We start from the raw sequence: 144179 nt of genomic DNA, 5'->3' as shown, positions 1-144179 counted from the left end.
AGTGAGATTACTTGAGCGTTAGACAATTTAGGAAAGTCACGAGGACAAACTATTCTAATCTGTCTATGTGAGGGTTTCATCTTTTTTTTTTTTGGTTCTGGGGTGAACTTCCTGTTGTTGGCTTGCGTTTTTGTTTCTTATCTCAGCTTTGTGAAATTAGAGGACTAGAAAGAGGAAGGTGAGTAAAAGGAAAGCAAATACTTGGCTTTGACAGGAATCAATACGAGCTGTAATCTGCACTTTGGTTCATCCTGGCACTGGCTGTACACCCCAGCAATTTGTAGTGCATTTCCATTAACAGAATAAAAATCAGTTTCTTACTATCCCTCAAATTATAAGGCATAAAAATGACGAAATAAACTTATCTAGGAATTTGTGTAAGTTGTTCATATGCGGAGCTTGAAGGCCAGAGAAAGAAAGCAGCAGGAGAGCCGTCCCGTGGCAGGGTTAATACAAGTTATTGTCTCCTACTGCAAACCTTCCTTCTCCAGTTGTCCACGGGAGCATAGATGATAGGTCTTTGCTTATTCTTAGGTAGGATCTTACACTGTTGACTTCATGGGAGTTTTTCTTAAATAAGACTCAAACAGCATGTGACTCCCAGGTCACTTCCTTTAGCCTGCATGCATGCAAATGCCTCATCCCTCTTTCCAAGCACAAGATCCTACAAGAGTGGAAACTCTCACATTGCCTGTCAGGCCCCTCTGAGCTATTTACAAATTTCCAGTTCAGTTTCTCCCTTTTTCTTTCTCTCTGTGGTGAATTAGGCAGTTCTTTTTTTTGTTCACCTGAAATTTTTGAAACAAGTCCTTTTTTTCCCATTTTATTTCAGTCAGTTCACGCACATCTCCCTGTACTCTTAAAGCTTTATCACAGTTAAGGCTGTGCAATGGGCATCTCTCACAAAAGCACATGCATTGATGATAAACTCCTATAAACTGGAGAGGGGCAGATTTAGACTAGAAAAAAGGAGGAATTTCTTCACTATGAGAGGGGTGAGGGACTGGAACAGGTTAGCTGTGGCTGCCCCATCCCTGGAGGTGTTCAAGGTCAGGTTGGATAATGCTTGGAGCCCCTGATCCAGTGGGAGGTGTCCCTGCCCATGGCAGAGGGGTTGGAATTAGATGATCTTTAAGGTCCCTTCCAACCCAAACTATTCTATGATTCTACGTTTCTACAATGAACTCCTCTGTTCTTGTGGTGCTGGGTAAGATTTTCCACTGTTTGTGTCAGTCTGACTTTAAGGCACCAGGTAGTGTCAGAGCTGAGCTGCAGGACGGTTTGTTCTAGTCACCGGAATGGAACTCTGCAAGAATTCATGCAGGGAAGGTTGACAGGGAGATATTTATATTAATTTGAACACTGATTCTGTGGAGGATATCATCAGCATTTCCCACACTCCTGCCTGCATGAACATGCAGTACTTTTGTTCTTTTGACTTTGAAATGTTTTTTCCTGCCTTGGTTTGGTACTTCTACTGCATTTTTTCTTTGGTGATTAAAACCTTAACTTATTCTTGCTCCTTCTTTGCTTGTTGTGCAAAGTGCTTCATTTTTACAGGCAACGCTCAGTTAATACCTCACCAGCCTCCCCTCTCCATCGCGTCTGCGCTTCCGTAGAGAAGCCAGTGTTCCCTTTCCACCTCTCTTAGAGAGGAGCGAGGTCTCAAGCAGCATTTTAGTAAGTGCAACTGGGAATAAAACGCTTCAGAAATTTCAGCTGCCTCAGCGATAACAAGGCTGCTGCGAGGAAAGCGGCGGGAGCGAGGGTGAAACCTGCTTCGAGAGAGAGGAACGAGCACAAATCACATTGGATGAGGTGCTCGGGGACGTGGTTTAGTGGTAGATAGGAATGGTTGGACTCGATGATCCAAGAGGTCTTTTCCAATCTGGTGGTTCAACTGAGGGGAGACCTCATTGCTCTCTCCAACTACCTGAAAGGAGGTTGTAGAGAGGAGGGTGCTGGCCTCTTCTCCCAAGTGACAGGGGCCAGGACGAGAGGGAATGGCCTCAAGCTCTGCCAGGGGAGGTTTAGGCTGGACATTAGGAAAAAATTTTTCACAGAAAGGGTGATTGGTCCCTGGCAGAGGCTGCCCAGGGAGGGGGTTGAGTCACCTTCCCTGGAGGGGTTTAAGGGACGGGTGGATGAGGTGCTGAGGGACATGGTTTAGTGTTTGATGGGAATGGTTGGACTCGATGATCCGGTGGGTCTCTTCCAACCTGGTTATTCTACGATTCTATGATTCTATGATTCCAGGGTTTGGAACCAACTGATCTTTAAAGGTCCCTTCCAACCCTAACTATTCTGTGATTCTGGTGCTTGTGGGCTTATTAGTAAAAAAAGAAACTTAATAAAAACGAAACTTAGAAAGAAAGAAACATCTTTCGGCGTTTGGCTGGGGAATGTTGTGAGGAGGGCTCGGAGCGTGCGAGGAGCCAAAGGCGTCTCCCTCCCGAGAAGAAACCGCTCGGGAACGAGGATGCGAGACCCCTCAGCGGAGGCGGCCGCGTTCATTGGCCGGGGGGGACGAGTCGGGGGGGGGGGGGGGGGGGTGTGGATGAGCCTGCAGGGAGCCGGGCGGCGGGCAGCGCTCCGCCAGCCTCCCCCGCGCATCCCCCGCTCCCTCCTCCCGCGGGGCGCAGCGGCGGAGGGGAGGGAGCCGGGAGCCGCTCCCCCGGGACCCGCTCGCCCGCTTCCCGCCCCGTCCCTTTTTTTTTTTTTTTTTTTTTTTTTTTTAATGCTCGCCGAGACGAAGAAGCCGCCTCCGTTCGGCTCCCCCGGCAGCTCCGGGCGCGCGGATGTCCCGGCGCTGCGGGCGCCCCCGGCAGCCTGAGCCCCGCCGCCCGCCCGGCCCCGCGCCGCCCGGGGATGCGCGTGGCGGCGCCGGAGCCCTGCGAGCGCCGGACGGTGAGTAACCCCGGCGGCCTCCGCGCAGCCGGACCCGGACCCCGCGCACCGCGGCGCCACCCGGCGGCGCCTCAGCGAGCCCCCCGGCACCTCGGAGCTCCGCACCAGCCCCTCCGCGCTGCGGCAGCCCCGCGCTTGGGAGCTCTACGAGGTTGTGGAGAGGAGGGAGCTGGGCTCTTCTCCCAAGGGACAGGGCGAGAGGGAATGGCCTCAAGCTCCGCCAGGGGAGGTTTAGGCTGGACATTAGGAAAAATATTTTCACGGAAAGGGTCATTGGGCACTGGCAGAGGCTGCCCAGGGAGGGGGTTGAGTCCCCTTCCCTGGAGGGGTTTAAGGGACGGGTGGACGAGGTGCTGAGGGACATGGCTTAGTGATTGATGGGAATGGTTGGACTTGATGATCCGATGGGTCTCTTCCAACCTGGTGATTCTATGATTCTACGACTGCTCCTCCACGCTGGGGCAGCCCCACGCCTTGAAGCTCCGCGCCTCGGAGCTCTGAGCCTGTCGCTCCGCGCCGGGGCAGCCCCGCACCAGCAGCCCCGCACCGGGGGGTGGGCAGCTCCGCGTCTCTGAGCTCCGCGTCTCTGAGCTCCGCGCCTCGGAGCTCTACAACAGCCCGTCCGCGCTAGGGCAGCTCCGCACCAGCCCCTCCGGGGCAGCTCCGCGCCTTGCAGCTCCGCACCAGCCCCTCCGCGCTGGGGCAGCCCCACGCCTTGAAGCTCCGCGCTTTGGAGCTCGGCGACAGCCCCTCCGCGCCTCGGAGCTCCGCACCAGCAGCTCCGCGCCTCGGAGCTCCGCGCCGCGGAGGGGCGGGGGGCAGCTCCGCGTCTCTGAGCTCCGCGCTTTGCAGCTCCGCGCCTCGGAGCTCTACAACAGCCCGTCCGCGCTGGGGCAGCCCCGCTCCTCGGAGCTCCGCGCCGGCGCAGCTCCTTGCCAGCCCCTCCGAGCTTGGGAGCCGCTGCCCCGCGGTTCGGGCCGCTGCCGCGATGCCCCGTGGAGCTGGGTGGCCCTCTCCGTGCCCGGGGCAGCGCATCCCCGCTTAGCGGCATCACCGAGGTAGAAACGTCCTTGGGATGTGCTGCGCGCTGCGTGGGGACCGCGCTGAGAAGCCACAGCGCGATTTTTAACACGCGCATCCCGAAACGAGGGGTGATGCGTTAACTCCCCGCGGCACCCAGAGCAGCATCACCAAAATAACTCCAGCTCGGTTACATCAGGGGGTCGCAGAAACTCTAAAATGTCGGGAAACCCTAATCCCTTCGCTTTTATCTGCTTAAATTATTCTCACGCTGTGGCCGTGCTTGTAATTAGCACGTAAGGCAACGCTTACCTGGTGTGCGTTAACCCAGGTGGGATAAGTTCTCTAAATAACCACGGGTAAAAATTAGTCAGTGGGACGCCTTTAAACACGAGGAAAACTGCAGAACAGAAAGATTAGCTCGCTTGAAAAAACTTAGCTGCCTGCAAGGAAGGTTTGTAGGTGAAAGGTGCGCTGTTCATCGCTGCTCTGAGCTCTAAAGACCCCTCAGAGTCTGAAGATGAGCATAAATTGATGACTTAGGCTCCCAGTGTTCAGGGGACTGGTTGGTATTTACTCAATATGAATAAGATTTTTTTTTTTTCGGTTTAATAAGACTGGAAGTGAGATTATATTGGTTAATTTGCTTATTCTGTGGTTATGGATTTGTAGCTCACGGTTAACTCCGGGCATATTTCTCTACCTAGCCTGGTTTTGTATGGTTCTGTGGGAGTTCGGTTCTGTGTCTCAGAAACTTGCTTACTTGATCGAAAACTAATCTTCAGAGCAAACCAGCAGCTCGTGAGGAGAATGGAAGCGTTTGGAATGGTACCTGTGGGTGTGGGAAGAGAGGGGCTGCGCACACCTTGCAGGATTCCAGCCTCCTGAGCTGTTGAGGACCTGTGACTCTGGCATCGTGATGTCCAGGGAGGAGATGAGACGCTGAAATCAAGTGTTCTCGCATTCGTTTCGAGAAGCAGCATTAGTGTGATCGTGTCTGAGGATCCACAGAGACAGGTATTGAGTAAACAGGTGGAACACAGAATCTCTGTTTAGTTAGGTCCATAACAGTGAGTTATTTGCTATCTTTATGTGATTGATAAACTTACACAAGTTAGTGATGTGTTTTGGCAGTGGAGGAACTGGCATTCTAGGTGAGGTGGACATCAACGGACGGAAGATAATTACTGTCTAAGGAACTAAGGGAACTAAGGAGCACCAGGCAGGCAGAAACAGCAGGTCCAGAGGAAAAGTAAAGACTGGACATGTCAAAGATTGTAGCAACTTGAGACATAGGTGGGTACAGGCCAGCAATGCAGTTGAACCAGTTCAAAATAATTATGTTCAAGTCTTAAACTTGGATGGATGAGAAGGGTCCCTAACTGCTGTTAGAGCGAGTGGGAAGAGGGGTGTGATGAATGTAGGAGGGCTTGAATGTTCTGAGGGTGTGGAAAAGGGGGTGTGGTGAATACAAGAGAACTTAAATGCCCTGACCTGCACCACCAGTTGACCTTATCGTGCAGGATCTGGTGAATGTAGGTGTTTCCATTATTTATCCCAGTGGAACTTTCCTGTTCTTCCCCATTCAATGGAAAGGATGTGTACTCTGCCGGTGGATTTAAAGTTCTATGCACAGGAAATGCTGTGCATAGAAACCACTGAGTTTTCATTTTGAAATGCTGAGAAATAGATCGCTATGTGTACAGGAATTTGAATCTCTATCATCAGAGGAGGGTCTGGCCCTAAGTAAGTGGGAGCAGATGAAGAGAGAGCAAAGAATTGGACCACAGCAGTGCTGCAAAGGTGCCCAGGTTATCTCTGAAGAGTGACAGAAATACTATCTTAAAATCTGCTATTGCATACGTGTTCCACGAGCGAGCATGAGTCCATTCACGCTCCCCCCAGTTTAGCACAGAGGTGTTGTAGTTGGCTCTAATTTACACTGTTTGGACCTCAAAAGAGGTGAATTCACCACACTTCTTTAAAAATTACTGTGAAGACTCACTGGCTTCAGTGTGAATCTGACGGGCTCCCAGCAGAGCCTGAATTCTTTTTTTTTCTATTTTTAGAGACAGCTGTGAAGCTGCAGTCAAGAATTGCTTACATAATATTTTAAGAAATGGCAGTGAAGCACAATGGTGTATTTTGACCTTTCGTGTTAGATAAGTAATGGGCAGATTAAGTTAATTTTTATTCAAGCAGGGAGACTTGCTTTTTGCTCGCTTGCGGGCTCCTGTACCATCATATAAGGCACACACGAGTGTGTTTAAACAGTAGGTTTGGGTTTGTTGGTCTCCCTTTTCTATTTGGAGGCCACTTCACGTGAAGGAAGACCGCTCTTCTCTTTTCTGTAGATGACATGTAGTGCATGGTACGTGCGTATGTGCATATGTGAGAATTTTTAATTATGGTATTGACATTCTAGTGGTGTTAGAGTAGTTTGAAAACTCACCCAGAAAACATCTTGGTTTCTGTGCAGTGGAGGAGCCAGTTTCAAGACTCCAGTGATTTTTCCTCTTTTCCTTTTCAGACGCTGGGTTATGGGCAAGTCAGAAAGCCAGATGGATATAACTGAAATGAACACTCCAAAACCGAAGAAAAAACTGCGATGGAGTGCCCTGGAAATAGGATTGGCTGTTGTGGCCGTCCTGCTGGCCATCGTCGCCATCACAATGATTGTTCTGTACGCAACGTATGATGGTGAGTACACGTAAACTCTCTTTGAATGTGCAGATACGTATAAATATTAAAGTATTTTAAGAAATTATGAAAGAACGCTTCAGTAAATAGAATCCAGTTGCACTGTATTTGCACTATATATGTACTTGTTCGCAAAGGCTTGTGTGTTCATAATGGCTTGTAGTGATAGGACGAGAGGCAATGGGTACAAACTGGAGAGGGGCAGATTTAGGCTGGATATTAGGAAGAATTTCTTCACCATGAGGGTGATGAGGCAGTGGAACAGGTTGCCCAGAGAAGCTGTGGCTGCCCCATCCCTGGAGGTGTTCAAGGTCAGGTTGGATGGGGCTTGGAGCCCCTGATCCTGTGGGAGATCATAGAATCACGTCCCTGCCCATCACAGGGTGTTGGAACTGGATGGGGTTTGAGGTCCCTTCCAACCCAAACTATTCTATGTTTCTATATTAGAAAGTTGCATTAGAAAATACCGTTTAATGCATGTAGAGCTGCGCTACAGAAAATATTAACTAAGTAAAATAATGAGGGCTGCTCAGAATTATTTTCTGAATAATAGGACATTGTACTTTTCTCAGTGTATAACATTAGATGATTAATAGCAGCTGCATTGTAACCATATTTCATATGGATGTCGCTAGGCAGTGTGACACAATTACCTGAAATGTAAAGCTGCTCCCACGCTCCTTATTGCTGGACATGACACAGAACTGCTTTTTTTCCACAAGGACTCCATAAATTAATTAGTTACGCATTGGTAAACACAAAACATCTGCTTGTTCTGAGTTGGCAATACTTCTGTTTGTAATTAATGCTTCAGTAAGCTAAAAACTACAAAATAAAACACTGCTTAAGAAAACCAAACTCGGTGCTTCTTCCCTATTCCTGGATATATATGAAAATACTGGTTTTTGTCTTTTACACGCTATTGCAGTGAGGGCTTTTAGTGACTGTAGTCATACTAAGAGATTTTGTGATTCAGCAGCCATAGCAAAATAATTGAAAATAATTCAGTTTGGGGGTAAATACCCTGGTAATTTTTGGACAGTATAATACAGAGAAGCTAAAATTCCATTTGGGGTCAAATTAGAGTGTTTCCTTATATTGGAAATGAAATGCTTTGTTTCATTTTGAAGTACATTAATAACTTTGTTTAAATGTTTTATTATCATGTAGTTCAGTCATGGAATGGAAAAATGCCATTCTGAAATGAAAAATAAAAAGTGTTTTATTTCTGAAGTCTCAAAAAGGAAACATTTTCATGTTCCTGGACCTTGTACTTTGTTTAGAAGACTTCAGAGTGAATGTCTCAGAATTTTAAATTAATTCCTCCACAACCTTTTTGTTGTTGAAGGGCTTTGCTAAATTCATGCTGACTTTTCAACTGTCTGCAGGCCATCTGCTATTTTTCTCTAAATTTCTTGTTATAAAAATAATATTTTGCCCACCTCCAATTAATTGAAAGAACATTTCACTTTGATGACTGCAAAAATTCTACATGATGAGTGACTAGCGCTGAATGACACTAGAGAGGTGAAGATCCCTTTTTAGAGCCTGATCCAATAAATATTCACTTACTTAGTGTCCATTTGTCTTTATCTTACTGCACACTGCAGTGAAATGCGATTCTAAAGTGACTGTTGATGAAAATAATGTTTGCAGTAGGTTTTTTTATATTGAAATTCATTAATATGATTGTATCCTCTTTTAGATGGGGTTTGCAAGACATCAGACTGTATAAAATCAGGTAAGAATGAAAATAAATACCTTCAAACTTAATGTATATATTTTTATATATATATTTTTTTAAACAAAACGACCACCACGTAGCATTCCCACCTAATATTAGACAAGCATGGCACGTTGAAGCATGGGATCTGCTTATCAAAATATTTTTCTTAGCATATTTTTCTTAGCTTATTTCTTGTAAAACCTTGTGATGTGATACTAGCAGACCTTACGAAGTCATCGGGGGTCCAGCGACTTTAAGACTTAGACTCTTCAAAGAATGCCTCCAGCTTGATAAAATGCTTTAAGCCAGTTAGAAGGCGTCTCTTTCTCCATCCACCCATCTCCAAGCCAGAATTCAAGCAGAGACTGTGTCTCTGAAGAAGGTACATTAGAAAGTAAGTCGTGACCTTCAATAGCCATGAAGGATACCTTTGATAGCTTTAAATTGGTAGGGAGAAGATTTTAGATTAAACATTAGGAAGGATTCTGCACATTGAGGGTGGTGAGGCACTGAAAAAGAAGGGGGAAGTTGATCACTTAGAAGGCTCGTTTGATAGGTGGCCCCTGTGAGTTTTCAGCTCCAGAAGCAATCAGGGTCCCAGAATTGTTATCTGGCACCTGCTCAGGTCTTCGGTGAACCACAAGCTTCGAAATAGTCCAAAGAGTTTGTCAGAATTATATAATTTGATAACAAAATCAATTAATATTTAAGGAATGCAATGTAAAGTGCTCAAACCACAGAAATAAACCGTATTATTGCTGTTTAATAATAATTTTACTGGGATTAATCTACAAGTTTAATATTACTTCAGATCAGGCTTTCTTGGCAGTTCCAGCTTAAATGTGGCTGCTTCTTCCAGACCGTGTAAGATAACGTACCGGCAAAGTTAGACGGGTAGATACAGATAGAAAGCAACAAGTATTAACTTTGTAAAACTTACTGTGGTCTTTGAAGAAATATAATTAGGAATCACTGTTCCTAAATGGGAAATGGCAATGCCTTCCAGCAAAACCAACCAATACTGTGACAGCTTTTTGCAATGAATTTCAAAATAGGTACAAGCCACTGATAAAGAATAAAGCGACGATAGTGACAGAATTTAGAGTGCGGTTAATAGAAGAGCTTCAAATAAATGACCAGAAATAAAAACTAATGAAAATCCAATGGGCTGTATGCAGGTTAAAATACCAGTAAGTGCCTGTTAATGTTATCAAGGTTTGTGAACTCCCTTGCAGTGGAGCACATGAAGATACCACGTCGTACATGTGAGCAGTACTTTCTGCTGATTTTTCCTGAGCTCAAGCAGCACAGATTGATGACAATAGGGAATTTTGATCTCTCTCATATCAGTTTCACCTAGGTAAGCATGAGGTGTTTCTGCTATATGCTCCCCACGTCACTGGGTGTTATGTCAGTTTATTTTACTTCCTTTGTAAACTATTAAATCAGCAACTGGCAATCAGGAGTGCTACAATAAAATTAATCGTTAAAAGTAATTGAGATAAGGTTCTACATTCTTCAGTGAGAGGAAGTTGAATAAACAAGTGAGAATAGGAGTAATCCAAAGCACTGGTACATCAAAACAATACTGAGGAGTAATAAGAAGTACATCATGCATTGTCTGTATTTGTATACGTGTAAACTGGCCTGTATTAGAATTAAAAATAACAAAATATTCATACTTCTTCTTTTCAGAGCATAAATGTCTTAATGTGTACGGCCATGAACTTACCATAAAGCTTCTTTGGGCACAAGTATCAGCTTATAAATAACTTAGAGCATGTTTAGATTCTGTCCAGCCTGTGTGGTCTCACTGACTTTGAAGGGGCAGTGCATGTGTCCTCATGCTTCTGAGCTTGGTTGATAACAAAATCACATTTTATGTATTTTGATGTATCCACGGTATCAGCCAGATACTGGATGGTTATCCTGGAGTTCAGATGTGCAAATTGCTCTCTTGAGGGGAGTGTTCTTCAGAATACTTAATACATGTATTTTTCATGAAGTTCTAAGTGAAAGATTATAGTTCCCATTACTGAGCTCTTTCTGTTATGTTTGCAGTAGTTAAACTTCCAGTTTTGATAAAATTTGGTTGGCTACTATTGGCTAAAAGTTATCATAGAGGATTCTTTCTGTGTGACAGTAGTAGGCAAGGAGGATTAAACAGATGCTGACTACAAACAGAGCAACCAGATCCCACAGTTAAAGTGAGGTTGGATATTAGACAGACTGTTAATAATTTTTCAGATTTACACAAGATGTGGATTTCTCCTGCATTTTGTTGTTGGGGCTGTTCTTTTGTAAAAGCAACAAGACAATGGATAACAGCCAACTTTTCTTGGTGTGAGAAGGTTTCTTTTTCCTACCATTGCTCTTTGGCAGGGCTGGCACGCCGCTCGGAATGAGCCTGCTGTGATAACTGGTCCTGGCTATGAAAGTCTTTGCTGGACTAACACATGCCAAGATAGTCCAGGGGACAGTGTTGTTCAAAAAGATAGATTTTTGTTCTTATTTCTGTGTGTGTCCATCGGCTCTTGTCCAAGTTTACAGGGGAAATCACAGCATGCCAGTTTGGAAGGGGCCTTGGGGATCGTGCTCTAACAGACTGGATGTAGGACTGGTTGCTTGGCTTTCTCAAGAATGGGTAAAAAGCAAGTGTCAAGCTTAATAAAAACATGAGTGAATTCCACAGTCTCTGGCTGTTAGCACGATCCCATATCCCTTCAAATTGAAGTCAGGCTGCCATTGACTTCAAAAAGAAAAGAATCAGGTGCTAGGCATTGTACCTATTTCCACAAGGGGTTTTATGCTACCTAAGCAGTCTAAAATAGAAATTGTGTGTGTTCGTGGCTCTTTACATCTTCCAAGCACTGGAACACTGTAAAACCGTCAGATGTTGGCCTAAAATATAGCAATCTTAAGCCAACTGAGGATCCCAAGAAAAACGAGGCGGGGGCAGGAAAGGCAAGTAAATACTACAGCCTGTCTGTCCCCCTCTCATTTCCACCAGTGTAACAGACATGGAAAATACTGGCGAAATAACTATAAATATTTGACTCACCCATGTGGGAGGAATGAGCACTTGAAATCACAAGCTTCACCATTTACTAAAAATAATGTCTGGAAAATGGGAAGGCTATTCAGTGTCCTGGGAAATTCAGAGGTATCAGTACCTCCTGCTTGACTCCTAGCATCTCTCCTTTCTGTGAGAGACCTTGTGGTAGCGTACGAGTGGAGAAAGCAGTCTTAAGTGGAAGAGGAATGCAAACAAGAAAAAGCACCGGAGGTTTATGAGCAGCAGCTGGGAAACCCTTCAAGGAATCAGATTGCACTGGAGAATCCCGTGTCACGACCAGTCAGTGACCCATTAGTCTTTGATGAACCGCCTCAGCAGGGTTGATAGGAATAGCAAGAGGCAGTATCAGTTCTAGAATAAAGCGTGCAATAGGGCTAAGAAAATCAATGTAGGTCCAGGAAAGCACTAATAGGAAAAAATTCTTGACAAGGAGTTAAGGGTACCACAAAGACATTGGATTCAGCTGAGTCTACATCATACTTGATTGCTGAAATTACATTACAGTGGATACTTAACCTCTGATATGTCGTATTATTTTAAATTCACTTTTCACCGCATTTCAGTATGAAGAAACGTAAGTTAGTAAATGAAATATGCTATGTTTTATTTAAAGCTGAGCGGGGAGTAGGAACACTATAATCAGTTTATCCATCAGCAAACTCAGGTGGCAGCACACTGTATGTGTATGGGCAGTAAAGGAATAGTAATTTGTTGTTCACTAACTAATGCTCTGTTTGGTCTAGAAGATTCAAGTAGGCTTGAGTCTATTCTAAACTAAAAGAAATATTTATTATTATTATTTATTACTTCCCTCTTCAGAGCAAACAAATGTATTCATGTATTTTCTCTATGCCTCGATTTGTCTTGTACTACAGCAGCCCGAATCCTTGAGAACATGGACACCACCGCAGAGCCTTGTAATGATTTTTACCAATATGCCTGTGGAGGATGGCTTAAGAGGAACGTCATTCCAGAAACCAGCTCCCGTTATAGTAACTTTGACATTTTAAGAGACGAACTAGAAGTTGTTTTAAAAGGTCAGTGGAGTTTGTGTTTGTGGACTATATAAAGTTTCTTCTTTGGCTTACATGTTATCCTAATAAGATGTGGTTGTCTAGCAAAGCTTAAAATACTTCCAAATATTTCAGTTTCTTTGTGTCCGGTTCAGGACTAATCTACTGCAAACTGGTTTTTTGGAGAATGCTGTGGAAGTTATGCTGTTGTGTCTGACGTTGGGGTGGAGCTGACTAGACCTGACCTTTCTGGTATCTGGCCTCATATTATAACAACTGAAATCCATATCATTGCCCTCGTGCACTAACATCAGCAGCCAAGCTAGGTGAAGAAGAAAGAGGTCTGCCGGTGTCCAGCTCAGCTGGAATGCTGGAAGTTGCTCTCTGGCAGCCCCACGTCCTGCATATCTGCATTCCATCAGCTAAATCCCGAAGAGCAGGCAAGGCAAGCAATTTTCTAACTAGTCACATCATAAACTTACAAATATTCCTTTTTCCACAAAATGTAATAATGTCAACTTGCCCATATTCTCCCCTTTCCAAAGAAAATAACAGTCAAAGAAGGCAGTTTATACTCATGAAATGTGCTCCAAACCGCTCTCTCCAGACTAAGTATCCTTTTTCTACTTTGCATATCTTCTGGTTTTGCCAGGTTTGCAGTTCATGGGTGCCATGGTGTTCCTTAACACTGCAGTTTCTGTGGAGCAGAGCAGTTGTAAAGTTGTAATTGGAGTAACTGTCTCTGTGAAGTCAGAGCATTTGTATTTCAGTAAGGGTGACCCACAGCGCATCTAGCTGATTCCTTCAGGCTCAGCATATTAACACAGGCTGATGCTATTGCAAGCTGTATGATCTCCAGAGCTTTTTCTCCTCAGCTTTTGAAAGGCAAAGCTTCGCTGGAGCTTGAGATGGACGTGGAGTACTTATCATCTACCCTCTGGTCCTCAGGGTTGTATCCTCTGATTCCTTCAGCATCTTTCCAATAAATTGATCTTTATATACCTTATGTTAAGGTATATTTGCTGTTCGTGTGTTTCAGATGTCCTCGACACACCGAGCGCTAATGACATAACAGCAGTGCAGAAGGCAAAAACTCTATACCGATCGTGCATAAATGAAAGTAAGTGTCTCCCGAATTTATTGCATATGGCATGTGTGTCATCCGAAGAATCCCATCTTTGCAGTCAGCTGCAGCTGTATCCTCCTAGTTCCTGTGCATGATTTGTCAGAAATCCTTTGTGAAAACTAGAATGTGTCTGCTCTATAGAGTCAAATAAGACTGTCAGTAATAAAATCAGGATTGTATCTCTTGTTTTACGAGCTTTGATATTTTAGGTGAGGTTATTTTACTCTTCAGTTGCCACTTTGCTTAGATACTCAAATCCTGTCAGCTGAATGGGCACCAACTTCCTTTTAGAAAGTATCAGGGATGAGGTGGAAAAGAGCTGACACATGAGGCTTCAAGAAAGACATTTGTCACTTTTTTCAAGAATTTAAGCTAGATGCTGCCAGGAGGATGAGGAGCAGTAAGAGTTAGCAGTGCTTCCTAAATCATGTTTTTATAGTTTCTCTAACATTATTAATACTTCTCAAAGCTGTTATTTCAAGCTATCTGCTGAGTGAAAATACAACAGTTCTTCAATGTCACAGTCACAAGGATTTACAGATGCTCTTTGCAGTCATTACTGAAATGGTTTTTAAACTAAGTGTTAAAGCACAGTTGTACATCAGAGCATACTCTTGTCGTGGTGATGGTGAAAACATGTTTCTCACCTTCTCTATTCTGAACTCATTATAACATTAGTGTGTTTTAAAATGTCATGGTAACTCATTATATTTTTTCCAAAAGCTACCATCGACAGCAGAGGCGGAAAGCCTTTAATCAGTTTATTGCCAGATGTATCTGACTGGCCTGTAGCAACAAGTAACTGGGAAGCTTCCTATGGTAAGAGAATCTGGATTTATTTCCTTGCCAGTTAAAATTTCTAAATTATAGTAATTTTCGTTGCTTACCAAAAATAGAAACTGAGTATACCTGTCATTTGCTTAGGTGCTACTTGGACAGCTGAGGCTGCTATTGCACAGCTGAACTCCAGATATGGGAAAAAGGTCCTTATTAATTTTTTTGTTGGCACAGACGATAAAAATTCCACAGCACACATCATTCATGTAAGTCTCCCTGGGTGGCATTGTCTTGATCATAAAGGTGCAGCAAAATAACTAGAAGCAATCCACACAAATGTTAACTAGGGGAAACATTAATGGTTTGAATTTTACCACAGTAAGTTGTAGATTAGTTTGTGAATCTGTGTGGTTTTCAAAATTAAACTCTCAGTTTCAGAGTGTCCTGTCGATTCTCAAAGTTAGCATCTTTATTCTGTGCACTCATAGATTGTTATTCTGAGTGAGAGGAGAATAACAGAGGCATTTATAGATGTACAGACAGAATTGATGTGTTCACTGGACAGAAGACAAACACAATCTACTTATATATCCATGCAAGCAAACAAGTAAGCGTGATTTCCCTACCATGCACGAGGATCTCCAACAATGGAAAATCCAGAGGAAAACGGTGTTACGTATGGTGAATCTTCACCAGCCACTCCTGAGATGCAACAATTACAATAGCAGAGGTCTGATCTTTCTTGTTGATGGGTACATAGATCCTTGAGTACATTGCATGTAGGAATTTCAAAGACACGCTAACTGCCTGGCTTGTCTGAGGACTGTTTTGTCTTCTGTGCATCCGCTGTTGTCACGCTGGTTACACGTAGCATGCGTTGTTCAGCAGCAGAATAAAGAAGACAGAAAAGAAAGACAAAAAATATAAGAAGAGTGAAAAGAATTAAAGGAGGGGAACAGGATGAGAGAGAAATTCCCCTTTGGCCAGGAGATAATTGGCAAGAGTGGAGCATCAGCAACCTATAATTGACCAAGGAAGAGTACAGTGCTTTGCCATTTTGTCCTGAAGCACTTTTTTATTTTTGTTTGGATTTGTAGATTGATCAGCCCGGGCTTGGCTTACCTTCTCGTGACTACTATGAATGCACTGGTGCATACAAAGAGGTAAGGTGAAGCTGACAGATCAGTGACTGTGTTGTAGGAGCTTTAGCCTATATTTTTAAGGCAGATAAAACCTTAAGAGTGGGGATAGGCAAAGGGCAGGAACAGTCCTTCCCCAAAGAGATTCTAGTCCTGCCCCTGGGGAACCGTGGGGTAAGACTGATGAATAATGACGAGCATTTAAGCAAGGTTGATCTGCAGGTGAGAACAGAACATGTGACAGACTGGAGAATGACGTTCTAACGTGGGTAGGTGTGCAAGAAGGCAAGAGAGCCAAGAGGGAAAAGAAGAGGGTACAGAGAAATGAGATTAAGGCTGAGGTAAAATAAGCTGGCTAAGAACAGGAGGGAGTGTAACAAGTGTCCTGAAGATGAGATGTTACAATATTATGTCATAAATGTTAGTGGACTAGTTTGATCTTACGTAAGCACCAAGAGTCAAGATTTTTTGTCCTGGCTCCAGTTGCCAGTACATGCCAATTGCCCCTGAACTGGATGAGAAGACTGCTCATTCCTCTGGCATCTCTACACTCTAGTCATCCCCTCCTATCTCCTTTCCTGTTTCCCCTTCCTTTCTCTTCCATTTCTCTTGTAATCACTGAACATATATGTGGAAGAAAAGAAAAACAGTAGCTTTTCCACACAATTGCTGTATGATTGTGCAAGTCAAGAGAGGAACAGCTACTTGACTTTTCAGGCCCTCTTGGAGGGAAATGAACATTAAACAATTCAGGTTTGTTACACAGCTCCTGCCAGGCTTGGCAGCTGAACCAACAGGTACCTCATAACTGCTAAAGTTAGTACTCTGAGATAGAATACGAGTGCCAACGGATCATTCCTGTTGTGTCACTACTAAAAGGATGCTGCTTCTGAACTGTGATTGTTTGACTGGCATTGATTGGCAAGTGTGGCAGGTGTCGGTGGAGTCCGGTTGTAATAATCACGTCAGTAATAGGCTTAGAAAGAAAAAAAGAACCGTTCAGAACCAGACACTTTTCTGCATGAACAATCTGAAGAAAATTACAGTCCTCTAAGTCAACTACTGAATAAAAATGCAGCAGATAAAGTATGGGATAGCATCAAAATTGCTTCAGATACCTAAAATCTTGTATGGTCATCTTTAATTCATGCTTAGTTATTATTTGTACATGTTTTCATCAACCTGTTAGCACTGGCACTGTGTATCCCTCGTTGCTAATCCTGGATGTGCTTAAGTCCTTGAGGGCTGGTGTGTGTGTATTTACTGAAGTCATGTGGTAGCTGAAACTGCTACTGCAGTAACCTTTAATTAGACAGATTTCTTCTGTGTAATTAAATGCAGAAGCAATGAGAAAGCATACAAAACGTTTTGGGCTTGTAGGTATTTTGCTGACATGCTGACAGTGAATACTCTCATACTGATTACATTTAATTACAGCTCATATACTAGTTAAGACAATCATTACTAAATTAGCTGCTCAGTTACGTTATCATCACATGTGTTGTGGCCTCGGAGCTGGCTTGGGTATCGCAATTTGGTCCCTTCCAAATTACATTAACTGCAGCACTAAAAGACAGTTCCCATTCCAATCTCTGACCAACCAGAAAGTATCACAGGACTTTCCATTGCTGGAAAGTAGAGGAGAAAGTGTTTTAAAAAAATGGAAATTTATCACTGAAAGCCAGGTTCCTAATATTCTCACAAGCTTGAATACTTCAAGCAGGGGATGTTCCTCCTTTCCCTCCCTGCAGTCTGATAGCAGCTTTTCCTTGGCTCCCTTTCCTGCTGTGTCACTCGGCTCTTCGAGCTGTACGCAGCAAACAAGCTGTGATCCTCCTGCACCTCTGGCTTTGTCCCACCGCAGGGCACAAGTAAGTGGAATCTGTGAACAAGATACCTTAAAAATCTTTTTCTGTTGTAAAATCTGTGACTCCTCTGCTCATACTGGAGTCACTCTGACATCTAAATTCCCACTGAAATCGAAGGGTATTTATATAGTCCATCTGAAATTACCTGATGTAGATCTTTTGGTACTTGACTGGACAACAATCTGCACTTTAAGCCAAAAAAAGTCCATCAATTCATACCTGAAGGTCTCTGATACCTTACTGGTTTGGGGTAGTTTTTATAAATGGTATTTGGATCTGCTAAAACAACATTTACAGCCTTGGCATGCGCTGTCAGTAGCTGTCGGTGGTTTCATGGGCTTTTCTCTTTCTGTTAAAAAAATCTGTCTTGATTAAAAATAACAGTGAGAGTTCAGTCCTTCAAGATGCTGTGAGCTTCTGTCTTTTTGAAGTCTGCTGTCAGTTCTTTTCATGAGCTGCTCCGAGCTTTCCAGCGCACGCAGCTGCTTCCAGCACAGCATTGTTGGCAGGTAGGGGAGGCTGACAGGAGCTGGATGGCGAGGAAGGCAGTCAGCAGAATGCTGTATAAAAGTAGCATTCGTTAAAGGGAGGTGTCCTGCTGCCTTAGGAACTGAACAGGCCAAAACATTTCCATTGATAAAGCTGATGGCATGCACATCTTATTATTCCTAGGTTTTATCACTGTTCTAGTAGAATACACTATTATGCATAAAATAGATTTATTATTAGATAGCTAATCTAATACTATGTACTTTTATTTGCAATTTAAAAGTATATCGAAAACAGCATTTCTGTTGATAGCAAAATGAATGTGGATTATCAAAGAGGAATTAGAATAATATTAAGTTCCATAAAATAAAATGAGATCTGGAGGTATTTGACAGTGTAGTATTTAAGAGAATATAATTCCATATTTCCATTCTTACCCTTGGTGAATTCTGCTATATTAAATCTCATGCATTCTCTATAATATATTGAGCTATTCTGCATTTAGATGTGGCAACATGATTTCTGACTGTTCCAAGAAGCAAGAGAGGAGGCACGCTGCCTCTGGGAGTAATTTTCCCACCATGCTAATTCAACGCAGTCCATCAGCATTTCTCTTGGCTTTATGTTTCTGGGAACATTGCTCTTTGGAAGCAGTCTTTTTGGAAGTTGTAATTAAAGTGAGCTAGGAAAAACATGGGTGATGGTTTAAATATGGACGTACAAATGTCTCATTTTAAATAATGGAAACAGTGCAGAAGTTGAGACTGTTTAGCTTTGAACAGTGCTATGAATTTTACAGCAGTTTTCCATGAGGGAATTTTCAAAACTAATTTCTATTTGTGATCCACTAGTATTTCAGAATAAGTTACTGTAAAACTATTTAAGAAAGGGTTGAAGAACTGGAGTTCATAACAATGAAGATGAAATCATAAAGATAATCGAGGAAAGCTACACTTTGAAGAGGTTTTTCTTTAAAATGTCTGTGTTTTTTCCTGCAGGCATGTTCTGCCTATGTTGATTTCATGATTTCTGTAGCTAAACTAATCCTACAAGAAAGAAACATTGCTTTCAACGAGAACGAGATTTCTGAACAAATGAGAAGAGTTATGGAGCTGGAGAAAGAGATTGCCAATGTAAGAAAAACATTTTCAAAATATCCTTTAAATATCTGATTTTTTTTCCCTTAATACCTAAGAAAGCAAACTGTCAACTGAGTTGAGTTACTTGTTAATGTTATTTTGTGAGACCAGAAGCTGACCAAAAATGTGTGGGGCTTGGAACACCTAAGAGGAACACATTAAAAAACAGACATGCCTTCTAAGAAGCAAGGGAAAATATTTGAGTTAGCTGTTTTCCAAACAGCAAAATGGTTTATCCTGATCTGCTCACAGAAGCCCTTCAAAAGAGGAGAGAGCAAGAGAGACACACACTCCATTTCTGTGTAGTCTGGTTTGGAAAGGGAGTTTTGGGAGGTGCATTCGGGCCTCTTCTCCCTTTGTCCCTTTTCCCGTGGGCTGTTTGGTTATCAGAGCAGTAGATTTCCAGCCCTTGTCCTGCCGTGCCACACAAAGTCATGTTTGTCCTGCACGAGCTGCTCCACAATGCTGATTGTTCCAAGAGCATTTTTAATCACACACTGTTCTCCGTGAAAGTAAGCCTTGGAGAAAGAGCTAAAATTTGAACTCGCGTGGAGGAAAACAAATAGAAATTCAAGCATTCATGAGCAAGAACATGTCTTCTGTTTATTAAACATTTCAGAACGACCTGAAGCTGAGGGTGGCTGTAAACAAGCCAAATACGAATTTCCTAGCTTCAGCTATTTTACTGATAGTGAGGGTGTGTGTTTGACAGAGGAAGACTGTTCTCCCTCATTTGTACAAATGAAACTCATCTGATTTTGATTTTCTTCCCTGAGAAACACACCTCTGGGCTTAGATCAGAGATGGGAGATTCTCACAAGAAAAGGAATTCATTGGAGAAAGCTTTGAAGGGGGGTACAAAAGGAAACTACAGCTGAAATGTCTCTGCAGCAGCTGCTGCTGGCAGAGGGTGCAGTTGGTGGTGGGTAAAGCTGCTATTGCCTCAGTTTTTAGCCTCTCTTGTCGAAAACCCAGCACCAGCCTGAATGTCACTGGAAGAGAGCTGGCATTGTGTTCCTGGGAATTTGTTAAAGGACACACAGTAAAAAATACTGAATGCACAATAGATTAGGAAAGAGGAAGCGGAAGAGAAATCTTGTTTGAAAAAGAACACAGAGACATAAAATCAGACTTGGCACAACTGATTTTTCAAAACAGTTTAAATGGATGAAATCTACCATTCTCACTCCTGCCCACGTCAGTTGAGAATCCTCGAGGCAGTAGTGATGCTGGTTCTCCCGTGAATTACTCGTACGGATCACAGGATCACTCTTTTGCCATAGTTGGTTTTGTACCAGCATTTTCTCTCTTTGCCATCAAAAAACGTGGAAGTTAAAAGGGGGTGAAGTGTGAGGGGAGCGAGTGCTGATGCTGTCACAGGGTGCTTCTCTGTGAGAATGAAGGTGTGAAAGGGGTTACAAGAATGCACTTCAGAGACCTGCAGAAGCATCCTAGCAAGGGACACAGTAGCATTTAAGGGAAAGAGAAAAGAGACTTAGAGTAATGCATTAAGCCAGAAATACTCATTTTCTTTCTTTTTACTTCCACTTACCAAAATTTCTATGTGCTGACTCAATGTACCTAAGTACTAATTTTCTCAATATTAACTTTGATAGGCAACAACAAAATCTGAAGACAGAAACGATCCACTTTTGCTGTACAATAAAATGACCCTGGCACAACTCCAAAACAACTTCTCATTGGAAATCAATAATAAGGTCAGTGATCAATAATCTGATATTTTAACCTCTGTTTTATTACTGGTGAGATTAAACTATGAAGCCTGACAATTTTTTCTTTTAAAGGCGTTTGTTTCTTTAGCTTAGGCATGTTTTAAATTGAATGGAATACCTGATGTGCACACTGTTATCTAAACATCGATGACACTGAACTATATGTAAGAGACTGTGGGTTTGTACCCCCTGTTTCTACTAACTTGAAGGCAGATCATGCCCCTCTGCTTCAACAGAAAGAGATGGAAAAGGACAAAGGAAAAAAAAATACCATGAGTTTGACTTTCCCTCATGGATTTAAGGATGGAAAGTTTGCACATACATAACCCCTGCTGGAAGTCAGGACAGTGTCCTTTATACAGTACGAAGAAATTATCAGTTCGATATAATCACCAGAGCAGTTCCAAAGGGCCCAGGACAAAAGTTAAGATTGCAGGCACAGATCAATTCCTATATGGTGTAGTGTGACTATTCAGGCCCTCTCTGTTTATCCAGAGCTGCAGAGTCAGAAGAAAAAGTTCTGGTTTTCCAACTTTCCCTCTGTAATGTGAGCTTCCACAGCAAGCAGAAAGGGACCCAGGAAGTCATGACTATGGACCATGACAATTCTCCCCATTCCTCCTGCTGTAGCTCCCTCGGGATGTTTTGGCTCTGCCTTTTCTCTTATCCTGAGCCACGTGCCGTTTGTGCAGTATAACCTTTAATTCATGGCACCATAAACTCTGGCTAAAGAACAGCCAAAGACTTGATAACATAGGTGTGCCTCAGTGGTAACATCATGTCTTACAAGACATGGATATTTTATCATAAATTACTTCTGCTTCAGTACATTGCACAACAGGCAAGGCACTCCTGACTGCCAGGAGTGCGTTACTGAGTCTTTTGAGGCCAGTAAGGTACTATGAAATACTATTATTCCTACCACAGTTTCATAATCACTGCTATTTTTATTAACTTTAAATTCTTCAACTTTAAATTATGACAGTTCACTTCTGCCAAGCTTAGTTTGTTTCACAATTCACCTTCTCCCTCAGGTCTTAGTTGAACAGCTACCATTACAGTCATAATGTCAGAAAATAATTCTCTTGTCACAGAGTGGTATTGCCCAGGTTATTTTTAGTTCTTGGGGGGTGCTGCAGATCAGCAATCATCATCTGCTCTAAATTTATCCAAAAATGCTCAAAGGACAGTTGATGGGAGTTGGTAGCGTTGTTGTAATGGTGTAAGCATAGAACAGCAATTATTCCAAGATTAGTTTGAAGTTTTCTGCTTCTCTTTCAAACTTGAAGTGACTCTATTCTTGGAAGTAGCTATAGTAGTTGGTCTGATGAAAGACGTTACCTCTTCCAATAAAGCTTTCCTCTCAAAAGAAACATTTTCCGAGTAATGGGCATAACAAAAATATTATAAAAATTAGGAAAAGAAATTAATAAGGAAGTGCAAAGATTATTTGTTTTTCTTAAATGTAACATTTCCCTTTTTGTTACTAGAGTGAGCACCTACCCAGGGTGCTAAAAGTGCTGAGCAGCTGTAGAGTTTTGATGGTCATTTTCAGCTTCTGCTTGGATTGGAACCATTTTCTCAGTCCAAAGATGGTCCTCAGAGACCATGGATTAGGAAACCTTGGCCAGTGGGGAGAATTTGAAGCCGCGTGTATAGAGTTAGCTGTAACATCAATGTCATTTACTGAAATAGGGAATGGAGAGATTGGAGGAACACGTAGCACTGAACAATCTGCAGTATTCCAAGCCGAAGGATCTGCCTTTCCCAGTAAAACACTGAATACTTGTGACAGTACTTTGCTTGACATCAGCTGCAGAGGTGAACTTCTTCAGCAGGCGAATGCAGAGGTTATATTTGCTCATTCATCTGCTCTGCTGCTTTGGGTTTTTTGACACTGGTCTGTCAGGCATCCATTGCTTCTCCAAATCTAGCAGTAGGGCATGAAGAGCAAAATTCATTCTAGAGAGTGGATTCAGTGTGTCTGGTTTGAAGCCTGTGAAAATCAATCCTGTTGGGGACTTCAGTGCACTTCAGAACAAGCCCATTCCATATGCTCCAGAAGGGATTGTCAAGTATACCACAAACCTTATTGCCCCGTAGATACAGAAATGTGCTTTACTGAAAATCAGGCTTGGAGTCATGCTTTGATTTAAAACTTCTTAGCCATAGCAAAAAGGCAACTGCAAATTTTACGTAAGATACTATTTTTGTTTTTCCAGACGAAAAGGAAAGGGTGATGACTTTTTTCATTGTCTTAGTTTGAAATCAAAACACTGTCTCAACCCTTTCTGCTAAACACCCCTCTGTTTTAATAGGATTTTAGAACACAGGGGATATAAAGTATCTCAGATCAAGGATTATTATGACGACTCTGTTTACGAGCACTGCAACTATTTGGAAAACTAAAGGCAGAGTATTTGTGTTAGTGCAAACATATTTAAACTTGAAAAACCAGCCAACTACCGTTCCTTTATGATTTAACCTTATAATAATGCATATTGACTTTCCAGACATTCAGCTGGTCAACATTCATAAATGCTATAATGTCAACTGTACAAATTAACATTGAGAACACTGAAGATGTCATTGTTTATGACCCAGACTACCTTATCAAGCTGAAGTCTATTCTTAATAGATACAGTCCCAGGTAGGTATGTTAGGTATTTTTGTAATTTATATTTTATTTCCAGTAAGCTTAAAAAAACCTAAAAACATTACCAGATTATTCTTGTTGTTTTGTTTAACAGAGACCTTCAAAATTACATGGTCTGGCGATTCGTAATGGATCTTGTCAACAGTCTAAGCCGTAATTACAAGGACACAAGGAATGCATTTCGCAAGGTGCAGAAATTAATCTCTTTTGAAGTCGTAAAGATGACTCTGTGAACCGCAACTGATAATTTTTTTTATGTAGTTGTAATATATAAAAATTTAATATATTTTGAATTTTGCACACGAAAGCTAGATGCGTTTGCTGAAGCTTCTGCTGGAGTGTACAGATAATTTATGGTTCGTGCTTGAAGGCTGGAGTGGATTTGAAAAGCACTGTTCTGGTACTTCATCTCACACATCCACCAGTCACTCACCATCCTGCTTCACCTTATGTGCGCCAAAATCTCACTATTTTACGTAATGCTTATATTTCACAGGCACTTTATGGCACGACATCAGAAACTGCTGTTTGGCGGCGTTGCGCAAACTATGTCAATGCTAACATGGAGAACGCAGTGGGACGATTATACGTGGAGGAGGCGTTTGCTGGAGACAGTAAACACGTGGTAAAGCTTATAGCAAACTTACCCTTTGTGCCATCTAAGTGTCACGTAATTGTCACCTGGCAGTTCTTCACACAGCTTTGATTATGCTTTTTATTACCCTTTTCTGTGCAGCAGGTTCACTTTCTAATCATAGAATTATAGAATCACCAGATTGGAGGAGACCCACCGGATCATCGAGTCCAACCATTCCCATCAATCACTAAACCATGTCCCTCAGCACTTCGTCCACCCATCCCTTAAACCCCTCCAGGGAAGGTGACTCAACCCCCTCCCTGGGCAGCCTAACCTTCAGATTTGCTTCTCACTACACCTACCACTGAGGAGTAACAAGAACGTATGTGCTAGGAGAGTCGTTCCTTTGCACCTAAGTACTTTTGCACGGCTTGGCTTGAGCCTGCTTGCTTTCCTAGCAAATGGCCACAGTGTGAAGTAACGTATGAAATATGACGATTGCATGTGTGCGCTTGGAGGGAGAGAGAGGCATCTGCCTGCTCCACTTGTTCTGGGAGCTGGTCTTGAGCCTCAGGCACCTCTGGCACATCAGCGCTGGAGCGTGCGCAAGCCAACACCCAAGGAACAGCAGTTACTGGAATGAACAGTCACTGCTTGTTCTTTGAGACTGATGCTAGCTCGCATCCTGCCAACCTGGAGCAGGGGCAGCTGGTTATTTCTGTTTGTCTGCAGTCACACAGAAAATTGCTGAAAATTAACCTAGAATTAAGCCTTAGTTTCCTCCCATCACTCCCACTGTGATCCAGGCTTAAGATAAATCAGTTTTTGAGGCTGACAGATACAAGATAATTCGATCAGATGCACAATGGATGGATATCCATCAGGGTTTTTGTAACATGAATAACTAAATTGCATTGCCTTGTGAGCTCATACCCATTCACTTTCCTCCCACAGGACAGGCTAAAAGTCCTCTTTAACTTGAGCTCCAGATTTTCAGTGTGGCCCATAAACAGCATACACTCAAGCAACCAGTGTAGGAAAAACAAGTCCGATAAACTATGCCTGTGGAAAAACAACTGGATCATTTTTTGTGGATTTCTAACATATTCATGTTTTTTTCCAAGGTTGAGGAAATGATTGCGGATATACGTGATGTTTTTATAAAAACCTTAGATGAACTTACCTGGATGGATGCAGAAACCAAAAAGAAAGCAGAACAAAAAGTAAGTAAAACATTGGTAATGTTGCACATTTCTACAAAAATTAGTCTTTCAACTGTTTTTCCAAAATAGTAAAAAAAAGCAGTGGCAGAAAGAATTGCTAAAGAATTGTTTGCTCTTTGGGGTTTTTTAATAACTCCTGACATTACCCTTGAATATAAACCAATAATTGGCCATCAAAAGAAACTGAGTAAGGTTTGGGTTAAAAAACTTTGTTCAGGACTTCAAATTGACAAAATTTGGGAAGATCTAAGTCATTTCACTCCAATGTAGATGCAGGAGCTAGATAAGAAATTGAGGTACAAACCCAAACTGAGTCAAACTGTGCATAATATGTTTTCCCACAATGACTGAAATTAAAATAAGTCCAGTTATTAATTTTATTGCTATTTTAGGTGCCGTAAAATATGTCAAAGATTTCAGATCTACTATTTGTAAACCAGACTTCAAACTCAAAAGCACAGTTAAAATATGTTTGGCTTTTGTGCACATTTCTGTAAATTTAGTTATGAAAGGGACAAAACACACTTTCTAGAATTGCCCATTGCTATAATTAACAATAAACTTCCAATGAATAAAAAAATGTAAACAAAGTCTCTATATACTTAACATTCTGGGGTTTCTGCAGTTGCTTCCGTATTGCATTTATTATGCTGTTTATGATTGATTTAAAAACATGCCTGGATTTGCTATGGATATCAAATTGTGTGCTCCCTAGGCCACAGCCATTAGAGAGAGGATCGGTTATCCAGATGAGATTGTGACTGATGACAATAAGCTGAACAGCGAGTACCAGGAGGTAAGGACCCACAACAGGCACTGCAAGTAGAAAAGGGTCTTAGGAAAGAAAGTGGTGAGTTTGCCTTCATAGCCAAGCCAAAGCATAGCCATCTGCAGAGAATAACTCAAGCTTGTGCTCAGCCACCACACACGTGAACATCAGGATGTGTTAAAACCCAGTGCATATGGTTAATCTAGTGCGGCTGGTGATCAACATTTCATGGCATTTCAAGGGAAAGTGTAAATTCTAGAGGTGTTACGCTAGAACAGAACATGGAGCCAATGGGGTTGAGTCTAGTATTTCAAAATCTTCCACATATTGATGTGCTGCTTGTTGAAGTGGATGCAAGTACACATAACTTAGTAACTATGCGTGTTTATCCATGGATTGGCTTTGGTCCCTGAAGTGTGACATTTGACTGCCCGTATAATTTCAGCTGCATCTGAGCTTTTTTGCACTGCAAAGTGTGACCTCAGCATTCTTTTACTTTGTAGGTCCGTTTGTAAGAGTAACTTCATTGATCTATTTAGTGCATGTGTATGTTCAGGCAGATTATGTGTTTGAAGTCAAAGTATTAATTTTGAAAAAAATAGGCATATAACCAAAGAATGCTTTTTAAAACACTATTGGAGACTTATTCACGCGTTGTTTCTAAGGAGGAATTGCAGCTTACTAGGCTGGTAGCGACTGGTTTCAAGCGGGCAATTCCTAGAGGTTAGAGTCAAAACCAGCAAACAATATACTCCACTCAGAAAATATATTTATATATAAGAATATATATATATATGCTCACACAAAGGAAATAAGGTCTCTGGAAAAAAATTCTACAGCTGGTAACATATATCTAGCAGCAAGATCAACTCTGTGATGTGGCATAGCACTGCAAACCAAGTTTAAACCATCGATCAAATAGTATTCTTAAAGATGCATTATTTAGCTCACCATGCTTAAGACTAGATTTTCGAGATCCATTTCTCATATTTCAAATCAATAACACCATTTTTTCCCTCCTTCTTTTTAGCTGACCTACAATGAAGAAGAATACTTTGAAAACATTATTAAAAATCTAGTATTTACCCAGAAGAAGAGGTTGAAGAAGCTTAGAGAAAAGGTGGACAAAGAGGAGTAAGTATTTAAAAATACTGGTTATAGTCTTTCATCGAGTTTCCAGAGGAGGAGGTGCTTGGCTGGAGGATAATCAATGATGATTTAATGATTTAATGACCTTCCTTCTGTACTTTTTCCTCCATGAAGTGGGCATTTCTTCTTTCTCAGAGGCTGGACCTACAATAGCAAGTAGGGCAAATAAACTGGGAGATGATGTAGAAGGTTAAGTATTATCAAGTACGTTGAGTCTAGTCCATTGGCTCCCAGAGTGGATTAAGTAGACTCCTGGAGAGCAGCTTTTTAATTAAGTTCATCTGAAAGATGAATTTCGTCCCTGAGAATTTTCCTTCTTTTGCTAAGAGACTGATGAGCCAAAGAAAGCATGATTAAATGAGGATGAGCAGGAATTTACTTCAGAAATATACTCCTGCTCTGAATTAAAACATTAACATAGAATGTTGAATGGACAAGCCTCTAAGCAACCTGATCTAGTTCTCTTGACATGGGGCCGTATGACTTCTAGAGATCATTTTTACCTAATTTATTCTATGATTCTGTGATTCTATTTTTAATTACTTTATAATTTTCACAGTGCTGTTCCAAGACTTCCTTTTTAAGAACCCTGCAACTGTTCAAATTCTTTTTAAAAAAAGTCAGTCCTCTTGCATCTTCAAATTCTCAACTTTTCAGAAGATCAAGTTTATACATCACATCGCAAGAATCACCACTATGAATTTTCCAAATACAGTGTCGTAGCTTTTTAGAACTACGGCCATTATTGTGGATAAATCGTCCCAACTGTTGCTTTTGCTGTTCTATATTTACCTGTCATTAGCTGAAAGTTGATGTTCCACCTAACAGCCACCTCGCTTCTGTTCTAGCTTCAGGCTGTGTTTGGGCTTGTCTTGTTCATTGCTTCAGCTTAAATTAACACAATTCCTATTTGGTTCTCGCAAGCGTGAAAGTTAGTAGTAAGTACTCTAAGTTTCATTGCATTCAAAGGTTACCTAAAGTGAGCCTGGAAGCATCAACCGCAACTGATTATCCTGTGAGAGTCATAATTTATTCTGAAAATTAATTTTCACTTAATCAAAGAATAGCCACTTTTAGAATACTTTGCATTACTTATGATTGGCAGATGCAAAAACCGATTTCACTCAGAGAGCACAGAGCCAGGAAATACAATTTCAGTTGTGTACGGCCCAGCTATTTTATTCTGTAGCACCACCATCTCATTTTCTCTGGCAGCTTTTCTGAAATACTATTAGAGGTACAATAATGACCCACATCAAAACCCCAGCCCTGCCTGCAAGTCTAGGAATTTCATTGGGTGATCACTGATGACAGACAGTAAAACTGTGAACTAGAAAAAGAGAATTAAAACTCATTATTTCCCATGTCTCAAGATGGATCCAAAAGTAATGCTGAGAGCCTTCAGCAAGGAAAATCGGTATTACTTAACTTAAATCCCAAGCCATGCCTCTGCTGCAAGAGCTCATAATGATCTTTGCGTGTACCTTCATTGCTCAAGAAATTGTATTAAGGGAAAAATGATAATAGGTTCTAATCTGATGCTTATACTGTACTAGTATGCGAGCTGGTAGCTGGGTATATGACGATAGGTGACACAAATCCTTTCCAGTAAACAATTTTAAAAGTCCCATTACCTCCAAATGTTTAGATACCATTACAGCCTCAGCTTCTGTGTTTTGGTTTCTTTATATGGGAAATTTTGCCAGTACGATGCTGCAGTACGAGCAGAAATAGTCACAAAAACTTAGTATTGTTGTTAATCAGTTTGGATAATGAAGGGAAAGGGCTGATAAAATGATTAGGAGATTGGAGTGTCTGACATTTGATGAGAAGCTGAGCGCACAGGGTCTTTGGACTTGACCATGTCCAGAAGCGCCTTGCAAGCTCAATTATTCTGTTATTCAGTTTCTAAGTTTGTTCCAGTAATCATTAACTCTGCCATTAAGAACTTGAATTCTAACATTCTTCTGTTGTTTCTAGGTGGATAAGTGGAGCTGCTGTGGTCAATGCTTTTTATTCAGCAAGTAGAAATCAAATAGGTAAGGTTTAATGGCCAATTTATTTATATATATGTTTTTATGTATTTTTTTAAAAAAAAAAGTGAAACAATCTTGATATTATGGGGGTTGCAGAAGGGCCTCAGTGCAGCAAAATCAAAGGTGTCATTCACAGCATTTTCATCTCCTTATGTTTTGAATTGCCTTTGTGCAGAACAAGGGCAGAGCCTTGGGGTTCAGCCATGAAAGCAAAAGCGTGTGGACAGGCTAGAAGTTTAAAGACCAAGTAAATTTGGAGGCCCCAGCCTTTTTTTAAGGGATGAGCACGGATACAGTGAAATTGGAGAAATGGAATTGTAAACCTAGTAGATTAAACCAAGTAAAAAATCAAACATAAAAAGAGAGAAGTTCAATGCAATTAAATAGTTTTTGTAATGCTTTTGAGTATAAGCATTGCTAATGTCAGCCTACCCCAAACCACCCATGTTAGAAATAACTTAAAATAGAAGAGAAAGCATTAAAATACTTGGGTTCTAAAGGTAAAACACGAAATAAACATTGTGAATTCCAAGACAGACCTCATAGACTTAACTGACCAGCACTGCTTGGTTAAGGATGGCGAGATAATGCAGTCGTTTTAGCAGGTGGAAGAGCTAAATGAGCGTTTAGCTCATTGCTGAACATTTAGCACAGAAATCAGCTCAAAAGTCTTTGTTTAAAATAGCTTTCTTAGGAAAGGAATCATGGCTTGAAAGACTGAAACTGGTGATTGGCAGTTAATACAAGCCATAAATTCTTACTTCATCCTTTAGCTATGGCATGCCATGGGATAATTAAAGCAGTCTGATCTTTAGAGTAATGGCTGAATTAGCTTAGTATCATGCTTTTAAAAACAAAATCCCTCTAAGGAGGATTTCTGTGCATGATGTGTAGGAAATTTAGATCTCTGCTATTACTTTCTGATAGGCTACAACCTTCACTGTTCTATGAGCAGCATTGATCAAAAGGAATCCACTCAACCTCAACAAAAATCAACGGAGCTGCTGCTAGGAAGGTTGCCCACCATACATTCCTTTAGCTCCCTGCCACCTCTGCCCCACGGGCAGGGCTGTAAATTTGAACTTACCCACACTTCTGGTTGTAGGGCGGATACTGTGCAGCACAGCCAGCCCTGATGAAGGCATCAGTGTTCTCAAACACACTCAAGAAGAAAAGCAGCATGCTCGCTTTCTCATCCAGGGCTGTACAGTTTCTATGGGAAATAGTTATGCCTTTTCCTGCCTTGGATATTCAGAAAACTGAGATGTACAGTCTGCCCTTTAGATCCCAAAGGAGTTGCACTCCTCTCCTCTTTAAATCTCTGCTTGAAATGTGTCCTGCTGTGGGAGGAATGCCTGGCCACTTCAGACCTGTATTACGTGACAAAAATCATGGAATAAATAGTTTTCAAGGGGATGGAGTTAAATAAAACCTATGAATTCTGACCTTTAATGGATGAGGTGACAGACAGGGTGTTAATTAAACTGAGCAGAAAGTCCCAGGGAGCCATCTGCCTCCAGGGAGGGAAGATGGTCCTGTGGTTTCAAGCAGGAGACAGGCTGAGCTCCAAACGAGTCACGGTTGTAGTATTCCAGCCACCAAGACCGATGAGTGTCGCTGAGTAAACATCTCGTGAGCAGTAGCCTCCAGAAAGAGGAGCATCCTGATATCACTCTGATTTGCCAATCATAGCCCATCACACAGAATGGCATTTGCACTCCTGTCTTTACTATCAATATTCTCTGACAATAACATCAAAATATTGAGACATTTAATTCTATGTTGAACAAACAGTCTGATAGAATTACTGTGACAGCTGGCAGCAGTTCACACAGGACAGCAGAAATAGGTTTTTCTTCAACCTGTTTATTATTTTTCAATTTTCCTATGGTTTTCCTCTTAAAGAAACTGTTAGAACTGTACTGGATTTATGCTGAAGCTCAAGAAGTGTGTGTTGTGTGAGAACTTTCGTCCAATTCCTCTTTTTTGTCCAAGTTTTGTAGAGTTGCATACAACTCAATCGCAGTGAGAGTTAACACCTCACGTTGCTGCAGCAGCCTGAAGCGCAGGGGAAAAGCCCGCAGGAGATACAGATCACAATTGCAACATGATTTCTTTTTACTAATTTGTTTCTTAGAAGCCTAGAAAAACAAGTACAGAAGTGGGCGAAAAGAACTGCTTTGTTTCAGTTCTTTCATTGCCAGCGTGGACTGTTTTTATTGATTCTTGTGGGAGTTGCTCATATTTGCAGGGGAAGAATAAATTCCTCTCTCTGAGATTGATTTGTGGTGGGGGTAATGATCGAATAATCTGTTCCTCTAGGGGAACACCTTCCTACTTTTCATGATGTTGTGAGGTTTATTTACTAATGATACAGGAGTCTGAGGATGCCAAGTGCTGTGAATTGAAAAGTAAGCTGCTTTTTTGCAAAGTGAAATAGTAACAAAGGAAAAGCTCATCATGAATTTGGAGGTGTCTGAAGAGGGGAGTGGTCCTGCTGACCTGTTCCGAATATCCTACAGCCACTACCATGTCTCAGTTCACTTATTCTTGCTGGTAACAGCATTATTTTGGTTGAAACCCATAAAAATGAAGTGTTCGCACGATGCACACAGGATAATGAGGCAGTGCCTTAATTGTGTTGTGGGTTTTTTTGCAGTCTTCCCCGCTGGCATTTTGCAGCCCCCTTTCTTCAGTGCATCCCAGCCCAAATCTCTGAATTATGGTGGCATTGGCATGGTCATCGGTCATGAAATCACACACGGTTTTGATGACAATGGTAAGGCACAAAGTTACAAAACTTAATAATGTACTTTACATGCTTTAGTGTTTAGAGCAGGTAAAATGAAGTTTCTGTATCTAAGACCAAATCGAGATTTCTGAGGCTTTACAGTATTGTTGCTCATGATGATTCCCAAAAACGCAATCCCAAGAATCCCACAGACACTCCTTTGGCTGCTGTGCTGCAACAGCAGCCCAGAGTGTGGGTGTGCGGCACACAAGGGGCTTTTATTGTTGCTGGTTGCTTGCTTTTCCCAAAAGCTACATCAGAAACCATGATAAACTACACGTAACTGTGAACAGAGTGGCAGAGGTGTGAACTCAACGGTCTGGGTATCAGACCTGTGGCCCAGCCACATCATTCATTTTTAGACCCACACCATGATCAATCCAGCATTGAGTCACAGGGCAGAACCATACCAGGCTTCCTAAGAGAGCCTTAATCGCATCTTCTGACTCAGTCTGAATTTATTTGTTATTCTCCTCCACTGAAATATGGCCCTCTTAGGGGGGAAAAAAAAAAAAGAGCATCATCTGTATGACTGCCTCATTAAGTGATGTTTTTTGCATGAGTGACTATACTTACTTACCACCCATCTTACTGCATCAAAACCCTCTTTTCCTCTACACATGATTCTGTTAACATATTAATACAGGCAGAAATTTTAATGAGAATGGAGACCTTGTTGACTGGTGGACTGAAGGATCAGCACGCAATTTTAAGGAGCTATCCCAGTGTATGGTGTACCAATATGGAAACTTTTCCTGGGACCTAGCAGGTGGACAGCAAGTATGTCATACTTCTTTGTAACTATTGGGGTTATTTTTAATCAGAAAGCACAAAATCTTGTGTCCTAACCAAGCAGAAACTTATTTACATGAATGCTTTCTTGGCCTGTGACTAACACTGTCACCTCTGCACTAGGAAAAATAAAAAGACAAAAGAAATTCTTAATATTAAAGATAGTGGTAAAAACTCCACACATGCACCACTCTGCAAGAGACAGGATTCATCTTCTGAATGAGTGGCACTCCTAGAAGTCTTTACCCTTGAAGCCTACAGCCCTCAAAGGTTTTTCTTTAATTCCACAAAGCAAGAGTAAAAAAAAAAATTGGAACTCTGAACTTCATTTCCATAAAGCTTGGTGCACAAATAATATATCCCCCTCGAAACAAATCCTGCCTGCTGCTTTCCTTCACTCAAAACTTTCTTGCTGTTTCCCTAGAGAAACATGAGGACTACAGAGCTAAAAGGTCTGAGAAGAATCAAAGTAGAGTGGGAGAGGAAAAGATGATACGCAGATTTAGGAGATCTGAGTAAAAAAGACATGGAAGCCTAGAAAGTTGCCTGTAGAGGAAGGAAGATGATTAGGGAAAACAATAGTATCCACAGATTTTGAAACAAGGGAGGCAAAGGCTCTTCAGAGATGTCACAGTAACCTTCTACTAAGACTTAAGCTTTTAAGAAAATTCTTGCCTTTAAAAAATGAGAAACACAAAGTTTGGCATTATAGATCCTGGTTAAATTCTTCAGAAAACAATACTTTTCCTTTCTCTTTTACAGCTGAGTGGAATCAACACACTAGGAGAAAACATTGCTGATAATGGGGGTGTTAGACAAGCATATAAGGTAAGAAATATCCATTTTTATATTTTAGCCAAAATCATCATGGATTAGAAAATTAATTTAAGATCCTTTGAAGAATCATTATTTTTGTGTTAGGGACAGGAGTACCTACTGCATCACTGAGGCATGGTTTAAAACTATTGAGCAGCTGTTGTATTTCTTTGATCCTGTTGATTATTTCAGGGTATTTATTTGTTACCTGTTCATCTTTTTCAGCTGACTTTTTTCTTTCTATTTTTTTTTTTTGTTTGTGAATAAGGAATGTGTAGATTGAAAACATTTGATGAAAGACACTGTGAATGATTAAACTGGTGATACTGAGCAGCTGTGTGCATTGGGCTGTGTTTCTTCACCAGCTTTTTTATGCTGGAAAGGAGGGACAGAATTACTTTCTTCTGACCCTTAGTCTCTGCCTGCATAAAATACTGTTCGCTATTCAAAAAACCATTCAAAATATCACTTTGTACAAGTGATGCAGTGTACAGTATCTTGTACAAGTACCTGTACTTGGTATCCAAAGATGTCAGTGACAATTGAACTCGTTGGGCTAAGCCTTCCATGGGAGCTTGTATGTTTTTGGGCTTTCCTTTCATTCTCCTCCTCAAATAGATACCTAACTCCTTATATTGGCCAACTTTGAGCCTGAAAGTAAAAGAAGCAATGGTCTTCTCATTGGGAATGCAGGCTGGCAGGTGAGAAGCAAGTCAGCTTCTCTATGAACTTTTCTTCTTACTTGCAAAGCTGATAGTTGCAGGTCTTAACAGGATCCTCCCTCTCCTTCCCTGAATGCCTGGTTCTATGGCAAAACAGCTGGAGTGCTGTTGTTCCTCACCAAAGTGCTCTCCGCGATGCATGGGCCAACTCACACTTCTCAATACTATCATCACAGCATCTGTAAGACCATCAGTGACACTCACTTCACTGGAAAATTGCATGTTTGAGGGCAAATACAATTGCTAGTGGGAATTTAAAAATTATTTAGAAGCTCAAAAGAGGCATCACTTTGGCAGATTAGATCAGTCTGAACTTCAGTTAGTGGAACATCTATGCATTTTTTTAAAAAGAACCATACCAGCCCATGAAAGGGGGTATGCATTCTGAAAGGAAAGGGAGGAGCCAAAGAAAAAGCAAGTCAGAAGTATTACCAAAAAAAAATAATTAGATAGTTGTAATTATTGTGACATCACATAAATATTGAAAAAAGTCCAAAAGGAATCTTGAGAGGTCATCTGATCCATCCCCACTCCTCCTAGCAGGTAGAATCAACCATTTAGGTATCATTCAAACATACCGTAAGAGAAGTTCCGCCACCTCCTTGCTGCAGTTCGAGTGCCATTGTGTCTTTGCTTTCAACAGTGGAAACAGAGAGCAATCTGTTCCTTTCTTTTCTGGGACCTCTTATATATTTGAGGACTGTTAAATACTTGAAGGCCCAGACTTCTATTCTTTAGACTAAACAAACTCAGTTCTTTCAGTCTTTCCTCATAGGTCATGTTTGCTAGACCTCTGCTCATTCTTGCTGCTTTCTTCTGGACTCTCTCCAGTTTGTCCACATCTTTCTTGACGTGCAGTGCCCAAAACTGGACAGAGTGCTCCAGCTGAGACCTGGCCAGTGCCAAGCAGCGTAGAGGGATTACTTCATGTATCCTACTTAAGATGCTCCTGTTTATACATCCCAGTGTGACACTTGCCTTTTTTTGCAGCACCGTGGCATTCTTGGCTCTTGTTCAGCTTGTTATCCACTAAAACCTCCAGAAGCTTTTCAGTAGACCTGTTAACTGCTCATTCCTCAACTTGCCCTTGTGCATTTGATTTGCTTTACTCAAGCTGTAGCTTGGCATTGCCTTTAGGCAGAACATTTCTCCAGTTTGCCAGCATCTTTTTTATCAGTAATGATATACTGACACTACATTGTTTGACGCGTGTTCTTCATAAGAAACAAGAAAGCAACTGTTCTTACAATGAATGATGTCAGCTGATGTCAGAGAATCTCACAGTCATTGCCTTTACTGAATATATTCTGCTTATTTAACAGAGAACCACCTTGCCTTATGCAGTCATTAATTAACCCTTTGAAAGGATTGTCCTGTCCCCTCCTTGCATCCCCAATTTCTTCCCCTGTAAGAAGATGCGGTTAGGCAAAAATTTTGTTGGCTGGGTCTAAACATCTTACTGAAATTACTCCATTAGTCTTGACTTCTTTTTGCTCCAATAGATTGCCTTCATTAAACCTGTTTCTCTTACCCATTTATTCCAACAGAAGTCAGGCAGCTTCACTAAACCTGATTTAAAACACAACTGTAAAGCCCATTCAGTGAGAAAACTGCCTTGGTTCAGTCAGGTCACAGTGTCATAGTACTGAGAAACAGCCCTGTCATCTTCTGTACACAGACGGCGTGTAGGATGGTAGATCATGATCAGTTATGTCAAAGAACCCATGTGCCTCCTTGTCATCATTTTGTTTGAACTGGGCTGGAATTTGTAACATTTCTACTCAATTCATTCCACAGGCCTATGAAAACTTTGTGAAAAAGCACGGACAAGAGAAGCTTCTTCCTGGTCTTGAAATGAACCATAAGCAGCTGTTTTTTCTGAACTTCGCACAGGTATTCTGTAGTTCTTGTCTGAAGGCTTTCAAAACCACTTGAAGTTACAGTTTAACAGGGAGGCAGGAAGGGCAGGGTGACGTTTGTGGTTTTACTGGGAGCTGGCAGTTGCTAAGCTGAGCAACGTTCGCTTCCCAGTAGTGAAAATAAAGTTTAGTTAGGTAATTTTTGCCTTCCCTAAATAAACGAATTCATTCATGACTAAGTCCAGTATACAGTTACTTGTGCCCAAGTCACTTTGTCTGAGGACAACAGTGAAATGTTATTTGACTTTTTAAGATACTTATACATATTTACCTCTGTTTCTTAGTGTGGAATTTATTCTCACTACACTAAGTATTTCATACTAAAATGGCAGCAGGTCTCCTCCTGGACACTTTTACAGCTAACACATGTTTTTCTTTGTTACCCGCGTAGGTATGGTGTGGAACATACAGACCAGAATATGCTGTGAACTCCATCAAAACTGACGTGCACAGCCCAGGCAAATTCAGGTCAGCACGTACCATAATCTTCAGTGCAATTCCAGGGTGCGGCACAGACTTTAGCTATAGAATTTAAAAAACTGCATAAAAAGCTAGGCTGCACTTACTGGGGTAGCTTTAGGCGTGTAGGCATAGCACACTGAAGGTGGATGAGAGGGAGAAAAACATGAACTCCCTCTAGACCTCCCAGCCCTAGCACAGCTCTGTGCTGACAGAACCAGGCACAGTCCTCACCAGGGTGCTCCCCAGGCAGAATAAGGCTGTGGAGGAGTTGTCCTCACTCTTGAGATGGTACAACCTAATTCTGTCCACCCTGTTGAGAAGCTTTGAACAGTCTTCATCGCAGGACACAAACGCCATCACCTGGCTGTTATGAAGTGTACATGTCTGTTACAGCAGAGTCCCAGTGACTGTGTCAGGAATCCAGTGCTCTTTTGGAAGTCCCCTGGCTCCCACAGTAGCTCCTCATAGGGTTCTCTTAAAGGCCAAAGGCTATGGATGGACTTTGATCCTCCAGTAAAGTCACGGGTAAAATCTCCAGTTAACCTGTAGAGTGCAAGGATTTTACTCTTCCAAGCATGGAAAAGAGTTTATCTTCTTTTAAACAGTAATGCTGACATGAGAGAGAAATAACCTTCTGTCCATAGCTTTTGCTGTCATTAGGATGAGGAACTTCTTTGCCATCTAGACCTGGAAAGACGTTATTCTGTTCCAACAGAGTGGATGGGTCCATCTTCGCTGCTGCATTGACAGTAGTGCTTGTAATGCCTGCAGTGCAGAACTGGGGCTCTGCTGTGCCCCGGGCATTATACAAAATCAATATATGTTCTCAAGAGTAAAAGAAGTGAGATTTAGGTGGAAGATCGCTGCCCCCAGTCAGTAACAAACCCCTATGCTGCAGTGCAATAAGCAAATTTGTATTTCCTGCCTTGTGTGCCCAGCTTTCCCGAGAAGAGTCGGGCTTGGATTCAGTAGAGTCAGACAGGCAACTGTGGAAGTCTTTGGGCCAGACCAAGTCCTTTTCTTTTAAAATTAAGTCAGAGCAACCTATTGACCACTAGCACAACAATGAGTTTGCTCTAATAAATCTTTTTGGTCAAATGCCACAAGATTAGGTGGTAACGTAAACATAACATCTCTGTTCGCTTTGAAAGGCTGTGTCATCTCCAGGGTTCACATGCACAATAGCTGATTTTTTTCCTGATACAATTCAGTACTTTAATTCCGGTATCTTTCTTTCAACAGCTTTTCACCAAATAATTATTTTGTTTATCTCAAATACTCAAATATTTAGTGAAAGCAGTCACTGTTCCTTCTATTGCTGCTTGACGGGCATTTCACCATGGGTGGTTTTTCTACTTTCTGCAGCTCTTCCCAGCAGCAGTTTATGCATAAAGTCCTACAATCAGCCAAATTTGGTCACAATGTTAATGAGGGTCTGCAGCAGTTCTGAAGAACTGTGCTTCCTCTTTGCAGATCTAATTTGTATGAGTCACGAGTCCTTTGAAGTTCACTAGTTCTGCATCTTTGTGTAATTGCATTTTCACAGAATCACACAGAATCACTAGGTTGGAAAAGACCCCCAGGATCATTGAGTCCAACCATTCCCATCAATCACTAACCCATGTCCCTCAGCACCTCATCCACATGTCTTCTAAACATCTCCAGGGACAGTGACTCAACCCCCTCCCTGGGCAGCCTATGCCAGTGCTCAATACTTTTTGCTCTGTTTCTGGAAAAATCCCATTTTAGCAGCTCTCGTCCTTAAGAGCAGTGAGGCACAGTGAGGTCACTTAAATGCTTGATGGTTTTTATAGTCATGTCTCTGAGCAACCTCCTGTGCAGCTGCTGGCTCCCATGACCAGTCAGCAAGAAGGTCTCCCCTTTGATCTATAGAGACAGTCCAGCCAGTGCAGATGTCAGCTGCTGGACTTCACCTCACTACTGTGCACACCTCCTGCTTCTGTTGAATCTCACAGTTAAGATTATTCACAGAATAATCACTAATTACACGGAAGACACAGTTCTTCAAGTAATTCCTGGTCCACAATCAACGTGCATCAGTATCTATACTTGATGTTTGAAGATGTAGTTGTTTTCCAGCATAGGTGTTTTCTCTGTTTCCATCCTTGATGGAACGAGCAGCTCCTAGCAGATATATTCACATATGTTCACAATTACACATGCAAAAACTGCTTTAGCTAGAATGTCCTTGTGCTCCCTTAAAAGCTGTTCTTTGTATGAGTCTTTTTTCCAGGAAACTGATTCAGTGGAACATTTGTGGAGACTGCCTAGAGAAGCAGTATGATCTCAGTTAACTTGATTGGTGTAAAAATGTAAATGAACATTCACTGAGAAGCTAACACAGCAGTCCTCTACCTCGGGGTCTTGGTTTCCCTTTACTGAGAAACTTGTCAGCAAATTGTAGCTGAAAAATTTCTCTGTGAAAACTAATGACAAGCAATAAATGTGTGCCTAGTGAAATAAATGGGAGCTTTGTGAGAGCCAGTAAGGAAGAAGGGACAGGTCCTTTACCCCAGGGGTTTGCAATGTGAACTGTACAAACAGAAAAAATACAGCCATTACTTGAGGTGAAGTGGAAGCAATTGTCAGAGTACAGAAATACAGGCGTTTCCTGCAGTATTTTGAGGTCACTGACGCAAAAAAAAAAAAAAGAAGTTACAACATGTGCGTAATTTTGTTCGTTTTAAACAAAGGCAAGCAGGAGTGATGAGGTGTTGTTTTGTTTTAAAGGGTCATAGGATCATTGCAAAACTCTGCGGAGTTTGCTGAGGCGTTTTCATGCACCAAGACAAACTACATGGATCCTGCAAAAAAGTGCCGAGTTTGGTGACGGAGCTGTAAACGCTGCATCTCGAGAAGCCTTCCAGAGAAAGAGGAAGTTTGAACTAATTTTGAGAAGGGGAGGAGGGAAGAAAACCAAGGGGAATACGCTAGAGTAGTCACTGTAATTCTTAGCAAACAGGCACAACCGAAGAAATCACACATCAAAGCATCAAATGAAGGACTAACCCCAGTGCAGCAATCCGCTGCTCTAGCTGGTTGCCTGCTTTTCCCATCGCTGACCAGTGTAGAATCTGAATCACTTGGCAGCGTACAGAAACATTTCACTGGTGGTTAATCCTGTTCCCCAATGGCCAGTGGCTTTTTGGATTTATTTTAAAACATCCAAGTGTAATACATTAACTTCCACTGGTTGGTGAATGCCTGTTTCTGATCCAGTGATGGAAAGAAATGTCAAGTAACACAGTTTTAGACAACGTAACGTGATAATGAGACAACAGTTTATATCCTAAGCGTCAGACTTTGTACCCTCTGCTGTTATGATAAATCTGTTCTACCAAATGTTTTCATTTTTACTTGAAACCGTTTATACAAGAGGAATCCAAAGACCTGCTGTAATTAAGTAACTTCTCACTAATTATTCCAGTGTGTATTATCTGAAGTCACTATTTACAACAGTTTATTTACTGCTTTCCAGCAAAACTGAAATTGTAGGTAATTTATTAATTTTTGAACATATAATCTGTAAGATGGTGATCAAAAACCCTTTCACAGTTTTCTAAGCTTTTTCTTGCTTTCTCTAAAGTTGTTCTTTTTTAAAGTTTCTAGTAATGTATAAAATCATAGTTTTTATATTTAAATCTGAGCTACACTTTTGACTTGAAGCATTGTAATATATTTTATCAGTTGCTGCATAGAACTGGGAAATTTGAGTAAAGCATGGTATTAGGCAATAAATCTACAAACCTGAGCTTACCAGCAGAGTACACCAATATTCAAGTTTTCCAGGATGAGTTTCTCAGTGTTTAGGGTCTGATCCTGCACATAATTTGTACACATTCTGATCGATGTTTGCCCTCACATCAGTAAAGCAGCACAGTTGATTGCAAGAAGGGAGCTTTAAGTAAGATGGTATAAGGCTTTAAATCTGCAGTGATATGTATTAAACATCCTCATGCAGATTGCAAAGGAACTTACTGCTTTGTATATCAAAGCACACAGATTTCCAAAACCAAGTACCAGATACCTCAGATGACTGCTACAATAGGTATATTTAAAAACCTATGTTCCTTTTAGCTTTCTGAGTTTGTCATCTGATAAAAACATTTTGATAATAAACTGAAATTATGAATGAAATGTAATGTGTGTTCTTTATATGAAATACAGAGTACAAACAAAAACATTCTCTGCAAATAAATTTCTGTATTCGGCCTGAGCACCCCACCTCAACATCTGTAACAAGTGGCAAAAGGAGAATTCCAGTCATTTTGTTCTAGTTTAAAAGCAGATTTCTCGAAATCAGGGTCAAATAACCCAAAAAAAAGAGCAGAAAAAAATCAGTATTACCTCAGTGGAAGGCAAGGAATATCTGAAAGAGGAGAGTATTCCATACCTAAAAGAGAGAAAAATATGTTAAAACCTGACAGGAATTTAAATTGGTTTTGATTAGTGGGTGAATATGGGATACATCCTCCGTGGTAAATTCCTTCAATTCCCTTGCACTTGATAGTTATATTCTCGGTTTTTGCTTTCCAGCTACTTTGGTCACTTCCCGTGCGTATTCTTGTGGAGAAATTAATTCCTTGCAAATAACCACACAAACTCATAGTGCATCTGCTGTGTTCTTCCTGCCCATTCAACCTCCAACTTCTCCCTCCACTGTGTTTTCATTTACATACATTCATACAAATGCTGGTACTCTTTCCTTTGGTATGAAAAGCAGTTTTGGAGCCTGCTGCTGTGCAGGTCTACTCTTAAACCTTACATTTTAAATCCTAAATCCTACAAGTTATGATATAGCAGGAATGTGGGCTCCTATCTGTCTGTTAGCAGCAGACTGACCTGCAGTTACAAATCCCTGAGCAAACACCAGCCAAGCAAAACCTAAGGTGCAACAAACACTGGGGAAGCAGTTAGTGCAGCCTAAATGTTGGTTGCATCCATCCCCTTAATTTCCTGACCATTGGGGGGAAAAAAGGAGATTAAAGAAAACATCTGAATGAATTCTATAAGATAACTGCCCTCCCCTGCGAGCTGCCTTTGCAGAGCCGTTTCCAGTGCTTGTCTGCAGCAAGTCCAGCAGGATTTACACTTGCCAGTCACGGTACCCATGGAGTCCCACTCATCTCTTTTCTGAAATCACATTTGCTCCCTCCTGCAGGCTCAGCTGGCTGTTGCTTTGCCTGGGACTCTGCTATGCAATAGCAAATCTGGAGTATATTTCCCAGCAAACATGACTACCTAAGATAAGGGAATGTCTTCTTGTATCAGGAAAGGAGTATGTCCTCTGACTTCCAAACAATGACACTCCCTTTGTGCTTTTACAGGTACTATGCAAAATCTTACGAACATAACGATATCCATCACTCATACATTTAAGACAAGATTACTCATGCTGGTGCTGTTCAGTCACAGCTTCTGTCTCACGCTGCTCTCCAGGCAACAATAGTACCGTTCAGTATGTTCTCTGCTGTCCCTGCAGACCCTCACGCTGCAATTAGCTATTACACTAACGGGAACAACAGAAAACAAGAAAACAGTTTGGCATAGTCCTTTGTGAGATTTCACACTGAAGGCTACTAAGTAGACTATTGTTCTAATGTTTCCTTCCTTATGTGGGGATTTTATTGATGAAGTTTCTAAACTATCTGAGAAGGCTCTGATTTATTTCCACTTGATTGCTACCAAGTGTCTCATATCTACTTAAAGCCTTTTATCTCAACCACGATACGCCAGCAGAATACTAAAGGAGTATAAGCTTGCTGCTGTTCTCAGTACAACAGCAGACGTGCAATACAGCATCTGCTGTCATAGAATCACAGAATAACCAGGTTGGAAGAGACCCACCGGATCATCGAGTCCAACCATTCCCATCAAACACTAACCCATGTCCCTCAGCACCTCGTCCACCCGTCCCTTAAACCCCTCCAGGGAAGGGGACTCAACCCCCTCCCTGGGCAGCCTCTGCCAGTGCCCAGTGACCCTTTCTGTGAAGAATTTTTTCCTAATGTCCAGCCTAAATCTCCCCTGGTGGAGCTTGAGACCATTCCCTCTCGTCCTGTCCCCCATCACTTGGGAGAAGAGGCCAGCACCCTCCTCTCTACAACCTCCTTTCAGGTCAGCTACACACCATCATTGCTATATATTCATGTTGGAGAAGACACAATCAGAGGTGCAAATACGATACACAGAGAAAATTGAATTATATGGTTCCTGTTGGACCTTAGAAGTTAGAACTCATTCCAGAGTTGAACCAGGTCCAAGAAAGATCCTCCTTCTGGTAGTTACAGAGTGCTTAAAAAAAATAGTTTTTATATTCTTCATTCAGATTGGTTTAGATATTCTGGTACTGTTTCAGTCAGCGCCTTGAACATACGGAATGACACCAGCAACTTGATCTAGTGATTCATGAGAAACTAATGTAGGAGGAGAAAACAATTGTCCTACTGGTGCTGAGGTCTCCTGCACTAGGATGGAATTCCTTATGGGCTGGGCTTCATGCTGACATGAATTATGTGCCAGGAGTCCAGCTATGAGATGATGAAGTGAGACAGAGTCATTAATCACCATGATGAGGTATGGTAACTCAAATGAAATAGATGGCAGAAATCGTAACTCAAACAGCTGCTATGGAAGAGCTTGCGTCAGTGAGGATGGTTACTCCTAGGTTCTTCCCTAAATAAACCAGTTGTCTGGTCCATCTTCAACCAGGTGCAACTACGGAAGGCTACAGACTCACCTGCTCACAAGAAACACTCCCTTCCTTTGCTGAGGGTGGCTTTCAGGACTGCACTCAGTACACCCAGCTGACTTTGTCAGCCCTACATTCCCAATTCCAGTTAACTGTTGTCATCCAAGAACTGAGCTTTGCTGGTGACCTTCTCCCTTCATCACCAGCCAGAATAAGATACTTAGAACACTAGTAGCTACCATTTGATTATTAAATCAGTACACTATTAAATCAGTTTTAAATAGTTAAAGATCGAGGCATATAACAGTGATGGAGTGACTTCATCCTGTCAAGGCTCTCGCCAGTGCTCACAGCTATCCTGACATACAAGGGGTTACAATCATTAATTAAGTCGTACCACATCATAAGTAACAACAGAAAACGCTTGTTGTAGGTGTGACAGGCTGAGAGAGTTGGGGTTGTTCAGCCTGGAGAAGAGAAGGCTCTGAGGAGAACTTACAGCAACCTTCCAGTCCCTGAAGGGGTTACAAGAAAGCTGGGGAGGGGCTGTTCACAAGGCCTGGAGTGATAGGAAGAGGGGCAATGGGGATAAACTGGAGAGGGGCAGGTTTAGACTGGATATAAGGAGGAATGATGAGGGTGGGGAGGCCCTGGCTGCCCAGGGAAGCTGTGGCTGCCCCATCCCTGGAGGGGTTCAAGGCCAGGCTGGATGGGCCTTGGGCAGCTTGATCCAGTGGGAGGTGTCCCTGCCCATGGCAGGGGAGGTTGGAACTGGATGATCTTTAAGGTCTCTTCCCACCCAAACTGTTCCATGATTCTCTGATTCCTTTTCAATCAACACGCTGTGACTGCCAACAGGTACAAACTCACTTCTCTGCCAATGACTGAGAAGCCACAACCCTCTTCCTAGGCAAAGGGGACTGAGCAAGCGCTTTGGAGAGATGGCTGGATCCTTCATCCTGCTCCCTGGTGAGCACTGCTTGCTGACGGCACCCGGCTCCTGCATGAACATCAGGAGCAAGAAATCCCTGACAAGCCTGTCCGGCTGCCGGCAATAGCACCCAGTGTGGGATGTGCCCTCTCAGCTGCACACAGGGACCAGCCCCTTCCACAGGGATTGTGAGGATGGAGTCATCTCCTGCTCCTACAGCTGCGCAAGGATACCCTGAAAATCAAGGGACCTAAGTAGACCAGGATTCCTGGGGTCGGCTTGTTAAATATCAGTAAATAAATGCTGCAACAAACAAAACACAGCCTTGGTGCACGACTAGGGAGCTATTTGTGTTGAACAGAAACCAGACTCTCATGAAAAGTAGGGAAAAAAAAAAATCAAAGTCCTCCATTTTCACACAGAAACCAACGTTCTTTGCAACTTTGTACACAAAAAGTACTTTTAAAACCAAATATGATTAGTCACCTGCTACAAACTGTAGTAAAGAACCAGGCTGCAGCCTCCTCTTCTCTCTCAGATGGGAGCCAGGATTGCATTTGCCAGCACAGGTGGGATGAGAGTTAGTCCTGGGTTTCCACTCGTGGGAAGAAACGCTGTTAGGGTTGTACCTGGAAGCATTTGAGTGTCATGCCCACTGGTCTGATGAGCTCCTGTTGCAGGGCAGGGTGAAGGGGCGCCTCCAACGTTACCACAACAGCAGCACAGCCCCTCCTGCCACAGCCCCATCCCTGCTCCAGGTCCAAGGCAAAATGAGGCTTGAGATGGGCAGTGCTAGCACATCACAGGACTCTTTGGGGTCAGGGATAATACCTGAGCCAGCCCAGAGAGGGAGGGAGGACAAGCAGGTGGTGACCCCTTGGGACCCTTCCCTGCTTGCACCCAGAGCCTCTGGCCCCACAGTGCCCCCACACTCCAACCCTTCCAGAGGTTCAGAGAGGAGGAGGCAGGAGTCCCCGTGTGTGTTTTGCTTTCCACTTCAGCCAAGAGAAGAGGAAGAGCAGGGAGGCGTCCCTCATGGGCACTGCTGGATGAAGGCTCTACCTTTGCACAGAGACTGAGATGGATAAACCTGGGTGTGAGAGGCAGAGGAAACCCTGGGCATGGATAAACCCAGGTGTGAAAGTTAGAGGAGATCCTGGGCATGGATAAACCCAGGTGTGAAAGTCAGAGGAGATCCTGGGCATGCATAAACCCGGGTGTGAAAGACAAGTGGAAGTGGGGATGGAGCCCACAGGGGTAGGAGCATGTAGGTGGAGAGGAGCAGGCTGATATGCTGGTGCCAGGCACAAGCGGCAGGAAAAGTGTCTTTTGTTTGGGGCTGTAGCAGGAAAGTCTCCTCAGGATAAATCCTGGCCTACAGACAGGCTTTGTCCCAATAGCTCCACTCTGTAGGCAGTGGAGAGGAACGCAGTGACATTCTTGTGTATACTCATATCCTTAAATTTGATTACAAGCATTAAAAGAGTATAAACAAGAGACTGGAACAGTTACTGGGAAGCCACATGCAGCATCCCAGCACAGATGGACAGGGACCCATCCCTAATAACTGATTGAAACAGCTTTCCAGGGAAAGCCAAGCAGAGGCCATGGTGCAAACTTGGCAATCAACCTCTGAAGCAACAAGAACTCAAATGTTCCCACTTAGCTTTTGCAAATAAAAAGAGGAGTAATAAATTAATCAGTTAAAATGATCTTAGATCACAGAAAACGTCACCCTATCTGGAAGGAAACAATAGAAATGAAAAGGGCACTGGAAAAATGTCTCCACCCTAAATGTGTGTGGGCCACCTTGGCTGATGGATAACTGGATCTCAGGTGATGCGATACAGCTCTTCAGACCTCAATGCCATTACGCTGCAACCAAACCAGAGTTCTTTCCAGCATCACAACAATGCAAATGTCCTGAGTACTGGCACAGTGACAGAAAGAATCCATCTCCGTGCTTTAATAGCCATGCACCTGAACTTTAGTAGAAATATTAATGTATATGTTTTCTTCCTCTCCCAAATCACTACATCTCTTCATAAGAAAAAACTCAGCACCCGAGCACTCGTTTTGTATCTTTCAAGAAGAAAAAGTCTCCAACCCTTTGTAACCCAGTGCACCCCTGGCAGCGTGGGACGCTTCGGCAGGGCACTGTATAGTTTCATTGTACAAAGACACCAGAGTGGGTTGTCTTGAAGGTGGTTACAAAAGGCCACTTTGCTGAGTGGGCAGAGGACTTTAAACAGCGTGTGGGGTGCATATGTCATTCTTGGAATAATCCTCTCCTCATTACTCTACAAAACTTGCTTTGTATGTAGCAAGTCAGCTTGACGATACTGAAGCCAACCTAGAAAGTTATTTTGTTTTGCTTTGCCAAATCAGATCGTTCTGCTCTCAAAAATCAGGTAAAGCTGAAACATATTGTAATGTTTATATTAGCTCTGTAACATTTTAATTTGAAACAGTTGATTTCGAATGTTGTTAGATGAAAAAGCCACTTGGGCCAACTGGATCTTTCAGAATGATTTTCATCAGTGCCTGGTGAGTAAGTGTAAAAACACATATAAGGTCACTGTGAAGTCACTCCGTACCTCCATGTAATGGAAACCAGATCCAACCAACAAGTTATGCAGGGTAAGAAACTCCCTGTTTGCCTTATTGGCTCCCAAAAGGAAGAATAAGCTCATAAGACAAGACAGATTGGGACTTCATCTAACGTCAATCATTTTGGGTCTCTGCACAGGGTTGTCAGGGAGATTTTTTTAAATACCAGAGAACTGAACTACATTTGCACCTACCTCTGCCTTCAAGCAGCACGCCTGTTGGCTGGAGTTCAGACAGAGCTACTATCAGTCTGGATGGTCTCGGTCTTAGGAAATGAGGCACTGGTCCTTAAAATGTGATAATGGGGTACCTGCTTGAAGTATATGCCTAAACTAGCCTCTGAGCTTAACTAGTGTACATGTACAAGTGAGTTGGAATGGGTGGTCTCATCTAGAAGTGGGGAAGCTGGAGGTCCTCACATGGAAGCAGCAGCTCTCCAAGCCATTGTGTGGTTTATCTCCTCTCGTTCAGGATGTTTGATGAAACAGGATTGCTCCTTTGCCCACAGTTCATTCAAAGGCAAAGTAAGTTGGTGTTAAGACAGTTCCCGAAACTGAATGTCACACTTCGGTTCTTCTGCTAATCGCAGCTGGAGTTGCAGAGGAATTTTCATGGTTGTGCTACAGTCGAATATGTTTTGATTCAATTCCTAAAGGATAACAGAAACTGACTGCAGATGGAGACAAGATGACTGACTGACGTGCCTTCCTCATGCTCTCAAAACGATATAAACCACATGAGCAGGAGTCATAAAATTGTTTCTTTCTCTATGTAACCCCATCAAGGGTCATTAAGAACTTTTTCCACACTCCTTTACACATGCATCTTGCTCAGATCTTGAAGATATGTCTTCTACCATGAGCTTTCCACTTTAACTGGGGATTGAATTATTAATGACTTAGAGTCTTCTGAGAATGAAAAAGTTTTAGCATAAAAAATTTGAAGCTCAAAGCCTTAAAGCTGTCTGTGAAAATGCCAGGGGTCACATTATCTGATGATCATTTCTGGTTTAAATGGAAGGTCTCGAGCCATATTATCAAGCAGGTGACTATAATGATTTTCAATTATAATTAAACCTCAGTTCCCTCTTGCTGCTCTCCCCCAGACTCCTTCCCATGACCCACAACAGGTGAATTCAGGTTGTGATACATGGTAATTCCCTGGCTCTTCTGAAAATTGCCAGCCAGCCAGCAGTTCCCTGTCCCATATCTGTGCTCTTCCTGCAAGGTGTAGGAACTGAATTTTCACCTGTTGCATTGCATTCTTTCCAGACTACTTATTTAGTTCCATTTTGAGTTCTAGTTTTGTTCTTCAATCTCCCTGGATCCCCCTGGAGGGGGGCTGCTGGCATGCCAAAAAACAGGGGTGGAACTCCAAGGGATCTTGATCCAGTTCAGTGCTCACTAAGTCCAGCAGCTTTTAATTTGCCAAGAAATGGATCGGTTGCCAGTGGAAAAATACAGAATGGGGCCCTGAGCATCATGTGAACAGAAAAGATCAGCAGTTAATTTGGTATTTATCTACATAATCTTAAATAAAAATTAAATGGATTAGGATTTAGAAATTCCAAGTCATGCATTTCAGGACGCAGTGCTTCCAAACCACTTTCCCTGCCTGCCTTTCATTTTCTAAAGGTCTTTATCTGATTTATGTATTAGCATGCTTGTATGATTGTTTATTTGCTTTTCTAAAAAGGAAGCTAATGTAGTTTCTAAAAAGGCATTTGGACACTGCCACTACAGATCTTGGGACAGGGAGAGCGTATCATGACATTATTTTAAATTTAATAATTTATTTTTTACAACAAAACTTACAAATTTTGTCTTAGCTCAGTTAGAACTTTCTCAGATACATCCTTTTCCAGCTTGGCACATCTCATAAGTGAGCCTAACTCACCTTTTTGTCCACCACTGCATCCCTAACTCTGGGAATAGTGTTTTCAGAAATGCTTAAATTCAAGGTGGCAACAACAAAGCAGGCTGGAGGACAGGCAGGTATCTGACCTACCGCTGGACTCCAAAACCAGTTCAATCAATTACAAACTGTTTGAAAACTAGGGAATTGGTTTGATTATTTTTAACAATGCTCTAATTAGCAATTCAAACTTCTTTTGTGGAAAAAAAAATGTACACCATGTTTACAGTGTTGCTATGAAAAATAACTCATTTTATACATATTCTAGTCATTAGAAATTTCAATTTAACTTCCAGGTTCTTCTAATCAACATCATTGTAAATTCTTCTGTCCTGTAAGACAAAGAAGGTTGCATTTAAGAACGTGGCAGTTGGAACCAAAGGAAGCACAGACAGTGTGTGACTCTGTACTGTGATACTCACCTCTTTCAAGAGAAGACAATGTAAACCATCAGCGCACAGCCCACTATCCAGCCAAGCGCGAGGAGGATCGGTACAACGAGACGTGAAAGCGGAACTTGGGCTGAAAGTAAAAAATACCGTCTCTTTTTAGAAAGGCCACATTACGTTGACACCGAATTCACTAAATTGAACACATCAAAACCATGATTATGACCAAGCAAAAAAGGTAACTGAGAGCTTGGCCCACGTTACTATGATTGCTATTTTTAGCATGGAGTCACCAAATCTTGGCAGGCTTTTCCGTTGAGAATACATAGCAAAAGCCCAAAGACATTTCCACTCTACAGCCTCTGCAATCAGATAGGTACAAGGCTTAGCACTTCCAAAAGAAGCCGGGCATAGGAAACATGGTTCTGTCCTTGGACTCTGTAGGTCATCAGGAGAACATCTGTACTGGACTTTATGGGCAGCAGCTGTCCTGGCAGACTCAGGATTCAATCCCTGGCATGTACAGCACCTTCTAGAAGTCCCATTAGTTGGTGACAGCAAATTGAAAATACAGTGAGTATTTAGCCTCACACACATTGAAGATCAATGTGCCTGGGGCCACAGTGAGGGGATGCGGTACAAGCTCCACACCCCATAGGGAGGTTTGCTAGTAGCTCAGGGATTCATCAGGGACTCATGGCTCATCTCTCTGCTTTCTGTGCCCCACTTAGCCCTCTCCTTTCAGCAATATAGGGTAGGTAAGGTTGATATAATTAAGGGTATTCCCCACTTTCAAGTGAGAAAATAACATAAGAGTTCCTTACGTCAATGTCCCACTTGCCTGGCTGAGTTGGGCCAGGCACAAAAATGTGACATCCTGCCTGTATTGCCCACTAAATACTAGAATAAGCTGATAAAACACATGGAGATGAGGAATCCAATGCAGGCAATGGTTCTTTAACACAGGGAGCGTGCAGAAAGCAGGAGTAGTGCTTTATATAAATGTGTTTCTACACAGAATCAGAATTTTGAAGATTCTTCTATTAGTTTCCTGCAAATAGAAGAGGCTTCCCAGAAAGCAGCATATCAGCCTTTGAGGATCACGTTGCTTACCAATATATTACATTTTAAAGCACTTCTTCCTGCAGTTTAAAGATTTCCAGCTTTCTGAACGGATTAATAAGTAATGTAAAACTATTCACAACACCTTGCAGTTTAGATCAAGCAGATGGACTTTGGAGGGATGCTCAATAACTTAAGGGTTTCCACATTGCACTTAAAAAGCTATGCGCACTACAAACATCTCTCACAATGATATTGCACAGTGTCTCCACCAAAAGGGAAAGAGTGAACATATAGATAGAAAAACCATGTGTGTGGCCATCAAAATATAGAACAGATAAGCAATCACATGGCAGAAAGATAAAATTCTGCTCTGAAACTGGGTGTCCTTTGGCCACAGGGAAGTCCCTCACTCCTTCCATTTGAAGACCATCGTTCCTTTGACACTTTGTAAGGCAAAGCTACTTCGGTTGGAAATCATCACTCTTTACTTTCCATTTTTTCTGAAGGTCGTGTTACAAATAAAGAGCTCGGTGCTGCTGGGGTACATGGAAGGGTTTTGACAGAGCTCTGTTGAGTTGCTGCTGTCTACTGAATATGGTGCTTTGTTATATGAGATCCAGTTTAAAGGCAGTAAGACAAGAGAGGCAGGCAAATCCTGATGGATCAGTGGGAATGCTGTGCCCAGCATTTGTCATGAGGCAGCAAGCAGCTGGCTCTGAGGGATAGAGTTTCCTGAGAGGCATTGGGAATAATATATTTCCTGGTTTAAGAGCAGAAATGACCACGAGATCATTTGCTCTGATCTCCTCTGTGTCACAGGACACATACCCCAAGACCTGAGTTAGGGTAAAGCAGTCCCTTGGAGGACTATCTTTTATGCCACAAGCAGCAAAGACTGAAGTGTGAGATGTGCACAAAGCTCTGGGCTGGCTCAGCGAGACATGTGAGCAGGTATCCCTTTTGCAAAGCCTCAGAATGCAAACACCAGGGTCCCAGTAGTTTGTCCAAGGAAGAACTGTCCTGGGTCTAAATCTGAAAAGCAGCATTTCCCTCACCATGGAGCAAGGCTGTTTGCACCCACAGCCAGGGAGAGAGCATCTGCACTGCCTTCTCTCTTGGCTGAAGTGGAGATGGGGTGCAGAGGGACTAGCAGCAGAGGAGCACAATGCTTCTGAGCAACTGTGCTTTGGAAAGAAAGAAATCTTTACTGACACCTGCAGGTAACCAGCTAAAACATGAGGTTTCATTAATAATCACCATTTAAGTGACTGCACATGAAAGCAGAATATTAAGAGAACGTGGGTTATTGCAGTCACAAGTTGTGCTTTCAAACAGACCAAGGAAACAAATCCTGGCTTCTGGGGTCTGAGCCAGAGCCTGCTGACATCAAGAGGCCAGTTCTGGATGGCAACAAGAGTAAAAGAATCTTACCGGGACCTGTGTACGTAAGCTGGCATTCCAGCTACAAGTTACTCAATTTTTCCTCATTATAGATTTTTTACTCCAATTCAAACATGAATTTATCTCAAAATAAACAAGGAGCAGTGGTCAGAGCAGCAAACACGCAGCACTTAGACTGTGCTGCAGCAGGGTTCCTCTGCACGTGATAAACAAGCTGCCGAGCTCTGCACTTCTGCAGGTTGGAAGCCCTGGAAATTACCCAACTTGAGATGCCCGAACACCACAGTGAGGCCAAGGATCCCTCGACTACAGGATACAGCAGCACAGGTTTCCAAGCTAAATACAGCTTTAATCTACAGATAAACTTCATCTGGTTGCTATCTTTTTTTTTTTCTGGGTTTACTCTCTATGAAGAACTGTAAGTTGGCTTGGTTTTGCCATCTGGAGTAGGTCAAAAATGGTCTCACTGAGCTGCCTTTACCCCTAAAATGTCACCGTCTGGACACACTGACACAGACATCCCACGATACCAGGTGGAAAAGCTCCCATGTACCTTAAACAGGCAGAGGCTTGGGCAGGTAAAGAAAGGAACATTTCCCTACCCGAGCCTGTCAAGCTTGAACCCACAGTCTTATGTCCCCTGCTCCCAAACACCTCAATATCATGGAACTTTTCTTTGATTTATATCTCATGTAGGCTACACCCACACACCCCCCAAAACCACCGAGACATCACTAAGAGGCAGTTTGAACCCCACACCGGTCAGTAGGTGAGGAGGGAACACATGGACATGCTCAGATGACCACGTCTCCTGCATGGCGCCAGCCCCACAGATAAGTTTTTCCCGTTCTTTATGTGCTGCCAAGAGGGGTGGGGGTGCTCCGAAAGCTAATTACACAACAGAACTGGTGTGGACGGGCTTCTGTGTGGATGGCATTTGCCAGTTTCATATTTAGGAAACCCGTGAATCCTGCAGTTACTCATTTCAGTGAGGTTGCCCAACCATTTCTAATCTGGGGTCAGGCAGAAGGTGTGGGTGAGCAGGCAGTGGTCAAGCTCGACTGCCCAGGACTCGCGCTGTCAGGCAGGGGCTGGCGCCAGCCTGGTCCGTCTGAGGGGTTATGGCCACACTGCTTTTATTTAGAATAAAACAAACCACAACTAACTGTACACCTCCTACCAACGCACTAATTCCTGGTGGAATACCAGCGTCAGTGTTATTTCTGTGTATATCAGTGAAAAGTAAAATTAAGAAACAGAAGTCAGCATCATGTTGTATCTAAGTTCAGTAGAATTCTACTATCCTTCTTAGATATCAGTGGTAATGGTGCAAAAAGAGGGGGGATAAAAGTCTAGAAAGCTCTTAATACAGCTATAAATATGTATAAAAAAGTTTACTTTCACAAGGAAAAGTACTACCTGAATGACTGCGTGCACAGCTAAGTACCAAATTTAAACTTAGAGTCATTTCATAGAATCATAGAATAATAGGATCATAGAATAACCAGGTTGGAAGAGACCCACCGGATCATTAAGTCCAACCATTCCTATCAAACACAAAACCATGCCCCTTAGCACCTAGTCCACCTGTGCCTTAAATTTCACCATCCAAACCACTTATGGTGAAGTAAACAGAAAATGACAATAAATATGAAATAATTTTCACAGAGCTCTTTTTCTCCTTGGAGAAGAAGAAATTGTGCTTATGGTGAAATAGCCATCATTAGAATTTCATTTTGCTCTGCCACTTGAGCCTTGTGGGGTTAAAATCTAAATTATTCTATATTCACCTCACATTACACTCTGATTGCAGCTGCACAGACAGTCTATTTTACACAGTTCCATTTAATTATGTTAGTCAACTTAAAATTACAGCTACAAAAACCCCAAAGACTACAAAACTGGTAGAATTCAGAGACATGGCATGAACCCAAGCTACTTTAAACTCCTTGCTGTTAATAGAATTAACTTTCAAACTGATTACACTTCCTTACAATACAGTAAAACAGATATTGTATCACACAAGATTACAGATCACTGACTATTTTCACACCACATTGCTCTGGTTTATGAGTTTTAAGAATATATTGTGACATTCCCACTTAACTGTGCACCTTACCTGGTTCTGCCATTCCCCCCTCTGCTGGTTTTATTGGCAGGGTTTAAGGTTTGCCTCTGCAGTTGTTCTTGTGAGCCTTGGGATGCTTTAAATAGAGCAATATTTGGAATGTGCTGCAGCTGCCTTGCTCACTGTGCCAGTTTTTGGCTACGTGCATTCGATTGTCTAAAAAGGCAGGAGTTCAAGACAGTCAAGGTTACCTCTTCCTATTCCTGCAACAGCACATCTGTTTCAGAGAAAGCTGAAAAAAGATGGGTCATTTCTGGAAGAGGGAGAGAAGCAAGGGTGAAAGCTGCTTTATGGTCTCTTTGCAGCCATGAAACACCACACAAGAAGCTCACGTAGTATTTATGTGCATCCACGTATTTAGAGAATGACAGGGATCCAGTTCGTGCTTCACCTCCTGTGTCTTCTCTTGTTGCTCTCCTATCAAAAAGACAAGACAAATTCTATTCAGTTATACTTGTATATATATTTCTATAGTGATTAGTTACCTGCTAAGCAGCACCAGGTATCTTGTACTCCACAAAGCACAGAGTCAGGTTTAGCTTCTTCCCTCTGAAAGGGGAGAGCATGCAGTCACAGGTTATTGTTACTCCTGTGGGTAGTGGGTACCAATATTCAAAGGAGGAACATTCCTATAATAATCTGAGAATTATTTTTTCCTATAAAGGATAAATTATTGCAAGCTGCAGTTTCCAATTCAGGAGAGAAAGTACATGGAAAAGAGTGCCAGATCTGAGTGGAAAGGACAAATTGCACATTAGCTTGTATCACATAAAAGGAGAACTCCATATAAAGACGCCTTGGAGTGATCCTGGCCATGGGTTTTGACCAAAAAGACTAAAAAGCCACTCAAAAGTCACTAAAAAAATGAAGTCTCCAACAGAACATTCAGAGGGGCACACAGGCACATCACATTATAACAAGAAGCCCCTAGCAAACGCAGTTTTTCAGGGGTCAGAGGACATTTTATTTAACTTTCAGCAAGCTTATACACAATCCCACTTCAGAGCTGCGCCCAGATACTAAATGAAACAGGGAATCTGTCTGAGAAAGGACACAAATCACTGTTCAGAAGCCATTCCATAAAACAAATGCACAGGATGTTTTGAAGAGATCTAATCTGGATGCTTGTGTAGTCCAGAGGAATTGGTTGTGAGCTCCCAGAAGACAAGACAAGGCTCAGAAACCCATTGTGCACATCTACAAGAAATTATCCCGTCTGCATGGACTTGTCAAGTAAAAATTAAGTATTTTACATTAAAAAATAAATGTCAATTCTCACCTTTCTTCAGAATTGGTTCCTTTCTTGCAGTGGCTGTGGAGATCACACCTTCCTTGAAGATATAGCCTGAAGAAAAGGAATTAAGCCAAGGTTAGATTCTAGAGCACCCGAGGGAAAAAATAGCGGCTTTTCATCCCAACATGATCCAGCTTGTTCTAAAGCAGGTTCATAACTCGAGTATTTAATTTTGAAAGACACAGAACTGGTTCTAATGGAAACACAGTCCCTATCGAGGAAGGGGCTGTTCCTGAAAACAGGAGCTGCTTTGCAGGGATCCCTTCTCAGTTCCCTGCCCACTCTGTGGCTATAGAGACATGCCCAATGCTACACCTACTAAAGAGCTGGGAGAGAGTCTTCAAAATACCCATAGGAATCACAGTTAAACGGCTGGTTATTTTTACAGGAACAGTATTTTTTGTCCTAGATGCTAGAATGGCAATTGAGGGCCAGAGGCTACACAGGACCCATGTTCATCAGCAGAGTACTTTCATCTGGAATGCACAATAACCAAAAAGAATGGCGTTGGGTTATTATAAATACAATTATTTGTATTGCTGTGATAAGTATCTTGGAAACCACACTACCACACGCAACGCGGCTGAGCAGCATTCAACTTCTCTGGAAGCAGTTTTACATCAGTGATGAATTTAAGCTTTGTAGGAATTGATTTCATTGCATACTATAAACAGTCCCTATTTCTTGGTCTTTTGAGTTTGGCACACGAATTTTAAGACGACAACGACAGAAAAATAACTGAAGCCAAGTCATGCCAGTTAAGGAAGGTTTCAGTTTCTGTAATTGATATCTTGACTAACCTGTTCCTCAGTCAGTTTGTGCTCAGCCTCATAGGTTCCTGTGTTTCTCTTTGTACAATGAGATACTTCAGAGCCGGTACTTTCGGGCGTTATTCCCAGTTCTGTAGATGCAACAAAAACATTCAGCTTTGTTCTCTGCCCACTAACACCAGGTCTAAATATCTGCTCAGAGTAAGGACTTTGCTGACTGAAGGCTCAGACTCCTGCTTCCTCTAGCACAGGACTTTTTTGGGACTTGAAACTCCTGTCTAACGATTAACAACAATCATGTGATAACATTTTCTTCATAAATTTTATCATAGTCTTAAAACCAGCCGAATTTCTGGGACCTGGTATCTTCAGGAATTTCCCACTGGTAGTATCCCAGCAGTTCTGACAGCACTTGCAGCATCTCCAGACAGACACACATTTGCAATAAAGGTTCAATGAGTCCCCTCAAAGGTTCGTGTTCATCTGCCCAGCAAAACCAGTCAACAGAGTTCCACTGTTTTCTAGAGATCAGTTTGATCAGGCAAGTATGATAATGCAATGATGTTTGCCTTTCCCTGAGCACCATGTAAGGAAAGTGATTTCATTGCTGCTGATTCAATAAGGATATACTTTGAAAACAAAACTCAGGGCTATGTAACATTTTATTATGCCATGCCCAATTCAGTGCCTCCTGTCATTTTGAGACACCAGAATGAAATGCGAGCTTCATGTTCTTTGTCTAGCTTTGCTATAGAGCAGACTTTTGGGGATAGGATCCAATTTGTTGTAAAAAGAAATACATTTCTGTTCTCTGTGTAGCAGATACATTGAAAAAAACCACCTCTCTGATACAATAACTTCATTGGCTGCATAGCTGTTTCCGTAAGAATCCTTTCTGTTTGGGTTCTGCCAATTATATATATATATACACATCTGATCTAATGGAAATAATTTCTATCAGGAGCCACGTACTCCTAACAAGACAATTTGACCTTCAAAGATTGGGATCTTTCCAGGTCCACTTGCCTTCAGCAGGAACAGGGAGTCATTGCTGTTCACAACTTTTTTCCTAACTGCTACTCTGATTTAGCTGCAAGCATAGTAAGTGTTATTGTACAAGTCATATGGATATAGAGGTTGTAGCTGCAGCAAAGAATAATGTAACAATATAGAGATCATTTTAAACAACACATCTTCTGTTTGGAAGAGAGAATGAACTGCAGACAAAAATCCTAGAATAAACCTCAGTCCAACAGCCAAAAAAGCAGGGGGATATTTCCAAAATATAAAAACAAAGAAGAGTAAACATTGCTTAAGAAAAAAACTCAGGAGAATGATTCGTGACAAGAAGCATCTACTTTTTTCCCTGCTGAAAAGCAACACACAAGAAAAACAATGCCTTGATTATTGTTTGTGTTTCAAATCACATTATATTTTTTGCATGTTTTTCCCTCCGTGTCTCTGCTGGGATGATGAAATACTCAATAGGCAGAGCTAGACTCCAATGAGTGATTGTGGTCAGATATGAAGTCTCTCTTTCAAGTCTTCAGCTCACTGAAATTTCCAAACGTTGCACTTAAAGCAGCCTTGCTGACTTCAGTCACATCAGCTCCTCAAAGCTAGAAATGCACTTTGAAAGCTTTAAATGCTTTCAGTACTTTAAGTGAATTAGGGCAAAAATCAGAAGAAGGAACTAAGTAAGCCTGCAGGGCTGCAAATCTTTCTGGAATAGAAAGCAATTTTAAGGGAAAAAACAGTACTGATAATTTAGAAAATATTAGACTCCTTTCTTCAGATCCATGCAGACTTGGCCAAAAGAAAAAAGAAAAAAAAGGCAGAGGCTGTGTTGAATCAACTGGCTGGCTTGAAGTAACGAATATCTGCGTTCAAACTCCTGCTGTTCCCCAGCGTGACCACACACATAACCGGCTGTTGGGAGAGGCAGGAACCCTCTGCAGGCTGCCCGACTGGTTTTATGCCAAAGCTTTGGTGAAGAACTGGAAGAAGCAATGACCCTAGATGTGCACAGGAGCGCCCACCTCATATGACAACAATAAAGTTCCACCAATCGCTCTTTTACCTATTCCTTCAGTCATACAAAGGTGACGTATGAGCCTGCCATGGTTTGAAAGACCTGGTCATCCTCACCCCAAGGTGTTTCACCGCTTCTGCACCAACACTGCCAGGGAAGACCTGGGGAGCTGTTGATGCTGTGTCAGCAGGTGCCTTTGTCACCTGAATCATAGACTCATAGAATCACCAGGTTGGAAAAGACCCATTGGATCATCGAGTCCAACCATTCCCATCAATCACTAAACCATGTCCCTCAGCTCCTCGTCCACCCGTCCCCTAAACCCCTCCAGGGAAGGTGACTCAACCCCCTCCCTGTGCAGCCTCCGCCAGTGCCCAATGACCCTGGAACACAGCACGAAGGGGACAGACAGCTGAGTGCTCATGAACAGTTAACAGGCAAGGAGGCAATTAAATCCAGAGTCTAATCGAAAAGAAAACACAAAACAATCAACCCTACTCTAGCAGAAATGTACCTATACAGCTCTTTAACAGGTAGACTGGTTATTCAGAAGCTTTCTAGCTGGCTGACCTAATGCCTGGGCCACATGGCCTCAACATGCTGCTGGTTATTTGTTTTCCTGTGACAGCAACGGGCACAGATCTAACATCAGGAACTAGGGTACCTCCACATCCCTCAACCCACCCACTGTCTCGTGTCTGGACACACCAGCTATTAGGGTCAGCAGGAATACAGGCTCTGTGAGTCTGGAGATCACAGAGCTGCAGACAAACATGTCCACTTTGTGAGCTTCAGGTTTCCTCTCCCTGCGTTGGTCCTGCTTTCTTAGACAATATAAAAGGGTTTTGCCATTAACAATCACTCATCACCTCACTAAGAGGCAAACTCTTCCCCTTTTGTAGCAGAGAATAGATTTCTTCACAGCACAGACCCCTCTGAGGAGGGCTGGGAATACAAGAAAGAAAGCAAACATCAACGTGGATGTATTTGCTTTGCTTCTTCTGCTGAATTTGAGTGATTTTGTACCTGACGTTTGGAAAGCAACTGTCAGAACACCTCATTAAAATACCACCAATTTTGCAGAGGAAATTGGCAACATTTATTATTTAAACAGCTGATAAGTTTGCAGTACATTCTAATCTTCATAATTTCCCCAGTACCCAGCTATCAAATATTAGACTGTCAAATGTATATTTTTATTAGCCATACATCTAACGTGAAGCTCGACACCCAGCACTCAGTACACTGGCAAAGAAATGCTTTGGGCTGTACAGCTTCTATAGGATTTATATAAATAACTGTAGGTTGCACTGCTTTATATTAGATCAGAGGGATAAATCAACTCATCATCACAAAAGGAACGCTCCAAGTAATAAAATCTTTACAGCTTTGTACTATTGGCACAACTTTTTTTAAAAAATCACATTTCTTTGTTTCAATTGAGCCTTTTCCTTTAGAAAAAAACTGATTTACCAGCAAATCAAAAACCATGTTGATGTGCCTTGAATTGCTTTATTACTTTGCCATATTCTCTTGTGGCCTGCAGACTAAGATGTGAGAAAGGATCAGATTATTGCATTCACGAAACGGATATATGTGTGGAAAATTTGTCTAATGAGACGCATTTTATGAGTCACACCAATCCTAGCATTTGAAAGCTCTGTTAAAATTGCTAGACGTTACTTCCACTCGTATTTACATCATGAAAACAAAGACTGATTGTTGATTTATTTGATAGCTATGCAACTGAAGACCTGAAAAATTTATTTATTTAACTCCACACACACCATTTCCTAGGCTTGGGGCATACACATCATCACCCCCCAGCCGAATGCTGAGAGATCTGATAGAAAAAGCTGTAAATATTCTGCAAAAATGGTGCTATCCATGTAGATATCTCCATATGCAACATCATTTCTGATGTGCTGCACACCTTCACCCGCTGCTGCACTGAATGAAGGGCATGAAGGATGCTGAGCACCTCTCTGGAACAGCTCAGCAACCAAAGCTGCCCAGCTCAGGGGCAGCGATGGGAAAAGCTTCAGATCTTTCATAGGAAAACTTCACAGAATTTCTTCCTCTCCAGTGATAATTACTGAGGAAGGGAATTCAACCCATCGGATACCACAAATCACCATGGGATTTTATGACTTGGAAAATGTCAGCTTTCTGGAGGATGCATTTTATGATTTATACATTAGTGTAACCGGCTTTTACTGTGACTGCTGCAGAAAAACTGGAATTCTCCTCACATTTTTCTAAAGGCATTTGATGCATTGCTCGGATTTACACTCTATTTTAACTTCTTGACCAAGCTGCTAGGCCCAAGTTAAAATTCCAGCCTTACCATGCTGCATTTTCCATGTGATTTTTCTACTCCCACAAAAGCATGAAGGTTAACAATTATTCCATTCTGTTTCTTTGGGTAAGTTAACCTGTTGTGCATCCCGTATGCAGCAAAGAGCCTAAGGAGGCGGTTCTACTGCTGGTGCAGGGAGATGTGTTCAGCCAAGACCAAGAACCAGAGCTGTAGCTGCAGCCACTGCCCCATTCTGCAAAAAAAGCTGAGAGGATCCCCAGGCCACCCCCAAATACAAAGATGAACCCCATACTCTTTCGCAGCAATACTCATGACCTATCTTCACGATCCTACCTCTTCTAGCCTGAGAATCATAGAATCACCAGGTTGGAAAGGACCCACTGGATCATCGAGTCCAACCATTCCTATCAAACACTAAACCACGTCCCTCAGCACCTCGTCCACCCATCCCTTAAACCCCTCCAGGGAAGGGGACTCAACCCCCTCCCTGGGCAGCCTGTTCCAGTGCCCAATGACCCTTTCCCTGCAAAAATTTTTTCCTAATGTCCAGCCTGACCCTCCCCTGGCGGAGCTTGAGGCCATTCCCTCTCGTCCTGTCCCCTGTCCCTTGGGAGAAGAGGCCTTCTACCGGCACTGGCCTGAAAACCTTCCTCTGGCTCTAGATCCACCAGCGTGCCAGGTAAAAAGAAATCAAGGCCATTTCCACTATTTTTGGAAACTTTTTTCCTATTCTTATACTAAAAACTTGCACTTAATCGATGGTTGCAAGGATAGAGCAGAAATGGGAACTCCACGTCTGGCCTGCTTGGGGAAAGCAGAATGCACCGTGCCCTCCCTGCTCAGGCCAGTCCCCTGCTCCTGCCTCCTCCCCTGCCCCCGCAAAACAGGCCATGAACAAGAACTGCTCGGGGCCTTCCCTCGTCCCCTGGCATCACCTGTGGCACGAGGACAGAGGTGGAAGAGAGTTCCACCCCTCTGGAACTCCTCTGGAGAAGTGGACTTCTCCTTCTGCCCAGTGGGTGCGCTCCCCTCTTGTCCTGACTTTTCAAGGGACTGTTCTTGCTGGTGAAGTTTAAACTTTAGTGCTCAGGACACATTTTCACCATTTCAGGCTCAAATGAGCAGGAAAAGCTTCCTTCTGAGGGTGGATGTGGTGGGAAGGCAGCCGTGCAGGAGGCCAGGAGCAACACGGGATGCTCCAACGAGGAGAACCAAGAGCAGCCCATGAACTGGAGATCATTATTCTCAAGAACTCGAGTTTTACCATGATGTCCTGACTGTACCCAGACAAAGAGATGGAAACAGCTGAACATTAAATTACACTTTTGATTGTTTCTTTGTTCTAACTCCTGGAAAACAAATAACTGAGCTGCTCAGCTGGGATGCATGTTCCAATTCTTGGTCCTGCCCTGAATTTCCTGGCTGAAAACAACTTACTTGACCAAAGATATTGCATTCAAAAACAAATGCCGGCTGGTATGATTTCAGCTCATGTGCTGAGCAAAGTCATACACAGGCTGAAAACATTTTTATTTGACCTTACTGTGCCCTCTGAAAGAACATTAGATCATGCCAGCAAGGAATACAATGGCAAAACACACACTGGCTGAACAAAAAAGAATATATTCATTAACATGACTTGTGAAACACTTTCTAAAATGCTGTGTTTATCTAAGATTTAAATAAATTATTTCTTGATCTGATCATTCCAGTTAACCGTAAACACTGGATAAAATGGAACAAGATGATTCCAATGTCCTCTTCAGAACAAAATTGAGGATTACTTCAAAATCTTTTATTCTACGTTCATTTTCCCATGTGTTAGAAAACTATAATAAAACTGAGTATGAGCCAGCCCTGGAGTTTGTGCCCTGAAGTCACCCACTCTAAACTGCACCTTCCTCAGCAGAAACACCTACAGATACTGTGTTCTTACCCGTATATACACGTTCTCCCTTTTCTTAAAAACTGGAAAAATCAAATCTAAACAAGGTTAGCATTTAGCGAAAGGAGACAACATTCAACACCAGAAGAAAACAACTTCTGATAAAGCAAAACTACTCTGAGACTGGCAGAGACACTGAACTGTGCCAGCTGAGACTCAGCTCCAAGGAAACAGCCCGGACACGAGCAGCAGAGAGCTCTGCACACTGTGAACTTACCATTTTGAACACAAGCTGGATCCACCTGATCTTGATGCAAGATTTGATGTTGTCCCCCAGCAGGGACTGGTTCAGTGGGTCACTGCATTCTGCAGACAACTAGCCAGGTCATTTTCTCCCTCCTTTCCCAAGTGACTCTAGCATCAGTTAGCCTGGAATCTCTACCTCTGTGATGACCATCCTTTGCTGTCCATCTGCTTGTGGGAGAACAAGATGCATCTTCATTCCTTTCATTTTTAAGTAAATCCTTTATAACGATGAAAACATGCATTTTAAAAATTAGCAGAGCAAGCTGCTGAATTCAAAAAAAAGCTTTACAAGCCTTGAAAAACTGTAAAAAAACAGGTTTTCTCCAACTAGAGAATAAAGTTATCAAAAACATTCCAAAAAATGGGCACTTCCATGCATACATCAAAAAATAATAATCTAATTTCTAAGAACACGGCCAGCTTTACTAGCAACATGCACTGTAAACAGCAAATCCTAAAAGAAGAGGTGAAGAACACTTGTGTTGCAGTTCCCTCTTGTGACAGACAGGGCAACTTCAGGTTCAGCAGGAGCTTAGATGATGCTCTCTTGCATCCCTCCACTGAGGCACCAGAGCGATGTGCACAGGAGAAGGACTAGAGTTGTTTATAAGAAACTAAATATGCTGTACTTAAAACTTTTCCCAGGAAAGATATATTTAGTTTTTCGAGGCTGTGAAAAAGCAGAGTGTTTCCTCACTTTGGGGCGCCTTGGCCCCTGTTCAAATGAATCCTCCCACAAGCCTGGAGATGCTAGAAAGTGATGAAGCAATGGCATTTTGGCCCCTCCTCAGATCACTTGAGTAACTGGAGCAATATCTACAGGTAGAAACACAGATTTTGGTGTTGATTTGATTTTAAGCTTCCCCATCTTTCTTTCTCATTTCAGTGAGTTCTTTACAGTGAACATATTTTGCCCCAGACTGGGCTCACAGCTTTTGCTGGGTTCTACATTCTGCACCTTAGAAGCCAGTTGTGTTACCAAAACATGAAAATAGGCATCAAGAATTAGCCTCCTCTTTCCCAGAGCAGCATAGAACGTAAACACCAATAAAACGTGGCCACTGCAGCAGCTTCAGGCTGTTTCCTAAGCAGCAGTCGCACACCCACCTACATCTTCTCACCTCATTTTGTCCACGACACACAAAATTCATGGTATGTATTCATCACCTTTCAAGTTCGACTAAACTTTTGGGCTCATAATAAGTCATCCAACTTTTCCAGGACCTCAGAAGTCAGGTTCCACTACCCAAAATCTCCTCTCCTGCCCAAGTTACCCTGTGATGACAGCATCAGCCTGTGTGCTCTTGCTCTGGGCTGGCTGGTGGTTGCCAGCAGATGGCAACCCTTTCCTGCAGTGCTGGGTGGCCAGACCTGGTGTGTCTCAGGCATAGAGAGGGTCTGGAAGAAATAGATCTGAATGAAATAAAACCCCAAACTAAGTATTTCAATAATGAATTATGTTACGTGTTATTTACATTGGAGAAATATTCTTTTGCCCTGGATTTTTGGACACAATTGAAATCTTAGTGTACAGAGCCTATAGAAGGAAAATAAAGAGCCAGTTCTCCCCTCCTCTCTCACCCACCTAAGTACACAAATATACACTCTTAGCAAGGTTTTGTTTCTTAAACAGTCAAGGAAGGGTGAAAGTCAAACGCTGTCAAACATCAAAAGATGTTTTTTTCTAAATGAATGCTAATTACATTAGTAGCATAGGTAATTGCATTGACTTTGAATTCTGTATATATCATGTGAGATTCAAAAGAGGGCAATTAATACTCAGTGTCATATGTTATGCTTTAACTTTATGTATTGATAAATTAACATGTATTTCTTAATTGTTTAAAGTCATTAGATTAATGATCTATAATGTAGCAATCATTTTCTTGATCACTCTTCCTGCAGCTCCTTTGCTCTTGAGCTACTGATTACAAACCTTACAGCAGCAGGTCCTCCTGCATCTCATGCAGACTGGTGGCCACAGCCCACATCCCAGAATGTCACATCATACATCAGTCAGCAGGGTATAAAGAGTTTGCATGTCAGTGCAGGATTTGGTAGCGTGGCTCTACGCGCTTTTAAAATAAGCTGAGGGGAATTAAATATGATCCCACAGAAATCCCACTAAAACTGTCCCTCACACACAGCTTTAATTAATCTTTGGACGATCACTTCTGTGACTTTGTGCAGGAGCCAAGAACCATCACAAACAGTGCCACCCTCCTGTCCTTTCCAAGACAATTCCACAGCAGCACCTGGGAAAGAACAATTCTGTCCAGAAGCCCATATTCAGCAGCTGAAATGATCTTGTGGAACCACTCAGGGCAGCACAGACCATAAAATTTAAATTTTAGCTGCATGATGTCACAGCCTCAAATAGGGCATCGCATATAGCCATGACAGCATAGGAATCCCCCCAAAAATAGAGTAAAACAGCCTTAAAAGCCCATTCTTTGGCCTTTGTCCTGAGCCTGACAGCAATCTATGTGCCAATAGAGAGAGTGGGGGCTTTCGTGACACCGGACCACCTCAAATTGGCCATGTGTCATCATGTGGAAACAATTTCCAGTCTCTCTGCGCCAGCATTTATGGCAGCAACAGGTGAGAAGCGCTATTCCTTTTACTCATTGTCAGGGCTATAGGGGCACGAGGCCTCTTGATTGATTTGGAGGGCTAATGACCGACAACGTGTCATGTTTCAGGCTTGTGCCCAAGGCTTGTGGACATGCAGTATATTTTTAGCTGATCTACTTTTCACTTAACTTCTGCATCGCGCTTATTGCTATAAACCCCTGAATTTCATGGTGCGCTGCCCAGTCACTGCAAGGATGCTACTCCAAAAGCATGAACTTGTATATTTATATTATAGACACAAGCCATTAAGATCAGAGTTTTGGTCCCTTTATGCTATTTCCTGGACTCCAAAATTCGTGTGATGACATAAAAAACCCCTTCATAACAGAGACACCTAAGAATATTATCCTAGAAAATGTAACGCTGGCTGTGGTGGCACCTTGGGCTCGGTTGCTGGAGAGGTTGCAATGCAACATCTGTGTTCCTGTCCACAAAAAAAAAACCTGGGGAGGCAACAACCGAGGTTTACATTAAATCAAGACCGCAGAATAAAGCCTGAGATTGCCTCCAAGCTGAGCGGCAACTTTCTGGAGGGTCCCTAACAAACATGAGCCCTAGCTCTGCACTGACTACCTATGCAGTCCATTTATTGCCTTTTTAAATCTTGACATCTATTTGAGGAGGCTAGAGGGAACTTTCTCCTATTAAAATAAAAAAGCTGAGACAATTCATTTTGGGCTAGTGAAAAACACTAGTAGAAGGAGATACCTTAGGAGTCCTTGACTAACTTTCAACTTGGCTTTAAACCACAACTATTTCGTTTCACCCTGGCAATTTATTTATTTGCTTCCTTTTCTGGCTGGGAGGAAGAAGTTTCCCCTCTTCATCCGGGTATATACACGAAGCTTATTACAACAGTATCTGACCACAGGACAGCAGACTGTTGGCATTTCTACCAATTACGACTCCCAGATACATGACAGCAAATGATCCCATCAAGCAAGCAGCCTCACCTTTAAATACAGCACCTGGAAATGCATTTTAAAACTTAGCATGAGATAATATTAACAAATACCCAGTACTGCATTTATCCCTTATTTAAAAGGCTTGCGATAACATATCCCCTTCTCCTTGCATAAACCAATTCAAGTTATATAATGTATGTGGATTTGCTTTGACCTGATTCCAGATGGCAATATATTATTAAGCCAAGGCTGTACAATTGCAATTTGGTGGAAAACAGGTCAGGATTTTATTACACGTCGAAACTCCCAAGCTGTTGTGAATATTACAAATTAAAAACGCAAGTAGAAAATAACCCTTGTGTTGGAGTGATCTTATTGCATTACCTTGCTCATGAATTTATATTGGGTGCATATTTTATCAGTTCTTTTGCCACTTTTCAACATCCATATGTGCAGTTTGTTATGACGAATCGTGAGACAAACAAGGGCTGGGATTGCACGGATCCCTGGAGGTGTTCAAGGCCAGGTTGGATGGGACCTTGAGCAGCCTGATCTAGTGGAACGTGTCTCTGCCTGTGGCAGGGGGGTTGGAATCAGATGATCTTTAAGGTCCCCATTCCATCATTCTATGATTCTGTGATCCAAGAATGGGGCAGCAGTAGCCTGGTAGCTCCTGCTCTCCTCACAAAGGCGAAGGGCTTCGGCTCAGATCACAAAATGAAAAGACAGTTTCAGGTGAAGGAGGAGCAGAAAGGCAAAGGAAGGATGCAGAGCAGGATCTTACATGCAACGGGCTTGACGGCTTGCTGGTACCGACCTCGTCTCCAGGCAGGGCATAGAAGTCTGACTGTCAGGCGGATGTACGGTTCTCAAAATTCATTAAAAAGAAGAGATTGGATCTCTGGAGCAAAACAGGCTTCCTTCCAGCAATCTCAGGAACACTGTTGCCTTTTCACTCTCTATCAACATCTCCTTTGAACCAAAAAGCATGCAGAAAGTCAGACTGTTAATTTCCCCAGCTAACACGGAGCCAGTCCCCACTAAACCCATTAATTTCCAGTCTCATCCTTCTCTTAACACATGATATCAACACCACCTGTGAACTGCATTATTGGGGTGTTGTTTGGTCAGATTTAGTTTGCCTTATGCTATTACACTGCTCAGCTTTTTCCTAGCCTATATTAACCCTCTCTATATTGTTTTTCTAGCGTAATTAGTGCTGTTAACTAACTTGCTCTTAACAGTAGCTTCCAGCAAATCCAGATCATTTTCTTTCTATTAAAATCTCTCTCTCAACTTGTCTTCTGAATTATTCTTAATGGCCTAATTTGCAATGATCCCTCTACACATTTTGATTTTGATACACCCTGCACTTGATTGCTGACCTACAACATTTGTCGTATTGGGGTTTTAACATGAAAAAAAAGCCATTTTCTTCAATAAGCAGCAAGGCTGATCATCTAATGTAAAACCAATAATGAAAGCACATAAAACCTGGAAGGCTGTTACTCCAGGTCAGCAGGCAGTGGAATGTGCTATACAAAGTACCTCATTCTCTCATACTGTCTAATGAGGTAAGAAGACACTGAACACTATGTACCCTCTTTTCTGCAAGCCAACAGCAGCACTGCAGTTAACTTCGATGTCTTCTCTTAAAATCTCCAGCGGGTCACATTTTAGGGGAATGCAGAGACTGAGCTGCTCTGCTACAGAACCCACCTGAAAGTACATCTCTGTCCAAAACAGAAGGAAAGACAAGGCTGCTCAGAATCAGAGGGGTCTGGGTACATACTGTTTTGGGCTGAGTTCCATGGGACGGAAGGAAGATAAAGCTCAGCAGTGACAAAGGCACATGTGGAGGCAAGAAGCAGCAAGAGACACAGCTCTGAGCTTGGCCCTGCGGGAGGAGACTCTGTAGAAGAAGAGCTGGGTGGATGAGTGATGAGTAAGAATTGATTGTGACTTCCTTTCCGGTTAACAGAGAAATAGCATTGCACCAAAGATGCATCAATATAACCCAATACCATCTATGAATTTTATTTTTCAGGGGAATAGGCTGCTAGCCCTGCTTCCCCCAGTTCTGGCTAGCTACCCAGCTGAAAAGGAGATGTGACCATCCTAAATGCAGGAGCAAAACAGGACCAACCCATGCCCTGCTGCTTCTCAAGGCAGGGCGAGAAGAGTTTTTCCACGTGGTTTGTGTCTTCTCAGCAATAATGGAACACTTGACTCCCACACCGAGGTTGTGCCAGGCAGAAAAGAAGTACAAAATATAATACCTCAAGGTAGCAAAAGAAAGGTTTTCATAGCTCTATCAATGCTATCTTAAACAGTAAAGTTGACTTTGGAAAACACTGCTGTGCTGAAGCAGATAGCTCCCCACAAAGAAGACGCAGAGTGGTAGCACCTTATGTCTTTGTTCAGTTGTAACAAACCATACTTGAAACTGTGCAATCAGGCTTCTCCCAGTGCAGAATCCCACCCTGTTTTCAAGTACTGCCACTGGTTCCTTAGCTTTGTAGAAAAACCTTCATAAAAACCTTCCCTCTGCAATTAAAATGCTTGCAGAGTAAGCGTGGCTCAAGTCTGTTTAAACAGTTGTCATTTATTAACTAGTTTTATGGCACTAGCACTACTTCTACAATGAATTAGTCATTTATTTATTCCTGACATTTATTGTGCTATCATAAAATTCAGCATTCTGTATAATACAGAGAAAATAAAACAGTTCTCCCATAGCTACTATAACTTCACGTGCAGCAATTCTCAGAACTAGGTAATTATTTTGTGAGGTAAAATCTTGCAGAACGGTAGCACTGTAGCGACACTGATCATCATTTCAAAATGACTTTAGAAATCCTGTTCAAACTCCTCAGTATTCATCACATTCATTATTTGTCTCTCCTGATATGGGAAAACTCATTACGTTACAAATTAATAGGTTTTCATGCCACAAAAGCGTTTCCCCCAGTGCAATCTGGACTATCTCTGCATACACCACTACAGCAATGAATTGACTGCATATTCCTCCTAGCTGGTTAAGGATTGTTTACAACACCTTGTTTGTAGTGCTGCTCTTTCTACACACAGTTCAGACTTGCACATTCTCGTGCTTTTTTTTTTTTTTTTTCTTAATGCATCACCACATCGCCTTCTCCAGGAAAAATACATTCACAGTACAAAATCAGTAAAACATGTTTTGCTGCCTAATTAGGAACATTAGGAAAAAATTTTTCACAGAAAGGGTCATTGGGCACTGGCAGAGGCTGCCCAGGGAGGGGGTTGATTCACCTTCCCTGGAGGGGTTTAAGGGACGGGTGGACGAGGTGTTGAGGGACATGGGTTAGTGTTTGATGGGAATGGTTGGACTCGATGATCCGGTGGGTCTCTTCCAACCTGGTTATTCTGTGATTCTGTGATCCTAATCACTCGTTTCCTGGCTGGCACAGGGGAAAGGTGCCACTGTGATTCCTGTGAAGCTCAGTCTGAGGAGTGAACCAGTTTAGTGAAACTAAACTGAGGATGAGGAGCAGGAACCCTCCTCCTATGGCCTCTTCTTATGGGACAGATTTAACTGCTGTTTCACAGAGACTACTTGCTCCACATCCCAGACACATTTCCTCTCCAGTCTCCTTTCCCCACAGGTACCGCAGCAACCTGCTGCAGTTTTCCTCCAGGATGGGGAGCCCGGGACGGCTGGAGGGGCGCGTTCCTGCTGGGTGTCGGGTCAGAGCAGCTCAGCTCCCTCAAGCACTTACTCTGGAGACTAAAACTACTGACCGCACAGATCCCCAGCTCTTGGGAGGACTCATCAGCAGCTGCTTCAACTGTTACACAAACACCTGATCGATTGAAACTGGGCCCTTAGTTTGAATTAACAGAAGAGCTGCGATACCTGCTGCTGTTACTGGCACGTACTTCTCATATTCAGAGCAGCAGCTGTGGGAGAAGGGCTTTTGAGAGCTAGCCTGTGTTTTCAAATGCAGATTCATGAATGTTAATCTAAAGCATAACATTCTGCATATACCACTCTATGTTTTTTTTCCAGGTTCCAGGAAGTTAAATGATTTGACAGGGGTCCAAAAGAGGCAGCCACGTCTGAGGTAGCTCCAGCTGCACCTGGAGAGCTTCTGCTTTGCTTTTACAAAACTCCCAGTCTCTATAGTTATAAAAAAAGTTGAAAAATAACAATCAAATGTTACCTTAAATGCTCCCATCCAGAATGTGAAAATAAAAATGCTCAGAAACTCCCAGGCTGACAGCCCACTGAAGCGTGGCTCCGCTTCTTTCCGCTGCTCTGCGCTGACTCCATCCCCCTGGATTAGGTGATGCTGGACGCTCCCCAGCTTGCTCTGGGCAGAGCCAACATTTGACACATCCCTGTTGCAGCCCAGGATGCAGATTACATTCCCATGCATGTGCCGGTCTTATTAGGCTTTAATAGACATCGCTTGCTTCCTCTGGCTGCCTCAAACCACACAGCTGGGCATTCTGAATTCACATGGAAAACTAAAGCCACCCTGCAGCTTTCTCCAATACAGACAAAATTTTGTTTTCATTTATAAAAAGGCAAAGCACAAAATCTCCAACACAGACTAAAAAAAAAACAAACCAAAAAAAACCAAAACCCACGTGAAAACCGAACCAAACACCAAAAACTCAAAACATTTCAGAGATACCCCATTATGCCCCACCACTGCTTGGTCTCTCGGCTGTCTTAGAGCCATGGGAGCTGTGGTGAGGAGATTCCCACCGCAGGAAGAGTTGACCATAACTCCCAAGGACGGACACACACAGGTTAACACAAGCTTCACCTGTAGTGTCTTCAGATCCACTTTGGCTTTTCCTGTCTGCATCCCAGGGTGTAAAGACCAACAAGGGATGTGTGCTTCACCGGAGGTGGAGGGAGAATTGCCACCAGCAGTCTCGTGCCAGAAGCCAGCAGGCTCACATGTACCACCAAGTAGAATCACAGAATGGTTTGGGTTGGAAGGGACCTTAAAGATCATCCAGCTCCACTCCCCTTGCCATGGACCAGGCTCCTCCAAGCCCCATCCAACCTGGCCTTGAACACCTGCAGGGATGGGGCAGCCACAACTTCTCTGGGCAGGGCCTCACCACCCTCACAGGAAAACATGCCTTCTTAATATCTAATCTAAACCTTCATTCTTTCAGCTTAACACCATTACCCTTTTTCCTAACCTTGCACTCCCTGATACAAACCCCATCCTCAGCTTTCCCTTAGACCCCCTTTAAGCAGAGGGTGCTTGGTCTGTGGCATGTAAAGATGGCAACTGAATGCTTTGCTCTTTTGTTTTCCTACTAGCAACATGAGTTGCCGAGGTGTATTAAGTCTTGACAACATAATAAATTCACCAGTGCAAAGTGACATACGCCAGGGCTGCCACATGGAGAGGCCATATGGACAGGCGAGTCAAAAAAAAAGTCTTCAGATGTGGTCTTTTCCAGCAGGATGCTCGCTGGCTGAAGGGGAAATTTGACTGCAAAACAGCTTCTTGTATTATGTTTCTAAAAATCAAGCAGAAGTTGTTCATTAACTGATGGGTTTGTTCTGCTTTGTAGCCCAGCAGCCTGTTTCACAACACAAGTATTGCAGAATACTTTCTACAAGTTATCCTCTGTAGTGTGGTATAGCAAAAAATGAGGGGAACCACGACCTAGATGACGGAGGAGAAATTCTAAACAAATTTTGACACCAGAGAACACGTGACTGATTCAGATCTTCAAACCTGATGTCCCTAAGCATCACCAAGTAAATCTATTAAATACATTGAGGTTGGAACTAGTCCCATAGAAATGAAAGGATCCATTTCAGTTTAGAGTAGCTGGGAGTATTATTCACTGCACTTGCACTGACAGGCAAGTACAAGTCCCACGCTGCAAAAGGCACCAGCATGACGATACAGTGGCTAATTGAAGCCTTTTCTGCAAATTCACGATAGTGCCAGCAAACAGTCTACAGCAAAGACATTTGACAGGTGACATAACTTACAGTTGCTGTGCAGAAGTCACAAAGCCAAATCTATCCTTAATGTCTAAACAAACAACTTATTCAGCTTCAACAAATGTAGGTTTGGCAGCTATTTAGTTATTCTGCCCAGTCCCGTAACGGTTTCAGTATTGCTTACGGAGACAGCTTAGAAGCCCAAACAGGTTCTCTCCACATCCTACCACGCCTCTGCAGTTCACTTCATCCCGTTCCACTGCCAGTCCTGTCAGTGTGGCTTTTAAATACCCGTTAAGCTCATTTGTACCCAAGAAGGCAAGCAGACAGTTTGACAGAATGGCTTCAGCCCTATGAAAGAAAACAGCAGTAGGATTAATTTTTTACTGAATTGGTTTTAGGATCAGTCAAGCCATTATTTATTTATTTGTTGTTTGTGACCGAAACAGCACAATAACCAGTTTGGATTCCCTGATTACTTTTCCAGTGGTCTCTCCTCTGCAGGAGGAACAGGAACACAACCTATTGCCAGCTCTCTTTTTCACACAACCCAGCAGAATCTGACTGTGGCCTTTTGCTTTTGTTGATGAGACCCTTCAGTCAACTATTGTCTTGCCCAGCACCTTTTCTTCAACCTCTGTGATGGAACAGGATAAGCAAACATAGAATATTCTTACGAATATATATTTATCCCTTGAATTCTCTCTAGCTTTTTTAAATTTTTCCATGCCACTGCTTCCGAGAAAGGTATTCCCACCACAGCAGTAGAGATTTTTATGGCAATCAGGTCACTTTGTCTATTTTGGGGAAGAAAAAAATGTTTAAATTGATACCTTCTTACATGCTTTTCTTTCACGGCTTTTCCCAGCAATGTTCTCTCGTTTGCCTCCTCCCTGTATCATTTTGTGATGAACCAAGTTGCAGATAACATTTGATCTATGTGGACAACAACAAATCGTGTTTGCAATGGGCCCAACAGCCAGATTTTTCACACTACACAAGATAACAAAGCCTGGCTGGTCTCAGCCAAACGGTCAATTATCTAAATGGAGTTCTAACTATGTATTAACAGACCTTCTATTCATCTTTTCTTCTCAGTTTCAGAGTTCTCCAAAATCTCTCCCCATGTGTGAGACCGGGCGATCTGTATGCACGGGCTGTGCAATTGAACAGATGGATTTGACAGCAACGGCATATTCTTCCACAAAAATGACAGGATAATAAGTGGAGATCTTGTTAAACTTGGCTACCGTTAACGTATCTGCTTGTTTACCAATATTTCACAGCAAGCCAGACTTACTGACAGTGCTTTACTAGCCAGTCGCTGAATAGACTGGCAGCTGCTTTTTCTTCAGCTTAGAGAAATAAAGAAACAGGACTTTCTAGGGGTAATCTGGCTTTGTTTTCTTTAATATCACAACTGTCACTGATCAGTATATGGACTCAAATACATAGAGAGAAGCAATTCAGAGCAAACCCACAAGCCAAGCTCTTTCTTAGAAGTTAAAAAACAGTCTAATTCTTTTTTTCTTAGGAACAAAAGCATCAACCGTCTTAGCATGCATTTGTTTTGAACAGGAGGCCAAAGTTCTATTTCAAAAAGAGTAGCAATGAGGCATTGGAGTATTACAAGAATATTGAGACAGTACAATGTCACAAAAGAATGAAGATGAGGATGTAACCTGTTCTTTAGCATCCTGTGCACAGCTGTTGCAGCAGGTAACTCCTGCCCTTAAGAGTTTCAATTGTAGCTTTCAAAGTTCAGTTCACATTCAGAGGAAGCCATAAAGGCTTTAATGAAGTAATCCTACTTAATTCAGTGTAATGTGATAAAAATATCCAGTGTGCTTTCTGTTAGGATTATTTTCTTATGTCCAAGTACCAGTCTGTTGTACTCTTACAATGATAAAAACCTGTTACTCTTAACCAATGTGCATCTTTAAAAGTACAGGCAAGAAGCACATTTCCTCCTGTCAACATCCTGAGAGAATAGGAAAATACAGATAGGCTCCCCCAAGCCTTTCCACACTGCTCCATCTCTGGAAATGATAAAATTCCAAAACTTATATCTATTCAGCAACTGCAGCCTCTGCACTGTTGCACCTGACAGACTTCAGTCATAGAATCATAGAATCACCAGGTTGGAAAAGACCCACTGGATCATCGAGTCCACCCATTCCTATCAAACACTAAGCCATGTCCATCAGTGCCTCGTCCACCCGTCCCTTAAGCACCTTACAGCACTTTTTCCACAATGCTTTCACTTTAAAAATGAAAATATATTTGATGCGGATGACCAACAACTAAGAACCTTGGTCTATTTCACACAATTATATAGCTCCATGAAAATAGTTATTCCTTGTTTAAGGCTTCACCTTCAGAAGCAGATGTTGGTAGTTTCCTGTATTTATTCATCTTGCTAAGCATTTAGCCTCTCTGTTAAGTGCAACAGAAGGTGCTGCCAAAGCTGTCACACAGATAGAAACCATTTAATTTGGCACTGGACTGAATCCCTCCATGCGATTCCTAGCAAAGACCTACAGCAGAGAAGGGCTTGCATCCTACTAGCCCGAAAATGTAAGAGCTTGAATTACTGGCAAAAGAAACACACGCTTTCACATCTTTTGAGTAAAAAGAAGCAGTGCTTTTCAGCATGGAAATAAAAGGAACAATTTACTGGACATGTGTGCATCACTTTTGTCTTCACTCTTGCTGTCAAGTCTAGCAGTATTCCTGCTGCAAAGCTGGCTCAGTGCTCAGCTTGGCACGGAGAGGCTGAGCATGGAGACCAGCTAGAGGCAAAGGAGACTGCCGAGGATTTATCTTTCAAATTAAAAACTATATTAATGAGTAAATCTTGTTTTATCTCAGGAAAGCGTGTATTGGCTTCATGGAAATCTGGAAAGATGAACTCCTCCACTACTTTCTGTCACATTGTGCATGGGGAAGGGTTAGACTGCAAAGCTCTCATGGCTCCACTGTTCCTACAACTTAAGCCAGGCAGTTTTAACTCGCAACTGCCTGGCTTTATCTATGTGGCCCTGAGATATTTTTCTCCTTATCCCCTTTCCCTCTTGAAGGATGCTGGTAGCCTTATCTCAAACTGCTCTTAGATTTAGGTTTTCATTCATAGATTCCCTGTCCCCTTCAATCTTTCTAGTTGAGGACAAGATCTGTGGAGAACAGCAGATATTTCTTTATCCGGTGAGATAAGAGGACAACAGGTTCTCTCTGCTCATGCTTCATAAACATCCTCAATCTCCACGCACCCTGTGAGCGTGCAGGACTAAGAGCCAGCCTGGCTCTGTGCCCCAGCTTGGGAAAGTGAATGACTCCCCAGTTAAAACCAGTCACCTTCTGCACTCTGCATATACAGGCAGGGATGGGCACCTCCTCCGGAGGGCAACACGCAGACGAGTGGGCTGAACCAGCCTGTATCAAACCACAGAATCATAATGATTATCTTCCAGGATTAGGAATGCAGCTGATGAATTCCAAAGCCTTGTTTTATGCAAATGCTGTGCATAACTAGGTTCTCATTCGAGCTATAGGGAAAAAGTGGGAGTGCAGGTCACGGTATTTATTTAAATGAATTCAAAACAGTACACGTGCTCTCACCCTTAATAAGATAAGTAGTATAATTAAAATATTTAACATCCAAGTCCCAAGACAAAATAAATGCAAGGGTATTGATTACCATCTTCCTTACTCAGCGTCAGCCCTGCTTGAAGATCAGATATGGAAAAGTACAAGGCTCCTCAAACCTGTTGGAAATCAAGCTCCCATCTCCAGTGCTGGCCTTTTGAATGTCTTTAAATGGATTGACCCTGGATAAGTAGTCAAGAAACTCGTTCCCATGCCAGCATACGTCTAGGGAAACAACACCAACCTCAGCAGTTACACCCCAGATCCACACTAACTCAAAGAACCCAAATCTAGCACTTGACTTTACACACTTTTCTTACTGAATTTTGACCTGAAAGAGGATTCACTTGAATGTAACTATATTTTCATTTTACTGGAAAAAATCTAGTAATGCTGAAAATAAAAGAAGTCAAATTAACATCAGTTGCAGACACTGTAACTCCTTACATTCTGTTTTCTCAGCAGCGTTAGTTTTCAGCAGAACCGCTCCACTGAATTTAGAAGTGTAACTTTAGACTAATACATCTTGAACTGAAATAAGAATTTGGCTATAAATGTTTAAGATGTGGAACACTAAATTAAAAGAACAAACCCACTCTTAAAAGCCTGTAAGTAAATGACTACTTGAAAACTAAGCATGACTTAATCATCTGCTTCAAGACATCTGTTTCCTTTAAAATACTCTTCTTTAAGACTATTATTCCTTAAAACGGGATCACATAAATACTGTCTGACTTTACTGACAAACTTAAGTCGATATTCCAGATGTACTTAAATTAACCATCCAGCTAATGCCACTGCAGAATATTGCACGAATCAGGAACAACCAAGCTTCGGGGAAATAACTTTCACACAAAGGTGACAGAGCAGATCTAATTCAGCATTTTATCTCTAGCACTGGTTGTAGCAGGGAAATAACACAAAACCCCATGCAATGCTGCATGAATGTGTTGTCTGAGCTGGGGAGACTTCCCTCCTGAAGCCATCTGCTCTCTTGTATCGCTGCACAGAGCAGGCAGGACCCAGTGAGGTGCCCTTGGTCATCAGTGGGGCAGCCACCGGGAAGCACATCCCCCTTCTCCAGGTACAGAGACGTTCCAGAGCCCTGCACTGACCTAGTTCTAGAGTTTTGGGCTGCTAGACACCAGCATTCTCACTCATAATGCTATTTTGTACATAGCCCTGTGCCCTACCTGCTGGGATTAGACCTCACTGTTTTCATAGAATCATAGAATCACCAGGTTGGAAAAGACCCACCAGATCATCGAGTCCAACCATTCCTATCAAATATTAAACCATGCCCCTTAAATATGAAAGAAATATTTCCACGTCATTAGAAGTTCACATTGGTTTTAAGTGCACCTATCAGGAAAACCAGGATTTATCTTTATTTGCAAGTGCTTAGTAAAGCAACATACAAAAATTTAGTCTGTACAGAATCTCAAACTTCCTTAGACTATTTTCACTGCTCTTTACTCCTATGCCTTAAACAAACACACAAACACGTAAACCAAAGCAGCAAAGGCAGGAATTAAATCAAAGTAACTCCACTTGCAGAGACCATGCTCCTCAGGCTGGATCTGGACCCTAGAAATGCTGTTAAGACTACAGCAGAGATTGAGTCAAGTCATATGTAAAGAAAAGTGAAAATTTATTTATTAAAAAACAACTGCTCCTCAAGCGAAGGACTAATAAAGCCACTGCAACAGCTACCACTGCCCCCCTCCTTTCATAGCCCCTTCTCATATATTCAAATACACACTCGTACGTGAAAGTGTTTGTGAACAGACAGTAAGAGAAGGCAAGTTTATTCAGCTGCACGCTGTACCTGGACTGCAAATGCTCCTGTTTGGTCCACAGCTGTACCAGATAATAAATACTGTTAGAACACATTTCAACTTCCATGGCTTTTTAACCACAACACCCGAATTCCATTGTCAACTAGGCCAGTGCAGGCACTGCCCATTTTCATTTATTTCTGTTTCAATCAACAGGGGACTTTAAAAGATAATCTCTTACAGAAATTCAATTTATTTCTCCTTCTGCATGTCTAAGCAGATCTGTAATCAGTGTAATCACTTTGCCACACTGTCTCGTACGTGTCGACTGATGGTCCTGAACATTGTTGTCCCTGTTGCAAATGGGAACAGCATTAAAATCTTATCAAAACGAATCCAAATGAGCATCAAGCCAAGAATAAAACCAACCCATCATACCTCTGGGTGTTCTTTCAATATGAGCTTTCCCGTTTTTTTCTTCCTTTTTAAACAAAACGTTTTAACCTTTTACAACCTAATTTTCTTTAAGATGGGAAACTAATGAAGCCCTCTAATTGAAACATCTTAGTATACAAAATACATTTCTTACTAGGAGGAATTATGATCCTGTAAGCAGTAAAATTTGCATAGATGCTTGTCTAGAGCGAGATGAGGGAGATGAAAGGTGTGGTTTTGCCTGCCCTGAGCTGGACTCAGAACGAGGCATGATAGCAACTGGTCAACCTTCTGCGAGAGGAGAGCAACAAAACCAGCCTCGGGCTGGTTAGATCCATGCAGCATCCACGTGTCACCTCATGCCTGCCCTCAATGCAGGAAACTTCGGAGCAGCTGATATAAGAAATGCAGTGGAGAAAACCAAAGGGGTTGTTGGTTTTGTGGACTGGTTTGAACTACCTTAGAAAAGCTGAGGCTTCTCAGGACAGTGATAACCCCACCTCAAGTGCTGGGCAGCTTTGCAGACGTCTCAGAGCTCTACAGATGAACTTTATAAAAAGTGATCTTGAAAATACAGAATCAAAATGTTACTCCTGAACAACGAACACGATTTACCACCTCATCCAATCAACCACATGAGACACATCACACCACCTCAGCACTGCTGAAATGCAGCACAAACGCCAACACAAACCAAATTCTTTCAAAAATTCTGCTCACTATATTCATTTCTGTTTCTCATGTGTTCGAATGCCTTCTCCATCCCAAATTGCTCCTCAAGCTACTGCTTCATTACTTCCTTGATATATCAGTGGGGAATCTGACCGGGCGATAAACACCTCCTCAACCTGTTAGAATGAACAGAAGAAACAGAAAAGCTTCCTAGCAGATTTTTTCACCTCTTGGCAGTGCATTTCTGTCAGAACAGGCTCCTCTGCAGAGAGGGGAGAATGTGAAAAACAGATCCCTAACACTAGGAGTATTTTCTACTGTTCTTAAAAGCAGGGGCTCACATAAAAGTAACTAGAGACACTTTCTGCTTTTGAATTAAAAAATATAATTTCTTAAAAATAATATTCCAGTCTCATTTTTGCTGCTATTAACTGTTCTCTGTGGGTTCTTGAATGGATTACATTTTGCATTCTTTCATAAACCAGAAATGCAATTCAGCCTGCAAACTTAAGGATGTGAACCACCAGCCTTTACAAGGTAGAAACAATTGCTTATTCCCCTTTTCTAATTTTTTCTGCTAGGCAACAAACGTATGCATTAGACGAGAAAGGGTAAAAACACCTTCAGCATTCACAACGTATTCTTGCTTTGAGAAATACTTGGCAAGGAGCACTAGAATAGTACAGACCTTTAGTGAAGAAAACAAATTGTTTCTTCCAGCTAATTTATAGTTGCCTGCAGTTAGGATGAAAGACAGCTTAAAAAGGAAGTTTTAGAGGATTGAGATTTCAAGCATCTTTGACATCTGCTTATAGAACGGTTCCTAATTCTGTGAAGACCTTAACCAGATACTTAACAGTAAGCACAGGAATAGCCCCAAAGGCTTTGGGGATTAGCGTACTTTCTGACCTGGTATTCAAAAAGAAACAGGACTGCACTTGGACTGGACTCTACACCAGTTCTATACTGTTCCTCCACAGAAAAAAGCTTTATATTTCGAGAATACACTGTTCTCTCCCAAGTGATCAAAACATCAAGCAGCGGCATCTGTTGGACCCTCAGTGGAAAAAAATGAGAATATGCAGGCAGTTAGACATCCTCAACAACCATGGCTTCGTCTCCAGAAAAGGGAAAGAGCTCAAATGCACATTTCCAGCTGAAAACCGTTACCATCTTGTGAAATGATGGATTTTTTTCCATTTCTGAAACCTTATTGCAAGCTCATGACAAGACAGATGCTTGTAGTCACTAACTAGGGCTAGTTTAACCATAACTGGACGTGCTACAGTTTCAGTAACCATGTAACCAGGTGCTTAGAAATCTATTTTAATGACATTTTCAAGAATAATAATACTCTGCATTACAAAAGAAAGAGGTAAAAGGTACATCTTTTACATTTAAGAAAAAACTTACAGTCAAGACAAAGAATATCTTAAAACCAAAATAAAGCTATGTTATTCCCTGTAGGGAAGCTTCGGGTGTTTGAAATTACTCACTCAATTCACTTTCAGCATTCATAGAAAAAGATGGACAGTCAAGACAGTTATTCTACCATGTCAGCTTTAAATATTCCACTGACTGTCAACAATTAAGCAATAAAATAAAACACAGAGAAAACAGATATACTGAAGCTGCACACACAACCAATAGCAAAAATACATAACAAAATATGCAGAAATTAAGTGTTTTCCATTCATAAATGCAGAATTACTCCCACATTCCACTCTGTCCTGAAATGAGCATTCAACACAGTGACCAAAAAGGAAGATGACTGTCGTCACGCTTCATCAAGCAGGCAGAAGACAAATCTACACATTACTCACAAACTTGGACTAACTCTTAATTCTACAAATTGCTCGCTGTAGAATCATAGTTCATACAGGGAAGCATGTAAAATTAATATTAACAATTAAGTACAAGACAGTGAAAACAGTGATACTAATGAAAGGTCCCACTCTGAAACTACTGCTTTTTGGGCAGCGTGAGTTGGGCAGCAGCCTAATCCCAAGGACGTTAAAAATACCAGAAAGAACTATGCTTAGTAGAATTTGCACAAAAGGCCAAAACCAATCACTTTAAAATGTTTTTCCAAACAGTAGGAGAGTTCATCAGGAAAACAGAACACTATTGCATCCATCGCAACAGTAGGCTTTCAAGCACAGATGTGCTCAACTTAAAAATGACATGCATTACAAGTACAAAATGCTACAAATGATGCTTACTGCAGACCAATAGTCCCCAGACTACTTCATTTCATAATTTCTAAATCAAAGTCATACATACATAAAGGATGGAGCTTGGCTTCTATTTACAAAAGCTTTGACAGGAAAGGGAACATTAAATCATGACTGAATCACTGGCATAAAATTGTATTTCTAAATAATTTAAACCCTCAAAACAGTATTTCTTGCTAAAAATCCTTCATTTCAATGAAATTGTTTGTAAACATTGAAGATGTACATTTATACAATCTACAGTCTCAGCAGGAAATAAATTTCAGGCTTATCATCACTATTGGGTTCCAGCTGCAGGATGGAATCACGTGTATACAACTGGTCGCTGCAGCTGTAGTGCAAAGCAGCGCACGCCCCCTCCGGTATTCCTCGGCCCTCCATGTCCTCCCCAGGGAAGCCATTCAAGTACCTGGCTATGTACGAGCCCGTTGAATGCCTGTTGATAACGTGAGGAGATGCTACAGGCTTGTTCCGAAGGACAACGCCTGCTACGCTGCTTGTATTAGAACATTTTTGCTTGCTGGCAGCCTCCTGCCTCTCCTTGGCGCGGCTGGCTATATTCCGTACCCTGCTCTGGCTTCTGGATGAGAGTTTTCTAACCAACGCCCTTGGACAGTCATCATCGATCTGCTTAGAGTAGAGCGTTTGGTGGCTGTCCTCCTGGTCCAGGGACACCAGCTTCCTCAGCTGTTCTGTCAGAGCATCTGTAGAATGCGGTCTCATATTCTTCATAGCAGCAAGTTTCTTGTCTCTCATGCCTGATGAGATAAAGCTCCTACTTATGTATTGGTACTTACTTTCAAAATTGCAGGAAATATCCTCCGATGTCAGGTCACCGAGACTCTTGGATTTGCAAGGGCTCGTCTGTTTGATGGCTGAAGGAGAAGGGAAAGCCAAAGCATTTTTGAGCACCGGTGAGTGTATGTTGAGCTGGGATCTCTCAGAGGCACACGTTACATTTTTCTGCTTATCTGAATGATGATACAAAAAGCCAACATTTTCACATGCTGGAAAAGGGAGCTGACTCCCTGCAGTCCTGAAGTTATCTGGGCAGCCCAGAGCAGCAGAGCAGAGCTCAACGGTTGTGCCATTCCCAGAGGTCCTCTCACCACCAGGCCCAAGGTCTTGTTGTTGCCTCAGTTTCAAAGGGGAAGCCAGCTGGCTCAGGTCTTCCCTTTTGTACTCACACGCAGTTACTAAGAGTTCTTGAGAGTCCCCATCCACTTCTACAAGACTGCTGCTTTCTGAATTTTCACCAGTGGGAGGGTCAACAAGCATCTCCTCAAAGATGAGGCTATTGGAAGCAAAAGAACTGGCAGACTCAGGGGCTTCCCAGCTCATTCCACATTTTCTTTTGGGATTCGCATTTAGCAAAGAGAGAGGTGAAGGACAAGGACAGCTAGGCAAGTTATTTTCCATGCTGTTCAGCTTTTTCTTGCAAACTAATTCACTGTGGGTCTTGCATTCAGAAGCCGGAGTAAGAGTAGCCTCATGGAGAATTGTGTACACGGAGTAGTCTGCAGTCTCAGGGCTGGAGAACACTGTGGTATTTGGAGTTGAGAATAAAGGGGATTTGAAGGGTTTTGTGGTAGTAAAGTTGTGCTTACAGGGGCTGTTCAGATCCGCAGCAAGCACGTGTGTGTGTGCAGCCACCACACTGAAGGTCTGGCCGCTAGCGCCATGGAGGCTCGAGACCGTGGTAAGATTAGTTTGGTCATCCGTGACATCAAACTGTCTGATCAGAGCTGAGAGGGCGCTATCCATTTCACTCCCATTTGCTAAAGAAACCTCATCGATAAGGCGAGAAATGTCACTGTCGTGCGTGGTTAAAGTGGAGTGCAAATCAGGATCCTCAGAGCAAATGGTAGAAGAAATATCTGTTAAAGAAAGAGGTGCTGCAGTGCTTTTCTTGATGTCATATTTGCGATTTTCCACATCTACTTTTGGAGAAAGAGAAGTCCCCGCGAGAGTTTCCTCCTCCTCTTTAAGCCCTTTAATGTCATCTCCTGTTTTATTGTCTGCATGGGTTTTGTCATTTGTTTTTTCTGTGGAAACTTCAAAATCAGAGCCCTGCACTGGAGGGACAGTTTCATCGGAGACATTATTTTCCTGATAGCCTGTGAGGTGATTTGTTTCAGCTACATCACTTGCTAAAACTACGTTTTCAGGTTGCTCCTGCAGAGGTGGTTCTAGAGAGTCAGTTGTATTCTCCTTCTGGTCATCTTTGTTAAACTGAGATGCTAAATTTGAAGCATTTGCTGTTTTCTCAGAACACATGAAAACAGATTCTTTGGAGTTTGTTTCCTTCTTATTTGTATTGTCACCACTGTTGGCTAAATTAAATAAGAAACATATTAGTTGCATACAATATTGTGTTCCGTTTATCACAACTATTTTGTCCGTAGACAGACAAATGGAGAACGCAAAATTAGGTACAGTTGTGACAGAACTTAATTATGGGGTTGTGCAGGTTTAGTACAAATTATCTGTGTGATATGAATAAATGGAAAAAATACAACTGCAGGCACTTCATTGAAACTTCCTTTGAATGTCTATTACATCAAGCGCGTGATGTAATATTGGTTGCAAATAATGATGAGGTACCATATCATAGCTTGCACACGGTATTACCTTCAGCTGTGTTCCTATTCAGATTTGTACTATAAAGAAGCATGGCAATAAAGACAGAACAAAACAGCTCTGTTAAAAAACATAATACTTCAAAACAAGAGGCATGCTTAAAAGAGCTGAGTAAAAAAGCATCGAGTAGATGGACTCCAGATTGTATTTTACACATAGTTATTGTAAAATGCTACAATTTAAAGATTTAATTTTTGATCTACAAGAGTACTGCATTCATGAGAGCAAGATTTTGAATTTTTTGTTTTCTGCAAAGGTTATTTTGCTGTTAGTGAGTAACTGATCTCCAAAAAATATGGAAGTTCCTTCTAAAAGAATTTTGCATCCTCGTAGCAACTTTAGGAAGAAAATCTAAGAAATTATTACATCTGTGTTGCAAAGAATGGCTGAGTTGTATCATCTTCACAGGCTTATCTAACAGCTTTTTCAATTTAAAATACAGCATTTTGAAATGGACTCCCTTTACTAGGAACATCCTTTGTCCTGTCTACAGTTTCTTCTCAGGATGGCAGAAAATGAATTGTTCTGATTTTGCTTGCTGTTTCTCCTAAGTAACTTATTTTACAGGGCAACGTGCAGGTTATCTGTTCCTTCAAAGCCACTACTATGGGCAAGTAGAACAAAAGTTGTTGAACAGCACATTCTTATCTAGGCGTGGTAGTTCTCCTACTTTATGGTGGCTCCTGTGGTTGGTGGAAGCTGCTGCTCCATAGCTGAAAATAATCAAGCAGCATTTCTGTCACCCACCCCAAGGCCAGGAGTATTATTGCTGAATACTCTCAGGAAAAAAAAGCTATTTTAAGAATGAAATTGTACTGTGAATCAAGAAGACCAAGATCCGCTATGGAAAGCATATGTTAGAAGTTAATCAAATTACATACTTTAGGGCAAGAGGAGAATATCAAGACTGTTGGATACAAAGTTTGACCTACTTTTACTCCCTTTTATATCTCTTTGAAATTTTACATCAGTCTTTACACACACTATTTCCAAAGTCATATGCTGCAAGCTGTTCTTCCTCCTTGAAAACGGGAAGAGAAAAGCCAAGGTGCCAGCAGCTCCGTTTCCATAAGTAAACGGACAGGAGTAAAGCAGACACTGATGAAGCGTTAACTGAAGGGTGGTTCTTAAATTACAAAAAGAGTTATGGCAAGTGTCCTAAGAGCACTTGTCAAAATTATTGTAATTCATTTGCCTAATTTGGAGAGTAGAAAGCTTTCTAGGGGCTCACTTATCAAAGAGCTTAAGGAGCTGCAGTCTTCAGCATATGTAATTTTGCCCAGTAACTATTAATTGAGTTGAATAAAACTACTGGCACGGGGACCGCAGAATAAAGCCTTTTAACAGACTACTTCAACTTATTACATCAGAAGTAATTTTGAGAGCATCTTACCAGATGTGTTTTCTTTTTCTTTGGCATCTTGGGTGGTTTCATCTTCTGGGCATGTCAGTCCTACAAGAAGATATTTGTCCACAGGCATAGAAGCAGGGCGTGCTTGCAAACTCCGGCTTGTACGTCTTACAACTCCTTCTTTGTCTTTCAAGTCTATTGGTTCAGATGCACTGTCTTTAATTTCAGTAGCTTCCAGAAAACCCATCTTACTTTTCTTTCTACCTTTTGCTGGTGCACTGGCTGTGCGCCGGAGAATTCGATCACCGATAGATCGCTTCCGTACATAGTGCCCGCTGGTTTCAGCAGAATTGTGTTTAGGGTTCTTGTTAAACAACCCTCTGAGTCCTATCAGTTGCTTATTCTGAAAGGACAAGAATAAACAGTTGCGAGTGAGTTCAGACTGTTATGTAATGAGCACCGTGAAAAGGGCTGCTTTCCGAGTATTTATGAATGATGAAGACAAAGTTAAAAATGCAGCAAAGCCAAAATTCACACCAAGCAGTTCACATCTACTCTTGACCAAAGAACTATCAGCACAGGTCTCCATGAATTCATGCATGTCTGTTTTCCTCCTCATTAGGATGGCAGCCTGCCACAATTACAACAGAGGTTTGCTCAAAGACTCCTAATCAGAGATGACAAGACTGCAAGAAGTGTACCGCAGCGACAGGCTACACAGTAACGCAGCGTTTTACGCATGGGCTTCACCAAAGCAATATTCAAATGTTTCAGTGTCTGAATGAGGAATGATATAAAAGCTTGGTAGTTGCAGATCATGCGATTCGGAACCATCCGAGAAATCTGCGCTCAGCAAGTGCAAAGTGCATGCTAAGGGAGTCTACCTTTGTGGCTCCTAGAAAGTGCAATATTGTGTAACTGGGATTGAGGATTAAAGGACTCCACTGAAAGGCAAAAAAATGCAAATACATTTGGCTAATGTTTTCAAGACTGTCATAATACAAGCAAATAAGGTAACAGTATATCCATCAGCTGTAAATATAACCCCTCTACAGCCAATAATTTAGAAATATTTATTAGTCTAAAGTCAGTCTCTCAGAAACTTGACCGTATATCCTCACTTATAAGGATACAAACGTGCCTTCAGCCTTTGCTTACGCATCAGAAACAATAATATAGCCCATCATTAAGGTAAGCATTAGAGGAATAGATTGATATGGAGATTGAAACTCAACTGGTCTTTTATTTTCCTCCTCTCTTTTATCATCACTTGGCTTCCCTATGAGGCTACTCTTCACTATTTTTCTTGACTGTTCTTTGAAGAGCACATGAGCCAAGAGCAATGGCCAAACAGGCTCCCCCACAGACCATCCCAAACCTGTATGACTTCACATGTATACCCTGATGAGTACAGACCCAGTTATATATTGCAGATGCATTCCAACCTGCTTACTACTGTTTTTTCTTTTTACACTGATTTACGAGTACTTAAGTCTAACTTGAATACTAAAACCTCATCTTTGTGCAGGGCACATGTACGAGTTGGGCATGGTCAGTGCCATTCCATCCACTGCCCTTCCCTGGCAGAAGGAACTCACAGAGGCAAGAGCAGATGAGTACATTGAAACACTGGTCCCTGATATAAGGATGCCAAGGCTAAGACAGACATCTAAGTGGTTTACAGGTCCATCATTAGATCAGTCAGTGACCTAATGGGATCAGTGAGGATAAAGGTAGTGGAGTTAAGTGAGGATTCTGGACTATTCGAAGTCTCAGTCCCTAGGTCTTGTCTATGTTATTTTCTGTCTCCTTCCACTAAGCCTCCCTTGCGCTCCACTGAGCTTTCTTTGATAATCTTGCAGATAAGCAAAATGCACACACTAGAATCTAAGAGATTTAAAACTTAAATTAGCTGCTAAAAATAGCAGTGTATGTAGATAGCTATTCAGATATGAGTATAAATGAAGACATCAGAGGTTGAGGGCAACAGAGGATCAGATATTGTGCTTTTTTTCATTGCTGTAGGATCTGAATAACTTGTTTAAACTTTACACTGATCAGTGCGAGAACACGCAAGGTACAGCTAATCCAATGTCAAAATGCCATGACCCTAAACTGTAAGAATACTATTAAAACCACACAAATCCTGTGAGGTTCTGCAGTACCTTTAAATCCATTTTTATCACAAGAATTAAACCAAAAGAGAGTCAGAAAAGATGTAAATTTCCAGATAGACCTACCTTTCCATAGATCTCATTAATGGTTATATGAACAAATATGGATGCTTCTGTCAGTCCTTCTAAATACACATGACGATAACCTAGGAAAACAAAAGCATTGCACCACAAAGAATCAACAGCTTGCACTTTATGCACAACTGGCAATAACTGTCTATAAAAGAGATACATATACAGCAAATCACTTAGGCCTTGAGTAAAACTCATCTATTTTCTCACAGGTTTTCCAAGCCCCTCAGCACAAATTGCCTCACAGTTATAAATAAAACACCAGCAGCAACTTCCAAAAGCAGACATCCAAACTCCTTCAAGTATTGGTGAATACACACTCTGAGATACCAGAACTCCCCAAGCTCATACACAAAATCTCAGAGATATAAGCACATATCGTAGGCTGATAACCTCATCTTTAAGTTCAAAGGGGTTTGTTCTTCAGTTAAGAGATCCCTTAAGTCAAGGAAAACAAGTGGGACTGACCAGGCACAAGACTGCTAAAGGCCAGAGTTCTTTGTCCAACAAAGTCTCGCCCAATAGGGTCGTGGTCCCAAACAAGAAATCGCACCAAAGCTATTTCGGGCATGTGGATGGTAAAAGTGAGTGTCTCCTCCCAAACAGGATTAAACCCTGTAAAACAGAACAGAAATTTGGGGAAACAAGTCCACAGAAAGTGTGAGCTTCAATTTTCATGATGCATAGCAAGATGCATGAGAAACAAGACATATAAGAAACAATATCAAATGCACAAATGAATATTCATTACTTATTGCTTATCTAGATGCTCTCAATCTCCATTAGTTATAAGTGAGAGATCTGCCTCTTGGACTGCTTTAAAAAAAAAAATGGTGCTGGGTGGGTAGCTGGCAGGGATTCCAAGGTAAGTGGAACTACTCCCCTTCCCATGAAGGCTGAGGTGGCAATGAAGCTGCCAAGACATGACTTGTTTTCCTTTCATTTAAAGTTATACAGGTAATTTATATAAATAAAAAAAAAAATGGAATTTCTCCATAAAGGAGTTTTAAGAACAATCCAAGAGAAAGTTATTGTATTGAACGCTTCTTTTCCTTCACCTCTTGCTTGTCTGTGGCCCCATCTAGGAAGCAGAATTAATTTGTTAAAATACAATCATTTGATTTCATCAGATAAGAAGCTTTGCAATTTATAAAGTAAAACCAGATACTGAATCATTTATAATTACTCAATATTTTACTCTAAGAACATGAAGTCAGCTAGATTATCTTACCATTGTCGTCAACCACCCGGGTTTGATCTTTACAGCAGTCAACAGGTAACCCAATAATTTCCACCTCGACAAAGGGATCTATTATCTGTTTTTTAAAAACAAAGTATTTTAAAAGCAAGCCAATGATACAAGTGAAAGTCAATTTTTAAAGCAAGTCATGCAGAATTAATTTAAATTCATATGAGAATTCAAAACCACATGGATCTTCAAGCAGCACAACCATGGTCAATGGCTTCATGAAGTGCAAGCTGATGTATCGTTTGTAGTCTCAAGAGCTATGGCCAGACCTGACTAATTTTCAAAAAAAGTGAAGTCGCTCTTAAAATACCAAACAAATTAGTTCTTAAATATCATGTACAATACAGACTCTGTGGGAAAACGTAGTATTTATCTTGACAACCTCTGAAGTTTACAAGCGTATTTAATTAAGGAGGAAGCTTCTTTGAGTCATACACTGCCATGTCGCCCTCGGACCTGTCACCGAAGTATTTGTTGGCATCAGAGCATCTTACCTCTCCTCTGTCTCCTAACATTGAGTCAGGAGGCTTAGGGAGCTGCTGTCCACTGATGATTTTCAGAATAAGCTGCTTTTTAGGACTGGCAGGAAGCGGATCAGCAGAGTAGGGGTTGAATGTGCCTAAAAGGGGCAAAGAATGAGAAGTGAAAAGAAAAAGATATACAGAATAAATATCATCCCCCAAAACTCAGTCACAAGGAAGTAACTTGGAGAGTACAGAGCAGCTGTTAATGAATTTTAAAATTCCATTCCATTTTGTTATAACCTTTACCAAGCTGAGCAGCCCTTGTTTACATGATTACAAGACAGAAAGGACCCCTCTAATAATAGGAGTTTGCAACATTAAGACTCCTTGGGGAAAAAAAACCCACTTTATTCTCTAAAGTAGTACCTTAGAAAAAAAAAAACACCAATAGTTATAGCCCAGATCAGCACTGCGATCATATTTCTTGAACAGCTGTTAATGAGATGTTAATGAGAACAACCAGCTAGGGTTGAGTAAGCTGCTTCCTGCAGCCACAGTACCTGCAAGTACCCGAACTCCCTCTGCTATCTCTCCAGTACCTTTCAAGCAACATCACTACTTCTTATGGCTACATTGGGAAAACTATTTAGAGATATAGGGGGACAATCAGATTCCAAGTCCTCAAATTACGGAAGGATTATCACTGCATAACACTGAAAACCACTGGCTCCTGTTCTAACAGCACTTTGAGGGCCAAATCCATTCCTTTTAAATGGAAACAAAACTCCACTCACTTGCTTGAGAGCTGGACCAAGACCTGGACACCTGGTCCCGGGCCACTGCATTCCTTGTCCTTATTGCTTGCAGTTGGCTATCCTAGACCACCCTTTTCTTTTTTTAAAAATATATTAAGATGGAGCCCTCAAAATATATCTATAATAACAGCAAGAGATTGTATGCTGGTACTTACACAGTCTGAGAGTTCAACACCATTTTTTTGTTCTCAAGTAAAAGAAGCTTATAAATTTATGGAGTCTAGAGATTCTATGCATGTTCTAGTATTTCTTTCTTGTGCCTTGGTAACTTCACCATGAAGACATTTCCTGAAAGACTTGACACTTACAGTGATAAACGTATGGAAGGACATTACCTTTGCACATCTGCTGAGGTTTGAGGACATAACCGCAGTTGCCGTTTACCCTGAATTTTGCATCATTTAATTGCATCACACGTCCCTCAGATTGATAGTTTAGTGCCACTGTTGAAAGAGAAGACTCATGTATAAGATATTTACGTAGCACCACACACAAGAATTGGGAAGTAAATTATCCACACAACACCTACCTAACTGGCAACCAACATTCCAGTACGGTAAAGGATTGAAATTGCTGGAGTCAATCCGATAGGCTGATGGATAGACCCTTGTAAGCTGCTTCTGGTTGTAAAGCATAAACTGTTCTGCCTTCTGCTGCACTGCCTGGTGGGCTCTCGTTTCACTGAACGATAGCACGTTCCCTGTTGATCCTGTGTGTTTCGTTAAATAGACAAGAGTCAGAAACCAATCCCAGGAAGCGAGACCTCAGTTGTACTGGAATTCATCAAGAGAAACATCAGATTTCAGATCATCAGAGAAACATCAGAAACATCAAAGACAGTGCCTTTTGTCACATGCAAATCATATACATTGCGTAACTGAAGGGCACCAGCTTCTCCTCCCAGGAGGGTCTTCTGTTCTGCCCCCAAGTTTGCAGACTTACAAGGAAAGCCAAGCAAGAGCTTATGCTAATTGCTAGGGCCTTTTCTCCTGAAGAACCCTAGACATGATTGCTATGAAGAATCTATAGAGAAACTTGCTAATGGTAGCATGATCAGGACTATCTTACTGAAGAGCTTACAGCTGGGGAAAGATGGGGCCAGCAGGGCTCTATTTTGCTCTTGCCCCTGTAACACATTAATAGCTGCACTCGGTTTTCTCTCACAGAGGTTTCCGCAAACTCATCCCTTCTCTAAACAATCCAAGGAATCTTCTCCAATTCTTAAGTCTTCCCTGTGAGCATTTTAGCCCCTTAGACATCCCCCTTTGATCACCTCTGTCCTCTGGGGAAAAAGACTGACCAGAAGAGCTTCCTAGGCAAGAGTGCCCAACTCTGAAGGAGCAGTTAGACCCACTCAGCTGTACCACCTCTCCATGCCCATCTCTTCAGCTCAGATCAGGAAAGCACAAGATCTAGAGGAAAAGCAGCTGCAGTACCACTCTGATGAGTGGTCCCTCCCTTCCTGAGGGCCACGAGCCATCAGATGGGTTCAGCGGCACCACCTAAAAACATCTGGACCTCTGGAAAAAGCTGAGCTGCCTCAGCTCAGAACAATAAGACTAAAACACTACAAGACTATGTTCTTATAGGATTTCTTGAACTGTTTCTCCACACTGCTTCATCCTCTCTAATTTCTCCCATTAAATTCTATTAAACTAGGAATTAATTGTATAGCATTTCAGAATTTCACACATGGTTTGGTCACATACATTGGTGACCTTTCCCACAAATCCCTCTGCAACTTTCTCGATTTCTATTTTGCCTCTAATTGGTTTAGTGAAACAACTGCATATTTTCTGAACAGGTAGCACATCTACTGATCAACAGATAACTATCTATTTCAAATCTATCACGTTGGTAAATGCTACTTAAAATTGATAATGTTAAAAGATGATAAATTCCATAAAACAAGGAAACCAGGAAAGGGTTCTACTGAAAAAGCTTTGAAATTGCTACTAACACATGAATGCCAGAAGAAACCAAGGGAAAGGATATTTCCTAGAGAAGGAAAGGGTGGTGTTTTACTCTTTCTACACATTTAAGTAAATGGGACACGTACCAAACTACTCTGCTTTTCAAACGTCTTTGAAAAAGAAGGGAAACCTTAAGAACTCAGTTATACTTTCTATTCAAACATAAAAGTGAAAAAGACACATTCAGGCCTCAAGACAGCAGTCTTACCATCATCTACTATATCCTGGGCTGCCACAGAGTTCGTGTACACCACGAGGTCAGACAGAGCTCGGCACAGCTTCACCGTTTTCCTTCGACGAGCCAGCCTGCTGAGTTATATTTAACACATAAAACAGGGATTTTTCAATATTTAAAGTACATTTCCATCCCCCTTTCTGTACTTTTCACCAAGGAAATAAACAACTGAGCAGGGCATATGGCAAACCTCCCTAGCGAGGGCTCCGAGATGACTGTTCCCCTTGTAGCTCTACAGTCACGCAACACAAACAAAATTTTTCATTTACAACATAATGAAACGCCTGCACCATGGCTCTTCTCAACAAAATCAAGACAGACAGTTCTCAGCTGTCTGAAAACAGAATGTTTCAGTGACAACAAATGCATTCTCAATGGCATTTTTTTGATTGCTTTTTCTTGACATTCTCAGATGCAATAAAGTTGGCTGGGCTGTGGCGTACCCTTATTTAGCCTAGGCAGGGTTTTTTGAGCGCTATTTACAGCATTCAAAATGTAGATTGGCATTTTTCCATTAGAAGAATATTATTGTCATATTTCTTTTCAGTTCAAGGGTAATTGATATTTGCAACCTATAAAAACCTACACAATCAAAATATTGAGCTACAGAAGTCACAGCAAAATATACTCCAACAGCAATGTCATAAATGACCTGCTCTTAAAAACAGACTTCCCTGAGGCAATGCCATATACACAGTGATATAGTGACGTGCCTCTAGCTTTAACTGAGCTGTAAAACCGTGGCGTTTCATAGCTCACCTGTGGAGCTGCCCTGTTTCCTTTCCAGAGGAGTTTTGCTGGTTGTCTTCATCATCTGATGTACTATGGTATTTGGACGCTGCCTTCACAGCTTTCTGTTGGGAAAGAATCAAAGAGAGCTGTGTCAGTTTATGGGGTGGTTCTATAAATTCACACTATTTGAACTAGCAGAGGGTGGGTGGGTGAGCTGCAGCAGGTTTACAGCACACTAAGTGTCCTACAGGGGGTTCCCTGGGTGGTATGTCAAGCGTTTCCATTCACGTGGAGAAGGAAAGCCAACACGAAGCATCTGTGCCCTGATCACACTTCATCTGACTCCAAGGATCCAAGCCTGCAGCAATGGAGCAGGTTCATCTGCTGGTTAGCAGACAAATCCAAGCCTCAAGAGAATTATTTCTGCACACTGGCCAGGCCACTGTGTGTTCTGCAGTCTCCCTCCTCTAACCCCTCCTGGTGTGAGAGGATAACACTGCTCTGCTGTCTCCAGTACTCTGGCGCTGCTGAAATTCTGAGATTGTATACTATTTAAACAGTAACACACAGTAGGATTGACACATACAATGCATTTCTTACACCTACCTATTTGTGTGTATCCCTCCAGCTCAAATTCATTTGTAAAGCTGAGAATTCGTTTAACAAATTCATTTGTAAAGTTGAGAACAGTCTGGGCAAAATTTTCAAACATCCCCTTTCTGCTGCCTTTCAAGAAGGACATAGAAGCATCCAAGTTGTTCCAAATTATTACAGTATACAGTAAAGCAAATAGTTATGATAAAAAGATTAATATCTCAAAGGCACCTTTTTTCATAAGCACCTGCTATTTAACAGTTTCCAATTTCAACAACATTACATCATTTGTAACAAGATATAACGAAGCTAGGACTTGTAGCTTCAAGTGAGAGTGTCTTTAATTCCCTTCTCAAGAGGTAATTAACAATGTAACTGAGAACTCCTTATCCTTTAGCTCACATGGCTAATTGAGCACAGATTTCTTTCCTCCCACTGTGCACCAATAATGCGCGTTGTTTAGACTGCTGTGTTTAGTGCTGAAATAAAGTTGACTATATTGGAAATCATTCGCATGGGTCGGTTTTGGAATCTGAAGGCCTGGATATTTCCTGCAGTTAACTTGCAGAAATTGGTTGCCTTCACACCTTTATTCCTCCACTGCCAGTTCTTAGAGAGTTTATACATGAATACAGAAGGCACTAGAGCTGGCTATAAACATCACAAATCAATATCCCTGTGCAGATAACTCTGTACCTGCAAAAACACCAATAGTAACCATCCTTTCCAAGCATCTCTTTAGCTAGAAAGGCGTACGGGAGAAGCTACCAGACATCCCTGCTGCCTCTCAGTGTACAATGCAATCAATAGTTAAAAAGAAAAAGAAAAAAAATCTATATATACGCTGTCTTTTTTCTCTGTCATCAGAGATGACAGAAATGGGCTTTCCAGCCTCCTATATCCATTAGGATAACTAGCTGAAGTAATTAAATTATTGACATACTTCCCAGCCCTTAGTGTAACCAGTAGTTTTAGTGGCTGACTTTTGTCTGTGACACCTCATTCCACGGAATTTGTTTTCCTGTCCATGGGCACAGGTTACAACATCAAGTGTCCACTACCATGCAGAACAGGTACTTGCAGACTGAATAATGTGCACTCAGCTAAAGCTGCTGAAAGAAATACAACCGCTTCAAACTGACGTAAGCTTATAATCGAAGGGCAAAAATGATTCTTGGTATTGTCTGCCTAGAGAACTTCTGATGACTCCTAGCTGGCTTCAGGGCAGAGAGGCTGGTGGATGATGAAGTTCTATGAAGTATTTCATAATTCCTGTTTTCCTTCTCAGATTATCAGTTACAGACTCCAGCTTTCACCATGGGTAGAACTGAAAAGGAATACGGGTGTCTAGCAGGACAGAGAAGGAGGAAGCCACTGGTGGCACAGTGACTCGGCTGCGGACCTTCTCTTCCATGACGAGCCTATCTGCTAATTTACTTACTTGGTATCTGCTCATTGACTCTGGGAGGAAGGAAGCTCTCTGTTGAATAAGCTCATGCTGATGCTATCTGTTCAATAAATCCAAGCTTTGAGGCATCGTGGGAGTGTGGGAATAGGGGAGGAGGAAGACAGGAACACATTTGTCAGGATATGAGAGTGGGAGGAAACACAGGAGCACTGGCCCTTTTGGTGGCTGCTGTCTGTCCAGCTGTAAAATGAAACCTCACACCCATTTGAATTGTATTTGCTCTTGCTTGGTTCAACAGAGCAGCCACAGCGAAGACCCAGCGAAGCAGACCATTTGACCTAGCAGCTCCACAAACACATAAATACTCTATGCAAAAACCATGAAGAGATCAGAGAAGAACACACATTTAACAACGCCCAGAGCCAGCGCTAAATCACAGCAGTCCCTTAGAGCAAGTGCAAAGACATTAACAGCCCACTCTGCGCGGCATCACTCAGGGCGTGAAACAGTCAAACTGGACCTCAACTGGAACAAGCATTGTCAGCTGGGTGGACAGAGGTCTGAAACCAAGAATATGCCAAGGCATTTGTCTACAACACTGCTCAGCTGCTGCAAGCTCAATCAGAAAAAAGCAAACTCACATCACTAGTAAAAATAGTCTTCTTGGTGAGGGAAGATTTTTTTTCTTCAAGCTTGCATGACCCTCTTTAAAGGGACCTCTGTACTGCTGGCAGAACAAGTATATCAAGCAGAAACAGAGTCTTTTCTCACTACCCCCATACACGCTGTGCTCGTCTCAAGCAACAAAACACACCCCAGGTCTCTGTCAGACCTTCAGCAGCAAACTGAGTCTCTAATTGTACTTACTTTGTGTTTACCAAAGTTGCCCATTAATGATCGGCTATGAGACTTTTTTCCACCTTCTTTTGTGTCCAGGTTCTGTGCAGAGAAAACGCAATTAGAAGTGTAACTAGATACCTTCAGAAGTATCTTCAAAAGAGTCTGCTACAGCCTCTAAAAGACAGAGTTTTAACCTAATGTAAGTTCTTGTATGTCACCCTGATTCACTATTAGAAAAGCACAGTGATTGCAAGAGAGAATGAAAGTGAATTAAAGTCTAAAGGCAACATACTGATCTGTGAACACAAATTGAAATCCAAAGCTTCATTATAGGACTTTTCCCTGATGTCTATACATTTGATAGCTTATCGATCCTCTAACGTAAAGAAAAATATCAACATTAACACTGAAGACAACAACAAACCACAAGAAAAAAAAAAAAACAGTCCAGCAAAACCAGGCATGCAACAGCAAAACACAACATTTGAAAGAATACTTGAAAATAGTCATAACGGAAAAGTCTGTGGAGGGAGGAATCTCCCAACAGATAAACACGAACTTTTCATAGGCAGCCTGAAGGCCAAGTTTCACATTTATAGCCATGCCCCTAGACATCAGTTTGATAATTCCTGCCAGCATCTTATTTTTTAATGTTAAAAAACCACTTCCCTTCTGAAGAGCAAACCAAAGACCTAAAGGTTTTGAAGAAATTTCCCCCAGCACTTCAGCAAGTCCTGTGAATTCCAATTATTCCCTGTTCAGGGCTGAGTTGGAATTCACTTCTGGCTGTCATAACAATAAGGGCACTGGATGATTTCTTCAGGTCCAAGAAAGTCAATAACCTCTGTATCTATGTTCAAAGACTTTTTTCCTAGCTAAGGCTAGGAATCTCTGTAAAACGTAGAAGGAAGCCTTAGCAGATAAAGTCCTTTTCTTCTTCAGTTAAGGCTGAGAGCTAACAGTTTCAACAGTAAATCCAAACTAGTATCAAGCTGGTATTTACTAAATTAATCACTTACAAGGAATAAACCAGATTAGAACACATTCGAACACCATACTCTTCACATTTGAACATTGAAATTCTCTCCGTAGATGTTTCCTGAAATAGTTCTAGGTTTCATTTTGGGTAAACAAAACCTCAGGCATTTTTCATAAGTTATCAGCTTTCTCATCTGAAAAATGTGTGATACACATCGCATTGCAATATTCAACAAAGCATGAGAAAGAGAAAAACCCACTTACCTGCTTCAGGTTAACATTTAAACCCTCATGAGTTGCCTTTAGCAAGGCTCTCACAGTGAAGCTGTCAGGATCTTCTTTGTCCCTGATCTGGGATTCTTTTACCAGAGATTCCAGTTTTTTTCTTATAAAAGATTCCACCTGGTGCTCAGTTGCACCATTACTCTGAAAGACATTAAGAAATCCAGATTATTATGTCCATCACTTCTGGGACGGCTCAAGGGAGCATTACATGCTTCAGGTCACACAGCGCTCCCAACATTTCCTTTTTCTGTGCAATTTTTTCATATCTAGGTCTCCTTTCATAAATTTCATCTAGAAATTGTGTGGCAATTCCATCATGCCGTTCCTTGGAGTATTACATATTTGTATCTGAAAAAAAGTCTAGCATGCTTACCATGCTGGCACCAATTTTAAAGTCTAGCGTCCCTAAACTACATACATCTGTTATTTACATAATTTAAACAATAAAGTACATGAAAAACACCGTTCTGTACCTAAATGTGGAATTATAAACTTCTGTATCTTAAGGAACTGACTAGAAATCAAAGATAAAAAGCACTTATTTGCTAACAATCATAAGTAGGATTATGGAGTATGAGAGTAAGGAAGGTAGGATGTAACAGTTTGGGGAACCGTGTATAAGCACATACATAGCAGGACTTTAATTTGCAGTCATCTTCAATTTCATCAGCGCTATCCTCGTCTGAAACTTCTCCTTCCTCAGCATCTGCTCCAAGACTGTGTGGTAACTTTTTACCCTAAAACGAGGAAAAAATATTTACAAAAAATGCACACGTGATCAGTGTTATATAACACAAAGACCAAAATAGCCCATTGCTCATCTATTCCTTATATAATTTGTGGAATTCATTTTCAGAGTGTCTCATGCAAACTGGCTCCAGATTATTACAGGTGACCATTTAAGTATTTTTGGAAGAGTTTGTTAGTGAAAGCTATAAACTGGAGAGGGGCAGATTTAGACTAGACATAAGGAGGAATTTCTTCACTATGAGAGTGGGGAGGCTCTGGAATAGGTTGCCCAGAGCAGTGGTGGCTGCCCCATCCCTGGAGGGGTTCAAGGCCAGGTTGGATGGGGCTTGGAGCCCCTGATCCAGTGGGAGGTGCCCCTACTTGTGGCAGGGGGTTGGAACTGGGTGATCTTTAAGATCCCTTCCAACCCAAACTATTCAATGATTCAATGATCTTTGCAAGCTCTTTCAAAAAAAGTGTATCATCTCCCACCTCGAAGGCAAGCCAGACAGTGCCCAGAAGATTTGCTTGGGTTGACTCCCAGGTATTTCAGGCTTACCCATAGCAAGCAGACTGCTCTGTTCTTAAAATAAAACTCAAAATATCAGAAGCTGAGGTTTTGTTACAGGCACATCATCAGAACAGAAAATGCAGACAGAAAAGAACTCACTGCAAGCAGCCATCAACACGAAGGAAGCAGCAAAACCTATTTTAGTATCTCATTCTTATGCACCTACAATGAAGTTCAACCACAGAACTTTAGAAATGTTGGCTATGGGACTTGTGAAGGTGTCTGGTCCCATTTGCCACTGATGGAGGATCATGACCAGCTGTAGAAGAGCTTTACTTTGTCAAATCTTGCAAACTTTCAAGAGTGGAGACTCTCCCACACTTCCCACCCTGCACTACCCACAGCTGAAAAAGCTTTTCCTGCCATCCAATCTGCGCCTCTCCCAAGCTGTAACTTACAGCCATTGCCCCTTGCTTCAACGTCTCCTACTTAATAAATCACCTATTAAACTTTTGTTTTACTACTTTGTCTTCCTCACTGACGGTAGAAATGTTGGCAGTCTACCTGTTTCAGTGACAGAGGTAGATAAGAATTGCACTCAGATTTCTGTAGAAATGAGGAGCATTGATTTACAGAGAGCATTTTGAAGTGAAAAATGCTGCCCTGCTAACGAGTGGGTCAAATTCTCTTCACGCTGGCACCTTTATAATGGCTTAAATCCATGAGTACTATTAGAACTATTCTTTATGTACGCTAGCACGATGAAAGTTATGTCATTACTAGAAAATGTTTGGGGAATGAATCAATGGTGTGTTTTGAAGGAAAATGCAGAAAACAGAGCAAAAATAATAGCAAAAAGATGAGAAACTGGTTTCTAAATAAGAAGCTAATTCTGAAACATGATTTTACCCTCCCCAACAAGGCTGCTTACATTGAGCAGGAGATAGGAGACAGAGCTTTGTGAAGAGATACTGTGGTACTTGAAATAGTATTCCTCAGTCTGAAAACACAAGCTCAGCCCCACACCAACCTGTTCCTGCTCACAGGGTTTCACACTGTTAGCTGAAGACTCAAACTAAAGTTACAAACTCAAACATGCTAGGAAGACCAGCTCCAAAGGTCGAGTAAGAACAGCACAGCACCAAACCTCTCTTGACTTTTGTGCACTCACAGTGTTTCAAGCCAGGTCTGCTGGTTTTGTCTCATGACTAATGTTATATACTAGTTCGTTTGGCTCCCTAAAACACCAGCACTCCCTGCTTGCACAGTTCATTAAGCAGAAGTTGCACAAAAAACCTGATTCAGTGAAATTCAAAATCGTACTTGAGCACTTAAAGGTTTTCTAATCCAGGGTCAGCGCTGTACTACACATTTAAAGATGCTCAAACCAACATCAAACCAAAATTATAAAACCTTGTAGCCAGCTTGATACAGAGGATAGAGGGGGAAAAACAGTACCTCAGGAGCTCACAGCACAGTAACTGCCCCCATGTGTCAAAGTACATTAGACAGTCTAATAAACCACAACTCTATTAATCATCCTCTCAAAGGTTTGCCTTGCATTTCTTCATTATATCCATCGTGGCCTTTGAAACTCCTTTCAGAGCAAATCCCTTTATACTGAGAGGCTCAAACAATTAATCTTGCATACAACACTAATTACAGTGCTCAAGGGCCTCCTTTCTCACTGCTCCTTGCAGCTACCTTCTGAAGTGCTCTTCCTTCATAAATACAGCTGACGAACCGTGAAAAGAGCTTCATTTCATGAACTACTGCTTAGAGCAGAGAGAGGGGGGAATGCAAGACAATGCAAGAAATTTTCAGACACTTCTATATAATTCCAAAATACTTTGTCCAAGGAGGGACTGTAGGACAAGATTTAAATACTACAGGGACTTGAACTATACAGAGCAAAATCCACAACTAGCAAGTCAGACAAATTTCAAAAAAAAGATAAAGTAACAGGGTCAGGTAACTGTGTCACAGTTCCTTCGATTCCTAATGATGCATTTTATGCCCTTTTTCTGGTCTCCTGACTCAGTGCCAAGGCTTAAACATAAGCGCCTCCCACTTTAAGACCCTCAGATCAGGTTCCCGAGGAAGGAAAATTTTCTTTCCACTGCTGTTGCTATCACCTCCCTGCTGAAACTCTTACAGAAGTACTCCGGGATGCTCACCATGTGCAAGGTGAGCTCTGTTTCAACACCTCTGAAAAGCTAAGAATTGTAGCTCACTCAGTGCCACTGTACAATTCCACGTGGTATTGCTGAACTGGCTCTCCAAAGCCAAAGAAAATCTATGATGAACATCACACGCTGACTTTAGCTGCATTGTGAACACACTGCCAGTAGCAAGTTACCTTCACTAGGATTTTCCCTTTCAATTCTTGAGGGCTGGGAAGCTGTCTGGAATCTCCCGTGGTTACAGATGACAAGTCAAGTTTGTCACCAAATATATCCTTCAAGTACTGAGCGATCTTCTTTTGCTGTTGAATACTGCAATGGTTTTCAATAGACAGGATCACTGGAAACCTAAAAAGAAAACCCCAAGCCATTGTCATCACTGTTTTCAGAGAGAAGGACAGCACAGCTTACCACAAAAACTGGCTTAAGCCGTTCGCTTTCGCACTATCAGTGCTCTGGAAACAAACTCAGTCTGGAAGGTTGGACTCTGCACGTGAATTCTCAAATCCCTGCTCTCCCAGTATACTCTCCCAGGCTCAAGGAATTTGCAGCTTAAGTTTCCTCAGCTAAAGTCATGGTTTCTGTATATAAGAGCCTGTTTCTTCCACCAAAGTAACCCGTTGTTTTCTAAACTCTTAGCAGCCTCAGAATCCTACAACAAGCTACCCCATATGTTAACTACACACCAAATGAAACACCTCCTTCAGTTTTGAGATCACCACCTTCTATTTCTAATCAATAACACCAAACTTTTGGGCTCAGTTTTTTCGTTTGGAGGGGTGTGTGTTTGTTTTTCACATGTCCATTGATGAGTCTCCTTTTTTAAGGGAAGAAAGTATTCTCCCTATATTCTCTTTAAACTAGTCAAAATTCTACATGCTTATTCATGATTTGAGACTGTTGTGTATATCTGTACATACCATCAAACTCCATTATTATCATAATAAACTGCTATTTGCTTAGGGAAGCTGTGGCTGCCCCATCCCTGGAGGTGTTCAAGGCCAGGTTGGATGGGGCTTGGAGCCCCTGATCCAGTGGGAGGTGTCCCTGCCCATGGCAGGGGTGGGACTGGATGATCTTTAAGGTCCCTTCCAGCCCAAACCATTCTATGAATCTATGATTCCCTGACATCTCAGTGTTTCCTCATACTATGTATAAGACAGCTTTTCAATTCCCCTACTGAAATACAGAACTTATCTAACATAGAGTGTATTATGATACTAATTTTAAGGATAATTTCCCTGTGAATACAATTGGGAAGCTCTGTTCAAACAAAGGGCCAAAATAACCTGTAAACTTTCAACAGTTTCAGACTGTTTAAAATATTACAACGCATGAAAGTTTTCTCTACTTTAGGCTGAACTTTCTAACTTGATTGATGGGAAGAGTTCATGTATTTAAACAATAAATACAACACAGGCAATAAACAGGGGAACAGAATCAACCTCATAATTCCTCCATGTGTTTAAAGGAATATATCTACTTCTCAAACAGAAAACAGACAAACGCAGCTTCAAAACTGACTCAACACTTACTCATTTTTGATGAAAGCATATTTATTGACAGTTTCTGCCACATCACGGAACAGTATTTTAGAAGTGAGGGTATAGCCATGGTGCACAACCGGCTCTCCATCCGGACCATCCCAACAATCCACTATGAAGACAAAACAGCTATTATACGTTTCTGCAGATCTTGCTTGCCAGCAGAACTCATGTACATTACTCAGCCACGCAGGAGTCACCAAGTCTCATCCAGTCTATTATGACCTACCAATGGAGTTAAGACTAACGAGACAGTCTTTTCTTACATCAAATGAGAAATCTGAAACCTAGAACTATTTTCACCCCTTACGTTAAACTGAATTTCTATCTTTGTATATAAAATTACAAAGGTGCAATAAGTCAAATAACATTTAGAGCTGTCTCAAGACAAACTGTTTAAAATGGTCTAGTCTTTTCCCACTCCCAATTAAACTTGCAGTTTTGTAATAGACTATAGTAAGAGTAGCATCATATCCACCACATGTAGAATGCACAAGGATAGTAATACTTTTCCTAATGAATTGCTGATTTACACCTAACTTGCCAATACTGTTGCCTGCCTCAAGAAGTTAAAAACTTCAGACAGAAAGGTACAGAGCTGTACAGTACCTACAGCAGTTTTTGGGGTTAAGCAGACGATGCTACCCTGCATTACAGTGAACTTTCCTACAGGAAGCAAAGTACAGTGATCGATCACCCCGTTTTCTCAGGTTTACATTCCCCAATTAATTCTTAATGAATAATTTTTTTTCCAGAGAGGAGTTTTGTAATAGTAGTTATTCCCAATAGAAAAAGTCCTGTTCAGACTGCTAGAAAATAGGACATAATCACTGAAGTTAATCAGTCAGCAAAGCATTAATGTTTCGAGTTTGCCTCTAACTTTGAGCTTCAAAATATCCATCGAACTTATCACAACCAGCAAGTTACACGAAAAATCTACCTTCAATACATCGGCAACCGTCTTGCAGCACCCGCGCGTACATCTCCGCTCTGGACTGGGACAGCAGCTGGTCTCCGGTGAGGTATGTATTGTGAGAAGAAGCAATAAAGTAGTTACAGAGGGGTTGATCCATATCCTGATGCACTTCGCAATGCAGTGGATTAAATATATCACAAGCAGGACTGCGCATGAAGTTGGTGAAACCTTTGAACAAAGAGAAACAGTTTTTCCAAAGATGCACCATATCCTGCCAAGCAAATGATTTGCACCCTAACATTTTCTTCTGTTAATACTTGTCAGTGTTAACTCGCGTCTCAAACCACTGAATCAATCACATAGCAAGGATTAATCTTCCTAAACCCCATGTTTCCAGCATATTAACTGCTGTCTGTGGCTTGCCTGGTTCTTTGCAAACAGAAGAGCCTGCACAGACTCAGTCCACTGCTGGCGCACACACACAAGTATTTCTTTTTGAAGCCTATTGAAGTTCTGACTCCTTCAAGGAGAACACATTACCAGGATCAAACCCTTGTCCCCAGACAATTTTCAAACAGCTTTGAACTAGAGAAGGAAATATAATCTCGAAAGACACATTCAGGACTGCCAAACAAAAAGAACCAACAAGCATTTGCAAAACATGACATTGAGCTAAGCCTCTTCAGAAATTAATTAGCAACTAAAAGTAAAAAAATAAAGCAGGATTCTAAGAGAAACATATGAATAATAAACAGTAGCTATAAGAGAAGATCTAAAAACCCCACAGATCAACCCAGCCACCACCCAATTTATTTTTGTTGATGTTTCATTCAGACCCTCAAATGGGTAGATGACAAAACCACACAAGTAAAAATCCTCTGGTATCCCCTACCCCTTCTAGATTCTCATTAAAACATCAGTGTGACAGAGACACTGGGACAAATAGGCAGCATCAGTCTGCATTTCTTGGGATGCTAAATTGTGCCTTGGAGGGCGAGTGACCCACTTAGAGGAATAGAGCTGGGTAGGTGGAAGGGAGGGAACCTCAGCCTCATGTTCAGCAAGATGCAAAGGATTGAGATATGTATTATGTTTCCTACAATGTACCCTTGTGATGGCAACAGGTAAGAGCTACTCTGTTCTGCTCCATCACAAGTCTCGTAAATGAGAGCAGGTAGGGGAAATCCCTCAAACCCTGGGCAGGAATGATATAAGATATGATGCCTGCAAAAGGACATCATCCTCAGTGAAGAAACTGTGTAGACAAGGTAGCACTGCCCAAAGGGCTGCACTGTAGCAGAGATCAGGGGCTGTGCTAACCAATTCCACTCCTATTTAAAGTTTTCCCCCTACTTTAAGTTCATGGGAGAAGATGGTGCTTGGTTTATATCCTTACAACCAGAGAAAGTTTTAAAACTACCTCATTCGAGAATGAGAAATGGAAAATATTTCCAAAGGGTAGTGCAAACAATACCAGCCCTGGAAGTAACTCAGACATAAAAAGCAGTGGCAGTGAAAGGAACAGAAATGCTTTCAGAAGTATTTTTTAAAATGTCAGAGCTTATTCATTTTGATTTCCTTATCTCAGTTTAAGAGCAGTGCCCAGGGTCACACCAGAAGCTTGTTTAAGATCTGGAAGGCCATACCTAGGATTTAACTACCAATTGAAGAAATATTTCTCCTTCCTCCCACCCCAAATTCACCATGTAAATTATGCTGCTTCATGAAAGCTGTCTCCTAGGCAAATTAACACACCAAGACATTTAATCTATTTTCTTCCAATTCAGATTTTGATTTAATATTAAGTGAGATTCTGGATAAATATACCACCTACAATTGCTCTAGAAAACAAGGCAACATATTAAAACCCAAAGAAAACACAACTATCCACATTTTATTTCACATAAGCATAAATGAAAGGATTGTATAGAAGCAATTCCAGATCTACATATACAGAGCAGAATGAAAACTTTGCTTTTATTACTTCAGCCAGAACAGGCTAAAGTATCAAATATACGGTACAGGATGTTTTATGTTTGTGTTTTACACCTACATGAACAGCAACAAATTCATGCAAGCCTAAGACCTTCACATTAGTGTGTGATGGCTCCAATGCATCACTGTATATTCATCCCAACTACTCCTGTCTCTCCCATGTCTCTCAAAAACGCACTGACAGTTGATGATCTCCTATCTCACTTTCAACTGCAGTCAAATATCATAAGCTATACCAAAACGTTGTTAAAGCTTTGCTAATCTACAGTATATCAAGACAAAATTCATTTTTAAATCAAAAACTTTACCTTCAATCCCAAGAACATTTTGCTTCTTGTTTTCTTCTGATACTTCAAACTTCTGTATGATGTCAAGACAGTACTCTGGTGTCACATTATTCATCTGCACAAAAACATGTCAAAAATCTATTTTAGGCTTCTGGATCCAGCTGGAAAACCTTATGATCAAACATTGAGTTCATAGAATCATAGAATAACCAGGTTGGAAGAGACCCACCAGATCATCGAGTTCAACCACACATGACTAGGACAGTCAGCAGCGCTGCTGTAAATGGACTTTAAGACTTAGATTTGATTTTTGTCAGTGCCCCACAAGCCTCATGGAGAAAAATAGGAGTGAGGCATAGTGGACACATAAAAGCTGTCTTATTTTAGCTTAAAGATGAAAATTATCTGTTAAACACACTTAATAATAAATGCACTGGGCAACAGCACCAAAATGAGAACTAAGAAGTTATATTATTTAATATAATCTACTTAAATATGCAAAAGATTTGGCAGGGTTTGATTTCATTTTCATTCATTTTCCAGTTCTGTGATTTCATTACTTCCCAGAGAGTTCAATGTAATCTACAGGTTATGAAATAAATAATTGAATTCTGAAACGAATAACAGCAGTTCTTCTGAAACAAATTGCAGTTTTGTCACCAGCTTCAACTAGCCCACAGCTGAAGTCCTAACCGACTAGTGGGACTGGAGTATCACAATGCACTTATATTACCTCTAAAATTAAAGAAAGAAGTAGCTTCCATCACTCATCTCATCTTTTTTCACACCCTTGCCCTCCTTACATTATAGAATCATAGAATCACCAGGTTGGAAAAGACCCACCAGATCATCGAGTCCAACCATTCCTATCAAACACTAACCCATGTCCCTCAGCACCTCGTCCACCCATCCCTTAAACACCTCCAGGGAAGGTGACTCAACCCCCTCCCTGGGCAGCTTCTGCCAGTGCCCAATGACCCTTTCTGTGAAGAATTTTTTCCTAATGTTCAGCCTAAACACGGCTGCTTCAGGCAAAAGGCAAGAGGGAGGTTAGTCATCTTGCAGATTACACAATATTCATTGCTTAAATCGAAAAATGGCCCTTCTGTGATTTGATCTACTAACAGGCTTCTCTTTCAGGTGGCAAAACCAATTGTGTTTACTCCACTGTCTGTAGCCTTTGATGAATTTGCACTTTCCATTATTTCCCATAGTTCAGTATTCCCAACATCAGCATCCAGCTACATGGAAATCTAAAAGTTGGTTGACTTTCTTAATCTGGTCTTCCCTAAGAGCCTGATCCTGCCAAATACCAAGTTCCTCCTAAGAGATGTGAGTGACATGACTGACCTTATCTCATAACATCTACAAGGCTATGGCCTAAGGATGAAAAATCACCAAAGGAGGGGAAAAAACAGACATGTTTGTTTTAGAAGCATTGTAAAAGAAGGCAGGCAAGCAAGCAGTTCAACTCATATGGTGACCCAAGTTGATAAACTTGGTGATTTTTTTCAGCCTGCCTTCCTTCACCCTTCCATCTGTTTTCCTCTCTTGCACAAGGGAAGCCCGGCTCAGCCCATTTCACTCTCCAAGCATTTTATTTCTGTCTCCTAGCTAAGCCAACAATCATGAGACGCCTGAAGAAATTACACAGGATAATAGGAATGAGAACAATTCAGTAGAGAAAATAACTGATTATCCTAGCTCAAGTAGATGTTGCCGTTTGATTGCAAACACTATTCATAGCAGGCCCTTCTTCAGCACAAGCCGGTAGAATTAACTTTTTCATTATCCCCGATGGCTGAGTGGCAGGGTACTCGTGTGCTCTAGGAACGAAAATGTCTAATCTACTCCAAAGCGGCATCTGCTAGGGAAAAGTCCTCTGATTTGTGCTTTTTAACTGCAGCTTAAGAGAGATGACAGCTTCAGCTACTGATTTACATGTGTTTTCATTAAGCTTTGAAGCATTCCAATAGAAATAATATCAAATAGTAATGATCTTTGTTGATGGCTGAATATTTAGATAAATGGATTACTGAAGATGGGTAACAGTGGAACTTCCATTCTCTTAGATACGGGGTTACTTCCTGTACTAGTGGTTAAAAGCTTTAATTTTGATGCAGATACATCCTTCAGAAAAGCATCAGCCTTTGAATGACTAAGAAGACCTTGGTCTTCAAGTAAATGAACTAATTTTCCTAAAATAAGATCCTACAAAAGTTAAAAAAAAAAAAAGCAACACTAGCCCTAATCTTCAGGGAATAGGTAGGAGAAAGAAGGAAGAAATCACTTTTTATTACACCAGTCTACTTGGAAGAAGGTCAGATAAAACTATTGCCAAAAATCTAAAGTCCTCTGCAATGCCAGGTAATGGGAGATCTCCTTTATAAAGACCCACAAGCTAAGAATGGGAACTGTTCTCCTTTCCCGTTCTTATGGAAAAAAAAGAAAGAAGTTAGAGAAGAGCATCACCAAGGATAGGAGTTCCTAGATGTGATGCCAACCCAGCAGTGTGGCAACAGCACTCTTATGCTTTAGTTGTTCACAGTTAATCATTCCACAAGAAAAGTCAAAACACAAATAATCAATGCAAAGTGCAAGACTTCAGTGCAAGATTTCAGTGTAAAATGTCAAAACGTAGCAAGTCATCACATAAATCTGTATACTGATCTTCTGCTAAGCATGAGAGAAGTAGGAAGGCATCAGCCTCCTTTTCAACTGAAAGCTTCTTCTGCCTCATTAAAAGTTCTTTGAAGAAAGCAGCAAGGATTGGCCAAGCACAATGATCTGGTATTGTCTTCCTTGTCTGATATTAAGAAGCTCCATAGTGTCCTTTTTCAAAGTTCATGCACCAACACCAGTATTCTTATTATTTCCTATTCCTCTTGGGATACGAGTACCCAACATCTTCCAGTATGCAGCGTTTCAGATCACAGCCTAGCACAAACTGACATTCCCTGGCATACACTGTCTCATTCTATTCCTTTAATTCTTCTTCCAAAAGAGCAGGTATAATTGTTTCAAACATTCATTTTCTAAGAGCACTTAATCCCCACTTCTTAGCACTTTTGTTATATTCTCACTCATCACCGCATCACCAGTTATTCCTGTGACATTGTATAATTAGTGTAGGCAAGTAATAAGAGTAAACTTACTCTCTCAAGCAGGCTTAACTTAAAAATGTGCTGATCCACAGTGAATAATTGAGCAAAGGATTTACATTTACAATTATGTTTGCATATTCCGAGGATGTAATTGTTATAAAATTAGTTCCTCTTTGGGTCAGTTAAAAAGAGCGGTGGCATTAATTTTGGCCACCACAGAAGTAGTTTGGTTGGACCATCATCCAATATGCAGCACTCCTCTGGAGCACACAGACAATACTGCTAGAGGCAAGATCTCAGCAGGCTGTCTTTTTTTTCAGGACAGATGAAAACTGTATTGCAAAGTAAATAATCCATGGCAAGGCTGCAGGTGGCAAGCAGACACACAGGAAACCTCATCAGAACATTGCGGGCTTATAACACCAAAGTAGCCTTGTAACTGCATAAAACCATCAGCACAAGAGTCAAAAAGGTGTCTGCTATGACTGAAATAAAAGCACTTGATGTGATATGGATACAGCAGAACGAAAAAGGGAAAGACAGACGCTGCAGCAGCAATTGGACAACAGCCACAGGCTGGTTGACCCACCAAGCACGGGGCAGAGTCACTATGGGGCTTCCAAGACCAGGTCCACAATGGCAACCACACACCTGTATTTCTGTATTTTAACAGTTCTCAAAAAAAAAAAAAAAGAAAAAAGAAAAAAGAAGCCAGCTTAGCAAGTTAACAAAATCCTCAAATTCCTTTTGTTCTATCCTCATGCTGCAGAATACGTAAAAGTCTTGCCAAAAGAGAAGCAGATGGAGTTGAACAGACTGTCCACAGATTTCCAAGCAGCCAGATAAGAGCAAAAGCAAAATGCTGCTTGTTTGAAGGCACTTAAGAGCTGCATAATGATTTGGAGCATTATCAGCTTTTGAAGGCAATCTTGCCTTTACCCCAGGACATTGTAGTGTCTGTGTTCTGAAAACACTGAAGGGTAAAGCTGCTCTAACATTGTCAATGCTGGGAAGTGGGAAGACCCAAGGGAAGAGGTAAAGAAAGCACAAGGTGCTTCTACACTACACTGCCAGAGGTTCACCCACAGGAGATCATGCTTTTACTCTTCTTTATTTTTTGGGGGGAGGAATATTGTTGAGCAGAGCACTTACAACAGATAAGTCTGTCTGCATTCAGCATTTAGAGTAATGTGTACACAGAGAAGAGGATGCAGTATACCAGACTTGACAGTGGACTTGTTTTTCCTGCTGCATCAGTAGTTTCAGAATATCCTCATACACCCACAAAGACAGCTCTTCATCCTCTCTCATGTTTTTCTTCCTGCTCCAGGTCCCTGAGTGCCCCCCCTACCACTGTTCTTCAGCCGTTTCTGGGCACTTCAGCATCTCCATGAACATGTCCTCCCTAGAGCATCTCTTTGCTTTCTCATCAGTGTCAACCTTGCTGCTGCTACCACTGTCAAGCGTGCTCCACGCTGAAAGACACCCAAGTAGAAGGCAGGGATTCAAAAAAAGAAACAAAAGAAAAAGCAGTGAGCTGATAAAACTTAGGACAACAGCATAAAGGGAAAAAAAGTCAAAAATATTTTGTGCTTTAAAGTTGTAATTGGTGGAAATGCCAGAAACAGATTGCTTGTAGGAATCTAGGTGTTGAGGCTGTCACAGCAAGACCAGTGATGGGATAGAGCTTCATGTTCCAAGGGGGCAAAAGGAAGAACCAAGATGATATATGTGCCAGGGAATTGCCACAGTGGCCAGCAGGGCTCCCTGAACCTCACCTCTCTCAACTGCTTCTCCCCGAGCAATTTGAGATCAACGTGCAGCTGCCAGATGTGAAATTTTCTTTAAGAACATTCCACACACCTGTAAGGAATGACTTGAAAACAGACATTCCTGAAGAAAAACTGGGAAAGATGGCTGAAGGGGAAAAAAAAAAAAATAGACTCCTGGACATCTTGGCAGGTTGGTGCAAAATCCACCTTTGTATTATATCATGAAAGCATAATCTTCCCTTGAAATTGGGTAGAGATTTAAGCCACATCCAGGAGGTGGTTCTTTGATGTAATTTAAACTGCAGTCTTAATAATAAAAGCAGTAGCCCTTACAAATCCATCTACTACTGATACTGGGGAACTCCTGGGATGCAGAACACAATTGCAGGATTCAAATTTGCTTACAGGAAAGGATATGTAAACACAAAGATTTCCCTTAGTGTCACCACATTAAGCCATGCGTTGGCAAACCATTTGTAGATAACAGTCAGAAACAGTTTGCTTTTCCTATTTCCTCACGTATTTCTAGCTTTAAAATACATTGCCTACCATCCTAGCTCAGAGTACATCTGCCACAACCTTTACTCGTGAAAGCCATCTCCTGGAAATACAAATGCTCCCCCTCAACACCAACAAACAACCCAGGCAAGCGATGCAAGAGGAAGCAACCATGCTAAGACACACAACAATCAGCTGTAATTAAGAAGTGGGGATAACGCCATTATAAACAAACAAACAAACACTAACCATATTGCACTACACTTGCTTTTCCACTACCATAGAGTCCAAAAAGGTTCAAACTCTTTCTGAAAGTATTTAAAAAAAAAATAAAGCCTTTAGATTTTTCTGTTACAAGGTCTATGCTTTAGCCCCTACCTCAAGCTTTTCCATAAAATCCTTTCCCTTTACATGAACATATCTATATATGTATATATCTATATATATGGGTGCATAGTATTCCCATACCTTCTGTTCCACCTTTAGGAACTGAGCAAGTTCTTCAACGGTAAGGTGATCTTTCTTGTCACTGTAGCTTAAGAGCAGTAAGTAGAGATCTCGACGTAAGGACATCATCTTGTAAAACACTGAAAATTCTTCAAAATTTAGAGTTCCTTGATTCTCATCCGTGTCTGCTTCCTACGGGGTAGAGACACTCAGGTGAGCATGCTAAACACAGAGGAATACAGGGAACCAAACAGAATAGGATTTACGTAATGAACAGAAATTTAATAAATTCTAGTTTGCAAGATTCTCTTCAGACTCAAATCCTAGTAGGCTAAAACGACTGCAAAATTATATCATCTGTTTGATTTCTTTTGTGAAAACGGTTGCTACACTAAAACCACAGGTTCCCAGTGACACTCTCAATTCCATCTTTAGTTTTGAATTTGTCTCCCATGCAAAGAGGCTCACCCGGGGCTTTATTCTGATCTCTGTTCCTTTCCTGTATACCCTGCAGTTATCCTGGATTAAAACATAGCAAGGAACATAATAATTTCACCCTGTGGTTTCCCCTAACAACAGGGTCTGATGTTTCTAAACATTTACAGTAATGCCAGTCTTAAATATACATTAATTCAAACCACAACACTCTCAACTCCCTGTCAATACTCTGTAGAGGGGACAAGTCTGCAGCAACAAGACTCCACACCAAAATATATGCCCAACAGCCCCAGTCTTGATGGTAGTTTTTGTTTATCCTCAGACGTAGGAAAAGAAAACAGTACTTAACGCATGTTAATACAAGCTTTTTTACTGTGAACATCTGCCTAAGAGGATTCCTTTGGATTTTCAAAACAAAGAATATATTCTGGAGAACTGCTGTCAAACATTATGTAGGTCTCCACCAAAAATGAACTTCAGGGAAGCTACAACTCTCGCTAAGTTTGAGGCTGTAAGCAGATAGCGGGGACAAAGTGAAATCAATGTTTAGAAATGTGCTGCTGTTCCCTTCAACGCTCCTTTTATATTCAACCATAATAACTTTAAATATGCCTGCAAGCTCTAGGACATTAATTCAGGAATAGGTTGGGAGCAAATGCAGCAAAATAAAAATAAGCAAAGTAGCTTATTTTTAACCAAAAGTTGCTGCTGATTATACAAAGGCTGGTGGTGGCTAGCGTGCCCCTACTTCATTCCTAGACACTTTAGCAGTGAAGAGGAGCATCATCTTTCCTCTCAGTACACAGCTGCACAACTCTGCCTCTCCTGCAGGGAGACAATATCAGCAAAACCCAAGGATCTCATGGAGCTGCATTTCATTACACTTCGTTAACACTACTGCCATCTGAGCTACACACTCAGATCACAGCAAGTAAGTGAAGAAGAAAATAACTCCCAGCTATCTTGGTGTAGAATGGGATTTAAAGTCATTTTACATTTACTACATATCTTAAATGACATTACTAATTTGTGGGAACAGGTACAATCCAAATTCACCTCCGCAACACAAGCCTACTTGTTTCCACACTTCTAAAGTCTTCGGGGAATAACCTATACTCCATAGATATACCTTTAATGTAGATTTTATGCCAGATAAACAAAGCGCTTTTGAGCATACAAGTCTCTTCAACTTCCTCATGTTCATTGCAAACCAGCTTTTGGCTGGTACTGTTTCTGAAGAGTTAAGATGATTTTATTTTGCTCTCCATTATGTCCTTGGCTTATCTTTCCTTTCCTACAGTAAAGGTTAGGGCTGCTGGAAAGAGGAAAATAGTAACTGTTTTCAGCCAACAAAAATGAAAAAAAATTATTCTGGCTAAATAAGAAGTTGGTATAAAAAACTAATTACCTCCATAAAGCTAGTATCTATTAAATAATTTTCCATAAAGGAAATGAAAAAAAGATTCCAATAGAAACAGAATATTTCATGGTCCATCACTGCCAGCATAGAACAACCCCATTCACAGCACTGAAAACAATCATGCATCTGAAAAAGTAATATTAATAATTTGTCTTCTATGTGGTTCATGTTGTTAAAACATTGTTGTGATGCATCTTTGTCCATAAAAAGGTAAAACTCGGAAAGAGCCTGTGAAGTGTTGGAAAGGACCGAGTTTTAAGTCCCACCTTGCAGATCTTACTCTGGCTTTATCCAGACATAACCCAGCAATACTTTAGGACAACAACGTTGTGTGCTAGAGGTCACCAACCTGAAACATCTGCCGGACCTTCCTGCGGGGCAGGTTGACATTTAGTTTATGCATCAGCTGGTGGATCTCTTCGATATTTAGCAGGCCATCTCCATTCTTGTCTGCCTCCTCAAAGGTCTGTTTGACCCAGCTACAAATACGTCAAGGAAAGGTACAAGAGGGTGATTTCCTCCCAGAGGAGGAAGGCAGAGGAGAACCTTAACACCTCCCAGGGAGAAGAACTGAACATTACAAACGTCTTTTTCAAGTTAGTGCATCTGGGCAAAACACTTGAATTAAGACTTCCCACAGCCTGTATTAGAGTTATTGGGGTACACTGTGAAATAAAGTCATTGCTGGCAAAGATCTACATGGTTCTTCCCACACTGATGCCCAAGTAAAGCATTTTTTACTACTGTGCACTTTCTGGTACAACTTGCTATTGTACTTTCTACCTGGTGCAGCTAACGCTGGTGACCTCCACAGAGTTATATCTGAGTTTTGAGACTCGACTCAAAGGAATCAAGCTCAACAGCCATTTCTACCAGAGATGACATTAATCTAGCACAATAGGATAGAAGGAAGACACTGTGAAATCAGCCCATTTACATCATTATCAGCCTGTGGTTTCCATAAGAACCTCATTAAAAATTAACCACTCTTGTTTTTCCAGGCTCTCTCCTCCAAGACTGTCACACAGATCTTTCATTCATATATTTGTAAGTCTTCCATCTCCAAGCAACTTCTTTATCCACACTTTTCTCTCTGATATCTCTGCTCTCACCCTCTGCCACACCTTTCATGGAGCAACAACAACTCCATAGAATTGTAAGCTGCCCAGAGAAAGTGGATAGGGCTCATAGATGTTCTGTTTCTCCCCTCACAAGGGCAAAAGGGTATAAAATAAAGCAGCACCTGTCAAATTCTGAAAACATGGGACTGTTCTTCACACAACATATGGCTCATCTCTAACATAACCTTTTTGGGGGTGTTCTGCATGTTTACAGAGGTTTGAGTTGACACTCAACCAGCCTTTTCCCCCTGTCCTTGCCACAGTTTCATTCAAGTGATTAAAGCAGTACTGGTTTACGACAATTTACAGCTAGACTCACAATACCAGTCCTATTGTGCTCTTTTCTGCTATGAGCTTCTTCTCTAAGAATGTTGTCTAAGTTTTCAAATACTACTGGGCTTGCTCAGATATCTCCTTCCACTTCTCCCTCCATTCTACTTGAACTTCTCCGCGTCCTAGCCAGTACCTTTCACCCTCTCTTTGCACATATACCCCTATGCAGCTTTTGCAAGTTCTTACACTAGCTGGAACTGGTACAGAGTCATTTTGTCTACAGCCTCCCAGCTGGCACGTTTGATAACACAAACAAGACTTGAAGTGATGTTTCACCAGTAGAGAACACACAGCAGCTCAGAAAAGTCATGGATAAATATAGCAAGCTGAGTATGTGTGCAACAGAGCATGCAATATATCCCCCAAATGGATCTGTGCCTATCTTCTATCAGATTTAAACACTGAAAAGATAAATTAAAAAGAGCTGAAGAGTGTATATTCTCCAGAAGGAGTATTTACAAGATTTACAAGTGACCACTGCAGATTTCTGCATCGCAGAGACAGGTTACAGTTTTAATCAAGATGAGGGAGTGCTGGGGATGGTGGTTTTTCTTTTTTGGTTTAGGGAAGAGTGTTCTTTGTACCTAACATACTTGTCAGCATTCGCGTGAAAGAAAGAACATCAAGAAAACATTCAATGGACATGATCTTTATAAGTTCATTTGGGTTACTAGGCTACAATGAATATTTAAGGAACTTTAAAGATTTGTGCTCCTGACAATCAACGGAGGCTGAGAAGCACACACAAATATCTGACATACACCAACAGAAACAGAGACAGCCAGGGGTTACTAATCAGTTTACTGAAAGACTCCCCAAAACATTAGGGTTTCACCTGTGTAGAGGCTAATAAACTCACGTTTTCAATTAGTAATATCTTGAGAACAGTGTCTTCTAATGGATCTTGCAATTTGTAGAAGAAGAATAAAAGCACAGTTGGGCTAAAGGGAGATGACAGCAATCCTGAAATCATGCTGGGGTTAGTATATATTGAGACAACTAGAAATGACTGTTTTGACCCTTCAATAAGAATTCCATTACAAAATGCAAGTCTGTCCCCTGACTTCAATGGAGTTTAATCCAGTCCCTAAGGCACAGCTGATGTTTGATTGCACAGTTAAGTGTCCACGTCAAACCCATAACTCCAGTTCCCATCACGATCAACAGCAAGATTTTTGGTCACTTAACAGGAGGTGAAAGGACATTCTATGCTGAAGTCCCTAAAACCCAAGCCAGGAATATCAAATCAGAAGCTGGAGCTCAGGCTCACAAAAGGATACTGATCGTGCGTTCTCTGTCGCTTGGCGAGCGAGTCCTCATCGCTTATTCCAGCCATCAAATATTTCAGCCCTGTGATCCAGGTGCGAGCTTCCTCTGGGTTAGACGTAATCAGATCCAGTGACTCCATGTGGTTGCCATGGTAGATGGTAAAGCAACAGCTTGGGTCAAAGTTGCCCTCCGCATGGCGGTGGAAGATTTCAGACTGTCGCCCTTCGGTGACTTTGTAAATGGAATCGATGACAACTGGGGGGAGAAGGGAAAACAAAAACTAACATGCTTGGATATCCACCCAATTTCTTTCTGCTTCTGAGCGATTCTGAATTATTCAGGCTAAAAGTCATTAAACATTTTGCCATAGTACATCTTCACATCCAAAAGGGCTTTTTGATTTCAAGGCTTACACTGCGGAAGTATCTTCAACAGGAGGATCCAAGGGCTGGAGCACCTCCCATACGAGGACAGGCTGAGAGAGCTGGGGTTGTTCAGCCTGGAGAAGGCTCCAAGGAGACCTTAGAGCAGCTTCCAGTATCTGAAAGGGCTACAAGAAAGCTGGGGAGGGATTGTTCACAAAGGCTTGGAGTGATAGGACTAGGGACAATGGGGATAAACTGGAGAAGGGAAGAGTTACACTAGACACAAGAAGGAATTTCTTCACCATGAGGGTGCTGAGGGACTGGCCCAGGTTGCCCAGGGAAGTTGTGGCTGCCCCGTCCCTGGAGATGTTCAAGGCCAGGTTGGATGGGGCTTGGAGCCCCTGATCCAGTGGGAAGTGTCCCTGCCCATGACAGGGGGTAGAACCAGATGGGCTTTAAGGTCCCTTCAAACCCAAACTATTATACGATTCTATGATTCTTATCCTTGCTCTGGCCATGCCACTGTGACCTCAAAGGCAGGTCAGTGGAGGTACAGGCAGGTCACATCAAGGCTCTGAGTGCTCCCTGCTGCATCAGAGGGCTGGCGGGTAATTGAAGGGGAGCCTGAGGAAACAGATGTCAAGTGGATTCTGTCAATCAGTGAAACACTGTGTAGCTCCAAAGGGGCTCTCAACAGCAGGAAGACAGGGATAACTAATCGTTGTACTTGGGTGACACGGCTCCCAACACCATGGCTCTAAACAGCTATGCTGTTCAAATCAGCAGCTCTCAGTCACTATACGCTGGCCCAAAAACATCAACTGTCACCATCTGTAGCCTTCCCAACTGCTTGTTTTTAATCTCAAGCTTCCGTGACATTTATGTGAATTTCTAGTCCTTATTTTCATCAATAAACCACTAATTTGAATTTCCAATTTAAAACTGAGCAGCAGGAACAGTTTCAACAAGAAATAATGCCATGTAACTTTGAGATGCAATAATGCCTAAAGAAAATTATCACTGTTAAGATTAAGAAACCTCAGTCTAAGCTTTTCTAGGTTCTGTGTTTACATTTGTGATGTATACACTGAAAAGAGTTTAGCATCGTTTGTTATCGAGTCACTCTTCATTTTGCTCATATGGAGCCTATGGAAAATGTTGACATCTGACTGAACTACACCTCCATCCTTCCGTAATCATGAACTTGTAGTTGGTTAAACTCTAGTCACAGTCTTGAAAACCTTCGTGCAAGCATAACACCACATTTAAAATAAGCATGAACAAGCATTTATTCAATCCAAAAAATATTGTTCCTTCTGTAATTCACATTCTATTACTGAACTGACCAAGAAAGTAAAAGAAATACTAAATTTTACTTTTTGCTTTTTCGCTTTTTCTGGACGGTCTCCATCGGATGCAGGTCCTGTGCTCATCCAGGTAGAAGAGACGAACTAGCCCTTTGGTGCCACTCTTCAGCTTAACCATCTGAGTCCCAGACTGCATAACACTCATGCATCTTTCAACTGCGAAGCAGAACAGAATCAATTCAGCTTAATGGCCATCTAATTCCACTAACAAAATGACTCATTGACTTTCCAACAGCTGCCAAGCATACACATATTTTTACCCACACCTTTAATGGCAACAAGTCATTACTGTTATAAGAGACATTATTTCTTCTTGTTCACAACTAGCTTCTCCACACTGGAAACTAAAAAGATCATATGTTAAAACACCTTCATGACATAGGAGGCAAAGAAAACCTTATCATGTACTGAAAGCGAACATTTTACAGTTGTTCCATGCTTATTTTTTTATTATTACACACAGTGCTGTAATTCTAAACTGGCACTCTGCAAACTTTGAATGGTAGGACTATCACTCAAACTCTACATTCCTTCAGGCTCCGTAATCCTTTAACTTAGATCTTGTGCTTTGGACACAGTTAGAACTGCTAACAGAACTATAAATACACAATCCCTTCTCCCTACTACACGCATTTACACCCTCTCCATCCTGCTACCAAATTTCAAACACACAGTGTGATGGTTTCCTTTTATCCACCCATCCCATCCGGGATGATAAGGCTTTGTTTCTCTGTTTTGACTAAAGTATATCCATCTCCTCCATTTCATCTCACATATTCCCTCCTACGGTTTTCCAAACAGTAGGATCAAGATAACATTTCCTCTTGATCTCAGTATATATCCATGCTCTTAAATTACCTTCTCCTGTTTTTATCCATTCACAGTCTCTCCTCACTTGCTATCACTCCAAATTCACCTCCCAGATGATTTGTTTACACTCTGGCTGGCTCCCAAATGCTATCTGGGTCTATCTTTATTTCTTCTTATCATGCTTCTTCCCTTCACCACTTCTCTCTTCAGCACTCCTGGCTTCACAACAAAGGATAACACACCCTCCCACTGCTCTGGGCCAGAGCTAGGATTTTTCTCAGCTCCTGACACCTCCTTAGCAAGCAGCAGCGGACTCACTACCAGCTGAAACCCCCCAGTGCTCCCATATACCAAAGCACATTGTGGTGGCCTGTCCACTTCCACAGCAGAAGCACAGCCAGAACACATCTTCCAGCAGAGCCGCCCAACCCCAAAGCCATCAATGAAGGCAAACAAGGTTGCTGTTCCTTCCAAAGGTCTCCAGTGCAGCAGCCTAACTGTTAGACAAACTCAAGATGAGCAACTGGACCAACTTCCTCACACAAAAGCCTTTCAGCTAGCAAAGCAAACTCCACATCAAGTGACATCACCACGAGTGGTGTTTTTGCAGAGTTGTTTTTCTTGGTGGAAAGAGGACTTGGGTTGAGTTGAACAGAACCAAACTCTTCTAAACGCACCACAGACGTGCACGAGCGCCTTCAATTTGTCCTTTATTTTGCCTACATACGGCCTTCTCCAAATCATCATGCATCTCAAATGAATGCATGGGTTTGGAAGTGCTTTAAGATGAGCCAGAGAAGTGATATAAATCATGCCAGAAATAGATGTTATACATTATCCACACACTGAATGTGGCACTTTTATCTGTCTGGAAGTGCATACAGTGCAAGGAAAGAAAACTCTTACACCACAAGAGATGGAAAACTCAGAACCTCAAATAAGAAAGAGGAACTGGAGCAAAAATAAAACTTACTACATATATATATGTGTGTGTCCATATACAAACCTTCTCTTGGAGACTGAGCCTTTCACTTTGGAACTGAGTTTAGATCAAGATTGCCTTGGATTCATACCTAACACACAAGCAAGAACTGTCCTCCAGCACAGAACTAGGGCTTTCCATAAGTACACGTTGTAGTAGCGTGTGTGGATACGCAAACTTGAACTGCTACATTAGCCTGGCATACAAACTGCATGTAGGTTCTTATTCTGCTATTAGGGTGATCAATTGCAACAGGCTTTTAGCTTAGGAAAAGTTTAGCAGCAAGCTACTCAACACAAAAAATCTGCTTCTTAGCACCTAAGCCTATCTGTAATTAATAAAAGTCTTACAAAAATAACTAAGTCTTTAGTCTTTCTATCATCACCAGCTCAGTTGGTTTCACTGAGATGTTGTGGAGGACCGCTAGTAAAAGGCAGAAGTAAAAAAGACTACATTAATGTAAGAAAAGCAGAAAATGCGCTACAGTCAGGTCATTGCAGCCAACAAAACTGCAGGGAGGGGGGAGGGAAGATCAGAAAAGGCAATCCAGTGCCTGCTCCACGGTTTCAATAGCATGAACGCTTCTACATCATATTCATAATCGCTACAGAGGTATTTCACATACATATCTTGAGACAGACTTCAGAATCAAAGTTCTGTGGAATAGATTTTAAAGCACTTTTATCAAATATTTATAAGAGTGGAAGAAATCCAGCTCCAGCCCAATATCTCAAGTCTCCGCTTCTCAGATCGCATCTGCAATAACTCTAGTGCCCAAGTAAGCACCACCTTTTCTGCTTGCACTTTTCCAATTCCAAGAAGATATCAGCCGAACACAAAAATATAAAGAAAGTACATGCATAAGAGTTCATTGCATCATCCTTACTGCATAGGTGTTAATAATAGAAAGAATTCACTTTAAAGAAGGGGCTACAGTAATAGAAATGCCAAACTATTCATTGGCCCACTGGATTTCAGCTCTGCAAACCACTTATAAAACACATCATCCTCCCCTTTAAGCTATTTATAAAATACATGCACGCAAAGCAAAAAAGTCTTTTTCAAATCTATTCCTAATATGCTAATTTTAGTCTCTGGCCAGACATTCACCAGCGACAGACATCTCACATTAGCATCTGAATAAGGGAAGTTATTGAACAGAGGCAGTTCAGAATAAAGCTCCAGAAGAGCAATTCAAGAAAGCTTTCACTAAGGTATAGGAAAAGTGGTTCCAGAAAAACATTTAATCCTCTAGATAAACCACTAATACTGAGTAAAAGAAAAAGCTCCTCAATGCAGACATACATTAAAATTTGAGAAAACAATACATCACTTCCATTAGATGGCATTTTTCTAACATAAGATTTTTCTAACACAAGGAGTAGCTGTGCTTTTTTTGCCAAAAGTCTGATAATGAATTAAGTTAAACTAGAATACAATGTAGTTTATGTGTTACAGGAACAAAGAAAGTTAATGAATCTGGAAATTCGAATACACTATTATGCTTATGCATTGCATATTTAAAGCTTTACTTTCAAATTAAAAAAAATCTGAGAACTACGAAGTCACTTCTGTTTGTTTCCAGAGTTACACAAATCTATTCTTGACAGTCTAAAATCATCCACACAGATATCCTGCAGTTTAACAGGTTTTACTAATATTGAAAGTCAGTCAGGTCCCCCCCTAGATACCCACTTAGAGCAAAGCAGACCTGAATTCAAATATAATTTCTTAAATTTTCATTCAAGCTACGATAATCATTCTTAGTATTACACACATCTCCTCTGTCAAAGAAGCTGCTTCTCTATAGAATGATAAACCAGATACAAACCCATCTGTGCCAGCTGGACTTTTTCCGAGGTAGCCACGCTCGCCAGCACACGGTAGACCTCAGAAGCCAGGAGGAAAGCCATCTGAGCTCCCAGTAACTCCAGATGTTACTTGAAATCTTGCATATTAGGCGGATGCTGTTTATTCTACCTGCCAACACTGCTCCTTGCTGCTGAATAAATCGAGCCGCTGTGCGAGAACACTAAGCTGGAACTCTGACCGCTAACCATACGCGGCCTTACGTTCAAAAAGCACTCTAATCTGCCCCAAATCAGGCAACGCTACCTTCAGTCCAGCCCTGCTCTAATCTATCCCCATGTGCAATCAGGTCTTAAATAACCAGGGGATGGCTCAGCACTGCGCCCTGCAAGAACCTCTCGCAGAAAGTTCCCACCCTGTTCACAGGTTTAACAGCCATTCCCTGTACAAGTCCTGTTTTTTTAAGTTTTTGCAACTAATTTTGTTTAATTCTGTTAATATTCTAGGCAAATTCATTTCTTCATTTCTAGGCAAATTCCTAATTTCTTGATTCTCAGCAGTAATAGTCACAACATGCACATCTGCCTGCTGCTGTGCTTCACTACAAAGCCTTTAAGGCAGGCTGGACCCATTTGGTGATAGCAGAAGGAAAACATTTAGGGAATGAAAATGTTATCCCTGGTGGCAGCACTTCCATTAAAACTGAAATGCTCGTTGATACACAGGGCACATCGCAGCAGTGAAACAAATGTGGTCTCACCGTAAAACATGGTTATCTGAGATTAAACAAATATGCTGGCCACTTCACAACTGGAGCCGAGGAGCAGGCACCGTGCAGGAGCAGCACCAGCACCTGATAGATGCTGGTTGGGATGCTCGGTGCACACCAGCTCCCCCATCACCTCTGTGCAACAGCCAAGGCTGCACTAAGGTTTTCTGGGTTATCTCAGCTCCTGAACGTTTGTTCTTGCTGTGCCCTCAGCCCTCATCACCTTCCCCAGTGCATCCTTCCAGTCAGGTAACCCTAAAAGCAACAGCAGGAACAGGTTTGAGATTTTTTTGCTGCTCTCTTTTGGGGTTTACTTGCTCAAGATAATATTGTTACCTAACCATTAGAGGCAAAACTCCCTGTTATGAAGAACCTACAGAAAAACCTTGATGCAATACAGGTTTTGGATGAACAGGAGATGATTTCACTTTTTTTTTAGCCAATTTCAGTGAGATTTCCCTTTAAAAAACACTATTTTTTCCACCATTGCCTTCAAAGAGGCAAAGAGATGATGTTAACTATGTGAACAAAAAGCTCAAGGTCCTGAAGGTTTTACTCTATGGGTCCTGTGCAGGAAGTCACACACACATGCAAAGTTCCAACTAAATAATTTCCACGCTTACCCCAGGTTTACTCCCAGCAGCTTGCTGCCACAGCGGCACTTGGTTCACCCTGCGCAGAGCTTTAAAAAACTCACAGAACAGTTTAGGTTGGAAAAGACCTCCAAGATCATCGAGTCCAACTCTAAACCCACCACTGCCAAGCTCACCACTGAACCATGTCCCTAAGCACAACATCCACACATCTTTGAAATACCTCCAGAGACAGTGACTCTACCACTTCCCTGGGCAGCCTGTTCCAGTGCCTGACAACCCTTTTCCATGAAGTAATATTCCCTAATATCCAATCTAAGCGCCCCTGGTGCAATTTGGGGCCGTTTCCTCTTCTCTGAAGCAAGAAGCAATAGGACGAGGGACCAACAGCCACCTCACCACAACCTCCTTTCAGGAAGCTGTAGAAAGGTATGAGGTCTCCCTGCAGCCTCCTCTTCTCCATGGTGAACAAACCCAGGTCCCTCAGCCACTCCCCATAACCCCTGTGCTCCAGACCCTTCCCCACCTCTGCTGCCCTTCTCTGGACAAGCTCAAGCCCATCAACATCTTTTTGTAGTGAGGGTCTCAAAACTGATCACAGGATTCAAGGCACAGAATTTCTCATCCCTGTTTCCTTCAGCTTCCATGAGACACCAGAAAACCATTAGACAGCATACACACGTCTTTAAATAACGAGCTATTAATTCCATTTCAGGACAGCCAGTAAAACCTGTTTTGGCAAAGGGTAGCGTGTGCAACAAAGCTGGTGAAGGGGCTGGAGAACAGGCCTTATGAGGAGCGGCTGAGAGAGCTGGGGGTGTTTAGCCTGGAGAAGAGGAGGCTGAGGGGAGACCTCATTGCTCTCTACAACTCCCTGAAAGGAGGTTGTGGAGAGGAGGGAGCTGGGCTCTTCTCCCAAGTAATTGGTGATGGGACAAGAGGGAACGGCCTTAAGCTGAGCTAGGGGAGGTTCAGATTGGACATTAGGAAAAATTTCTTCACAGAAAAGGGTTATCAAGCACGGGCAGAGGCTGCCCAAGGCGGTGGTTGAATCACCATCCCTGGAGGTGTTTAAAAGGCAGGTAGATGAGATGCTTGGGGTCACTATTTATTAGTAGAAAGGTACGGTTGGATTTGATGATCTCAAAGGTCTTTTCCTACTTACTGATTCTATGAACTGCTACATGGAAGCAGCTCAAGCGTTCCCGGCAAACTCTAAGACAATACAGTAGGATGGGAATATAGGGAATATATCTAATAGTTTTAGGAAGAGAGTCCTACAATCAGGTATAAAGATTCCACCACACAGGTCATGAGACAGATTGTGTTTTTAAAAAATAAAAATTAAAACAAAAACCAACTCGCTGCCATTCACAAAAACAGTTCTTATTTTCCCCCATCACATTATATTGAGAATTTAATATTTCAAAGCGCAACCAAAAGGAAAAAGGTTTAGTCTCACGTCTTGCTTTTATGGACTTAATGTTACAGCCCTCTGAAAAACCAAAAAGATTAAATAAGGGCTAAAGAGCATTACCAAACAATGAGAGGTGTAATTACAAAAGAGGATATAAGCTGTGCTTCTGAATTACATGCAGCAAGCTGCATTAAGCAACATTAAGCATAAGGAGATAAAAGAAGGCCATAAAATGCAGCAGTTTAATTGCATCATGAGCCCTTCTCCCTTGCATTCGGTATTTTTAGCTTTACTATATACTTTGCAGGTATGTTGTTCGTTTCTCTCTTCATAGAATCATAGAATAACCAGGTTGGAAGAGACCCACCGGATCATCGAGTCCAACCATTCCTATCAAACACTAAACCATGTCCCTCAGCGCCTCGTCCACCCGTGCCTTAAACACCTCCAGGGAAGGTGAATCAACCCCCTCCCTGGGCAGCCTCTGCCAGTGCCCAATGACCCTTTCTGTGAAGAATTTTTTCCTAATGTCCAGCCTAAACCTCCCCTGGTGGAGCTTGAGGCCATTCCCTCTCGTCCTGTCCCCTGTCCCTTGGGAGAAGAGGCCAGCTCCCTCCTCTACACAACCTCCTTTCAGGGAGTTGGAGAGAGCAATGAGGTCTCCCCTCAGTCTCCTCTTCTCCAGGCTAAACAACCCCAGCTCTCTCAGCCGCTCCTCGTAAGACCTGCTCTCAGGTCAAAGAGACAAAAGAGCTAAAAGGCAGATGGTTGGTGGGCAACAGAGGAGTCTCAGCATGCTCCCATCACTGGAATCATCTATCTGGATCCAGCTTGGAGTGCTTTTTCTAGTAACACAGATGCCCATTCCCAGAAGCAGGCAGGGAAGAAATGTGCGGAGAAAAAAAGACACCACTGAACTATAGACCAACATGCAGTTAAACTGTAACGATCCAAGTACCGAAGATACTCTAGATGCAATCACAAAGCCCATTCGTAGCTGTCTCTTCTCATCCTTCTGCTTGGCAGTCGCTCACTCATCACAAGCATACAGAAAGTTTGCCTTTACACTAATGCCATTAAAAGCCATTTCCTCCCTACCTTTGTCCCCCGGAGGGTACATTTTATCTAAATCCCATAAAACAGCACTAATATCCAGCACACCACACGGCTTACGGCTAATGTCATCAAATCATCTATTGCTGGTTCGTTACATAACTGCCAAAAAGCCCAGGAGAGCAAACAACATCGGAGACTACAGAGGTGAGTCTGGGGGAATGAATCCTTTTTAATAGCCACATCTCGTCTTTTATACCAGTTTCTAATTTGATTTGCAGCTACTCTTCCAACCCCTCACAGAATTTTACATTAAGCTTCTTACAGTGGATTTAGTCATAATCCCTGTGAAGTTCACGGACACGATGGGGACATCTCTCACACTTCTGCAGATCTCAGGGAGCCCTCAAGGAAACCATCAGCGGGGACACCCAGTCCTGGCAGGGACCAGCAACAACAGAGCAGGAACATCATGGCAGCCCTCAAGAAGACAGCAAATCGAATCCAAACGAGTATAGTAAGGAGCAACACAGAAACTGTGACTACTCAAAACAGTTGCAAACGTCCCACAATCAATGAAAAACATGAAATCTGAAAGACAACTCATACTTGTAAATCCACTAAAAAAATCTGGAGTAAAAAAAGAAACTTCAGAACAAAAATATATCCTACCAAGAAGGAAAAGAACCTAAACAAAACCTAAAATCTACCAGCACAGTTTTAACTCTTTGTAGGTCTGGGAACTGTTTGATGGTTTCTCTTCTTTAATTCTTTTTTTAAAAAATTACCCAAACCAAAATCTTGGGAGCAATAACTCCCAAAAGTTACGAGTAACACACATTTTGTCATTACTGCTGCCTTAGCCTCCCAGATCGAGATTGCTGCCTTAATGCTTCTAGGATGATTGATTTAACTAAGCTTATTCTCACATTATAAGTGAATAGGTTTTGCCGTATGCCTTCTCCAAAGCAGATTCTTGATAATTTGTTTTTCTTGCCATGGGAGCACCCAGAGTCCATTCCCAGATGGAGTCTCTGTCCCGTCCCTGCCCTTTGCACCTACCGATCCCCAAAGAGTTTTGATTATCCGTATTTATAAATTCTGTTCTTACAGTGAATCTACCTTCTACAGAGCACCATCCAATACAGAAAATTACCTGCTAGAGCAAGTAATTTATCCTTATTTACAGGGCCCATGATCCCCTTTTTGAGATTCTCACTTCAGCGCAGCAACTGAAATCTGAGAGAGCAGCCCCCAGATCCATTGAATAATGCATGTTTTCCATCTCTGCTCAAAGATACCTTGCTTCTGGCTAGCTCAGTGGATGTCTAATTGTTATCTTCAAGAAATTAGCCCAGGGTTCCTTCAAGCAGCACTTAGAAAGTAGCTTATGAACAGATCGTTCAGCAGGCTGCTTCTCTGCAGCCGTGCTGGACTCTTACACTGCTGAAGCATCCCTAGGTCCTGAGCAGTCATGTGGCTTCAGAACTCCAGCCCTCAGCCTCGTCCATAAAGTAGCACCTTCAAGAGGCCACTGCCTGCCAGCACAGAGCCAAGAGACCGACAGTGTGACAGCTCACAGGGGAACGTTATTGCTGCAGATCCCTGAAATACAATAAATACCTCTGAGATCTCTTCTTCCTTCAGAAACATTGCGTCAAAGCTGCTCGTTTTGAGAGATCTGGTGCCACCGCAACCCAGCATGTCTGAGGACTATAAGTTTTCCAATAAGACTACGGGATTCTTTATCGACACTGAAAAGCACAATCATTTAACCACAGATATGGCCAACTGCCAAAGCACATGTCACATCAATAGAGTGAACAAGGAACGTAGATTTATTAAGCAAACACAGTTAACAAGTCTGCACATCCTAATCCTCATTATCGAATGAGGGTCCCTCCACAGGGAAGACAGCAATTAATTAAGATACTATAGAGCAAGTGGAAGCAGCAGCAGATGGGAAGAAACTCGGAAGGACAGTTTCCACCACACCTTCAACCAATGAGGATGAGCAGACGGGTCTGTACATGGTGCTGTGGCAGCCCCACTCCCAGGTTTCACAACAAGCCAAAGGCAGAGAGGCATCTGGCTTCTTGGGCAGCATCCTCGTGACGGCATAGCAATCCACAAGGAGTACAAGACATGGGTCTGTGGCTGTGTCTTCAGAAGAAACCGTAGAAACCCTTCACTAGGCAAGCTTTTGCTTGGGTACCAGAAAGGATGGCAATAACTCACTTGGAGGTACTCAGCTGGGCTAAGACAGGGAGGGGCTCCTCCTTTGAGGCCCCACAGCAACTGATAAAGAACAGTATGAAAGCCATACCAGGAGCTTTGCCTCTGGAAGCAGAGGTCACAGCAGAAAACAGTAAGCCACAAGCTCTTTCTCTTCCAGAATCCCATGTCTGCCCTCTAAAAGTCAGTAAGTAGATAAAGAAGGATCACAAACCCAAGAACCAAGCATGCCTTGTTCTTCTGAGCCTGCCTCTCAATGGCTTTCAATTGGAAGGGGAAGGTTTAAATTAGACATCAGGAAGAAATTCTTCACGATGAGGGTGGGGAGGCCCAGGTTGCCCAGGGAAGCTGTGGCTGCCCCATCCCTGGAGGGGTTCAAGGCCAGGTTGGATGGGGCTTGGAGCCCCTATCCAGTGGGAGGTGTCCCTGCCTATGGCAAGGGGGTTGGAACTGGATGACCTTTAAAAGCCCTTCCAACTGAAACCATTCTTCAATTCTATGATTCTCTCGTCTACAGCATTAAATATCATCCCTGTTCCTCAGTCTTTTATGTACTACCCAGGAATTCCATGAAATACAACTCCCACTACAATGTACTGAGCTGGGTCAGATCTCCTCACCACACTGCCTACCACCCCCCCCAAAATATGCCATATCTTAACCTCCTCTTCACTTCTCCAACACAAAACCAGTAAAATCCCACCAGAATACCCTTCAGAAAGCTTGCTCCTGTCTCCACACAGGAGATGTGCAGAGGAGAAACCATCCCAGCTTCAATGCAGTGAATTCCAACATCTGTAATTTTGTCAGTGAATATGTCCCAGCAACCTTGGCACCACAGCCTGGTGAGGGGAATAAACCACAGGGCACAGGAGCAGTTGCAGCTGCAGGATGAAGTGAGTGGGAGAGGGATCCAGTCCCCAGAACCTGTAGCACATTCATCACTCTGGGCTGTGACACCGGCTGGGCTGGAGGCAGCATTGCTTCCCATTCAGGTTGCCAAATAAACCCATACTTGTGGCTCAGCTGGAGAGTAGGAGGGGAAAAAGCACGGTAGAACTGAAGGTGGAGTTAATTAACCTTTAAAAGTAATGAATGAAGACTACATTGCAACTGATGATACGTACTAATTTATTCGCACTCCTCAGAAACAGTCATTTTGCTAAAGAAACACATTTATCAATTCTATTCTCAAATTGCCTCGGTACAAGTCACCAACAGTGAGTCATCTGTGGACAAACAAAGAATTGACAGTCTGAAACACCAACATAATTTTATTACCTAAAATAATGGTGTTTTGTGCATCTGAGTTTCACGCTGATCAATGTTTCTGCTGGTAGCATGTGGAAATATCTCCAAATCAGTTATCTGTTATACGGCTAAGGATACCAATAACTTGATCTAGAACAGGCACAACCTCCTCGCCTACACTTGTATGAAAAAAACAGCTTGCAGTTTCCCATAACTTCAATTTCAGTCATCCAAGAGGCACACACACCAGCACAAAATGCTGCCTGCATACTAACAGGCTGTGCTCTAAGACATGAGCTTAAGTGACTATTTCAAAATGCATGGCAAAGAGGAAAAATACACACACACATTCCCTCTTACAGGTAAGCTCAGTGCTGGAAAAAACTTTTCTTCCAGCAATCTCCCTTCACCAAGCCCTGTTTTCATCAAGCCACTGCATCGCCATGACACTGACACCGTTAACATTGATCCCACAAAAGCATTTGGCCATTTTAGTCTTCATCAAAGCAGTGAAAGAGCTGCTTTAGCACTTCAGAGTTTATGCCGCATAGTTTCACAAAAGCACAGTTCCCAGAGAGCCTTTTCAGTTTCACACAATGATGGTGTTTGGTAGATTTATTGAAACAATGGCATAATTAACTAATAGGCACAAAAAATGAAGAATGCAAAGTAGTTAAGAAGCATATAATTTAGTTACTAGTTGGTCTCCCACACCCTTGGCTCTGCAGACACAGATTAGGTACCTCTCATGGAGCCATCAGGGCTCAGCACCAGCTCCAGCATCCTCTGAAACCTCAGAGGAGTCGAGGAAGAGCCTGGCACCCCACAGAGTCACACCACTGCGACACTCCTTTCAGGCTGGCAGGGCGAGGGGTTCCATTTCATAGGGGTTAACATCCTCAGAACACACTGAACAACTCTGAGGCTTTTAAATCTTTCAAAGCTGCAGATACCAATTCTCTGCATGCGCATCTAATGCAATGATAGATTTAAGTTTTTGCAATTAAACCTGTGGAAGACTAAGTCAGGTGGGATGGGGCTTTGAGCAACCTAGTCTAGTGGAAGGTGTCCCTTCTCACAGCAGGGAGGTTAGAACTGGATGATCTTTAAGGTCTCTTCCAACTTGAATTATTCTATGATTTTTCATGGAAGGAGGCTGATGCCTTCAATATCCTCTCAGAACAGTATTCCGTTCTGAGCCAATTCCTTTATATATCACTTACTATGCTGGAATCTATACTCAATAGTTGTTTTACAGGTGCTCGGGTAGACTTAAAGATTCACGAGTCCCAAAGAAGCACTAGAGAGGCTGCTGTGGCAGTCCCTGTGAATGAAACGTGATGGAGCTCACTGCTGTGTCTCTGCTTAGCCGTACCAACAGCAACCCCAGTGTTGTGCTTAAGCAGTAGGAACAAGATAACTGGGAAGCACCACCACCCATCAGCTGAAGACCCCTACCCAGGGGAAGCCTCCAAGACCCCTACCCAGGGGAAGCCTCCAAGACCCCTACCCAGGGGAAGCCTGTACGGCTCCTCCTGCACCATCCCATTAACTGCTGTTATCTCTTTGAGCACAAGCATGTTTCCCACTCACAGTGATTAGCTGTCGCTTATGAACTTACAGCCAAGCCGCCAGCAGGCGCGGAGCCGCTGCTTCCTGCAAGCGCTCATCACGGAGCCGAGGCAGAGGGTCAGCCGGTGATGGCACACACGGCACCTGCTTGTTCAGTTATCCCTTTATCCAGGCGCTATCGTACGAGCGCTCCCGTGCGCATACATTGTGCAAGGGGTGTGATCCTGCTGCTATCGGTATCGGCGCTGGCACACCTGAGGAATCACCAGGCTGGACATGGGGGAGATGAGGAGCTCTGCCTTCTTCCACCATCCGAGCACGCGAATACAGAACACGACACCCAAAGCCTGCACGGCGCCCTGTCACCCTCCTCCTGCAGGACAAGCCGTGACCCACACGTGCTGCTGCAACGCCTCCCGGCCAGCCAAACCCAAACACAAGGGATACTACCTTGTATTCATTGCTTCTGCATCCCTTTAACTGCCTCTGCCAGACAGAGAAGTGGTAGGGCTACTAACTGAAAAAATTAACAGTGATTTGGCAGTTGCTATTGTATCTGCCTATGGAAAGAGACTACAAAATGACCTCAAAGAGAATTTCACCACCAGCCGAGTACTTTGGTATGAAACATGTTTATCTACACATTACGTGAGCTTCAAAAATTAAACCCAAAGCATTTCTTCCTGATCTGTTCCACACACCCCCCTTCAAACAAGCTAGCTCTTGTAAATTATTAAAGGGGGACATATCCATTACCTCCTGCGTCTCAGAAAGCAGATGGAGTGACACCTGGCCTCCTTTACCTAGCCACATGCATCAAAGCTTAATGCAGAGTTGTGTGTAACAGAAGCCTCCAAAATAGAAATAGAGCATCTGGAACTATAGGACACCAGCTCCAACACAGGACCCTCCCTGAGAGGATATACAAATAACCAATGACTTCTTAAAACAGTCTCAGTTCCTTGTGCCATAGCTCTCTATTCCCAGTAATTTCCCCTAGTTAAAAAATATTTATCAAACAAATTCATCCATGCTAAATATAAAGTAAAAATATCAGTATATGTTACCTCCCAGCACTGTCCTTAAATGTTTTAATGTGCTTCATAGTGGGTAAAATGATATTTCAAAGCACAACCCATGACTTTTGGTGGCTTTATCTTAGATGGGTTTGCTTGTTGTTTTTAAATTGCAGATAGAATAATCTTACGAGTAAATGTCTTCTGACCTGTCCAGTTTTGACAAAGCAGCTCTGTGCTAAATGTATTTTGTAAGTTTTTTCCTTTAAAAGCACATAACCCAACATTATTAACAAAACTAAACTGTATCTACCAGGATTTCTGCTTCTCTCTACAGCATTTACTCTATATCCACTTAGAGTCTTAAACTAATTACCACTTTCCATCCAGCACTGACTTAAACCGAACAAATTCAGACTACAAGTTATTGAAGAAAGTTATTCAAGATGTCTTCCTTCTTTGTACCATCCTCCTCGAATTCTTGAAAATACACTTCTTTTTCATCCCATGCTGTTGGATCAGAATTGTACACATCATTTATGGATGTGTTATACTATTTAAAAGTGCTGCTACAAAAAGAAAACCCACCCAAAAACCAGAAACTCTTTTCCATAGAAAGCTGTCATAGCAAAATACCAATAGATGAAAAGATCAACACTGGTTTTATTAAAAGGAAAATGTATTTGTAATAATCTAAGATAACACACAAGTGCAGTTTGACCACATCATATCCATATCCAGGAATTCACATACAATCCACATGTTTTCATTGAGAAATGTACTTTCAAGTCAATACAAAAATACCCAGTTTTCCTCTTAAATATTCAGGATTATACGCATACACATTCTTTATACAAATACCGTCCACATAAATATTGCATGTCACTTACCAACCATAAGGATAAAGTTATCTGATTTTTCTTTAAGCATTCCCAAAAATGTTATGAGCTCTTCCTACAGTAATTCCAAACTCAAACATCCTTACCTTTTTCTGGACTTAAATTTTTATATACTTCAAAGTCTGCCATTAAATTTGTAACTCATACATTTAGTGGCAAGTAGAATGGAAACGTTCACTGCAGAAAAGCCTCAATTTAATCTTCATGTCTCCAGAGCTACAACATTTGTAAAGCAATCCTTAGAAGGTCAGAACATGGCCAGCACTGTTCTTTACGAGGAACGATGAAATCTTCACAATCCATTACACAGAGAAAGAAAAGCACAAATCCAGAGGCAATACTAGGCAACTTTCATCAAAAGCGAAAAGCACAGCCTGAGAGGGAAGCTGGAAGCATCTGCTCGGTGCTGCTGCTGCGGGAATGCAGGAGCAGCGACTACTTTTGGTACGAGACATGCATGCACAGCACGGCGAGGAAGACGCTCCGGGCATTAAGAGTGCATAACGCCTGGGAAGAAGAGCTCGACAGGCAAGCGCAAGGAACTGCTGCTGGCAGCCAGGGAGACTGGTCATTATCATACTTCGGTTAACGAACGGGAGAGTGACGCAGGCTGAATGCAGAAGAGGGAAAACCACCCTCACTCCAAAGTGACTCCCAGCATCTGCAGCCACAGGATTTTGCGAGGCAGAAGAGCAGCTCTGTGGACCCTGCTCCTCTTCCCCCAGGTTTCGTGCCCCCTCCTCCTGTTTCTGTCACTGACTGGAAGGGGATCGGCTATTCTGCAGAATCAGGCCAGTCGGAGCACAGAGCATGCAAATGGTTTAGTCTGTGCATCGCTGAGCATTTGATTTCGTAAGAACAAGTAGTCCCCTGTGAGATGCTGAGCACTAACTCTCCCAGTAGCTATAAAAAATTACCATGCTACTGGCTAAACGCTGCTCGGTTAATCCAACTCAACGCTATGGAAATCAGTTGGTTTATAGTCAGCGTGGAACAATGGACAGAAACACCCAGACTTGCATTAATTGCACGTATTTATAATGGAGCCCAAGGGGACAGAGTGCTGGAAAGCTCAGCAAGCATAAAGTAGGCTCCATATATAATGCTTCACATCTTTTGATTTATTGCATTTTCTAATTGTTTCACTATTCAGCCGGCTTTCACACAGCAACCTTTACATCCACACACCAAAGAAATCCCAGCTGTATTCTCAAAGACTGTGACAGCAATAAAAGAGGACAGAATTTGTTTAGTGCATGCTAGGAAGAAGTTACACAATAGACAGTGTGACTGGGAGGAGAAAAAAAAGATACCACAACATAGTTCTACATGCCAGCCGAAGTTTATTGAAGTGGGAGATAAGATACGAGTGGAGTTGACATGTTTTACTTACTGAAAAATCATTACTTCTTAGCTGTTACTAACACAGTGAGACTTCCCACTGTCACCTCATGTCACAACAGAGTACAGCACACGATGATAGATGTCAACCATTCCTAGTAAACCATAAAATGAAACAAGCCCCTAGCCCACTGTAGGATTGTTCTTGGTTGCACTTGAAGTTTATGCTTCTAATCACCTTTTTGGCTAAGGATGGCAAGGCATGACAGAAGTCGCCTTCTGCACCACTCGATCTGCTATAACGAAGGAGATGGAACAGCTTCATCCTTACCCCACCACTGGTTCACACCTCAGTTCACAGGATTAGCAGATGAAGTCATCGCTCTGAAGCCTCCAGACAGTTCTCAATACATTTACATCCAAACAAACTGATGTGTTATAGTTGCAATTCAACAACAACAACAACAGCAAAAAATAAACTGTCAACACTCGACAGTTTAATTCTTGATACATCAGATTGCACTCGATAATGTGTTAAGTGCAAATTACTCCACAATCCTATCATTCTATTAATTATGAAAGGGGCTATACACAAGCCTCTAACACCAAAGCAGCTCTGTAAGAAATCTGGCCACATCATCAACACTTTCCTTATTATTTTGTCTTCAAAATGAAGCATATTTTAAAAACAGAAGTCTTAAATACCATATGGCTTTAGAAATTAGAACATGCTATATGGGTTAGCAAGAACATCACAGGAAACTAATGAAGACCTCTGTGTGATCCAGGAGAACATATGCCAAATGGCATGAAAATACCATTTTATTCAGGTTTATTCATCTTCCAAAAAAATCACCTCACTGTGACAACTCTTCACTGACAGGCAAGGTTCTGCATCCAAGCCCTAGTCCCATCAGAGTCAAATCTGAAACCCGCGTGCCCTTGAAAACACACTACATCGGAGTTTAACTGTCTGCAAAAAGTTGAGAAGCAACTAGTTCACTTCATACCACCTGACACTGCAGCTACAGCTCATTTAAGCAGTGGCTGCCTAGCCCTCCCAGCTTCTCAGTCTGCTTCGCGTTCACATACATCACCTGCTCCCAAGGGATCACAACGCTTCTGCTGGGATGGTCTGCTGAGCCAGAGCACACTAAGTGCTAACGAAAGCTCAGAGTTGATGGCGACAAGCAAGCTTTCTGAATGCAAAATTGTTCCTCCGTTACTTCTATTTGATTAATAGCAACGATCACCATAAGACAACAACACTTATTTTCAAGAGCCACTCCTGTTCCATAGCGACTGCACAATGCCAAGATGAGGTTTGGCAGGAAAGGTAACAAACTCATCTGTATGCCTGGTTTTCCCACTTTTTCTGCACTGTAAGCCCCCCCTCGGGAGACCTTTGTCAATGCCTTCCACAATTTCCAACTTTTTAATCTGGTTTCAAAAAATACATGAACCATCCTCCAAGCCTCATCTCACCGATAGCTTTTGACAATCTCTGCCCCAAAAGCACTATGATTTATTAAAAATATGTTCATTCACTCAAAAACCACCCCCCCAGGCTAATAATATTTTCCAGTTTTCTTAATTTGCTGTTCAAAGAAATTTCTGTCATTGAACCACTGGAATTATTTTGAGATAAGACAGCAAGTACCTCCAGGTACAAAGCAGACAGTGTTGAAGTACTATCCCTGCCGTTTCATTAAAAAAGGGGGATTTAAAGCTTTCTTGTAATATCTGCAAACTGTAAATCTTCTCTTCTGGGCACAGAGTTACAGATATATTTTAATTTAAAATACACTGTAGTTCAGCTCACAGCTTCTGGCTGAGGTGAGGGGAGAATGGCTTGTTTTGCACCGTAATCAATGCCAGAGGGATGAAATGGCACTGGCTTGTCTTGGATTAGACTTGCCAAACCAACACTGATATATTTTTAGCTCCCTGGAAGAAGAGATATATTAAGCCGCTGCTCCCCAGGCAGCTCAGGTTTGCTGGGCTACAAAACCAGCTAAAAATTCCCTTGAAAAGCACAGCAAGATGCCTGTATGCCGTGTCAATCCGAATCAGTAATTCCAGGGTAAAAATCCTGCCTCTTGCTTCCTGCTATGGGTTGGAGGGGGCGCAGAGAGGCCAGGCAGGGCTCTACCCACACAGAAGCCCCTACAAGGTCCCATAACTCATAAGGTTTAGATTCCTTGGTAGAGACACAACAGTGCAAGTCCTACTGCAAAACCATTTCTTTTCCAATAAAGAAGAATATGATTTAACTAATTGTTTTGAAATTACAGCACCAGAAGAACATTAATTTTCTGGCTCATCATTTTTTCCTTCTTCACTGTCAAAATAGCTGGAAACTGGTACAAGACTATTTCTGCCAAGGAACAAGAAAAGCTGATTAGAGAACTTTTTCCTCTTACAGTAACTAGATAATGAAATAAGAAGATAACAACATTGCCATATTCATCATCCAAATTTAATCTTACACCTAAAGCTGTAATACAACCTCCTCGTGACAAGTCAGCTAGCAATAATAGAAACTTCATATTAGCTGCACAAAAAACTTGCCATTTTTATCAGATTAAAGCTTTTATCAACTCTACTGATTTGTCATTAATGAAGACAATTCTTTGGGAAGCTGTCAAATATACAAAGGAGGAAGGGGGGAAAAAACACTTGGCATTAGAACTCCAGGAACTGACACACGAGCACAAGACAGACCCCACACATGAAACTCCTTTCACCAAAGGACACATCTAGTGGTAGACAGAGTTCTTACAGGCAGTCACACACCCAATGAAGCACCAAAAATTTCTTGAGGCAATTTCTTCAGGCATTTTAGGCACTTCTTTAACCTGCATGAACTTCAATAAATAAATTCTTTACTGCCCTTCTTGTATATACATTTTCAGTTACATCTGGTTGTCACAAGGCATGAAGTGTGGATATTTCACTACATAAATCAGAATATAAACCAAAATAAAAATTAGTGCACTATTTACTTGTCTTGCTTTCCCAAGTATGATTGTAAAGCTTAAATTGAAGCTGACTATTAAGATGCAAGTCTGAATTCTGCAGCCTACATCTGGCATCTTTAGCACTGTAGCCTCAAGCGTAGAGGCTTGCATGAGGCTTCAGCAGCTCTAATTATAAAGCATTGCCCACCAGCAAACATCAAGCCTAACATATACATGCAATTTGGCAAAGATTTAGTATTGTTACCTCAAAATTCTTGTGATCCAATAACCAAAATAGATCATTTTACTGTATAAAAAGTAAAACATATGGCATTTTATGCTTCCGTTCATTGGTCACCAAAGTTCACGATCACTGAAGCAAAACAAATCCTACAAGAACTTCTAAAAAAGCTCAGCTTCTTAGACTGCAATGAACAGAAAAACACTGTGCTAACACCTGCCGTAAGCAACCTCTCATGAAGCTGGTCACACCTGGTTGTGTAACAGCAGCAGGCATTCACCTCAGAAGTGGTGCACAACTGCATCCACTGCTTTTGGGAAACCTTTGAGATGATCTCGCAAAATAAGCAATTGCCTTGGATGAAGTCTCCCTCTTCCCTCCTCAACCTGGGATGTATCTGGGTTGGCAATTTGGAAGAACGTTTTGAAGGACAAGCTGGATACTCCTTAGTGTCAGCATGAGACATATGCTGGAGTAGCCTATCTCAAAGTGCCATTGGAAGCAAACAGAAGTCTCAATATCCACGGCAGCACTGTAACGAAGCTGTGCTGCAGCAGTCCAGGACCTCAACATTGAGGTCTAGAATGAATTTCTCATTCTTGCCACTTTCCCTTTTCCAGAGACAGAAGAAAGTGTTATTGTCATAGAGTGCTCCATCCACTTCCTCAGTGAGACTTAAAAAACGGACACACAAAGCTACCAGAATGCCTAACATGCCTCAAGTATCTTCTATCTACCAGGCTTAGCCTGAGGTTCAGTACTTAGAGTCAACGGTCTTTCAAAAGTGAAGTCACTGAGCAACCCAACCTGCCCCATCCGCTACAGTCCAAATGTGGCAAGGGTGGAGGAAATATTGCCCTTCAACCAGAAGGTTTACACCAATCAACATCAACTTTTCAGTTAATAACCACAGATGGTCAAACGCATGAGTGAATTAAAAAAAAAAACCACAACCTTTCAGATGTGAAGTTAATAAGCACAACGATCCAGATGCACCTTCTGGCTGGGGAAGTGCGTGCGTTGCTGACCAGTGGGTGCTGGGAGCTGTGCCACAGGAAGGGTGGTTGTTATTTTTTAACTCCTTCTTTATACTTTTAGCCCTAAACATCTGCTAGTAAAGTAGATGGATGTTTGGTCTAACAACAGAACCATTCCTACGTTGTTACTGCCAGGAAAAAAACAAAATACAAACCCCTTTTACAGCTCAAAAACCCTGAGAAAATAAAGAAGTCTTCTTCCAAACCTAGAGTCATGATGCACTTTGTATTTTGGCACTGTTTGCAACAGGAAGGAAAAGAAAGTAGGTTCACCAAGTCCTCAAGGCTATTCCGAATACTCTAATTGCTTATCTACTCTGTTCTAAAGAAACTGCTAAAATAGCTTAAACCCAGATGTGTCCGCAGTTTGTTATTCTCTGAGTGCGCACACAGTGCTGTATCGCGCTGTTACTGAAGAAAACTGACATTTTTGCTTCTAGGCAGATAAGACTCCCTAGAGTACAAGACACAGCAGCAACCTCCACTTCTGCAAACAAAAACTTGAAACATAAACAGACAAGGATTTTAATATCCTGCAAATGCATCTTCATAATAAAATTATAAAGTTATGAGAAATCCTCAGGCAATTTTGATGCGGTTCAACATTACATGTATGACTGCTCAGTCATTACTCAAAGACAACCCATTAAAGTCCTGTGGAAAGGCACACAGTTGTGTATCAATGCTTTTTCTTGCCTAACAACATGCAAGCATCTCAAAGCATCTTTATAACATGGTAGAGAGCAGCGTGATCCACATACAGCAGCATTTTCCAGAATGGAATGGAAAACACTGCAGTTTGTATTTGCTGTTCTCTGTACACAGGAACTGAACTGGGACCACTTCAACCATTCTCCAGCCTTACATTCACATTAATATATTGCTCACTACTAGTTACAACTTCATAGCAAGAGCACAGATAGATGCTTCAAAAATTTTTCTATATCTCACCAGTCTCCACCTCAATGTATGCTCGTTTCTCCTCCATCTGTCTACATACTCATCAAGAATCTTCAATTTGCTCTTGTGCCAACTCTCCCCATCAGTTCAAATAAGCCTTTTCTTCCCTGAGCTTCCCCTTTGCAATGACTTGATAGCCAGCAGTCACCTCTGCTCTCAAACTTTGATTTTCCAAGCTAAACAAAGCGGGTTCACGTCTTCTACATTTCTGTAGTCCTTTCCTCTGCCCGTTCCCCAATTCCCTTTGCTCGAGGCTCTGGAACGAGTCCAGAGAAGAGCAACAAAGCTGGTGAAGGGGCTGGAGAACAGGCCTTACGAGGAACGGCTGAGAGAGCTGGGGGTGTTTAGCCTGGAGAAGAGGAGGCTGAGGGGAGACCTCATTGCTCTCTCCAACTCCCTGAAAGGAGGTTGTGGAGAGGAGGGAGCTGGGCTCCTCTCCCAAGTGACAGGGGACACTGTGTTTGATAAGAATGGTTGGACTCGATGATCCGGTGGGTCTCTTCCAACCTGGTGATTCTATGATTCTATGAATACTGCTGAGTAGAACTACATTAGGCTGGTTCTCACTGCACTAACACCTTCATATTACTCCACGAGGCTCAGAATTGCATCTGCCTCCAACTAAAGCAACATATGAGCAAGATGCTGTCCTCCTATTGACATATCTCATGTGCTTCATCCTCTACCACCTCCTCGCTTGCCACTGATGGTCTCCCACAGCAGAAACATCCACTGCCTGTCTTCCAGCTGAGGTTCTTTTACACTCATGCAGAGCCCCGTGCTCTCCAACAGGCTATACGTGCAGAGCAGAAACACCCAAATGAGCCTGCAGCATTAAGTTTCAAGACACTCTTTTTCCCCCAAAACCAAGATGTTTATACTCCAAACAAACACAGAGCTTCAGCATTCTCATTTGTGCAGTCCGCAGGAGTTTATTCCATTTAAACACCTCAGCTGGAGGTGAACAAATGTAATAAATCTATTCAGGTTCTTAAAGCAGTGCGGGTCCCGGAAGGGTATGAAGGAAACAAGAGATGAATTGGGCCAAGTTCATAGCTTCTGTAGACATTTCCAGTCCTGAAGTCTCTAAGGAGAAAGACGTTCCTATGCTGTTTAAGAACATCAACTGATGCAGTGGGATATTTTTATCTGACTGGCTTGCCCCTGGGATGCAACAGTTCTTCCAGATAACAGGTTCAATTACCAATAATAACTGTGACACAGTAACATGACCTTCCAGACAAGCCTGATAAAATTGAATTGGCCCATTGCTCTGGATGGAAGAGCTCAGTTTAGATCATATGAACAAAACTGAATTAACATGACATCCTACCAAGAGCAGTCAAGTCTTTCTTGACATGGGGCTGGAAAGAGGTGGTGAGGCCAGAAGATAAAATTAGAAACTAAAAGAGAGAATTAATTATAATGGTGGAAATGCAATTAAAACTAAAGGATTATATTTCTGAGAGAATTTAAGAAGAAAAGATAATTGGCATAAGTAACTGACTAATAAGTATGAACAACTACTTTCAGAACTGCTGAGAATAAAGCAGCTATTCGCTAAACGTGTCGCAGCTTCTTTGTGTTTAACAATTACAGAATATTAGCACTCATAAATGTAGAACAATAAGCTAATCAACAGCTCTGTGTGCTTGTTCCCTGAAGAGCCACACTTTTAATGTCAAAGTATGAAACTATAATAGTAATGATTTAAACAAAATCAGGAAAATACTGCATAAATCGGAACAGACACTGGGCACATACAAGCCAAGCATTGAAATGTCAGCAGCTCCCGAGGGGCTGGATCACAGCACCTTCCCTTCTAACAGATTGTACCCTTCCCATGTAGAGTTCACATTAGATTTTCTTTCTTAATTTCCCAGTGGTGTAAAAAAAGTTTTAAACAAGTACAATTTCCTTATGTCTGCTGGAGAAAACAGTCTCACAGACAGGAAAGTCTGGGCTTTGCACAACTAAACAAATGCCAAAGTTCACTGCTCAGTCCCCCTTGGACTCTCTGAGAGAGACTAGGAGGATGGGTCAATCCTAAGCACTAGGCTACCAAGAGGAACAGAGGTGAGCACCCAGCTGCTCAGCCCCACCAGTCCCACTGCCCTCTGACAGCCCCTCCAGGATCAGAAAGCTCATTGACAAAAAGCAAATCCTTAAAAGCTCCATTGATCCTCTCCTCTATATCAGTACTGTCCCATAGGGAACCAGCTTCTCTCAAGCATCAGGAGCCACATGCTAATTCTGGGGGACATGCACATATTTCCTTGGGTCCTGCTGTTGGGAACTGCCACCTCTGTCACTGTCCAGCAGGGACTTCAGCTCCCTCCACATGCCCAGAGTGAAAGGAAGTGTCACCGTTGTGTTTTGCTTAGCTTGAAGAGACAAATGGGAAGCCCTGAAGGATTGCGTCAGGGAAAAATAATTAATCCTGTCTGGTCATGAATGAAAGAAATTAAGCCATAGAATCTTTCCGGTCTAGGATTCCTGCTAATTATGTCTTCTACTTTAGATGATTAGCACTCTGCAGACTCATCACTTCGATAGCTGTCCATGGATTACTGGACTTTGTGCTAATGGATCATTATCCAGCCTTTGCGCTATTAGAGGGATAAAGATATAGTGCTGCTCTACTGTAAAATACCACTTGAAGTGACACAGCATGGATCAGACTTCTCGCTCACTTGATCTGGAATAGCAGAACTGCAAACATGCACCCAAAAGGCAGCGGCTGCAGTTAGACACTCATGTTAGGGAGCAAACTGCTCCCTGGAGAGAAATGTGATTAACAGCCATTTACCAAAACACCGCAAGAGCGCTCAAACTCAGCGAAGGAAGACCTGGGTGAAGACATCTGGGAGATAACTCTCCTTCCACAACATCAGGGAGAACTCAGACAGAACATGATCTCACCAAAATCAGTGTGAATGCATGAGCAGCCTGATAAATGCCAGGAATGAATCTCAGTTTCATTTCAAAAGCCCAACAGTTGTACCTGAAGACAACAGGTTCACCAGCAACAGATTTGTGAACCACCTTCCCTATGAACACGTCCCACATGTCACACACAGTTGAATGAATATGACGATGCTGCCGTCAGACTGACTTACAGAAAAGTTATGATCTGGCAACCCAAACAGAACTTGCGGTGCCTATGAGCAAGGAAAAAGCAGTACAGGGGGAAAGGCTGTTCTCTCTGAACTGGCTTTTGTTAAGAAGATGCACAATTCCACAAATGATTAATTCACCCACTAAACCATTAGCTTCATCAATGGTGACGTAACCACAGTGACAAAAATGCAGATACAGTTTAGTTTACAGTGGGCTGCACCATAGCTCTGCGAGCTGCAAACTTCCCCAGCTTCCTGACAAACAAAGATGCAGGTTTCTTACGAAAAAAATACCTTTGCCGTTGAAAAAGATGGGAGTGTTTCTATCCTTACAGGCATTCTTCCTGCTGTTATTAACAGTGCCCCAGGGCTGGTGGTTCCGCACCTGCTGCAGGAGCGCAGGCTCCGTAGCCCGTGCCCCACAGTAAAGCTGTGCAGCCAAGGTAGAGAAACCTGGCCAGGGGAACACACATACCCTCTAGTTGACTTGATGTATCAAGCTTTAAGCAAACAAAAAGAGGTCTTGAAAGTAATTATTTTATGCCAAAATATCTTCGGACTATTTCCCAACTTTTCTATTGGAAGGCTACTGAAACAATTGAGCGATTATAGCACGTAACCTTTATGGCAAGAGACTAAGATATGAGGGACTAATTAGGGATCGCTGTTAGGCATCTATTTTGCACAAAATTCCAATCAATATTTGGAAGTAAAGCTCTTCCTGATATTTTCAATTCTTCCTCACTAAGAGTTTAATAGATGCATACCTGCAGATTTCACTGGAGCAGTTCTAGAAATATTTACATTTACTGCAGCGCCAGACCATGAGACCACAATTAATCCATTTCACTCCAAAACACAATCACCATTCAAACTCAAAGCAACTCTGCCCCCTGCAACCACCCCTCTTCCCCAGGCTTTAACTCTTTGGTTAGAGCTTGAGCTGTTTCCCTGTCTGTCAGCGGGTTCTTAAATGAGTCAGTGGGGAGGAGGGGAGGGCTCTCTGCGCACCGGGTGGTCACGGGGCAGCAGTCCCAGTTATAACTTACCATGAAATACACCATTGTCCGCTAAGAAGTGCCTGCAGTACTGCAGACAGCCCTTCTTATCCAGACTCCAGAAACTCATGGTCAGACGATGCTCTGCTCACCATCAAAGGCAGGGACCCTACAAAGGGAAAGGACATAGAAAATTATGAGTTCATTTACAAGAAATGCACAACTACTGCAAGCAATTTAAGAGCATTTATTTGTGCCCTTTATGTAAAAGAGTTTGTTGGCTTCATATAAAGCACTACAACAAACATATCATAGAATCATAGAATCATCAGGTTGGAAGAGACCCACCGGATCATCGAGTCCAACCATTCCCATCAATCACTAACCCATGTCCCTCAGCACCTCGTCCACCCGTCCCTTAAACCCCTCCAGGGAAGGTGACTCAACCCCCTCCCTGGGCAGCCTCTGCCAGGGACCAATGACCCTTTCGGTGAAAATTTTTTTCCTAATGTTCAGCCTAAATCTCCCCTGGTGGAGCTTGAGGCCATTCCCTCTCGTCCTGTCCCCTGTCCCCTGGGAGAAGAGGCCAGCTCCCTCCTCTCCACAACCTCCTTTCAGGCAGTTGTAGAGAGCAATGAGGTCTCCCCTCAGCCTCCTCTTCTCCAGGCTAAACACCCCCAGCTCTCTCAGCCATTCCTCATAAGGCCTGTTCTCCAGCCCCCCACCAGCTTCATTGCTCTTCTCTGGACTCGCTCCATCTCCAAGGATACACAGGCAATAGATCACTTGGACCGAGTCAGAGACACAGTCAGCGATGTGTACAGCTGGCAAGTTGCAGCTTGAAGCCCACCGTATGTGGCCCTCGCAATGACACCAGCATTGTCATGAATTGCATGAATTGCACCAGCAATGTCATTACAGCCAACCCCCACAGCCCCTGCAGGCTCCTGTGGGGCCACGGAGAGAGGATCAATTTAATCCATTTAATGATGTGTCCCATATTTAACAAACTACAGACACACCAGGCAACACCACAAAACTAGAAATTCTCCCAAGCAAAGGTTACAAAAAAAAAAAAAAAAAGAAGCCTTGATGGCTGCCTGAACCAAGCATTTTCATCTTGCTGATAAAGCAGAAGCCCATGTTGCTGCACAGGAGAAGACAGGGATTCATCCCTCAACCACTGCACTCTTTCCAGAGGCAGACGGGGGAGAACTTCCCAGGAGAACACAGCAGCTGGGCAGCAACCCTTCCCTCTTGCCTGCCAAGGCTGAGCATCCCAGCACTGTCACAGGATGAGTTTTGCTTCTAATAGCAGCAGCATCAGAGACAAGCCCATCACAGCATCTATGGGTAATTTGCTGCAGATGCTATTGCAAATAAGTGCTGGGAGTGGACACCAGTCTTTCTGGACACGGGCCCCAGAGCTCTGCTAGACCGAGCTCCCAACTGCCAGTTTTTCTTGGATCCAGCCAATAATATTTCTAAACCAGTCAAAATGGAAATGCACAGCAAGCCAGCGCAGAACAAAGCCAAGGCAAGCAAGGGGAGCGCAAGTGGCTGAAGCCAATCACTGGCAATGAGGCGAGAAACAATCCCCCTTCAGCCCCGGGAGCGTTTCCATCACAGCCACTCACTGTTCCACTGCTGCAATCTGGGACAATGGGAACAATCAGAATAATTATTTTCAGAGACCTAAACAGTAGAAGTTAACTCATTAATAAGCTGGTGGTTATAACTCAGGACAAGGCTGTATTTGTTTGAGTCATTTCATTGAGCTTCCATTCAAAGAATTTCAGCCCTTTGTTTTGCAAGTTGGACCTTACAAACACCCATCCCACCCAGCAGGACTTGGTATGCACAGTTACGGTTACAGCCCAACAAACAAGCATTTCATACTTCTTTGATATTTGCTGCTGGGGAAAAACAAACAAAACAAAACCAAAACAAAAAAAATTAATAATGGGATCCTTGATCTCCTGACACCAAATCTTTTCACTGGATCTTCCTTTTCCCTTTGCTGTTTTATCAAGTTCAAGACTCGCATTTCAGCATCCCAGATGCCCCTTCCTGTTACAAACCCGCTTTGATCTCACAGTTTACCTCACTCTTACCTTCACTCTGGACAACCCAGCTGCTTTCTCACCATGGCAGAAACAATGTCAACTGTCTTTATCCAAGCAAACCACTAGCAGGATATAATAACACTGCCATTCAAGCCTCCTTGTAAAATGACTTCCAGGGCGAACTTCATAAGGACTCCCCCTAGGTGAGTAAATGCTGTAAATGCCAGCCTGCAGCTCTGCTGAGGAATGCACATCTAGTTTTGCTCAATTAATTTCAAAACAAAAAGGAAAA

At 42.1% G+C, this 144179-nt stretch overlaps 3 protein-coding genes and 1 long non-coding RNA gene across 14 annotated transcripts in view; 1 reads left to right on the top strand and 3 right to left on the bottom strand.

Annotated features, from left to right (window-relative positions):
- MME (membrane metalloendopeptidase) overlaps window positions 1-40783 on the top strand; it is a 49887-nt gene extending 9104 nt beyond the window's left edge. The window contains exons 1-23 of one of the 4 annotated variants that reach the window (XM_069865225.1): window positions 1664-1680; window positions 6458-6627; window positions 8333-8368; window positions 12305-12466; window positions 13482-13562; window positions 14292-14387; window positions 14493-14611; window positions 15443-15508; window positions 18840-18974; window positions 20597-20698; window positions 23227-23363; window positions 23464-23557; window positions 23866-23994; window positions 25071-25169; window positions 25885-25965; window positions 26969-27072; window positions 29068-29126; window positions 31783-31902; window positions 32561-32694; window positions 33469-33534; window positions 36042-36137; window positions 36555-36631; window positions 39377-40783. In XM_069865225.1, coding sequence (XP_069721326.1) covers window positions 6468-6627; window positions 8333-8368; window positions 12305-12466; window positions 13482-13562; window positions 14292-14387; window positions 14493-14611; window positions 15443-15508; window positions 18840-18974; window positions 20597-20698; window positions 23227-23363; window positions 23464-23557; window positions 23866-23994; window positions 25071-25169; window positions 25885-25965; window positions 26969-27072; window positions 29068-29126; window positions 31783-31902; window positions 32561-32694; window positions 33469-33534; window positions 36042-36137; window positions 36555-36631; window positions 39377-39476 — 2253 coding nt within the window. In that variant the 5' untranslated portion in view covers window positions 1664-1680; window positions 6458-6467 and the 3' untranslated portion in view covers window positions 39477-40783. Of the gene's footprint in view, window positions 1-1663; window positions 1681-2789; window positions 2908-6180; window positions 6299-6457; window positions 6628-8332; window positions 8369-12304; window positions 12467-13481; window positions 13563-14291; window positions 14388-14492; window positions 14612-15442; window positions 15509-18839; window positions 18975-20596; window positions 20699-23226; window positions 23364-23463; window positions 23558-23865; window positions 23995-25070; window positions 25170-25884; window positions 25966-26968; window positions 27073-29067; window positions 29127-31782; window positions 31903-32560; window positions 32695-33468; window positions 33535-36041; window positions 36138-36554; window positions 36632-39376 lie in introns of those variants that run through there. The other 3 variants (XM_069865223.1, XM_069865224.1, XM_069865222.1) reach the window with 3 other exon arrangements.
- A 7326-nt stretch (window positions 40784-48109) lies between these two features.
- STRIT1 (small transmembrane regulator of ion transport 1) lies at window positions 48110-55152 on the bottom strand. Its single transcript, XM_069864756.1, has 4 exons — window positions 55055-55152; window positions 53767-54364; window positions 49215-49314; window positions 48110-49124 (listed from the first exon to the last, which is right to left on the bottom strand). Exons 2-3 carry the CDS (start codon window positions 53777-53779, stop codon window positions 49220-49222), a joined length of 108 nt encoding a protein of 35 aa, XP_069720857.1. The 5' UTR covers window positions 53780-54364; window positions 55055-55152; the 3' UTR covers window positions 48110-49124; window positions 49215-49219.
- Window positions 55153-62977: 7825 nt separating this feature from the next.
- LOC138724707 (uncharacterized) lies at window positions 62978-67657 on the bottom strand. 2 transcript variants are annotated; one of them, XR_011338097.1, is made up of 3 exons: window positions 67522-67657; window positions 66706-66893; window positions 62978-63780 (listed from the first exon to the last, which is right to left on the bottom strand). It is a non-coding gene; the product is annotated as an uncharacterized lncRNA (long non-coding RNA). The 2 variants fall into 2 exon arrangements; XR_011338096.1 differs by having other exon boundaries at window positions 66739-66893.
- A 12079-nt stretch (window positions 67658-79736) lies between these two features.
- On the bottom strand, window positions 79737-141991 carry PLCH1 (phospholipase C eta 1). Of its 7 annotated transcripts, XM_069865188.1 has the most exons (23): window positions 120383-120610; window positions 116769-116915; window positions 115039-115282; window positions 112654-112783; window positions 110468-110638; window positions 104647-104740; window positions 102368-102571; window positions 101419-101539; window positions 100060-100231; window positions 97090-97197; window positions 96440-96601; window positions 95225-95296; window positions 92383-92477; window positions 91597-91697; window positions 89945-90124; window positions 89751-89858; window positions 88631-88755; window positions 88119-88203; window positions 87356-87502; window positions 86882-86961; window positions 84684-85044; window positions 83282-83310; window positions 82864-82983 (listed from the first exon to the last, which is right to left on the bottom strand). In XM_069865188.1, the coding sequence occupies exons 1-22, from the start codon at window positions 120462-120464 to the stop codon at window positions 83300-83302; spliced, it is 3000 nt and encodes a 999-aa protein (XP_069721289.1). In that variant the 5' UTR covers window positions 120465-120610; the 3' UTR covers window positions 82864-82983; window positions 83282-83299. The 7 variants fall into 7 exon arrangements, with proteins under 7 accessions (XP_069721285.1, XP_069721286.1, XP_069721287.1 ...); XM_069865184.1 differs by lacking the exons at window positions 83282-83310; window positions 120383-120610 and adding an exon at window positions 141873-141991 and having other exon boundaries at window positions 79737-82983; XM_069865185.1 differs by lacking the exons at window positions 83282-83310; window positions 120383-120610 and adding an exon at window positions 141873-141991 and having other exon boundaries at window positions 79737-82983; window positions 91597-91694.
- Between the last annotated feature and the right edge of the window lie 2188 nt (window positions 141992-144179).

Source organism: Phaenicophaeus curvirostris, chromosome 10, assembly GCF_032191515.1.
Source record: "Phaenicophaeus curvirostris isolate KB17595 chromosome 10, BPBGC_Pcur_1.0, whole genome shotgun sequence".
Classification (NCBI taxonomy): Eukaryota; Metazoa; Chordata; class Aves; order Cuculiformes; family Cuculidae; genus Phaenicophaeus; species Phaenicophaeus curvirostris.
This window is presented reverse-complemented; position numbering and strand designations above follow the sequence as displayed.

Coding starts and splice junctions, on each gene's coding strand:
- PLCH1 (XM_069865181.1), bottom strand. CDS start 120,464: ATGGCTTTCCTCCTGGCTTCTGAGGTCTACCGTGTGCTGGCGAGCGTG. Junction 104,741..110,467: donor TCCTAAAGGTGGAACAGAAG/GTATGGGAATAC, acceptor GTTTTTGTGCAG/ATGAATAATGTGACACCAGA. Junction 102,572..104,646: donor AAATGTTCTTGGGATTGAAG/GTAAAGTTTTTG, acceptor CTTTGTTCAAAG/GTTTCACCAACTTCATGCGC.